At 36.1% G+C, this 144,179-nt stretch overlaps 1 protein-coding gene and 1 pseudogene across 21 annotated transcripts; one reads left to right on the top strand and one right to left on the bottom strand.

Annotated features, from left to right (window-relative positions):
- Positions 1-40,298: 40,298 nt before the first annotated feature.
- On the bottom strand, positions 40,299-136,916 carry ZNF644 (zinc finger protein 644). 21 transcript variants are annotated; one of them, XM_027536543.1, is made up of 9 exons: positions 136,612-136,682; positions 136,321-136,424; positions 135,235-135,833; positions 99,225-99,285; positions 60,065-63,102; positions 59,278-59,883; positions 57,268-57,390; positions 42,793-42,895; positions 40,299-42,000 (listed from the first exon to the last, which is right to left on the bottom strand). In XM_027536543.1, the coding sequence occupies exons 4-9, from the start codon at positions 99,266-99,268 to the stop codon at positions 41,808-41,810; spliced, it is 4,107 nt and encodes a 1,368-aa protein (XP_027392344.1). In that variant the 5' UTR covers positions 99,269-99,285; positions 135,235-135,833; positions 136,321-136,424; positions 136,612-136,682; the 3' UTR covers positions 40,299-41,807. The 21 variants fall into 21 exon arrangements, with proteins under 21 accessions (XP_027392344.1, XP_027392345.1, XP_027392349.1 ...); XM_027536544.1 differs by lacking the exon at positions 136,321-136,424 and having other exon boundaries at positions 136,612-136,659; XM_027536548.1 differs by lacking the exon at positions 136,612-136,682 and having other exon boundaries at positions 135,777-135,833; positions 136,321-136,582.
- Positions 89,204-93,147, top strand: LOC113889624 (annotated as a pseudogene).
- Positions 136,917-144,179: the final 7,263 nt, after the last annotated feature.

Here is a 144,179-nt window from a genome sequence, read left to right as displayed (position 1 = left end):
CCTTGCAGTCCAAGGGACTCTCAAGGGTCTTCTCCAACACCACAGTTCAAAAGCATCAATTCTTCGGTGCTCAGCTTTCTTCACAGTCCAACTCTCACATCCATACATGATCACTGGAAAAGCCATAGCCTTGACTAGATGGACCTTTGTTGGCAAAGTAATGTCTCTGCTTTTCAATATGCTATCTAGGTTGGTCATAACTTTTCTTCCAAGGAGTAAGCGTCTTTTAATTTCATGGCTGCAGTCACTATCTGCAGTGATTTTGGAGCCCAAATAAATAAAGTCTGACACTGTTTCCACTGTTTCCCCATCTATTTGCCATGAAGTGATGGGACCAGATGCCATGATCTTCGTTTTCTGAATGTTGAGCTTTAAGCTAACTTTTGTGATGTTACTTGGGTTTTAATAGAATCATCTGAATTCTGTGCAGAGAATAGATTGAAAAAGGGCAAGAATAGGGAAAAGTTAGAAGTCTATTGCAATAAGCCAGGTGCAAAATGATGGTGACTTTAATCAGGATTGAAACAGTATAGATGATAAAAAGTATCTGGAGTCTAGATTTATCATTTTTCCTTAGCTTTACTGAGATGTAATCTACATATAATAAAACATACTCACAAGTGTGCATTTCTATGTATTTTGACAAATTTGTGTAACCACTGCAATGGATCAAGATATAAATATTTCACCAGCCCCCAAACTCTTTTGTGTCCCTTTGCAGTCAAAACATCTAACCTCTACTCCAGGCAACCACTGATGTGTCACTATACATTAATTTTTCTGTAGTTTTGTATAAATAGGAACTATTCCTTATGTTCTTTGTGTCTGGCTTCTTTTAATCAGCTTGTTTTTGAACTTTACTTCTGCTTTTCATGTATCAGTTTGTTGTTGGTGTTTTGTTTTTTTTTAAATTGCTGAGTCGTATTCTACCATTTGGAGAAACCACAGTTTATTTATTCAATACTGTGAACAGACAGCTGGGTCATTTTCCACTTTGAATTGCAATGCATGAAGCTGTTATCCATACTTGTATAAATTCAAGTCTAGTATAATTCTTTGTGTGGATATATGTTTTTATTTTTCTTGAGGAAATGCCTAGGAATGTGATTGTCGTGGTAAATATATCATGGGTCACAGTATGTGTGTACTAAGTCACTTCAGTTGTGTCTGACTCGGCGACCTATGGACTGTGGCCCACCAGGCTCCTCTGTCCATGGGATTCTTCAGGCAAGAATACTGAAGTGGGTTCCCATGCCCTGAGGGTAAGCACATGTTTAATTTTATAAGAAACTGATTGTGTCATGTCATTTTACAAATCTCATCAACAATGTGTGAGAGTTTTGGTTGCTCTGTATCTTCACCAAAATTTATTGTCAGTCTTTTAAAAAAAATACTTACTTTTGGTTGTGCTGAGCATGGGCTTTCTCTAGTTGAGGGCTACTAGGGAGAGCTGGGGCTACTCTCTAATTGAGGTAGTGGGGTTCTCACTGCAGTGGCTTCTCTCGTTGCAGAGCACAGGCTCTAGGGTGCCCGGGTTTCAGTGGCTGCAGCAGGTGGGCTCAGTAGTCGTGGCTCCCAGGCTCCAGAGCACAGGCTTGGTAATTGTGGCGCACAGGCTCAGTTGCCCTGCAGCATGCGGGATCTTCCCAGAGCAGTGACTAAACCAGTGTCCCTTGCATTGCAAGGCTGATTCTTAACCACTAGACCACCAGAAAAGCCTGCTGTCAATTTTTTTTAATTGTAGCCATTCTGATGCATGTGTAGTATGTGTGAGTTGGAAACATTCGCCCAGCAAATTATTTGACACTCCTTCCAACAAGAGGTGGAATCTTACTCTCCTTCCCTGATTTCATTTTCATAATTTGAAAAATTGAGACATAATTCACATACATAGAATTCAACATCTAAAAGTGTACAATTCAGGGGTTTTTAGTATATTCACAATTATGTACAATCATCAATCATAACTCTTGATTTCAGAACATTTTTTTTCACACCAAAAAGAAACCCCATTACCTGTTAGTAGTCACTCCCCCTCTCCCCTATTCCATGCCCCTCTCCCAGCTCCCCGGCAACCATCAATCTACTTTCTATTTCTGCAGATTTGCCTACTCTGGAAATTTCATACATGGACTCATACAGTAATTTGGCTGTTTGTGTCTGGCTCCTTTCACTTTGTATGTTTTCAAGATGCACCCATGTTTTAGCATATATCAGTACTTTGTTCATTCCGGTGATGTTGTTTCATTGTACAAACATACCCATTTAGTTTATCCATTCATCAACTGATGGATATTTGGGTTGTTTCCACTTTTTGGCTATTAGAAATAACATTATTAAGAAAATTTATGTGCAAATTTTTTTGTAAATGTGTTTTCTTCTTTTTTGAGGAACTGCCAAACTGTTTTACAAAGTGGCTGCACCATTTTACAATCCTACCAGCAATATACAAAGGTTCCAATTTCTCCACATCCTTGCCAACACATTTTATTGCCTTTTTTTTTTTTTTTATTAGAGTATCCTCAACCAGTTCATTCTAAAGGAGATCAGTCCTGGGTGTTCACTGGAAGGACTGATGCTGAAGCTGAAACTCCAATACTTTGGCCACCTCATGCGAACAGTTGACTCATTGGCAAAGACCCTGATGCTGGGAGGGATTGGGGGCAGGAGGAGAAGGGGACAACAGAGGATGAGATGGCTAGATGGCATCACCGACTCGATGGACATGAGTTTAGATGAACTCCAGGAGTTGGTGATGGACAGGGAGGCCTGGCGTGCTGCAATTCATGGGGTCACAAAGAGTTGGACATGACTGAGCGACTGAACTGACTGAGTGGGTATAAAGTGGTATCTCACGGGTTTGGTTTGCATTTCCCTAACTTAATGCAAAAAAAAAAAAAAAGGTGTTGAGCACCTTTCCGTGTGCTTATTAGCCATTTGTCACTCTTCTTTGGTGAAATGTCTATTTGATTTCCTTGCTTATTTTCAAATTGGGTTATTTGTTTGTTATTGAAGTGCAAGCATTCTTCATATATTCTGTATATTAGATCCTTATTAGGTATATGATTTGCAAACACTTTTCTACTGTTCTGTGGGTTGTCTTTTCACTTTCTTGATAATGTCCTTTTGATAACAAAAGCTTTTAATTTCAGTGAAGCCCAATTTATGTTTTTTGTTGTTGTTTTTATGTTTTGCCATCATATCAAAGAAACTGTTTCCTAATCCAAAGTCACAAAGATTTACACATTTCCTCTCAAGAGTTTTTAAAGTTTTTTACATTTAGATTGTTGATCCATTTGAGTTAAATGGTATGTGGCAGTGGCCCAGTATGAAGATAGCTGTTTGTATCATCACCATTTGTTGAGAAGACTATTTTTTCCCCATTGAATGGCCTTGGCATCCTGTCAAGTTTTAAGATTTTCTATATATGTAAATTCATGTCACATGAGATTATTTTACTTCATTTTTCCCAATCTGAGTGCCTTTTTCTTTACTAACTGACCTGTCTAGAATCTCCAGTACAAGGTTAAACAGAAGTGGAGAGAGCAGACATACCTGTCTTGTTCCTGATATTAGGGGTAAAGCTTTCACTCTTTTTCCAATAAGTATGATGTTATCTGTGTATTTTTCATGGGTGCCCTTTATCAGATTGAGGAAGTTCCCTTATATTTCTTGTTTGTTGAGTGTTCAATCATGAAAGAATGTTATGTATTTTTTCAGCTTTATTGAGGTACAGTCAGCACAAAGGAAATGTATGTATTTGTAAAATGATACCACAATCAAGCTAATTAATGTATCTATTACCTCATATGGTTGCCATTTGTGTGTGGATATGGAGAACTAAAACACAAGATTTACCCTCTTGGCAAATTTCAAGTATACAAAAAACACACTATTGCTAACTGCAATAACTGTAGTCACCATGCTGTACATTAGAACTCTAGAATTCATTCATCTGACATAAGTGAAATTTTTCACCCTTTGACCAATATTTCCCATTTCCCCCACTTCCACTAGCATTCTACCCTCTGGTAACCATGATTCTAATCTCTGCTATGAGTTTGACAGTTTTAGATTTCACACGAGTGAGATCATGCTGTATTTCTTTCCCTGTCTGGTTTATTTTGCATAGCATAATGCCCTCCACCTTCATCCATGCTGCTGCAAATGAAGGATTTCCTCCTTTTTAAAGGCTGAATAATATTACTGTGGTGTTTCCATATCTTAGATACAGTGAATAATGCTGCAATGAACATGGAAGTGCAGGTATGTCTTTTGTGATAGTGATTTAATTCTCATTGGCCATATACCAGAAGAGGGATTGCTGGGTCATATGGTAGTTCCATTTTTAAAAATTAAAATTTAATTTTTAAAAATTAAAACTATTTTCCATAATGGTTGTACCAAGTTACATTTGTACCAACAGTACACAAGGGTTCCTTTCCTTCTCCTCACAGCCTTCTTAACATTTGTTATCTCTTGTCTTTTGGTAACAGCCATTCTAACAGGTATGCTTTTCCTGATGACTAGTGATGATGAATACATTTTCATGTACTTTCGACCATTTGTATATTTGTATGTCTTCTTTTGAGAAATGTTTATTTGGGTCCTTTGCCTACTTAAAAAAAATTGCTGTTCATTTGCCATTGAGATGTATAATTTCCTTATATATTTTGGATATTAACTCCTTGTCAGATACATGGGTTGCAAATATTTTCTATTCCATAGGTTGCTTTTTCACTCTCTTATCTCCTTTGCTCCACAGAAGCTTTTTAGTTTGATGCAATCTCACTTGTCTATTTTAGTTTCTGTTGCCAGTACTTTTGGTATTTTATAGCCAAGATCAATGTTAAGAAGCATTTTTGCCAATGTTTTCTTCTAATAGCTTCATAATTTCAGGTCTTAAAAGTATTTAACCCATTTGAATTGATTTTTGTATTTGATGTGAGATGTCCAATTTCATTCTTCTGCATGTGGATATTTATTCTCCACACCACTTACTAAAGAGATTATCATTTCTGCATTGTGTATACTCGGCACATTTGTTGAAGATTAACTGACCATAAATGTGCGCACTTATTTCTGGGCTCTTTATCCTTTTCTGTTGGTTTACATGTCTGTTTTTATGCCAACACTGTTTTGATTACTGTAGATTCATAATATATTTTTAAAGCAAAGCAGTGTGATACCTCTGGCTTTTTTCTTCTTGCTTCTTCTGCATCTATTGAGATGATAGTGTGGTTTTCACCTTTTATTCTATTAATGTGTTTTATCACATTTATTGATTTTCATTAAGTGGAAACATCCTTATATTCCAGGGATAAATCCTATTTGATCATGGCGTATAATCCTTCTAATGTGATATTGAATTCTGTTTGCTAGTATTTTGTCAAGGATTTTGCATCTATATTCATCAGGGATATTGGTTTATAATTTTCTTTTCTTGTGACATTTTTGTCTGACTTTGCTATCATGATGCTGGCTTCATAAAATGAGTTTGGTAGTGTTTCCTCTTTAATTTTTGGAAGAGTTTAGGAAGGATTGGTTATTAATTCTTTGAATGTTGGCAAAATTCACCTATGAAACCATCTGTCCTGTGGTTTTGTTTGATGACTGATTCAATCTTCATATTTGTTATTGGTTCAGTCTTGATAGATTTATGTTTCTAGGAATTTATCCATTTTCCCTAGGTTACCCAATTTATTGACATATGATGGCTCATAACAATCTCTTGATTTTTGAGACATGCACTATGATGTCTCTCTTTCACTTCTGATTTTGAGTAGTCTTTTCTCTTGGTCTACCTAAGGGTTTGTCAGTTTTACCTTTTCAAAAAGTAATTCTTAGTTTTGTTGATTTTTTTCCTATTCTTAAATTTCTGCTGTAATACTTATTTTCTTTCTTCTGCTAACACTGGGCTTAATTTGTTCTTTTTCAAGCTCTTGGAGGCATAAACCTGGGTTGAGATGTTTTTCCTTATTTAATGTGAGTGTTCATTGCTATAAACATCTTAGTGCTGCTTTTCTGCACTTTCTAAGTTTTGGTATGTTTTCATTTTTGTTTATCTTGGATATTTTAAAGAATTCCCTTTTGACTGCATCTCACCATAGGTTCTTCAAGAATGTATTGTTTAGTTTTCTTGTACTTTTGAATTTTCTTGTAGTTTTATTCCATTGTGCTTAGAAATACTTGGTATGATTTTAATCTTTTTAAGTTTGTTAAAACTTTTTTGTGATCTTTTTGGGCCATCTATCTAGGAGAATGTTCCATGTGTACTTGAGAAAAACATACATTCTTCTACCATTGTCAGAAAAGTTATGTATATACATCCTGTTAAGTTCATTTTTTCTACAGTATTGTTCAGTTTCTGTTTTTTAACTGATTTTCTGTCTGGATGTTCTATCCGTTATAGAAAGTGGGGTACTGAAGTCTCTTACAGCTATGGCATTGCTCTCGATTTCTCCATTTAGATGTCAATATTATATTTATTTGAGTGTCCCGATATGCTTAAAATTGTTGTATCTTCCTTTGAATTGACCCTTTTATCATTATATAATGACATTCTTTGTCTCTAGAGACAGATTTGGACTTAAAAGTCTTATTCTGTCTGATATAAGTACAGTCAACTTATGCTTTCTTTTGGTTACCACTTGTATGGAATATCTTTTTCCATCTCTTCACTTTCACTTATTTGTGCCCTTGAATTCAAAGTAAATTTCTTGTAAACAACATATGGTTGGATCTAATTTTTTAAGAAATCCATTCAGCCACTCTATTTCTTCTGATTGGGGAGTTTAATCCATTTGCATTTATAGATAGGAAAGGACTTACTTTTTGACATTTGTTGTCTTATAATTATTTTATCATTTTTTTCTCTTGCTGTCTTCTTTTGTATTTCATTTTGTGTGTTTTACATTTCATAGGCTTTGATTCCTTTTTCTTTTGAGTAGCTTCTACAGGTATTTTCTTTGTGGTTACCATGGGGTTTACATAAAATATAGTCTATTTTAAGCTGATAACTTCAATTGCATGCCACAACCCTACATTTTTGCCTTTCTTTTCTCTGCACTGTATGCTCTCGATATCACATGTTACACCTATTTACCTTATGTAGAAGGATTTTGCCAAATGCTCTTTCTGCATCCATTAAGATGAACATGTGTTTTTCCTCCTTTATTCTATTAATATTGTGCAATACATAATTTTCATATTTTGAATCAACTTTCCATTCCTAGCAGAAATGCCACTTAGTCATGATGTATAATCCTTTTATATGCTGCTGGATGAGGTTAGGAAGTATTTTGTTGAGGATTTTCACATCTATAAGAAAACTGTTCTTTAATTTTTTCTTATCATGTCTTTGGCCTTGCTATTAGGATACTTCTGGCCTCAAAGAATGTGTTATGAAGTATTTCCTCTTTTCCTTTTTTTGGAAGAGTTTGAAAATAGATGCAAATTCTTCTGTAGACATGTGGAAGAATCCAACAGAGAGGCCATCTAGTCTTGGGCTTTTCTTTGTTGCAATTTTTTGATTACAGACTCTCTTTACTTTTTACAGGTCTATTCAGGATTTCTATTTCTTCCAGAATCAGTTTTGGTTGCTGGGAACTTAACCATTTCATCTAGTTGCCTAATTTGTTGGCATGCCTATAGTATTCCCCTATATCCTCTTTATTTCTGTAAGGTATGTAGGAATGCTTTCTTTTTCGTTTTGACTTCAGTAATATGTCTTGTTTTTCTCGACTTATCTGGAGTTTTATCAATTTTGTTGGTTTTCTTCAAAGATACAACTTTTAGTTATGCAGATTTTACCTACTGTATTTCTATTATTTATTTCATTAATTCTCCATTTCCATTATTTCCTTCTGTATGCCTACTTTGGGTTTTCTTTTTCTAGTTCCTTAAGACAGAGGTTAGGTTATTGATTTGAGATCTTTCTTCGTTTTTTAACGTAGACATGTATAGTTACACTTTACTTTTTACTACTTATGCTTTTGTTGCATTCCATGACATTTGTATTTTGTGGTTTCATTTCTGCGTATCTCAAAGTATTTTATAATTTCCCTGTGATTTTTGTCTTTGACCCGTTGGTTCTTTGTGTGTGCTCAGTTACTCAGTTGTGTCTGAGTCTTTGCAAACCCATGGACTGTAGCACACCAGGCTCTTCTGTCCATGGAATTTTTCAGACAAGAATACTAGAGTGGGTTGCCATTTCCTACTCCAGGGAATCTTCCCCCATAGGGACTGAACCCACGTCTCTTGTGTCTCCTGTATTGGCATGTGAATTATTTGCCACTGTGCCACCAGAGCAGCTTAGAAATATGTTAATTTTCATATATTTGTAAACTTCACAGGTTTTTTCCTATTACTGATTTCTACTGAATATGATTCATTCTTCTAGCTGAATGTTGTTGAGCCATTCCACTACAATTTTATTATTGCACCTTTCAACTGCAGAATTACTTTTTTATAATTTCTATTAATACCCTTCATTTGTGAGACATCATTTTCACACTTTTCTTTAGTTCTTTAAATGTAGTTTCCTTTGAACACATTTTTAAAAGCTGATTTGATGTTTCTGTTGAGAAAGTTCAATATGTGGGCTTCTTCTGGACACTTTCTATTGATTACTGTTCTTCTGAGCAGTTAGTTATACTTTTTTATTTCCTGACATGCCTCATCATTTGTTTTTTTGAAAACTGGCAGTGTTGAATATTATAATGTGGCAAATCTGGTAATCAGATTCTCTCTCTTTCCTTAGGGTCTGTTATTATTTGCTTAGTGACTTGTCTGAACTAATCTAGTAAAGCTATACTCTCTGTTGTGTGATGCCACTGATATTCTGCTTGGTTAGTTTAGTGGTCAGATGGTAACTGCACTCAGATTTCCTTAAATGCCTGCAACCACAAAGTATTGGTCTTTGCTGAGAGGCTGTGTGTGTTGAGGATAACTTCAGGACTCAATCAAGCAGTTTACAACTCTGCATTAGCCTTCACGTTCTGCTTGTGCAGTCTCCAGATCAGCCAGAAGTGATAGCCTAGGGTCTTCTTGGGTGTTCCTGAGCATGCACACAGCCCTATGCATGTGTGGCCTTCTAGATTTCCAGAAACATGTCAACAGCTTTCAAAAACCCTTCTGGACATGGCATTCCCCAGCCTTTTCTTCCAAGCTTTTTCATTAATACACTGTTTGTCTGAACTGTTATCACCACTGTCTGAATCAACTAAAAGCTTTGCCTATACATATTTCAACAAACATCACCAGTGTAGCAAATCTAGCACTGCTCAAGCTCTGAGTCAAGTTAGAAGCTTGTATCTAACTAAGTCACCAGACAGTTCAAATAATGACAGTTCTCTGGGAATGGAGTCTGTTTTTCTTCCTGAGTTACCTGGAATGTGGGCTATTGCTTTCAAGGCTGCTGCTGAGCTGAAGAATGGGTAGATACGGTGATACAGTTTCCACCAGGCTCCTTCTTGAGACACAAATTCTTGGACTGAGTGATAAATGGTGATAGCCAACACTTTGGAAGAACGTCCAGAATATATGGAAAGGCTACATGATGGTGTTCAAGGCAACCCCAGCCAAAGTTCAAGCTGCCAGCCAGTATTAACCACCAGACATGTGAGTGAATTGAGACTTCAGTAGCTTTGCCACTGAGGAGCCCCAGCTAACACTAACTGGAGAAGGGGTGAGTGTTCCCTGACTGAGCCCTGCTCAAAGTGACATTTCAAGGCTAAAAACAATGCTTTATTATGTATTTATTTAATAAAAATGATATATGTTTAAGGTGTACAACTTGGTGTTTTGAAATACATATACATAATAAAGTGATTACTACAGTCAAGCTAATTAACATGTCCATTTCTTCATATAGTTACTTTTCCCTGTGGTCAGAGCACCTGAAATCAACTTTTGTGGCAAATTTACAGTATTCAATACAGTAATAACTATAGTCATCATATGGTACATTAGCTCTCCAGACTCATTCACCCTACATCACTGCAACTTTTTAGTCTTTGGCCAACATCTCCCCATTTCCCCCACCTCTACCATTGTTCTCCACTCTGCTTCCATGAATTAAACTTTTTTAGGTTCTACACATAAGTGAGATCATGTGGCATTTTTCTTTCTGTGTCTGACTTATTTCAGTTAGTATAATGTTCTCCTTTCATCCATGCTGTTGCAAATGGCAACATTTTTGTATCACAATAACATTTATATATCACAACTTCGTTATCCATTCACCCATCAAGAACGCTCATGTTTTGTTTCCATATCTTGGCTGTTGTGAATAATGCTGTGGTCAAGATGGAAGTGCAGATATCTCTTTATGACACTGATTTTATTTCCTTCTGATATACTGCCCAGAAGATGCATAGCTAAATCATATGGTCGTTCTACTGTTAATTTTTAAAGGAACCTTTATATTGTTTTCCAATGGCATCAACAACTTGATGGACATGAGTTTGAGCAAGCTCAGGAGTTGGTGATAGACAGTGAAGCCTGGCGTGCTGCAGTCCATGGGGTCACATAGAGTCGGACACAACTGAGCAACTGAACTGAAATTAACTGATACTGCTTTCTTTAATGGCTGTACCTATTTACATTCTAACCAACAGTGTACAAGCATCCTTTTCTTTACATCCTTACCAACACTCATGTTGATAATAGCCATCCTATCAGGTGTGAGGTGACAGATACCTCATTGTGATTTTTACTTGCATTTTCCTGACAATAAGGATGGTAAACACCTTTTCATGTACCTTTTGGCCATTTGTATGTCTTTTTTAGGGAAATATCTATTCATACTCTTTGCCCATTTTAATCAGGTTGTTTGTTGCCATTGAGATATATAATCAGTGTTCTTGTTTTAAACCATTAAATCTTTTAGTGGCTAATACAACTATAGATATTTGGGATTCACCCAGGGACCTAAAAGAGATGTGCTGCTATAACCAAAAACCTAAATTTTGGTAGTGGCTTTGGGTGGGAGTGTTAATAAAAGACAAAATAACTTCAAAGACAGTCCTAGTGGAAAGCTGATGACCCTCAAGGATGCTGCAGTGAGGAACTAAAACAAAGCGAGAAATGTTATTGGAAACTAAAGAAAAGGGGATATTTGCTGTATAGTGCTAAAAGTTTACTCTCAGTAACACAGACCAGGAAACACACATAGTAAACTGGATGTCCTAGCTAAGAAGATTTCAAGGTAAAGTGTTCAAGTTGCTGCTTGGGTTCTTCTGGCTGCTTCCAGTAAAATGCAAGAGGAGAGCAAAAAGCTAAAGAATGATCTTAACTATACAATAACAAAGATGGGCTCAATAAAGGACAGAAATGGTATGGACCTGACAGAAGCAGAAGATATTAAGAAAAGGTGGCAAGAATACACAGAACTGTACAAAAAAGAGCTTCATAACTCAGTTAATCACGATGGTGTGATCACTCACCTAGAGCCAGACATCCTGGAATGTGAAGTCAAGTGGGGCTTAGAAAGCATCACTATGAACAAAGCTAGTGGAGGTGATGGAATCTCAGTTGAGCTATTTCAAATCCTAAAAGATGATGCTGTGAAAGTGCTGCACTCAATATGTCAGCAAATTTGGAAAACTCAGCAGTGGCCACAGGACTGGAAAAGGTCAGTTTCATTCCAATCCCAAAGAAAGGAAATGCCAAAGAATGCTCAAACTACTGCACAATTGCACTCATCTCACACACTAGTAAAGTAATGCTCAAAATTCTCCAAGCCAGGCTTCAGCAATACATGAACTTCCAGAATACGTGCAATACGAGCAATACGTGAACTTTCAGAAGTTCAAGCTTGTTTTAGAAAAGGCAGAGGAACCAGAGATCAAATTGCCAACATCCAGTGGATCATCAAAAAAGCAAGAGAGTTCAGGAAAAACATCTATTTCTGCTTTATTGACTGTGCCAAAGCCTTTGACTGTGTGGATCACAATAAACTGCGGAAAATTCTGAAAGAGATGGGAATACCAGACTACCTGCCCTGCCTCTTGAGAAACCTGTATGAAGGTCAGGAAGCAACAGTTAGAACTGCACATGGAACAACAAACTGGTTCCAAATTGGGAAAGGCCATATATTGTCACCCTGCTTATTTAACTTATATGCAGAGTACATCATGAGAAATGCTGGGCTAGATGAAGTACAAGCTGGAATCAAGATTGCCAGGAGAAGTATCAATAACCTCAGATATGCAGATAACACCACCCTTATGGAAGAAAGAGAAGAACTAAAGAGCCTCTTGATGAAAGTGAAAGACAAGAGTGAAAAAGTTGGCTTAAAGCTAAACATTCAGAAAACAACAATCACGGCAGCTGGTCCCATCACTTCATGGCAAATAGATGGGGAAACAGTGGAAACAGTGTCAGACTTTATTTTGGGGGGCTCCAAAATCACTGCAGATGGTGACTGCAGCCATGAAATAAGAAGATGCTTACTCCTTGGAAGGAAAGTTATGACCAACCTAGACAGCATATTAAAAAGCAGAGACATTATTTTGCCAACAAAGGTCCATCTAGTCAAGGCTATGGTTTTTCCAGTGGTCATGTATGGATGTGATAGTTGGACTATAAAGCAAGCTGAGTGCTGAAGAACTGATGCTTTTGAACTGTGGTGTTGGAGAAGACTCTTGAGAGTCCCTTGGACTACAAGGAGATTCAACCATTCCATCCTAAAGGAAATCAGTCCTGGGTGTTCATTGGAAGGACTGATGTTGAAGCTGAAACTCCAATACTTTGGCCACCTGATGCGAAGAGTTGACTCATTTGAAAAGACCCTACCTAATGCTGGGAAAGATTGAGGGCAGGAGGAGAAGGGGATGACAGAGGATGAGATGGTTGGATGGTATCACCAACTCAATGGACATGGGTTTGGGTAGGCTCCGGGATTTGGTGATGGACAGGGAGGCCTGGAGTGCTGCAGTTCATGGGGTTGCAAAGAGTTGGACATGACTGAGAGACTGAACTGAACTGAATACAGTAACAAGGGCATGTTGTAAAAAATAAATCTACTAATCATTTTCAGATTTTCCAGATGTAAATACTGCTAAAATTAAGAAGTGACTTCTGGGCAGAATTTAAACCTGGGGTGCTATCAGGAAAATATGATATAAATTGCAGCTCAGCATATAAGACTTTTGATAAAACCACAGAAAGGCTTAAATGATGTTTCAAACAGACAACAAAAATCCTTCAAATAAGAGTGTACCACAAGCACAGACCCTCTCTGTTAAAAAATAGGTCTTTAAAGCATCTCATAGTCATTGTTCCATGGGAGACTTTTAAGAAGTCCAAGGCAGAAAATAGCTTCTTGTGACATGATTTGTGAGTGCTGCTTTTGTATAATGGATTGACTCATTACAATTTGAAAGAAAATGTGTGGACCCCTGAACTAGTAAGAGCAGGAAGCAGGGTAGGAAATCTACCCAGCTGCATTATGAATCATTTCTTATGTGTAAGAAAGGATTACTCTTAAGTTCAAGAAGATACCCCCCCAAAAAAGTCCAGTGGGAAAAGTCCAAGAACTGTGTAGAATCATTCCCATGTAGTATGACTAAGCTCTAATCAAGAAAGAACACGTGCCCTGCTGGATTTCAGAATGGCTACCAAGCAATGGTTAGAGGCTGCAATCACAGAAAGCTAACCAAAATGATCACATGGATCAAAGCCTTGTGTAACTCAATGAAGCTATGAGCCATGCCGTGCAGGGCCATCCAAGATGGACAGGTAATGGTGGATTCTGACAAAATGTGATACACTGGAGAAGAGAATGGCAAACCACTTCAGTATTCTTGCCTCGAGAACTGTGAACAGTATGAAAAGGCAAAAAATATGACACCAGATGATGAGTCCCCTAGGTCAGTACATGTCCAATATACTACTGAGGAAGAGTGGAGAAATAGCTCCAGAAAGAATGAAGAGTCTGGGCCAGAGCAGAAACAATGCTCAGCTGTGGATGTGTCTAGTGGCAAAAGTAAAGTCTGATGCTGTAAGACTAATGTTGCATAGGAACCTGGGATGTTAGGTCCATGAATCAAGGTAAATTGGACTGGTCAAGCAGGAGATGGCAAGAGTGAACATCGACATTTTAGGAATCAGTGAACTAAAGTGGACAGGAATGGGCAAATTAAATTCAGATGTCTCTTATATCTATTACTGTGGGCAAGAATCCCTTAAAGAACTGGAGAAGCCCTCACAGTCAACAAAAAAATCCGAAACGCAGTACATGGGGGAAATCTCAATAATGGCAGAATGATCTCGGTTTGTTTCCAAGGCAAACCATTCAACATTACAGTAACCCAAGCCTATGCCCCAACCACTTATGCCAAAGAAGCGGAATGGTTCTATGAAGACCTGCAAGTTTCTAGAACTAACACCAAAAAAGGATGTCTTTTTCATCATAGAGGATTGGAATTCAAAAGTAGAAGTCAAGAGATACCTGGAGTCACAGGCAAGTTAGGCCTTGGAGTACAGAATGAAGCAGGGCAAAAGCTAAGAGTGTTTTGTCAAGAGAACAAACTTTGTCATAGCAAACATCCTTTTCCAACAACACTGGATGACTCTACACATGGATATCACCAGATGGTCAATACTGAAATCAGACTGATTATATTCTTAGCAGCCAAAAACAGAAAAGTTCTATACAGTCAGCAAAAGCAAGGCCTGATGTGGACTGTGGCTCAGATCATAAACTCCTTATTGCAAAATTCAGGCTTAAATTGAAGAAGTAGGAAAAATCACCAGACCATTCAGGTGTGACCCAAATCTAATCCCTTATGATTATATACTGGGGGTGATGAACAGATTCAAGGGACTAGATCTGGTAAATGCAGTACCTGAAGAACTACGGAAGGAGGTTTCTAACACTGTACGGGATGCAATGACCAAATTCCAAAGAAAAAGAAATGCAAGAAAATAAAATGGTTGTCTGAGGAGGCCTGACAAATAGCTGAGAAAAAGAGGTAAAAGGTAAAGGAGGAAGGGAAACATACACCCAACTGAATGCATAGTTCTAGAGAATAGCAAGGAGAGATAAGAAAGCCTTAAGTGAACAAAGTAAAGAAATAGAAGAAAACAATAGAATGGGAAGGATCTCTTCAAGAAAATTGGAGATATCAAGAGAACATTTCATGCAAAGATGAGCACAATAAAGGATAAAGACGGTAAGGACCTAACAGAAGCAGAAGAGATTAAGAAGAGGTGGCAAGAATATACAGAAGAACTATACAAAAAAAGATCTTATTGACTCAGATAACCACGATGGTTTTATCACTCACCTAGAGCCAGATATCCTGGAGTATGAAGTTAAGTGGACCTTGGGAAGTATTACTATGAACAAAGCTAGTGAAGGTGAAGGAATTCCAGCTGAGTGATTTCAAATCCCAGAAGACAATGCTGTTAAAGTGCTGCACGCAATATGCCAGCAAATTTGGAAAACTCAGCAGTGGCCATAGGACTGGAAAAGGTCAGTTTTCATTCTTATCCCAAAGAAAGGTAATGCCAAAGAATGTTCAAACTACATTACAATTGCGCTCATTTCATATGCTAGACAGTAATTCTCAAAATCCTTCAAGCTAGGCTTCCACAGTACATAAACAAAAAAATTCCAGATGTACAAGCTGGATTTAGAACCAAAGATTAAATTGCCAACATCTGTTGGATTATAGAAAAAGCAAGGGAATTCCAGAAAAACATCTACTTCATTAACTATGCTAATGCCTTTGACTATGTGGATCACAACTGTGGAAAATTCTTAAAGAGATGGGAATACCAGACCATCTTAGTTGTCTCCTCAGAAACCTGTATGCAGGTCAAGAAACAACAGTTAGAACCAGACATGGAATAATGGACCAGTTCCAAATTGGGAAAGGAGTTCATCAACACTGTACATTGTCACCCTGCTTATTTTACTTATATGCAGAGTATACCATGTGAAATGCTGGGTTGGATGTATCACAGGCTGGAATCAAGACTGCTGGAGAAATATCAACCTCGCTAATGGCAGAAAGTGAAGGGGAACTAAAGAGCCTCTTGATGAAGGTAAAAGAGGAGAGGTTAAAAAGCTGGCCTAAAGCTCAACATTCAAAAACTAAGATCATGGCATCTGGTCCCATCACTTCATGGCAAGTAGATGGGGAAAAAGATGGCAGATGGGATCTCTGATCTTCTTGGATGGCAGATTTTATCTTCTTGGGCTCAAAAATCACTAAGGACCATGACTGTAGCCATGAAATAAAAATGTTTGCTCCTTGGAAGAAAAGCTATGACAAACCCAGACAACATATCAAAAAGCAGAGACATCACTTTGCTGACAAAAGTGCATATAGTCAAAGCTATGATTTTTCCAGCAGTCATGTATGGATCTGAGAGTTGGACCATAAAGAAGAGTGAGTGCTTTAGAATTAATGCTTTCAAACTGTGGTGCTGGAGAAGACTACTGAGAGTCCATTGGACAAGCAGGGAGATCAAACCAGTCAATCCTAAAGGAAATCAACCTTGAATATTCATTGGAAGGACTGATGCTGAAGCTACAACACTTTGTCAACCTGATGTGAAGAGCCAACTCGCTAGAAAAGACCCTCATGCTGGGAAAGATTGAGAGCAAGAGAAGGGGGCGACAGAGGATAAGATGATTGGATGGCATTACTGACTCAATGGATGTGAGTTTGAGCGAACTCTGGAAGACAGTGAAGGACAGGGAAGCCTGGAGTGCTGCAGTCGATGGGGTCGCAAAGAGTCGGACACAACTTAGCAGCTGAACAACAACAGAACAATAATGTCTGTGTTCCTCCTGTTTTCTCTTTTTGAATGGGAGGGTCTATAGTTATCCTGCCCCATCACTGTAACGTTGATGGGAATGGGAAAGATCACTTTTCAGCTCACAAGTTTTCAGAGCTGTACTTAGGGAACCACATTCGAAGAGCCTTGTCTGCCTCTGGTTCTGACTTAGGTGACAAAATCCTGAACCTGAACCTCATCCTGACATTGTAATAAGATGAAAGGCTTTGGGGGAGTTCTAAGGAATGATGAAGATATTTTACAAGCAGTAGGAATGAAGTAACTTGTGACACACTGTGTAAATCCTCTCCCCTTGAATATGGACCATCTTTAGTGACTAACTTCTAATGAACAGAGTAAGACAGAATGCTGATGTGTAGCTTCGACTTCTGAGGCTAGGTTAGAGAAAATGATACAGTATCTACCCGTTTCTCTTTTGGAATTCTTGCTCTTGTAATGTAGCCGTATTTTAAAAAATCACAGGTTATAGGGTGAGGCCTTATGCAGTATTTGGTCAACAGGGTTGGCAATGGTTCCAGCTGATACCTACTATCAACTGCCAGACAAGTGATTGATAACTCACAGGTATTTAATGGTTTCTACCGTTAATGAAGACACTGTAGCAAAGGTATTAATAGAAAGTAAACTGGTGGTGACTGAGAGTAAGAGAAGACAAGAATATTGAACTGAACATATTAAGTAGAAATTTTCCATTTCTTTACCTGGAAATGAAAGGTTAACATTATATTTTCTTTTGTTAGTGTAACTGAAGAACTGACTTAAATTTAATTTTAACTAATTTAAGCTTCAACCGTCATATGTGGCTGGTAGCCATTATATTGGACACTGAAGCATTATACAATTGTTTTTTTCTGGGCCCCAAAATACTATGGTTTTAAAATAGTTTGATACTGTTGTTATTAACAGGTTTGTGATGTTAGATTTCCTTCATTCACTTTATTAGTTTGGAAGCTCTACAAAGGAATAGTTGGCAGAATTTTGTACTCCTATGAGTGAAATGCCAAGAAAAGTAGTTACCGTTTTTTGAGTACCTATAATGATCTAGGCACTCTCTTACATATTCTTTTTAATCTTCACAATGACTTTCTAAAGGAGGAGTTATCATTAATTACTTTTCAGATGATGAAACTGAAGTAGTTAATCTGAAGATAAGAAATGAAGTTAACAAAAAGAAAACAATACTGAGGTGGGTTTGATTACCAAAGCACAGATTTTTTGCCTTCCATCACATATTAAACTTCAGCAAAACCTGGATTTGAAACTTGTTTGTTTGGCATACTGTTTATGACACTGGAGAAGTTATTAAAGCTCTAGGAATATACCTCTATTTGTTACTCTATAAAATTAGAATGACTCCATGTCATAGGAGCACTATAAGGAGGGTTATGTAAACTGTCAAGTACTTTATAAATACATATCTTTAACAGAACTATTCTAAGGAATTAGTGTGTTTTCATAGTATTTTCTCATATTTTTGAAAAATATAGTTTTTCCCTTTTTACCCAATAAAAATGCCATTAAGATACCATTTTGCCTCTCCCTTTATCATCAGATTATCCTTAAATTTTATAGAAAAAATTATGTACTTCTACTCAATATTCCTTTCAAATGGTAAGCCTACTTTCCTATGTTTACAACCAAAAAGTACCCTTCATTATTTTCTGTGGTCTTTTATGATCTGTTAGCAAACACAAAAGTTAGTCTAAATGATCCAGAAATCATGGATGAAAAATGACAGGAGTCCACATGCCACTTGTGCCCAGGGATGGACCAGGGCAGGCTGGCACAGCCAAGCCCAGCCCTTGGTTGCCTGCAGACACCCATGAAACTGTCAGGTGGCAGAGGACCTGTGGATGGCATCACAGGTCAAGGCTACATTGTGGGTGGGAAAGTCCACAGCCCAGAAGGTTTTGCACCATCAGTGCAAAAAGACTAATACTCACCAGCACGTGACCGTTCTTATCTATTCTATAGCTAGAATTTTAAAAATGAAAAACACTGCTTGGTGTTATATTTCTTTGGGGTTAATAGAAAATACTTGCTTAACTAGACTTGCTTTCTCTCTCTCTCCAAAAAAAAAAAAAAAAAACCTTGCAAACTTGCAGTTTTCTTATATCATCCCTGGGTATAGCATTTTGAATTAGAATTTTTTCAAATTGAAGAACTGACTATAGTGTTTTTAAAAAATTTATTTTGGATTATTGTCTTTCTAGCACCCTACTACTAGTAAGTCATGAAATATTTTAGAGTGTTTTTTACATATTTTACAAATTTACCCTGTGTCCAATAGTTTTTCGTTTTAAGTTGAACCACACGCAATGATAATTTTTGCAGGTCACAGATCCTGAGTAGCATAATTTTTGTATGGCTCCACCTGATTACACCATGAATAAGAAGTGATCTTCTCTTCTTAGATAAATGGGTTACATTAGTATTTGGTAGAAACAATTTTCTTCCATATTTCTACCTTCTGATGCGTCCCCCTGGTTCACCCCAATTTAGTATTTAATTTTTCTTAGGATCTCTCTGTCTCTTCCCGTTCCTTACCCTATGTAATTTAATTATAAATGGGTTTCTGGTAGTTTCAAAGCTTACAAAGGTAATTTCCACCACTGAAAGTAAGCAATTATTTTTCCTTTTCCTTCTTGATCACTGGGCTGAGATGTTTAAGAAAGTCCTTAAGAAACCAGGACAACTTAAACTAGCATCCATCCTGCAGAGGATATAAATGCTCTTTCATTCTCCACACACTGCCATCTGGTGGTTCTATACACAAACCATACCGTTTGCTCTGGCTTCTGTTTGTAACACAGAAGAGAGAAAGTCACAACAGGGGCTCCAGATTTGGTTCTCCCTGGAGACTGGGGCTACCCTGGTGGCTAGTGCCTGCATTTAGCCAGAGCAAGCCTGGTGCGCTACAGTCCATGGAGTCGTGATGGAGACAGATACGACTTAGCAACTAAACACATGTTTGAAAATCATGTATCTACACCTACACATCCCAGCAGAGGCCCAAGCCTGACCATGCATCCCAGAAATCAGGGGAAAAGATTTTTCTTGGAAAAACTCTAGTGAGGATATTTTGGACTGTGAGACCATGACACTGAGCAGATTTCTGGGAATATCTGATTCCTTTAAAGAGCTTTTCACTTCCTAACAACATCCTCTGAAGATTTGGAGAGTACAGATATCCCAGAGGAACACCTAGGTTGTCAGTACATCCCTTGTCCTCAAGGAGAGTCACTGCTTCATCATGTTCCAAAGTTCACTGGTAACAGTGTCACTTGAATCAGGGAGCCCATCACCAGTCCCAGTAAGATGATTAAGGAGCATTATGGTTTCCCCAATAACTTTTCATTCATATGTGGAGCTTACAACTCTAGATGTCAAAGGTACCTTAGCTATTTTCTAGTACCACAGAGTGGACTGAGCAGGAGGTCTGACTGTAAGATTTATAGAAAGCTTTACTGTGAAGCTTCAAAATAATGTAATTCATAACTCACTTCTACCGTTGATTTTTTTTAATATCAGAGGAGAAAAAGTACCTAATGTTACAGCAAATGATTAGGAGGTGCTCTGTAATTTTTTCATTTGGCTCATTTTCCTTGGGCACAGACTGAAATATTGAATTAGAATGTCTTAATGTGTTGACTGAAGTTTGCTTTTCTTTTGCATCTTCCCTCTCCTTTTCCTAATCCTTTTCTACAATGTCACACTGTCAGTGACATGTGATGTCAGCTATATGAGAATCAGCCAATGAATCCAATTCATTATTAACCCACAGCAATGGAGGAGAACTGTGCTAACTCATAGCAATTAAGATGACTGCGTCACACTGTCATTAACTGTTACTGTTGGAGAAAAATTAGTGAAGAAATAAACCCTGAGTATGACCTTAGACATGTGGTATATCAAGTTTGTTGACTTAGGGATGTGTTCATCAACTGGGATTGAGTTATTATATACACTAAAAAACAACCAGCCAAAAACAAAAGCCAACCAACCAGCCAAACCTAAGAAGAAAAGTCTTATTAGGACCATGGTAATGACTTATTTAAACTTAAAAGTCTCTCCCAGTGATAAATGAAAGGAACTAAGAACTTCATAGTCTAAATATGTATGAGCATTTCCAAATCTTGGCCACCGTGAGTCAAATAATAATAATCTTAATTCATTTTGACAGACTCCATAATGCCTCACCACAGAAAGTACCTATCACCTACTTACTGAATACATACATGCTAATCACTGGTAGAGGCCCTGAGACTGGACAATGACATTTTATGTTACTAATGTTGTTCAGCATTATGTAGCGGGAGGTACATACATGCAAAAAGTTCATTCACTGTAAGTGGCAATGTGTTATTATCAACATTACCACTAATTTATTAACCGTATCATGATTGGAACTACTGTGTCCTAAGAATCCATCTGCTTTCTCCCCTAATAGTCAGGGGAAGTTTTTGGCAATTTGCCAAATGGTTTCCGCTTTTTAAATACACAGTGCAGAATTTATAAGTAAGTGTGAATATATTTTATGGGTAGGAACCCAAGCCATTTGGGCATTTTGGCACTGGGGAAGCTAATGCCCTTTTGTTTTACAAGAAATCTTTTACAGAGAGATTCAAGATAAGAGATACATGTATCCTGGGGTTACAAAGATATGCACAGGTCTGGGAATAAAGATAGGAGGTGGGCCATGAACTGATATTTTAATGTAATATATAGTTCTACTGTTTCAAAAATAAGCAAATGGAGACTGCTGCCAAATGTTTGTTTCCAGTCAGTTTTTCTATCAAATGGTAAGCAGTGTTTCTCAGTGTGTTATCAGCCTTTTTAACACCCAAAATATTAAAATCCAAAATAAAACATGCCTCAAAATTATTTTTCTGATCTGAAGGAACACTTACTGCCCCTAAGCATTTGTTCTGTTGACTTGTAAATATTTCATTTTCTGATTATAAAAGCCAGAACATATAAGGAACTGGGTAATATTAGTACAAAGGGCATTATGGGGAAATCTGTTAAATATTAAAGTGTTTAGGACTCAAGTCACAGCTCTCAGATGGAGGAGAAGCCATATGCTAGGTCTGCTTTTAGAGCATTTGTCACAAGGTGGAACAGAGAAGTTCTACTTGATAATGACAATGATGGCTGTCATTAAATGACACAAACTGATGCTTCTGAACTTCTGTGCTCTACATGCATTTGACAAGGATCACAGGTCTGATGGAGCAATGATCAATGATTCTGCACATCTCTTCCCAACTTTGCTGACACTGATGTCAATCTGGTAGCTGGCAATTGGCTATGGTGGAACATACATTATAGAAATTGACAAATGCTACAAATCAGACACCTGTGTACTCCTGCCTTCCCTAGCAACACACACACTCCTTGTGAGGAAAACCAGATATTTTAACTAGCACACCACTGCACAGGGCTAAAACTTTTTGAACATGTTATTCTTATGTTGAATCTGTGATTCTATAGGCACAGGAGGTATATGATTTTTAATGAGTTGTGTGAAGTTCCAAAATTCTAATCTAAAATACCACAGATATCTTCCTGTATCTATTCCAGCAGAAACAGTTCAATCTCAGTCAGGGCAACCTAGTTCTCAGGATTCTAGTTGCCCAGGACCCAAGCCCTCAGTGTAATTCACGTGGCATTGGTCTACTGCCCTAGGATTCTCAGAGTCTTTAAGATAGACAATATTCTGGAAGTCGAAGGCTGTACTATGAATAACACTGACAGTTTGATTAGAAACATTCTGTTGATGCCAAATGTTTGTTTGAAAACTTTCTCTAGAAGGCTGTTCTACAAACTGTATACAGATCATAGTTGCTAATGAGACTCTGACTCAGTTCAAAATTATGTTAAATGACAAAGCTAAAAATGCAAACTCCTATGCTATCCAAAAGCAGAATGTTTTCAGAGAGCTTAATTAGCTAAATGCTGTTATTATGTAGATCTATGAAAGAGTTAGTCGCTCAGTCGTGTCCGACTCTGCGACTTCAGGGACTGTAGCCCACCAGGTTTATTTCCATGAAATTCTCCAGGCAAGAAATACTGGAGTGGGTTGCCATTCTCTTTTCCAGGGGATCTTCCCGATCTGGAGATCAAAAACACATCTCTTGTTTCCCCTGCATTCCCAAGTGGGTTCTTTCCCACTAGGGCTACCTGGGAAGTCTATGTCTCATTTGTGTGGCTTTGTATTTTTATGCTTTTATCTTATGTTATTTGGTATTTGCGTTGAGAAAGTCTCCAGTTCAGAGACTTCCTACTTCTTGCATTAATTCATCACATCTCTTTCCACCAGGCTACTTACATCACAAACAATAACTATTTGGGGACAGACAGTAGATAGTAATAACTTTTTTTTTTTTAAGCCAAGTAGTAACTTTTGAAGAGAATAAGATTCCTTCAGTACCCCACCTTCAATGATCAATATTCTTTCTTATTCTCTGCCCAGATCCTTCACGCTGAAGCTTATGCTCATTTCTTATTATTTGAAACTCGGGAGAAAAAGAGCAGCTAGTTCGTCACCATCTTCCCTAGAGTGACCTTTAATATTCAGATGTGGTTTACATTCAAGACAGAAGCTTACAGTCCAGTATCAGACTGTCCGAATAGGTTTCATTCTTTAAAAATGTTAACACTGCTATTACCCAGCCTGGTGCTCTTTTAAATGAGTTTATGAATTAAGGATTTTTTTACCTAGCCTAAGTTCAGTGTTTACCAGACTATGAAGTCTAAGAGACTATAGACATTTGAAATGTAACATTATGAGGCTTTTCTGCCACCTTCAACACCTCACTGCCCTTCAGGTCAATTCTTGAAACATGAAATATTATCAGTGCTGTAGCCCTGAAGAGGTCTAGCTTAAGTAGGCTTTCCCAGGATTTTACATTATTTCTTACCTTATTAGTCATGTGCTCTATTTCCACTGTAAGTTTCTAATTAACAGTTTACATGAACTTTGCATTAATATTAATATTTCTTCTTTCTCACATCATTTAAAATTTCTGCTCCTCATTTATAAAGATATGCTTTTCCTTCTTTGAATTTCCTGTGTCTAAATAATGCTATTTTATTTCCTGTTATATCTATTAATTGCACCTCAGTTCCTAAGTAAAGTTTTCTCATATTATTCCAACAAAAGGTTGTACTGGGGTAGCCAAAAAGTTCATTTGGGTTTTTCTGTAAGATGTTACAGAAAAATCTGAGTGAACTTTTTGGCCAACTCTATAGTTTTATATAACTTTGTGAGGAAAAAATGGTTACTTTTAGTTATTTTTAGTTCCAATTTGCCCATAATGCTCTTGCTTTAGCATTTATCTTTGTCAGAGAGGATGCCACAGACCATCAAAAAGTCTTGAGTATTAACTAGGGATCTGTAGAGTTGGGGTGCTTTTTAAATAATAGGAGAGGCTACAATATAGTCTCCTTCCCTCCCAAGAATCAGTAAAAAAAAAAAAAAAAAAATTAGCAGTCTGAGGAATGCCAAAGATGCACTTAAAAGAAAAATACTTTCTGTAGGCAAATCATACTGTTTCTCCTGAAATGTGAACTATTTCCAAAGTAATACAGAATAAAAGAAGCCTAGTAAACTCTCTCAGAGACTGAAAAAACTGGATCTGATTACCTTTATTCTGGAACATGCCTGAAACTGAAGTTGAAAATATAAACTAAAAAGTCAAAATTTTTGAGCAATTTTTCTTCAGTGGTGCTCATTTGGCACACTTCCCAGAAGCTTGTGACAGGGAACAGAAACTCTTAATTTTTGGAACGTTCTGCTCAAACTCTTGTATTAGAGGATCAGATTACCTAGTCACAAACTGATTCTTTTTCATTTGACATTTTACCATATAGAGATGAATTTTAAAGACACATTTAATTGGCTTCTCTATTTAAACTGAAATCTGTATTGCGTGAAATTGTGGCTTTGACAAAGTAATCAAAATCAGTATATGTTTATAGGCCTACCCAGAAGACTTATTTTAATAATTTCTACAACATTGTTTACAGAATACAAAATTAGGGTCATGTCCAGCCTTTGTTATGAGAAGAGGATGTGCTCATGTTTAAGTAAATTTGGTGCATCCCACCGGGTTACGTGTCATTCAGTGAAATGTGCTCACTGAGTCAGGGGCCAGATGGTGGATGCAGAAGTCTTTTGCTAGACTACATCTCTATAGAAGATGATGTCACACTGGACTTGGTGACCAGGCTGACACTGAATGCAACTCAGTCACGGTATTTAAATCACATTAAGATTCTCTTTTATTTATGGCTCTCGTTGTGATTTTTGTCTGGCTTTATGTCTAATTGCTAGCCTCCATGTGGTGATAGGATACGTTATCAGTTCTGCCTTTATCTTTGCCAAAATGAACTCTGCAAACCTTTCTGAGGTAAAAATCATTTACCTCGGGGGAAAAATCATTACATAAAACTACAGTTCAGCATAAAGTTAAATAAAAGGACACTATACTCTATAAGCTATATTTCATATTCTTGATACTGTTGAGGCTATTTTATTAGTGTTAGCATGGATACTTTCTGTTATAACTACAAAATTTTAGAGGTAGAAGGACAAGAGATCATATAGTCCAATCTAGTGACTAAAAACAATATGAATTCAGGGTTTTGTGTTTGCTAAAGTAGGGAACAACTCAGGTCTAAAGATCAAGTTACAATACTTGATTTGTACTTTTTTCGCTACTCCCAACTTCCTTCCTCCAACCACTAACTTCAAATATGCCTTCGACATTGTCATTGTCATTTCACCATCATCAACTGACCACAGTGGGAAATACCATCCATTTTTTTATTTAGGCTATGGAGAAAGGTATTCTGTCTTCACAGTACTGTTATTTCTTCTGGTCAAGGGAAAACTGTTATTTATTCAGTAAAAGTAAACATTAACTGAAGTTGTATTTGTCATCTGAATGTTTCTAATAGTGTTACAGAATCAGAGAATTACGTGAAAATTAGTGGAAATGTGGAGAAACAGAGCTACTCTTGAAACTTAAGTTCTCTTTCTTCTTGCATCAGTTTTAACAATCTCCCTCCCACCCCCAGAATACCTCCCTTGCCCTCAGTCTGTAAGGAAGCAAAGTTTGTGTTTTTTTTTTCTTGTTGGCTCTTCAAGCATATCCACTGGATTGAGTTTGAAACTGCTCTAAACAAAGTTTCCTTCCTTACACTCCCTAATGCTAGTTTTACTCTCTGATCTTCACTTTCAGAAATTAGACTCTGACCTGTTCAGCCTCGTCAAACCTCTTATTATTTTTTCTATGGATTCTACTCAATCCATAATTCATCTGGAGTATTTCTTAGTATAAATATGATTTTGTCCTCATCCACAGTACTGGCATCAACATGAAGGACCTGTTATAAGGATTAATATTTACATTTAACACACGTAAAAAGACCTTTCTTATATTAAGAAGTGGCAGCAGCCAACATAGATACAACTGGAGTCATCACAGTTGTATCTATGATCAAGCTGTATCAAGTCAAAGCTTTGGCCAAAATACTTTATTTACTAAAAGTAATTAGGACAAAGCTCTAAGACAGATATCTAGTTTAAAGATCAACTCACCCCAAAGAATACAGTATTTAACACTTCTAAGTCAAATCTCTATCAAGTTATACATTTTCTTTAGAACCAAAGAGGTAAATGTTTCAGATATTATCCCTAAAGGATCAATGGGGTTTGTTCATCAAGTTTAGGCCAGTGTGGCAAAATTATTCAGCTTTGTGTTTTCTAAGAAATAAAACTTCCACAGTGAATAGACATCACTTGGGAAATGATTGCATTTTCTCCCTAGGGACTGTGGCTGACTCTGCAACCTGTATCACCCAGGAAAAAAAGGGAAAAGTCAATCATAAGGATGGTTTCCCCTTGCCAGTTACAGTTTAGCAAAGGGCATGTGACCTTGGCCATTTCTGTCAAGGAGAATGAGGTTAGTCAGCCAGAGTGTTTCTGATGTTCCTTTGTTCTTAACTTAAAAACTTAACTGCTCTTGAGGCTTTAGTATTTAAAAATTTCTAAATCAGTAGTTATTTACAAAATATCCATACTAGATGTTTATCTAAATTCTTCCCTCTCAAAGATGACATAAGACGTAACAAATAAATAATGGATTACAAGCGATTATCTGAGCATGAAGTTCTGCAGAGAGGACAACTCAAACAAAGAAATCAGGATCAGAAAGTCTTTTCTACAACTCCCTTTCCATGAACCCAACTCTGGTTCCTGTTTGGCATACAATGAACTTCTACCAGAGAGAGGCAGCCTTGAGCCCTGTATCAACAAACTTGGGTGCAGTGTAAAAGAGAAATGCAAAGCAAAAAGAAATTTTTAAAAAGGGTTAAAGCCTCAAGATCACAAGAGAGTGAGAGCCCTCAGCCTAAAAACAATTAATTTTAAACTTAAGGTTACATGAAAAACTCTACCTTAAAACACCACAGCCCAGCAGCCTCAACTATTACCACGACCACTCAAGACGAATGAGGACTGAGGTGGGTTGTGGTCATTCTTGGAAACTCGAGTATGATGCTAACGTGTCTGACAACTGGGATTTAGAATATACTTTGGTTTGGTCTTAATAGTTAAAGAGCACAGGCTCTGATGCCAGACTGCCTGGAACTCAATTCTAGCTTCACTACTTGCCAGCTGTTGGGAAAGGAAGCTCTTCATGCTTTCTTTTCATTGTAAAAGATGATATTCTCTACTTCATTTTCTACTTTGCTATGACAATAAAATAAGATTAATATATGTGAAATATTTGGAACACTGCCTGGCACATAGCAAGTGCATGATAAATGTTATCATGATTATTATATCTGGCTCTGACAAGGAGTTTTGCTTTAAAAGGAAAAGTAGAAATGGCTAGTAGACAAAAGAGGGTTTTTTTTAAAGATAGGGAGAAAAAAAACATGAAGTGTGGAAAGCTGGTTTAATTAGGGCTGGGATTTTGCCAAGAGAATATACAAAGTGAGAGAGGGACAAGGGATGAGTGATTACAAGAGTGATCTTGATAAATGACTGAGGAATAAAATTTGGGTAAGCACTAAGGGGTAACAAGAGGGGTAGTAGATGGAGAGACTGAGAATCAAATAAAAAGGTGGTAAAATCAGATTTTAGGCCCTGGTGGGGCTGAGGTATTACAGAGTCAGAGTTCATGAGAGAATAAAATTGGAAGGCAAGAAATGGTAATTCACAGAGTAGGAATACTGATACCAACTGCAGGCAGTTGGTAAAGAATCTACCTGCAATGCAAGAGACCCCAGTTTGATTCCTGGGTTGGGAAGATACACTGGAGAAGGGATAGGCTATCCATTCTAGTATTCTTGGGCTTCCCCTGTGGCTCAGGTGGTAAAGAATCAGCCTGCAATGTGGGAGACCTGGGTTTGATCCCTGGGTTTGGAAGATCCCCTGGAGAAGGAAAAGGCTACCCACTCTAGTATTCTGGCCTAGAGAAATCCATGGACTGTATAGTCCATGGGGTTGCAAAGAGTCAGACACAACTGAAAGACTTTCACTTCACTTTCAGGAATACTGAAACAGAAAAAAAAAAAAAACAGAGCTGCGGTATGGACATAGAAAAGTTTAGGGTATGATCATGCAAGTGTGAGACTGAAATAGCAAAGGATAACTCGTTACAGAGATCTTATGATCTTACATGCCTAATCGTGGCACAGAAGGGTCATACATGAACCCAAATCTCCATTATTTCTCTAATGTTATCTCCTACTTCCCACTTGCTTTTGTCCAAACATAACTGGCCTTCCTGTGTTCCTGCAGCACACTGAACATGCTCTCATTCAGTCTTTGCACCTGTTTCTCCCTCAGCCCATACACTTTCCCTACCTCCCTCATTTTCTTCAGCAATTTGCTCTAACGTCACTTTCTCACGGACTGTAAGAGTGTTGCAGAGACTGACCTGCAGCTAAAAACCTTCAAGACTATGGCATACTGGGGGACTGGTAACTGCGACAGGGAGGAGTGAGTAGTACAGTCTGATAGCGTGAGCTTCACAGCTAGGGAGTTTTGAGAGAGAGAGTGAGAGAGAAAGCAAAGTCTAGAAGTAGCAATGAAGAACAAAGAAGATCAGACCTTTCTTTCCTCTGAAGAGTTAGATAAAATATGAAATTTATTGGAAGATCTTTTATAAGGTAAGCCCTGACTAAATCTATTCACTTCTTTAGTATATACTGCATTTTGTTTATATTTTTTAATTCAGTAGACCATCCAGAAAATGGGTCATGAGGACAAAATAAAACTTACTGTTGTGCCAATATTACCATTTAGAACCCTTTGATTTTACCAGTAATGACGTGAGGCACTGATTTGTGTATTCTATGTCACATAGCAGACTGTGCACTCTACTAGAGCTCCTAATTACCAATTCACAGAGCCATACTGGCTTTAGTCCCATGGAAAAAGCATCGCCTGTTGTGTTGTGAGAAGAGGAAATACAATAGTACCTGATGTCTAATAGAGAAAATGTATGTTCAGAATTACATATGCAAGAACATAAGTTTTTCCCATCTTCTCAGTGAATAGCCTTAATTCCTTTTTGTATTGGCCTTCTGGGTGAGAAGTGGTCTCATGATCTATGGATCTTCCAAAGGTCTTGCAAATATAAAATAATAGCACAGGTCTTGAAAAACCATGTTCACATAATATTTTTCACCTTTGGTAAATAATGCTCCAGTTCTGAAATGGCCCCAACAGGTATTTCAAATTAGCAGCCTGGTCACTTTGAGCAAACAGAAATGAATAACAATAAATGTCACTCCCTTATAACAATCAAATAAAAAATTAAAAAGCAGAATATAAAATGTTAATCACACATAAAAAATTTACTCATTTTAATCATCTATGTCTTAAATTAACTCCTAAAAAATGTTTTCATTCCTTATCTATTTCCATTTATCTTCATGAAGTGTTTATATATATATATAGTGACTGCAGTGAATATAAAGCACTGTTCCCCTTTTCTGGAAGAACTGACTTATTCATTATACACAGAAGAGAAAAATTTGAGGGAGCTAAAAAGAACAGTTTTCTGAAGCAGAAGTACCATGTCTTGTAATATGATTTCATAACGGTTTAGGGAAGTAACATTCCAGTTCAATTTGCATGAACTGTTCTATCAATCAAAAAAGGACTTTCATGTAGAACTCTCTCTTCCAAACTGTATTATACTGAAAAGTTTACCAGTGACAAAAATTACTGGGGAAGAGATCTAGGGGAATCAAGAAAGTTATATATGCAATAATTTATGGATTAACTTTTGAAGTTTGGATCAAATATGTATTACAGGATCCTCTATTTCCTAAAAACTGACATAATGAAAAAATTTTAAGTACTGGAAAAGAAGAAAGTATATTTTGATTAATCATAAATTATGTGTAATTCCTGGAAAAAATACCAGAAGGTAAATGGAATCTGACTGAAGGAGGAAATCTTAAGCCAGACTATGCATGGGAAGACAGTTACAAAAGGTGGCAAGGACTCCAGATGTTGGGATCCTTTTAAGGGAGAGGCATGATATTGCTCTACAATACCAAAAAAGAAACAAAGTTTACACTTCTAGAAGACTTGATACTGGTCATAGTATTTCTCTATAATCACTAGAAACAGGCTGAATTTATAGAACATTTGCTGAAAGACTAACAAGAAACGTGAAACGTAAATGAGCAAACAAGCAAAGAATTACCAAATATTCGAGGGAAACCAACACCACAAAAGGGCATCAAACTCAACAGACAGAACTAAATCCCTAAGAAAACAATCAATAGGGTGAAAAGAGTCTTAAAAACGTGTACAATTAATATCCTTAGAAGGCAAAGAGGAAATCACAACCATGAGACAAAGAGGCCTTAGAACAAATAAAGATCTTAGAAAAAATAAGTATAAAAACAAACACACCAAGACACCAAACCTTAAAACAACTCAACAGATAGGCCAAGTAACAGAATGAACATAGCTTTATAGTCAGTGTGTTGCAAGAAGGAGCTAAGGAATTCTCCCAGGGCACAGTGTAAAAAAAAACAAGGGGATAAAAAATGTAAAAGAAAAAGTAAGAGACACACAAGATAGATTTTGACGTTGTAATATCTGCCCTAAAGAAGTTAAATCATGATAAAAATATATAATATATGTAAAAAATTCTGTACCCCAAAGGCCAGGTATTATACATTATTTTCAGACACAAGAGAAATTGGTTAAAAAGAAAATCAAAGTTTAAATGTACAATAATAAACAACAGGGATAACTTTATATACTGAGAAATACAGAGATAGGTAGATAGATAAAAAGCCTTCAGCAAGTTTAATTAAAGAAAAACAATCAAGTAGAAGTAAACACTGGAAATTCCCTGGAGGTCCAGAATTAGGACTTGGTGCTTTCACTGCTGTGGCCTTGTTTCATTTACTAGTCAGGGAACTAAGATCTCACAAGCTGTACTACACAGCAAAAAAGAAGAGTAAATGTTAGGAATATGAGTAAACAACGACAGATATGGGGACTAAATAACTTGTAAGAAATATTGTTGTTGTTTAGTTGCTAAGTTGTGTCTGACTCTTCACGACCCCATGAACTATAGCCCACCAGGCTCCTCTGTCTATGAGATTTTCTAGGCAACAATACTGGAGTGGATTGCTATTTCCTTCTGTACTGTATTTTCCTGATGCAAGGATCGAACTTGCTTTTCCTGAATTAGCAGACAGATTCTTTACTGCTGAGCCACCAGGGAAGCTCTGCAAGAAATATACTATGTACAAACTATTCCAAATTTTTAGAAAATCTATAAGAAATGTATACTCCTCTAAGAAAAACAAAACTAAAATTGGCTCAAAGGGAGAGAAAAAAACCTAACAACCTTTGATTATAAACAAAACAGTAAAAGGAGTCAAAATATCTCTCTCTCAAAAGTTAACAGCTCATATGAGTTTATGAATAAGTACTATCAAATTCTTAAGAAATCAATATTGTCTGTCATGAAAACTCTTTCAGAGTATAGGCAAATTTAAACTTCCCAACTCATTTTATGAGGTTAACATAACTTGGATACCAAATCCAGAAAAATACAGCAGAAGAAAAGTAAAGGCTAATATCACTAATACACATGAAAAAATTCTTCAATGACACAAAAGCAAATCAAATTCCTAGTATTAAGCAACATGTCATGACTAAGGAGAAATTTAAGGATGGTCCAATGTTTAAAAGCCTATTAATAAATTTTATTGACATCAATAAATTAAAGAAAAAAAATCACATGATTTTCTACATATCAACAAAGGCAGAAGAAACAATTTGTTAAGAACAAAAGTCCATTTTTTATAAAATAAAATAAAATAAAAAAAATACACATAGGAATTCCCTGGTGGTCCAGTGAATATGACTCAGTTGCTTTCATTGCTTTGGCCTGGGTTGAATCCCTGATCAGGGAACTAAGATCCCACAAGTCATGTGGCACAGCCAAAAACACAAACAAACAAAACCACATAAAAACTCTTATCCAATAAGAAACAAATTGTTTTTAACTCAATAAACTGTGTCTAAAAGAAACTTCCAGGAAAATTATATTTAACGATAAAAGAAAAGTACTCCAGTTACAATCAGGAATATGAGAAATGCCAGCTATCACCATTAATGTTCACTGTTGTACTGGAAATCCTTGACAAAGGATAAATATTTGAAAGCAAGAGATAAATGTCACAATTTACAGATATTACAACTGGCAACTTAGAAATTTCAAGAGAACTAATTAAAAAAATATGAGAGATATGTAACAGAGTTGAGCAATGTGGAAAGATATGAATAAGACTGCCGTACACAGAATCAATAATTTCCCTTTACACCAGCAATTTCAATAAGAAAAATGTGAGAAAAATCCATTCACAGTAGCAACAAAAACAAATATATAGAAATAAAATCTTTAACATACAATTCTTTACAAAGAAATGGTAAGACTACTGTAAGACATAAAAAAATGAAGATAACTGGAAAAATATACCATATTCTTAAAAAGGAAGTCTCATGTTTTCCCATTTCCACAAATTCTTTCTACAAGGGGGAAAAGAGGGGAGAAAGGATAAATTGAGAGATTGAGATTAACATATATACCCTGCTGCTAAGTCGCTTCAGTCGTGTCCAACTCTGTGCAACCCCATAGACAGTAGCCCACCAGGCTCCCCCATCCGTGGGATTCTCCAGGCAAGAACACTGGAGTGGGTTGCCATTTCCTTCTCCAATATATACCCTACTATATATAAAATAGATAACTAATAAACATCTATTGTACAGCACAGGGAACTCTACTCAGTACTCTGTAATGACCTATATGTGAATAGAATCTAAAAATGAGTAGATATATGTATATGTATAACTGATTCATTTTGTTGTACAGCAGAAACTAACACAACATTGTAAATCAACTATACTCTAATAAAAATTAACTAAAAATAAACTCAGTGCAGTTCTAGGTAAAATCTCAGGGTTCAAACAGAATTTGATGAACTAATTCTAAAATACATCTGGAAAAGAAAATCTCTTTAGAATAGCCAAATTTTATTTTTAAGAGGAAAAAAAGGGAAATGTACCCCTTAAGAAATTTAAATTTTCTTTAAAATAATAGCTTACTCACTTAATCATTCAATGAATAGTGACTGGATGCATAATATTTATCAGGACTCTTCTAGGAAAGCAGAAGTGAGCAAAACCTATAAAATACCTGCACTTAAAACTTATTTTATATTCTGATTCTGATAACGGTAGCCTAAATAATCTGGATAAATTCTCTCTCACTGGGGTCAACTAAGAAAGTTGAATAGAAAAAAAAAAGTCATATAAGCATTAAAGAAGTGTCGAGATAAAAAAGAATTACCATGCCAAACTCGAAGAGGAGACAAGAAAGTCAAGAGTATTACCCAATAATGAAAATTTTTATTCCTGCCCTGAAGACACGTCCTATATGGACGAGAGAGTTATGAAACTAAGTCACACATTCAATGGCCTTGGGCTAGGAAAATAAAACTACATTCACAGGGTAAAAGGTGAAACCAGCAGTATGCAAACCTTTCTATAACCTTCCCATGTCACAGCTCTTACAACCTGACTTTGGGTCATCTGGATAGGCCAGAGAAATGCAAACCTTGAACCTGGACTAAGGTGTTCTAAACTGGCAGTATCTCGAGGCACCTGACAGGAGTAAATGAAAACCCTATGAGGGACAATACCAGACTTCAACATAGCTCTATAATAGTTTCCAAATATAATGTTCACTGTGTTGTTAAACATGAAGGCACACAAGAAAACAAGACACCATGAACAAGAAATAGAAAAGGCAACTATCAATAATCTTGGATCCATAATTATTTTATATTCTGGAATTATCAGAGGCAGAAGATAAAAGCAATCATGTAGACCATATTCAAAGACAAAATATCCAAGTAGGATACTAGAAACAATAGAAAAGCATATCTGAAAAAAAACAACAGAAATTCTACATCTGAAAAAAAATCATAACCAAAATTAAGATCTCAGTGGATGAGATTTAACAGTAACTGAGAAAATCAGTAAGCTGGAAGATAAATTAAAAGAAGTGATCTAGAATATAACACCAAAATATGAAGATAGAAGTAGGGAAGAGAAGATAAAAAATCCAGAGGATGCAGTGAGAAGGATTTAACACACATTAATTGGAGTTCCAGAAGAATAAGGGAGCTAGAAAGTGAGGCAGAAAAAATAACTTTATAGACAAGGTCTAGGAAATTTCCAGAAGCCCAGCAGAGTTCCCAAACTTGGCAATAACAAAAGGCATTCCCAACAGGACATCTCATAGTAAAAACTTTAGAAAACTAAAGATAAAGATCTTGAAAGCAGCTAAAAAAATATAGGACAGGTTATTTTAAAATGAGTAACAGATGAACTTGCAAGAATGAGGCAGAAAATAGTGGATGATAACTTCAATATGCAGGGGGAAAATAACTGCCACTTTAGATAGAATTCTATAGCCAATAAAAATATCCCTCAAGAATTAAGAGAACATATGCATCTTTAAACAGGAACATTCAAAAGGATGTATCTAATTATAAGAACTGTTTATCAACAGTCACTATAATTGCAACTGGAAAAATAGACTGACGAAGTAGAAGATACCTACAACACATAATAACCTAAGAATTAATGGAATTCCTAACTATCAATATGAAATAATACAGATACTCCAACAGAAAAAAACGGGCAATTTGTCAACTTATTTCTCAAAAGAGGAAAAATAAACAAACATAAAAAAGGTTATTATTCCATCTGATAGAAATTTGGGGAACGTAAATTAAATTCACAATGAAATATCATTAACACTCACCAACTGGCAAAAATTTAAGTTTGACAATTGTATCACTTAAGACAGGGAGGAACAAGAACTCTTATGAACTCCTCATGAGAGTATAAATGTGTACAATCATCTTGGAAAACAGGCTGGCTTTGTCTAAGAGGCATATACTCTATGATCAAAAAACTCTACTCTTTGGCATATACCACCCTAGAGAAACTTGCAGATGTTAAAAAGACAGACAAGAATGTTCGTTCACAGCTTCACAGCTTTTAAAAGTCAAGAAACACGCAAAGACAACCTTAATGTTTACCAATAATAAAATGAATAATTAAATGGTGTCATATAAAGATATGTAATAATATACAACAAAATGAATAAACTACAGCTATGGGAAAAATAAAGATGAATTCCAAAGATAACATTAACCAAAGGGAACAAGTCACAAAAGAATACATATGGTATTAATTCCACTTCTGTAAAAGAAAAAAAAAACATGCAAAACTAAACTATATGCATTCCTAGATATCAACTTGTATATTAGAAAAGTCAGAATAACAGGAATGGGAGGGGGTGAATTTAATTGGGATGGAGAACTGGGAGTGCTGTCAATGTTCTACATTCTGTTCTTGTGGTGATTAAAATGGCTTTCCAGGTGGCTCTGTGGCAAAGAATCTGTATCTTTAAATGTTCATATGCTTAGAACTTTACATCAAAAAGTAATCTGGCAAGACATGTCAATGTATGGCAATACCACTACAATATTGTAAAGTAATTAGCCTCCAATTAAAATAAATAAATTTATATTAAAAAAAAGAAAACCTGGCCTATTAGATTTATAGTTCAACTTTCCAAATTTTACTTAAAATGTGTAGTTGAGTAGTCAACTTTGACTTGCAAGTTATATGAGGCATTGAAATATTCAAGAGAATTTAAGGTTCTGCATATTTATTAAGTTTATTTTATTTATAAAATATATTTATGTACTTAAGAAGGTTTTAAATCAGGGTACCAAGATTATCAAAACATAACCAATATATTGACTTTATAAATGAAATTTAAAAATTTTTTTAAGTTTTAAGTTATAAATAGGACTAAACATTATCTAAAAGCTCCTTACTTAAAGTATTTGTTGAAATCTGCCAATCAATAGAAAAATAAAAATCAGAGGATGACTTTAATAGTTTAAGAAAGAACTAATTCTCTAGGTTTATATCTTTAAGAAATCAAATACTAGTTTTAAAAAACAAATAATTATCTGTTTTACCAATTTGTTCAGAAGAGGCAAAACTTCACACTATCTCTTCTTTCTACCATATTAAAAAAATCTATGTCAGAAAATTTTGGGGAATTTGCCTAAATTGTAATAAAAATATAAACCACTTGACAGTTGATATGGCAACACATAATACTTTCAAAATAGCTATTCTTTACTTCTGGAGGCGGGGTGAAGGGGTGGTGGTGGTGGTTGTGGTGGTCATGGCCCAATTTGAGTATCTGAGAAGTGCTGTGGAACTCACAGAAGAACTATACTGATACACAAACAAGCTTTTGGAATAAATAATAATCAAAGATCTCTTGAAAGACTATGGAGTATAAGGGCACTTACACTCCCTATTATACCGCTGGTCTACTATAAAATCAGAGTTGAAGTAATTTTAAACACATCATCTAGTAGATCATATTCGCATGTATTCTTATTATTTTAAATCAGAAAGTTAATGCCTTTGTGATAAAAAATTCACTTCCTTTGTTTTCATTTGTCACTTAAAGATGAACAAGATACTACTTTTTACCAAAATAAGCAAAGTTTTAAAGACTACAATGGCAAGGACAAGAGGAATTGTAAGCCATACTCATAAGCTGCAGGTAGGAGCATAAAGTTATATGGCCCTTCTGTACAACAATTTGGAACATTCATATATAAAACCTCAAATATGTGAGCCATATCCAACTCTTTAATCTACCAATTCTACTACTAGAAATTCATCGTAAAAATAATTTTGGATGTGTATAGTGTACAATGCACTATAGGAATGTTGATCAGAAGCACTCTTCATAATACCAAAGTCCTAGAGACAACATAAAATGATCAACAATGGAGGTGCAATAATATGTGGTACAATGGTACATTACGCAAAAATTTAAAGCATACTTAGGAATAATACTTAGTGGTATGAAAATGCTTATGGATCTACAGCTTGGAGAATAAATAAATGGTTAATTTCTACACAGCATGATCATGATTTCATGTTTTTTTAAAAAGGAATAGTCTATAAAACAGAAAAACAAGACTAGAATAGAAATATGACAAATTTTTAATGTGGAGAATGTAAAAAACTTTGTCTAAAACTTTAATAACAAGGAAAAACTCTGTAACATTAGAGTATAACCACTCTGTTCATCTTGACTTCTGACTTAATTTAAGAATGAGGTATCAATTAAATTTTACTTATTACTGTTGTCTACCTAAGCAATTAAAAATATTCAATTATTTGTCATCAAAGTAATCAAGAAAGAACAACGTTGTACCTATGTCTATAATATAGGCTAAAGAATCAAGAAATCAGTTATGAGCTATTGACTAAACATCAGTAACTGGCCCTCAAAAAACACCCACCAAATTCCCATTGTTGAAACAAATTGGATAGCTACCTTCCATACCAGGGGTGAATGCTAATTATAGTTCATGGTTTGAAATATTATTGATGTTGACTAGTTTTTGTCTCATAGAAGTGTTGCATCTGGTGTGATATAAATAAATATTTGGTCTTTGTCCCTGGTTCCTGGCACATATCTCCTAAAACTCTCAAGATCTCCAGGGTGATCAAAGTGTCTTTTAAATGCTAATGACATGAGAGGTGGCTGGGGGCCCCCAGATAGCTTCAGAATGGGAGTGGGTCACCAGAAAGACCAAGGCATGAGGATTAGAGGGTTGGAGTTTTCTGTCCCACCACCTCCCAAAACCACCAGGGAGAGGAAAGGAGCTAGAGACTAAGTTAATCACCAATGGCCAATTATTTAATCAATAAAGCCTAACAATGAAACCTCCATGATAACCCCACTAAGGGATGAGCTACTGGGTTGGTGAACACATCAAGGTGCTGGTAGGGTGGTACACCCAGAAAGTGCATAGAAGCTCCATGCCACCTTCCTTCCTAGCATACCTTGCCCTATGCATCTCTTCCATTTCACTGTTCCTGAGTTATGTTCTTTATAATAAACTGGTAATGTCAAGTCTTTTTCTGAGTTCTGTGAGCCATTCTAGCAAATTATCAAACCTGAAGAGTCAGTCATGGCAACCTTTGATTTATAGCCAGTCGTCTCAAGTATGGGTGACCCGATATTTGTGACTGGCATCTGAAGTGTGGGCAGTCTTTTGGGACTGACCCCTTTAACCTGCGGAGTCTGACATTAACTCCAGGTAATTAATGTCAGAATTGACTTAAACTGTTGGACACCCAACTATTGTTTGGAGAATCAAAGAACTGGTTGTTGGTGGTGGAAAATGCTCAAGATCAAGTATCAGAGATTAGTCTATACAATGCAGCACTTATATTTCAAATAAACTTGGAAAATGGGATACTGGGGTGGATACATTATAATAATTACATTTATAACTACACTGAAACAATAAGACAAGAGAAAGAAACATTAACAAGCTGTTAAAAGTATCAGACTGACCAAAAAGTTTTCTGGCTTTCTGTAAGATCTTATGGAAAAATCCAAATGAACTTTTTGGTCAATCCAATAAATGTGTTTGAGTAGTAGTACCACAATTTTTTTTACCCATTTTTCATTTTTTCATTTTCTAAATATTTCTAAAATGAGCAGATATTACACTTTCTTAGTAAGAAAAAAAAAATCAAAGCTATATTTTGGATCAGTATGTTTCAACTGTACAGTCCCTGAGAGGTTATATGTATGTCCTTTAAAAAAATCTATCTAATTAAATTGAAATCTAAAATAGAGATATTAGCTATGCCATGGTTCTAATCTATTCTAAAGAAGCATAGTGGAAAATACTAATTTGAAAGGTTAACTTTTTTCATTTTAATGCTATTAAATAAATCAATACTATTTAAAAAAAGAAAAAGAAGCTCAAATATCTTAGGCAATGATAAAATAACTGTAAAAGACAATTTGGCAATACTGAATACTGAAGTAGCACATGCTTTAACATGAAAGTCTATCATATAACTTAAAACAACATTTCATAATTTTTTAGTGGAAGCCAAACGAAAATATATCATTAACTTTCTAGTTGCCAAATGAAAGGTGAACTGTGCTCCCCAAGAAATTAAAAAATTTCTGTAACCCAAGTATCTTTATTATGAGAAATGTTCTTTGTTTAATTTACTTTTCAGGAATCTCTCTGGCTTACTGTTTCCAATTTGAATTACTATATTTGATAATTTAATTCTTTCTTACATCCTGAAGAAACATTGTTTTAAAAATAGTTTAATGTAAAAAATTTAATCTGTTTGCTTATGAAAGCTGTGGTCAAACTACCTATTCTACTTGTATTTCTATAGCTTGACAGCTGGTTTAATAAAATCAAACAAAGAACTATAAAAATTAGAGTTGAAAGGGGCTCTGGTGATTGCTAGTCTTCCTGCCAGGATTCTTTTTTTCTTAATTTCTGAATTAATTACTTAATTAATTAAGTGTTCAGATACTTAACTTCTGAACACTACTTACTATGCAGTAGTATGACTTCCAATTTAAAAAATATATTCTATTTGAATATAGAATATATTTATATCAATGAAACCTAATACAAGAATACTGGTAAAAACAGACTTGGTATATTTTCAGTCAAAAGTTAAGAAATTTGATGTTTTAGTTAGACTCATCATTATAGAGACACACACAGTTTCTATTACATCTTTGGCAAAATGAAAATAATTTTATACAAATACTTTTTCCTATCTACTATATACTCCAGGGATCAGGAGACCATTGGTTGGGAATGATTCATTTAGTTCAATTTCCTAATTTTACATATCAAGTGTGTGAATAAAGTAACCAGCTATGTATAAACAACATAAATCAAATGAAACACAACCTCAAGTGGACAATTTCTACCAATGATAAAAGTAAGAATGTTTCACACTATAGACATTATAATTTTCTTAAGTCTTTTTTTATTTAGAGATTTTTCTGGTAAGGAGATATATCATAGGAAAGCAATTTCACTGGCAGTGAGGTATGTATATATACTCTACCAAAATACTCCTTATTTTAACTGCTTTTAACTTTATTTACATACGAAGAAAAGTATCAATGCATATCCTTGTTTCAACTATAGTATTAGCCATACTACATGAAATAAAATGAAATGGTGCTTGCATACAAAAACTGTTATTTGTAAAGGAATCTGATTTCAGATTAAAAGAACTAATCTGTTTTTGGAAGGAATTTAAAAGGAGAATCACAATTTATCATGACCAAGACATCTGCACCATATTTTCCATTCCTCACAGCACATTTATTTCAGTAATTCCATTAAGTCGGTTCTTAGCATGAGCAATAGTGTTACACGATTTTCGTACATATAATCACATCCAAAACAAGTTCTAAAATTTAAATTGTAAACATTCTCATCATATGTAGAAATATTTCGATTGGTGTATTAAGTTTTGTTAACTGATCAAATTTGGAAGAGACTATAAATGAGAAAGCCTATTCTAAACCGTGTAGTGAGCATTGTTTATTAATTACATTTCTACAACGTTAAATAAAGAGGCAAACCTGTCCTGTAAGCATGTCAAATTTTAGGTAAAACATTAAAAAGAAACAAATCTGTTAACAAAAGGATGTCTTGCAATAAAGAATATTAGACTTTTTTAAAATCTATTATGATACAAAAATGTAAAGGGTAAATAGCATCTTTGTTGACAAAGTAGGAGGTAGCATGGATGCACCACTTTATTGTCTGAGAAATGCAACTGGAGTAAAGAATATTTCCTTACCACAAATAATTTCCAGGACTATGTACATATTTCTTTTAGAAATACTTGTTTAAACAAATCTCCCTCCACTTTTTAGTATAAAAAAAAAAAACCGTTCCATGTGATTTAAAAAAAACACTTACACGTCTAGATAGAATAGTACTCTGCCCTATTTGAGTGAACAGTCTCAAACTATGAAGTACATGATATTTAATGCCCTAAGTTGAGTAAATTTAGTTAGCAGTTCCTGGTATTATACAAAACACTAAATATATACAAACAAAATATAATATCTTATTTTTCAATACAAGTCTTGTGGGGAATAAACAGAACCTTGATTCTGGTAACACTGCAGAAAACATAATTTTCCAATTAGTCTGTCTTTATCCATGTGCAACAGTTTATTAATAACTGCTTACATGTATTGATCTTTCATTGAGTGAACACAGTTAACTGACTAAATGTAGTAAACCTTAGAAACCTCTTCCATCCTATATAAAATATAGAGACTACTTACTGTTTGAAGTACTCAATTTGCTCTGATGTCACTGTCATTCACTTTTCCCCATTTTCCTGCTTTAGTATTTATAAATGGATAATTTAATGTGGCTTTGAAAAAAAAAGACAAAGAATTTCAAATTTACATCCAATTCAAATTTTCTATTTAAAAGGTTTTCTTGTTCTATGAAGCTGCTTCTGCCATTAGTAGAGAAAATGAAGTTTCTGTAATGGAGGCAGGCTTTTTGAGTAGTGATGTGACTTCCACCATGCCAGCTCCAGTCCGTGGAAGATTAGCGTTTACAATGTGTCGTTGTAAGTGCTTAATCCAGTCTTCCTGAACAGACAATGGTCCACGAAAGACTAGGCCACAAAACCTATAGAAGAAGTTGATAACAGTTCTCTTAACATGACCAATTCCATTTAACAGTTCTCTTAACATAACCAATTCCCTTTATTTAAAACCAATTCCCCCCTCCCAAAAAACCCAATTCCCATAAAATTCATAAACACAAAGGGCAAACTTTATACTGAAGATAGTACTAGACAACAGTTTCTAAATACTTGTGAGGTCAAAATGATTAAATGTAATATTAAAACTGCCAATTCATACTAACTCTAGTAATACCTGCAGAGATGGGAACATTACTATGAAAATTAATTAAAAGGTCTTAACACCTACACATCTTAATTCCAAAATGCACTACTTTTTTTTTTTTTTCAAAAGAAAAAAATGCACTCTTTAATTTAGAATTCCTTAAACTGCATGAGGATGAGTATGGAAGGAGGTGTGAATGAGTCTGTATATCTACACTCAGAAGTACAAGTGGAGAGAAAATATACTTCCAATAAGCAGGAACTCAAGACAATTTGAAAAACATCAAATTAAAGGAAACAAAGAACACGAATAAAACACAACAAAAAAAGCCACTTTTACAAATCACAATATCATAGAGGCCCTTAGCTAATATAAAAAACTTGATTAGTTGTTGAAGTACAGCATATTATGAGCCATATAAGATTTTAAGTCTGTCTCTGAAAGTTCATTTGTAACTTGATTTTTGAGAATGCACCTTCAGTCAAAAATTAAAAATTTCAAACAAAATAACTAGTACGTCTCAAAGCAAAATCTGAAGAAACTGAGCAGATTAGGTAATATAGGCATATACCTGCATCGGAGAATGTAAACCTCGTCAGCACCATGAGGTAATGTTAAAAGTTTCTTCTTGCTTCCGGATCTTGACCTTGATTTCTTTTGCTTACAATCTAAGGCTAAAAAGGGGAAGAAAAAGACTTAACATTTCTTACATATTCTAAGTACACATACATACAGATACTTCTTGGGAGGTCAGACCATCTAAATCAAGTTAGAAAATGTCTGCATTCATTTGTAGTCCCTGAATCATGCACTACCTTGCAGCTGGTTCTCTAATAGCAGTAATATTATCAGCATATACACTTCTTGTACTCATTTTTCAAATAATGCGTAACCATACCAAATCAGAACTGAAAGGATAAAACTAAAATAACTTGAAATTACTAAAGTGATCAATTACCACAGCAATGGCAATCTTTTCTCTTACAATCATATATACATTATTTTAACATCTGGTTAAATCTTACTTCCAGGAAAACTATAACATCTTATATAAGATCATCAAGTTTGCATTTGATTAGTTCTCCATTAATCAGATTTCACATACTTTGAAAACTTAGTAAAAAGTTCAATGCAATTCATTTTGAATTTTACAATAGCTCTTAAAATTATAAGCTAGCCCTACATTTGAAAGGACAAAGAATGCTCAACTTTCATTTTTAAACTCAATCTGTATTGTATATACAAGCATATGTTCTATTTTACTAGAAAAATAGATCCAGATTATCTCACATAAGTTAACAAATGGACCACAAATTAAATGATGAGTATTTGTTACATTATTTTCTATTTTAAAAATGTGATTAAAAAGGGGAAAAAGAGATTTTTATGTTAAAGTGCATCAAAATTCTAGTGCTAACTGTTCTTGAAATTTCTGTTACTTGACTTCTCCTTTAATCATTTATTTTAAAAAATCTAATTTAATAAAGAAAAAAGATTTTTTTTTAATAGGTAGGAACAGATGGGACATAACATTTTATTCTTTAAATACAACTACACCATTCCTTTGAACAAAGTGATGATAGTATTCCAGGGTGCTGCTGGTCAATTAGCAGGAAGAGATGGTAAGAATTTATCTCTAGGGGCCCAAGGGGGAAGGGAAACAAATGTAACAGAAGAGTTGTCCAAATGAATTTTCTTCTGTTAACCTGTCATGTGAAATGCCCCGGAAAAATTCTAGGGAAGAGAGAATAGGAACTGGATATTCAATGATTGTGTGAAATGAGTTTTCCAAGTCCAGGTTCCAAAAGAACAGATGCTACTATTACAAAACCAGTAAATAGACTACTGTTTCTTACAGTAGTCAAGTGGCAATGCTAAAAGAAATGTCACATAGAAAATTAAAAACCATGAGAAGCCTAAATCTCATTCAAGCCATTGTCTTTTGCTTCCTGTCACTTGCCTCTTTAAAAGAAAAATCTAGGTGTCACAGTCTTTCTCTGTTTATCCTCAGAAGAAGAATCTAGTAAGTAAAGAACTACAGGAATTCAAGTTAAGTATTTAAGAATGGCTGCTTCAAAGCTAAACAACCAACATCTGGAACAGAAAAACCTTACAAGGTTCTCATTAGTTAGCTCATTCAAGAGCCTGGCACATGGTAGGAACTGAATGAATACTTCTGCAACGAAAAATAAAGAAAAACCCAGTAATTTAACCTTTGACATTTAAACAGCATATGAACATAAATTTGTTCTACCACTGTGTAATATATACTATAGTTCCTGTAGAACACTTCTGCATCATTTGTTTAAATGAGCATGTTGCTAGCAGTCACACTTTTCTTCACTTGCCAGTCTAGCTTGCATGTAGAAACTAGGTTCTTCACAACCAGTAGAAAGAATGAGGTAACACATAGTCTCTAATCAGCACATTTTTCTTCGTAGTTGCTTTGGTGAGCAACTTGAATTTAGGTGAATTTCAAAGAAATTCATACACCACAAGAGTTTAAGGAACTCAAAAAGGGCTAAGTGCTACTAGATGTCAGCTCCTCTTTTCCTATGTATAAGGTAAACCACACACAATCCCTGTCTCTGTTACATGGAACAGGGGAATCATTTGGTGTATCATGAGATTACAGACAGAAATCTTTGATGAGCTTCCTGTGTTGTCAAAATTGCCACATTGTATTCAAATTTTTTCTAAAATGTAAATAAATTACTGTCAGATACAAATAAAATATATTGTAACCATCCTTTATTTGTTTACAGAGTGCCATAATGTTGGGTGTGTAAAGCAAATTGAGGGAGAGGGAGAGAGGGTGATGGGGAAGTATGTAAAAGAATGATTTACCAGTCAGTTATAAAACATTTAAATTACATTTAGATGCTGTGATACGTTAAAAAAATGGAACTGGAAATATTTACTCAGAGGTGTAGAAATGTTTTTGACTTTAACAGAGGGAAACAAGAATTTTTCTGATTTTTTATATTATATGAATTCTAGAAACTCTGAAGTTTAAGCTGTCTTATGAATGATCAGATCTAAATTTTAAATGAGAATACCATAGTTTTTGTTGTAATTAATATTTGAAGGTATTATGACTTCAGAAAGTAGGACAACTCTGTCAGCATATGATTGAGAATCTCTAGTACTTAAGAGTTCTAAATAAGTTTAGGGAATAACAAGTATTGAGAATCCTTGGAAACTTGTCCATAAAGTTAAAATGTTAAAAACCAGAGGCCTCTGGTAATTACACTTAAATATCTCTATTATCTTAACATCTCCATCATCACTTTAAAATTTCTTATCCCCTGAAATGTCATTTATGTTAGAACATAAAATATGAATACATTTAACAGGAACATTTTTTTTTTCTAATAACAACATCCAACTGTCACCCTTACAATACTGCCCAAAATTTTAGAAAAATATGTAAGAATATTTAACATATTATAAATATGCACACAAAAGGGACATCTATATGGTAATCTCTACATTAAAAAGATGATTAACACAAAATGTTCCACTAAATGAAAAAGATGATGTACAAACAAGACAATTACACAAATGTTCTCAAAACAGATTTTATTACCTCAAGGGAAAAGCCATTTCATTCTGGACTGTACCAGAAATCATTAGAACATTAAAACAACATCACTAACAGAAGTCAGTTTTAGTATTAAGGGCTCATCAATATTTCTGACAAACAAACTAAAAGTTTATTGAAGTTATTTATATGAATAATCTGCCAAATAGATAGTGTTATACTAATACAAAGGCTTTCTTTACAATTTTATTTGCCCTTATTTGTTACTGTCAAAAACCAAACCAGACATATACCGTTTTTCTCTTTCAAAGTATTTTAAATCTAGCATTGTTTGTATACTTGAAATTTACAAAAAATACTAAATTAGTTTTGGAAATTCTTAATTTTTTTCTCCTTGAGTATAACTGCTTCTTCAGAAATGAATAAACCCAATCACTCAAATCTTCCTATTTAGGGTGGCAGATAATGTTTGAAGTGATCAATTTTAACCATTAGACTGTAAAAAAAAAACAAAAACACTTTGCAGTTATCTGATTTATAAAGGATCCACATTGCTATTGGTAGTAATATTTTACTTTTAAGAAGAATAAATTGAGTTGAGCTGTAAGGCCATATAAATATTTTTTAGAACACACCTTTCAGTAAAACAGCTAGCTGTTACAAATAGGAATGAGACAGAAATACAACAGACTATGAGCCCTCAAAAAGAACATCCAACTGCTATACTGCAAACTACAACAGTTGTGTCTAAAGAACTAAACCGGATCAGTGAAAAGCAAATCAATAAACAATATGATAAATTCAAGCCTGCTTTCTGAGACAGCTTTATACACAGCTTTGTACACAGATTAGCTTTATATACAGAAGAAAAGTAATTTACTTTGGGTTCTAACATAAGTCCTTTTGCCACTTCTACCTTTCTGCCCATTATATACATAATTGCTTCAGTAAATTTCATTTTCTTTTTAATTCACTACACAAATGACCTCAAAGAATGAAGTTTTTTTCTTAAAAACATCTGAAGCCTCTATGGTAAAGAACTAACACTGTAACTAAATTAACATTCATCACCAAAATATTGTTATCTGCTATCATCCTTCCCTACCCATTTAGTCAAAAGCCCTATTTCATCTGTTTTGTTCCTACCTGATTGTTGCCATATTTAGGGTAAAGTCAAACCTAATACAAGGGCCACATTACACACATCCAGAATAAGAGGCATTCTAGAGTGTGTGTACACACACACACACACACACACACACACACACACACACACTCACATATATCCCTTCTAGAGAAAATTTCTTCTCCATCTAGTTGATCTGTATAAGGTGGGCAGGCCAATGGTAGCTATGAGCTCATTCAGGAAAACAGCAGGGATTAAAATGACATGAACAGATAAGTCAACATTCCTGGCACCATTAACAAGCTGATGATGGAGGTAATGCCAGTGGTGATGTGGGAAGAAAATACATATGCTCCAAGAGGCGCAAAGGTGTGAGATGAATAAACAAACTCAATTCTAGTTGCTGCCATTATCCTTCAAGGCCCATAAGCCCCAAGCACACAAAAGACTGTGCAATCAGCATTTTCTTCCCCTCAGCCCCAACTAAGGGGGTGAAGAGAAACATTTTAGCTTGTATAAAATAAGGATGTGGGTTTGGGGAAATCATTTGTTGAGAACCTAAATTGTTTTTTTTCAGTGTATACTTTTCTCTTTGCAAAAAGTACTTATAAGACAGACTTCGTGGGTGTACAACTTGTGCAGTCACATAGCATCCCAAACATGGTTTAATGCTCTGTTGTTACAGTCTTGATATTCCTAATAATTTCTGAACATGAAGTACTATAATTTCATTTTGTACTGTATCTTGCAAATTATGTAGCCAGTTCTAGATCCTGAGTAGCAACTACCCCAAATGAGAAAGGCTAACCTCAGTTCCACCTCTTGATCTCTTGGCCCATAAAAAAAAAAAAAAATACCTATTAAGAGAAAAAACTGTTAAATCCCACTCTCTGTAGCCCATTAAAAATGGAAAGGACGTCCCTACTCCCAACACCAACTCTTTGGTCCTACCTACCAAAAACAAACCATAAATAAACCAGTGCCATAAACAAACCAGTCATTATTCCCAAAATGTACATATAAAGCAGCTTAAGTAGTTCATTGTTATGAAAGCAATGTTCCCCTTCCAACTGGAATTAAACATATATAATTCACAACTAGCAACCTCAGAAGTATATTTTCACCATCATTCTCCCTTGATATTTTCACTCTAAAACTGGATTTATTTTTAGTGCCCTAAGTTACTTCCATTAATTTTTAAAGTTTCCATTCTCAATAATGAAAAACAGTAACTAACCTAGGATCACAGAGCAATTATGGCAAAGTTAATTAGGTACTACACAATTTAACATTTTACTTGGAAGAGGATGAAGTGAAAAATATTTGAAAAACTGATTTCCTTTCCTTCAAGTTTATGGCTTAGTATCAGTCTAGAGGATTCAGGTGGCTTGAGTTTGCCCTACAAAGTACGAGGCTGTATTAATATTAATGGTAGCAACAGCCTTATGTGCTTGGTTCAGAGAAGTTATCTACTTGGGACGAGAAAAAGTACATATATTCAGTATCTAGAAACCTCTGCTATTTCAAAGTAGAGGGAATGACTAGTAAAATAATATTTGAGTATTATCAGTGCAAAGGGGAAAGTAAACATAAATATGAAACTTTATCACACATTTTTATAGACAGAAATTGCAGGCAGACTAGTCTTGCTGCTAAGTCACCTCAGTTGTGTCCGACTCTGTGCGACCCCATAGACGGCAGCCCACCAGGCTCCCCTGTCCCTGGGATTCTCCAGGCCAGAACACTGGAGGGGGTTGTCATTTCCTTCTCCAATGCATGAAAGTGAACAGTGAAAGTGAAGTCGCTCAGTCGTGTCCGACTGTTTGCGACCCCATGGACTGCAGCCTACCAGGCTCCCCTGTCCATGTGATTTTCCAGGCAAGAGTCCTGGAGTGGGTTCTTTCTAGGTTGCAAAAAGCTAAAAGCTAATAATACCCCAGGTACAAATTGTTTATTGTTTAGTTAAGAGTAAACAGGAAAGCAAATATATTTTACCTCTCTGTGGTAAAAGATAAGAAAAAAACCTTAAAATTTCTCCTTAAGGTAGGTTGGATTTGCATGCTGTTTTACTAAACACAATAGGCACTTAATATCAATCTCTTATCTAAGACTAAGACATACCTAAAATTGGAATAAACATTAAAATAGATAATGACAAATCTGTTCTAAATCACGTTTAGAATCACCTGAATACAATCCCATTCCCTGGTCTCTAAAAGTATCAGTATTTCCAAATTATCATTTCATATTTATTGGAATTAATTAAGTGATTGTTCCTGTAAAAATGAGTTAAGTAAGGAAATGACCTTATTTAAAACTTTGTTAAATTATCTTTACTATAATCATGTTCAAATAGAGCTCAGAATAATTATAATAGTAAATCTAAATGTCACAAATCCATAATCTCAATAGATCTTTTAGCTTTTTATCATTTTGAAGTATTTTTTACACTCCAGCCAAAATCTAAACTATTATCAAACACAGTGTTGACTAAGTAATTTCTAGGTTAACTAACTTCTAGCTAAGGCCACAATTAAACACACTGCTGGACACAAGAATTAACCTTATTCCTCAAACTCCAGACACAACAAAGAAACAGTAAACCTCACTTTTCCACTTCTTACTTTAGTGAGGGACCACCAGTCTCAACAAGCCATCCTCTTGCTCTAACCTCCAAAAGAGAAAATCTGTGTATTATTTTACTATTTCCATAAAACCACTTAAACTAGATTTATCTACAGTTTACGTCTGGCCAGGAACATACAGTGTTATTATAAAATCTACTACATTTTAATTCATATTCATATTATAAACAGCATTCAAGAGATTTATGTTAGAATAGAAATCATAGCAAACATAACATGAGAACTGAGGTTATAAAGATATCAGACAAGTTTAAAAATTCAAACATAAAAACTGTCAGATCCAGATTAAATCAACTGTTAAGAAAAATCAAAACTCAGAAAATGAGTAAGCCACAGAACTGACAGGAATGCTAGGAGACTAGTTAGGACTTTTATGAAAAACAAGATATTGGTCAAAAAAGATTATCAGTCAAACAGAGTTCCTAAACTGTATAACCTATGACCAGTAAAAAAGCAGGCATCATAAAACAGAAATATTTTATGCTGCTGCTGCTAAGTCGCTTCAGTCGTGTCCGACTCTGTGCAACCCCACAGACAGCAGCCCTCCAGGCTCCCATTTTATGCTATAATAATACAAAACTCTTAGGCTCCATTCTCCTAAAAACAAATGTACTGGTTCAGTTAAGTGTGATTGTTTGCTTTGTTAACAGTAGACAGCTAGATAATGATGTGTTACTAGATAAATGATGGCCAGAGAATGAAGGTTATCCTTCTCTTACCGAACTCCCCAGTAGCAGATTCATTAACTGTACTGGTATAACCATCTTCTCAATAACAAAGCTTACAACTCTGAGCCATCTCCATCTTTCCTCTTACTCTTCTAACTCTAAATAATCTGCCAAGTTCTACTTAATTAAATTCCACAATCTTATCCATGCATTTTTATTTCTCCTTTACTTTCCAACTGCCATTATCCTGAATCAGGACTCTTAAAATGAACTCATCTACAATTTCTCCACTTCCCCACCAAATCCTTTAATTTTTATTTAAAAAGGAGTTTTAAAAGTTTCACACAAATTCGTTTAAAAAAGTCTTTACTGGCTGCTCAACAAAACTAATTCCAACACTATGGGTTAGCATTCTATATTATCCTTTACCTGTCCAACTCTATTCCCTTTTTCTGTTTATTTCTGTTTATTTTCTGTATGTTTATTTAAAATACCTGTTTCTGGGTATTTTAAATAAACATCTCACACAGTTCCAAGTTGTTTCTTTGCAGGTATGCTCCTTCCCTTCCCCAACTCCCATTTCCGTTTCAGTTAACAATCTTTCAAGGTCCAAATCAGATGCAATTTCCAAAAGCCCTGCTTGGCCCTAGTCTAGTTGAAAGGAACTTCTTCATCTGAACTTCCTCAAGTATTTCATGTACACTTATAACTTGGCACTTAACATGTGTTTTACTTATACCATACTGTAACATCCAATTTATCTCTTTAGTACTTAGCATAATACACAAACCACCTTTAAGAAAATGTTAATTGAGTTAGTGAATAAATCAGCCAATCACCTTTTCGCATTGTGGGCAAATAGCCCAATTTTTGCTGGCCTATGGAACAATTAGCATCCATTAAGGTGATTCTAAATACTCAAATAATTAAATTATACTCAGGCCGAAATAAGAATAACCGTTTAGAAACACCACCATCGCAAAGTGGTTAGGATGAAATCAACTTTGACACTAGTCTTCCATTACCTAGAAAATTTTCTCAACTTGAACAATTCACTATGTGGCTAATCCTAAATAAATCATACATTACTGTGCAGACAAATATACAGATATATACCCTTAATGAAGAGTAGTACCGCAGAGATAAATTATAGCCAGGAAATTACAGAAATCCATCTTTCAGTGTCATGAGGAACACTTTTTTTAAAACAGAAATTGGAACATGTCATTTCCTTATTTAAAATATTCTTCAGTGACTTCTTAACATTTTTAGCAAGCACTCAAAGTATCAAACCCCACCTTTCTGGCATTATCATCTTCCCAAACACCTATAACTAATTCTCCCAAAAGAAAAACTCCTGAATTCCAAATTCCATCCCTTTATCCCATACTATGTTGTTCTCTTTACCTGGAATGTCCTACACTTCATCTCTTCTTCCTCAATCTACTCAGCCTTCACACTCAGGGTCTAGCTGAAACCTCACAAAGCCTTCTGTAACAGTGTAATTTGTCCTTGTCCTACCAGATCACCATCATTATGTTTCTGCAGTTGGAGTCCAAGTTCTTTATAGCTTCAGAGCTAGCACAGTCCTGGTACAAAAGTTAATGACTAAAATTTTTATTGAATGAATATGACTGCTGATTCTTCTTACCCATATTAAACATTATATACCAGCATGAACTATCTTTTCTTTTTTTCTTTTTCTTTCTTTTTGAGGCTCTATCTAACAATGAAACAAACAGTAAAGGCATCAAGGAAAAACAAACCCAATTTAATTCTCAGCTCCCCTTGAAAGGAGGCCTGGACTAAAGAACTTGAACTCCTACAGAACATGAAGTAACATACGACCCACTGGTTTGCTTAAAAGTGGATGGCATGAATAATAAAAATGACTTTACTAAAAAAGAATGTAGATACATTACACTAGTCGTATTGACTGAAAGGACTGAGTATAAATTCAAGTTATTTTTTTCCTCATTGGAAAAGTGATTCTTTAATTATAATGATGAGTCTGTTGTTGTAGAACAGCAACGATCATGCTTTATTTTAACAATGTTATCATGGGAAGTATTCTGAAGATAATGAAATGAAGCTTTCCTCCCAAATATCTGCATATGTAAAACTATTTTTCTTGCATTAATTTTAAGTATCTAGAAATTCCCAATTTATTAATACTTTAAATGCTAAAGGTGAGAAGTTGATTAAAAAACATGATCTACAGATAAACATTTGAATATGAGTAAAGAAAATTCACTTGCTGCCACAGAGGAGTGTTATGATTTCCAAACTACTATTATTGTTGATTCTAATCAGTATTAGTTTCTAAACGAGACACTTAAGAGAAGTGTTTTCAGTCTGTGGGTAGTGGCTTCTCACTGGGTAGAAATCAATTCACTGGGTCATGACCAGTATTAATTTTTAATGAGAAAGAATACAACAGAAAATATCAGAGTACATCAAACTCAATTCAGGTGAGTGAATGAGTGAACAAGTATATATATGTATGAATGTATATATGTATGAATATATAGGGTCAAGATGTAAAATGGAATTCCAATAAAAATACTGAGTATCACTGTTGTGTTTTCTTCTTTTTAGGAGATGACAGATTGCTGTTACCACAGAAAAGCATCATACAAACATGCATTCATCTTAGATATATTTCCTTTCACAACATTCTCTCTACCTGAACTCCAATTATTTTCCTTTCTTTATCTGTCAAAAATTCACTTTTACTTTGACCTCAAAAATTTTTTACTTCCAAATACAGATTAAGTTGACACAATTCACTTTATCTTGAATAATTTCAAATATTAAAAATTTTAATAACCAGAGTGACCCTATAATTTATTGTGCAATCCAGTACACTTATGAGTGAAAGAGGCACTATTACTCAGTCACTGTTAGTAGCTTAGTAAATATACCATTTCAAATACTGCCAATATAAAAAAGATACCATTTAACTAATTAAAAGATTATTAAACACAAAAGCCAATAAAGTAAAAAAGTCCAAAACCATTTAAAATAAATTGCATGCAATTTCTAATTTTTAATGAAAATTAATAATGTTCTTATCAGACTATACAAAAAATCAACCAGGAAAAAAATCTGTATGGACATGTAGAACAATCTATAGAGAACAAAACCTGAAAAAGAAGTCTACCAATAATAGTATAGTCTATATTAACTGGAAAAAATTACTGAATAAGAAGTATATCTTGAATTTACCCACTCCAGTACTCTTGCCTGGAAAATCCCATGGGCGGAGGAGCCTGGTTGGCTGCAGTTCATGGGGTCGCTAGAGTCGGACACGACTGAGCGACTTCACTTTCACTTTTCACTTTCATGTATTGGAGAAGGAAATGGCAACCCACTCCAGTGTTCTTGCCTGGAGAATCCCAGGGATGGGGGAGCCTGGTGGGCTGCCATCTATGGGGTTGCACAGAGTCAGACACGACTGAAGCGACTTAGCAGCAGCAGCAGGATATAAAGTAACCCTTTAGAAATAGCCTCTTTAGACAAAAATCCACTAAAAAACAGTAAAACAGCTTCATGAATGATTATTCACAACTGAAGGCACATGGAAATCATTAACAATTTATTTGAACCTGCCCAATGGATGATAAACTAGGTCAGTTCTGGGCAAAATTTAAATCTGTGAAGTTTACTCCTTTTTGACAACTGAACTCTGTTCCTAGTATGCCTACTTCTTTCATGTCCTTAATTTCCAAACTTTCCTACCTTCTTCATTATTTCCTTTTACTTAAATTAGGATTTATATCTGTGATCATTGAAATGAGTTTTGTGTTACATAATTCTGGCATCTTGTAACTGTTTTACACACACACACACACACACACACACACACACACACACAAAGACTTCTTAGGGCTCCAGATTCCCCCAGTTCTGTATTCTTTGCACTTCATTTTTAGTTGGCATCTCCTCTTTCTTAGTTTTTACCAGAGGAAGGGCCCATGGATGAAAACCTTCAATGGTTATCATCTATATATAAAGCCTACATATAGAAAATATTTTATCTATGGATGATAAAATACATGTTTCTGGGATGGGGGTCAGAGTGAAGTCTCAAAAATGTCAATAACCACCTCCCCAAAAGAATAAAGAACTATCACATTAGAAGTATTTGAGTCATCAGTAAATAAATTTTTGAGAAACAGAGGAGCATCCTTTTCATTCTCTTCAGGATAGTTGGAATATTTCTCTTTCTCAAAAAGCCACCAGTTCCCAGAGACAAGGCCAGGAGCTGGTGGCTTCTAAGAAGGCTTGGGAGTTTATTCTACTAAAGGAATCAAAGCATGCCTTGATCATTTCATCAAGGATCTATGGTTTTTCTTCCAAAGTAGGCCACATAATTAAAAATACACATCAATCAAATCTGCTTGGACTAGGAGAACAGAGGTTTCAGTTCTACTTATTTTCCCTTTATGTTGTTTCAATTTTGTGATATACCTGGATTAAGGTAAATTAAAAAAAATTGATTCTGTAGTTTATTCCTCAAAACAGCATCTATGTATTCTTAAAAAATAATGCCTTTTACTTATATAAATTGATGAATGCCTTACTTACTCAGCGGAACCCTCAGGATAATAGGCTGGGACCATTATTTTATACCAGTGAAACTGATATAGAAGAAGAGAATAAGTATGTGGAGTTTATAAATGTAATACAGAATTCTCCACTTAGAACACAAAAAACAGTAATAAAGCTGATAAAAACTTCTTATTGGCATGAATAAGCAGCAAAAATATCTTCTATGTAGCTCTACTGGTCAAGATTTTTAAAAGCAGGGGAAATGTTTCAGAATTTCCAAGGGACCATGGGATTTTTATATTTTTTAAGAGTTGATGGGGGCTGTGGAAAATACCACCTTCCTTCATCTTTTCATTTCCCTTCTCTTTGCCCTTGGACTGCCTAATACACACTTTTATATTTTTAACACTTCTGATGGATATTTTGGTTAGTATTTAATAACATTTAAACATAGCATCCCCTTTCCTGATGCCCACAAAAATGTATCCCCATTCATCTTGTATTTTTTCCCAACTAATGAAATTTTTTAGATGATAAAGTGTTCATGAGAATGCACCCTTGGTCAATGGAAGGTTATGATCAGTTATTTATTAGCAATTAATACTATGTTCTGAAGGATTTTCAGATGAGATAAAGGCATTTTTTAATGGACTACAAAATCTAGACTGGAGAGACTCCCCCCGACCTCCACGCCCCGTGAATATTTATGTAATGTGCCCAAACAGTCAGAATGGAACATTTTCTAAAGTCATCTGAAATCTAATGCAGGCCTAACTCATTTCTTGGGATAGGCCTGTATTAGATTGCATGTTCTCTCTTTCTTTTTTTCCTTTCTTTCTTGATCACACCATGCAGCTTGCAGGATCTCAGTTCTTCAACCAAGAACTGAACCTGAGACATGGCAGTAAAGCCCAGATTCCTAACCACTAGGCCATCAGGGAACTACTCTCCCTGCTCCTTCTAATTAGACTCTTCACCAGAATACTCCTCACCTTGAACCCAACTTCACTTTTAGGATTTTCCATTGCTGTCACTCTGTATATGGTAAGTAACAGTGATTAAAAACAAAGACCTCGGGATAACACAGCCTTGATTGAAATTTCAAGTCTGCTATCAGCCGCATAAGTTTTGGACAACTTGCTTAAGTTCTCTAAATCTCTAGTTTCCTATAAAATACAGATCATTATAACACGTACAACTAAAATGGTGGTTGTGAAGATTAAATGTTATGCGTGTAAGTTGCATGCAGCATACTGTCTAATGCATAGAAGTGTTCAATATAAATTAGTGGCTATGATAACAATAATGATTTCCTGCTTCTACAGCCTCTTATTTTTACTGTCCCCTGCCTCTAATGTCTGCAATCACCTTTCAAGACTGATGAAGCTAGAAGTAACTAAAATGTCACAGTATGAGGACTAATCCAGTAAAGTAAAGCTCACTCTACTTCCCTCCTTTTAATATAAATGGTCAGTAGTCACCCCAAGTCAGTGATATATTAAGTCAGGATAAAGCAAAGAAGCAGAAGAAAGACACTAGTGTGACTACAAGTGCTTCTTTGGTGGCAAGAACATACTGAATGTAAGCCATAGGAAGACATGAGGAAGAATAAAAAAAGCTGGATAAACAACTAGAAGAAAGCAGAAGGCAGTGATCTAAAAGAGCAAGAGAAAAAGCCTGGAAAGAGATTTTTAGGCAAAAGGATTTATGTAGATCTATTTAGAAAAGAGAGTATTTTAAGATGTCAGAGAGATGGAGTTTGCTAAAGCAAGGTTGCTTGAAAGGCTACAAACAAAATGAGCAAGGCATTCCATAGGATTTAAGAAGCAGTATTACATGTGAGTAAGCTAATAAAATTTTCACAAGCTAGCCATATGAAAAGGTATCTGCAAGGTTGGGCTAACCAACCAAAAATAACACAGAAATGTGCATGGTAACATTTATGTGCATAGCTATATTTATTAATGCTAAATATAGCTTAGGGGCATTAAATGAAAAATTTATTCAGTCATAAACACAGGCCATTATTAAGGCTAGCCCCTTCAAAAAGTTGATCTATAGATTAATGAAGACTTGTTCGTTTGCTTATTTTTCTAATCTAGCTACGTATCTGAAATTTCACTATAATATCCTTGCCAAATAAAGCATTTCCCTAAGCTAGAATTCTTTTTTACCAAAGAGAGGTGTCTTACTAGAATCTACTAACAAAAATAAATGTAAAAATATTATAATTTAAAAATCAATAAAAAGAATGTAGACTCAAAAGTTTCCACACCTCTATTGGGTTACTTTTTCCTCAAATCAAGCCAATAAGAGCTAAATGGAAAAAAATAATTAATTAAAATTATATCCAATAGTTTACAAGTTGCTGAAATTTAATGTGTGTTCAGACTCAACTGCTGCTTACAAAAGAAAGCTATAAATATCATCTGAACTAGCACCAGTCTGGTGAGGGAAAAAAAAGTGTATTGTATCAAACAGACTTGCTGTGTTATCTGTTCAAACATACCTGTACCAGTCAAAAGTCCAGCACTCTTCTTTCGTGCATAAGCGCGTAAGTGGTTGGACAGGCTAACAGCACTTGTAAACGTCGTATTGCAATGCACACATGTTCTAAGCTTCACAGGCATACCTATCATTCAAAAGAAAACTATAATCCAGTTCTCACTTCAAAAAGTGAAATTTTCTTAGGTAAAAGCGTGAAGAAAAGTACCACAATAAAGATGGTTTTAAAAAACGTTCAATGAATTAGCTTAAGATATGGAGGGGAAATTAAGTTAACTATTATTAGTTTGTAGTTAGTATTTAGAGGCAACCCATGCTCTTTTGGAAAGGGAGAAGAGGAGTTGTCTTGAACCCCTGAGTATCTTTGGATTTAATACCTATTATCACTTTCTTGCAGATTTCTGTGTTACGCAGATCATTTCCTAAACCTAAAATACAATCCTGTGATTTGAATTGCACAGTTCTGTTGAGAAGTTTCAAAGTTTACAACATTATCAATAAAAAAAAAAATTAAAAAGTCTAGTTGACAAAGTGGTAATTAAAGTGTTTTACCCACAAAACCGTAAAAGGCTCAATACTAAATTAGGCTTTCTGATGAAGGCTGGGAGAAAAGGTGGTAAAACACACCACTGAACAGCTGTTAGACACAACATTTTATTCAGGGCATTTTATGTTCATTACTCTGAATGCGCAATCAATAATGAAAGTTAATGATCTGAAGTTTTTTCCTAAAATCTTTGTGCTAAATAAATGATCAACAAGCTAACATCTCAGTCATCACAGTAAAGAAAACATGTTGAAGCAATAAGAAACTCCTATCTTCTCAGACAGCCCTCACGCTCCCAACACATTTCAACTGGTTTTTTTCAACAAATATTGTGATAGCCACAGATACACTTTCCCCTCTCTGAAGTGTACTACACCTTGGCCAACATAACTGCCGCATCTTGCTTACATTTTATCCCTCTGAAAAATGTTGAAATATTAGCTTTGAAAGACTCTCTTTGTACAAAAGAAAGACCCCTATTAACCAGAAGCCCATACAAGATAAATCGTTTTTCAGACCACTTACGATTCAAGACAATCTTTCCTCAAATCAAATCTGCATTACAAATATTTAGAATATCCCAATGTCTGCCCAAAGTAAACAAATCAACATTATAGTAATTTTATTCATTATTAATTCACTGACAAGTTACTTTTACCTTCAACCTAGGGCTAAAATTATGGTATCATCTAAACTCATCTTCAGCATCCTTAACATCCAAAAGAAACCTATACAGACACAACATTTCTCTAGTCTAAAACCAGACTTAGCAATACCAAATAAAGCTTGGCAACTTTATCTGCCACATCATTTGCCAACTCATACAAAATATTCCTTTGAAAAGGAAAAACTATGGGTGCACAACCATTAGGTTAAACCATCTGTTCTGTTCAAATAGAACGTGTTGTTAAAATCTAAAATCCCAAATAAATGTTTTATACTCACAACAGTCCTCCAAAACCAAACTATCTCACAATACAAGGAGGAATTAGAGAGGGAGGAAGTTTCTTTGGGTTAATGGCAACACACGACAAACACCAATCCATTCTGTTTGTTTGACCTACGCAGGAGGAAAACCTGGACAACTACAATCTTGAAAACAAAAATCACTCTGGAGCACTGGCAAAAATATGACAGCCTTTTCAGTAACACTATGCTTCTGAACAATGTCAACCTCCCATCCAAAGAACCATCACCCGTCCATGACAAATTTTATTTTTATTGATCAGTTTTTTGTTTTTGCTTTTGTTCTCACCTTGCACTGTGACCAAGAAATGAGGCACAGAGACTCCAATGCTGATGAACATCAACTGATGATTTATCTAGAAATAACAGTGTAACCAATCTCTGTTCTGCAAAAAAGCAGCTTAAATAAAGGATTCTGAGAAAGTATTTTATATACATGTTCCACTAAGGTAAACATAATTGTGTTTAAGTTATGTAAGATAGTCATAAATGTCCTCTTACCTGAGTGCATAGTGAAGTCCATTTTTTGTGGCTGATACATCAATGGACTATCTTCATTTAGTGGAAGAACACATTTCTGAACAAACCTCTTTCTTGCAGTTTGATTATGGATCTTTTGAGGAGAAACAGAAGAATTCTTTTCTTCTCCCATCCTTTTATTTTTAAGCAGTTCTATGAGTGTAAGAGACTGATTCTTTTTTCCACTGGGCAGTTCTGGTTTAGTTTCATCATATTCATTTAAGAAACTCAGCCCTTCTTCCTCTGATGCAGACACTGATAAAGCTTCAGTCTTTAGGCCATTACGGTATGCTTCAAGAGGTATAACATTTTGAGATAGAAAGTCATCACTCGATGCAAGTTTTTGAGCTACAAATGGTCGAGGAATAATACGACGACTGTTCAATGCCTTTAAGATTTTTTCATATTTTTCTTCATTTTGCATCATCTCATTCAGAACACAGATTGGAGATTTGTGAGCATCCCACTTGGTCTTTCCAAGTCTTTTCAGGTGGCCTCTAACATGATTTGATAATCCAATTTTAGTATCAAACCAACCACCACAGAGCTGACAAGTGTGTTCAGAAGTGGTTTCAGACTTCTCTATAGCTAAAAAAAAATTTTTAAGAGTAATATCAGAATTTTTTTATAAATTGAACTCCTCAAAACAAATTAACTCTGAAATACGAAATTATGTGATTCTAATGAAGGTCAAATTTGAGCAAAACCTTCAAATCCTTTGAATTCGAATATGGACATACTAGCCCAAATTATCCACGTGAAAACTTACCTTTTCTAACTCGCTTAATAGGTGTTCCTGTGCCAGTTCTTTTGAAATGCTGCATTTTGTCACTTGTGGCTATTTGTTCTGGTGATACAACATGGCGGGCTTCATAGCTTAATCCTGCTCTGTGAAGATGTCCCCTGACATGATTTGACAACCCAACACCTGTTTCAAATGTTGCTGGGCAGTAAGGACACGATTTCTTCTCAAGAGACAAATCAGTCCAGTGAAAAACAGAACTATGCTTTGACAATGCAGTTTCTGCATTTTCTAAATGCTGAGGATCATGAATCTCATGCAAAAAGTTATTGGTTCCACCATCTTCATAATATTCAAAATAAAAGCCATCATTCTGATCATAACTAAGTGTAGCATTTTCCCCAGACTGTTGACCTTCCACCTTGCTTTTAAATAGAGGGAATATGTTTACATGTTCTTGATTAATATCATGATAGGTTTCATCTTCTATAGTCTGTGTAGTGTAGTCACCTAGCTCAACATTGTCCCAGGAACTTTCATCTTCTGTTTCATAGCTATCTTTCTTTTCGGTAGAATTAAGTTTTTGCAAAACAACAACGGTCATCTTATGCAAGAAATCTGGATAGCTATCCAAGTCTTCTCCTCCAACAGAACTTTCCTTCTTAGATTCCTTAACTACTCTCTTTACAGCTACACGCCTGTGGTCTTTGAAGCCTTCTGGCCTTTTGGTGTCAGAGTTATGAGGGTCTGAAATAAAACTATTGTTGTGAGAATTACTTGATGAAAACAGATGTAAAGAATTTAATGAACTAGCTTCCTCTTTTTTGAAATGCAGAGGATATGATTCACCTGATTTTTTGATCATTCTGTAGTTTTCATATTTATGTCTATATAAATAGTTGCTATTTGCCTTGGCATTAGATTTTTCTTTCGCTGTCTGATGGAAATACTTAGGTTTTTGGTCAATGCTGCTTTTAATCATAACAGTCTTGTGAGGAGAACTGTTTTGACTGCACACATTTACACCTGACTGGGCAATGCTTTTCCGAGCCTTTTGTATTCTGTGTGGCCGTTTATGGAATTTTGAAAAATTACTTGATTGTGAGGATGATCCAAATGTTCGCTTTACATCTTGTTTTAAAGCAGAGTTCTTTGGAAATGTTGTTGACTGTTGTTTAGTTAATGGTTTAGGACTATCAGTATCTATAGGTTCTTCAATTATGTCACTTTTTCTTTTATCAAGCCCAAGAGGACTGCCGAATGAATCAATGCATGATGATGAATGCAAGTACTCCATGTGTTTTTTAAAAATACTCTTGACTGAAGTAGTAAAAGGACACATCTTACATATATAGGTAGCCGATTTTTTGGATGATCCTATAACGGGGTCTTTCATGAATGCTTTTTTGTGTGTTTTTCTCTGGACTACATCAGAACTGACAATAGGGCATTTTACCACTGCTCCATGGGCAATTCCTCGATGGCATTCCAGCTCATTTTCTGTCACTGCCATAAAGTTACACTCTTCACAGCAGTAGTACCTTTTATCTTTTTCATGGGTTTTAGCATGTTGCACAAATGTTTTAGGGCAATTGGTACCAAACACACACTGAGGGCATTGTAATCGTGCACTTCTTCCTTCATCCTGAAGTTCTTTCAATTCACGTATTTCCTCCATCAATTTCTGTCTTCTTTCTTGGTGAATAATCATATGCTTTAGCAGTGAGTTACGATCTCGAAATGTCCGTCCACATTCTCTACAAGCATATGGCCTTGGGACATTAAGATGACGAAAGTGACTATTCCCATCTAAATGATACATCATATGCCTGTGGAGATGCTTTTTCTCCCTAAAATTCACATTGCACTTTGTACAGGGGTAGAATGATGGCTCTTCGGTGCTGAAAGTAACGGGTGACTCGGAATCACTTTCTTCACATTTCTTTTTTAAGGTATTTGAAAGAAAAGTGCTAGTATGAACAGGTGAACTGTCTTCTCCACACTTATCTGAGTTAAAAATTAGATGTTGAAAAGTATCCACGGATTCCAAGTCTTCATCAGCTGATTCAGGTTTCACTTGTGATAATGCATATGTCCGTGAGTCTATTGCTTGCACATCTTCATTCTGTTCCATAAAGTCTACTTCTAGCATTTTTGATTTATTGGGTACACAGTTAGAATCACTAAAGCAATCTTCGGTATAACGAGTTATCTTGCTTACATCCATTTTTCGCTTTCTCTTTTTTTCCAGACCTACTTTAGAGTGAACTGGAGCTTTATCTACTGTGTCGTCATTAGTTATAAGAAATTGAATGAACTCTTTTTGGGGATCCCAGTTTGTATCATTGTCTGACCTAAATTCATCTGTACCTGAGGAAATTCCTGTTAATGTACTGACACAATCATTTTTTACCAATAAATCTTCACTATCCTCACCCACCTCTACTTGATTTATTAAAGTGCTATCTGACTTTATACCACTCCCTACTGAATTCTGAATGTCACAACCAATTGAAGCAGAGGTAGGTAGTTTTTTAATGGAATGGGTTGGATTCTTAGCATGTGCTACATCTGATAATAAAAATAAAACTTGATGTTGACTTGCTTTCTGTGGTGTAGACAGCTGAAGATCGGCTGCCACCTTCAAACCTGAACAAGATTCTGTTGTTGGCTGATCCACAGGCTGTCCAGTGGTTAACGAAACACTGCCTTTATTCATATTGGAAGTCTTAGTTAAGGAGGAGTGTGAAACTGGTCCATTAACAGCAGCTCCCTTAGGCAAAATAAAGTTTTCACTAGAAACAGTAGGAGCACCAGCATGTATAAACAGAGTAGACTGGCCTCCACTTAAGGCTTTTTCAGATTTGTCCTTTGACAGTTCTTCAGGCAAAGTGAATGTATTGTTTTTCTGAAATGATGCTTGACAATCTTTTGGTTTATGAACTCCACTCTCTTTGTCTGATATAAAACTGTTGTCATCTAGGAGTTCTTCTTTAGCACCAGTAACATCGGTGTTTATCTTCAAATCATCCATATTGTTGGTAAGCCCATTTAACACATTTAGTCTAGAAAATGGAAAAAAAAAATTTAGATTTGCATGAAAGAAAGATTATCCTTAGAACGCATGGAGAGTTGAAAGTACACATTTTCAGTCGCTTAATTCTACTCATTATATTAAGACCCTAATAATTTTTCAAGAATGAAGAAACACTTGAAGAAACTGAAAGATTTTTAGTGTTGCAGAGGTTAATTTTTCCTTTGAATTAGGCAACAACACCCCCCAAACTGTATATATACAAAATGTGTAGAGCAAAGCAACATAAACACACACACACAGACACACACACACAGACACACACAATATAAATGAATATGCTACAGACTGAAAAAAAATCTAAAATCTTATATATGAGATTGTTAATAAAAAGAAAATTATCTTACCTAAGTAAATTTACTGTGGACATTCTACACTAGAGAATACTGTAAAGTGTTACATATTACACAAAAGTAAAACTTTTGTCACTTAAAACTCCATAAAGGTAACAAAACAACAATCAGTAAAGAAGCTTACTTGAATGTACTTATGTGCTATCAACAACAATGACTAATGTATGAAACTGTATTTTTTAATTTAAAATAAGACTGTTCTGCTCTCAGTATTTCACATTCTCCTAAAATTCTACTAATTTAAAAAACATTTCATTCACTGGGTTTCATTCTATCCTTATGTAAATTATCCTTCATTCTAAATTTGTAAAGTTAAAATCAAGAAGCTTTATGCTTCTTTAAACTTTCATAACTTGAGTCCCCAAATTAAAAGCATTCCCTAATAGGAAGCTATCCCATTTTATGATCTGACAGTCTACTGCAATGATCTAAAAGTTGTTACTCTAATCTGAAAACATCATAAATGTATGGTAAATTCTTCCATTTATTTCATATAAAATGTAGATAATATTTTCTAGGCATTTAAAAAAAAATTTCTAATTGAAGGATAATTGCTTTACAGAATTTTGTTGTTTTCTGTCATACATCAACAAGAATCAGCCATAGGTACTAAATGCTTTTGATAATATATTTAACTGTTATGAGAGGACAGCAGAATATTTTAAAAGAAGACTTCTGAAAGTCTGGAAGACAAACATTCAATGGCTATAAATACTGCCCCCACTATTAAGAATTTCCTTGTAGTATGTTCTTATTTTGCTTTTAGAAATGGTCACACTATATAGCCATTACCTTGGAAGAATGTAAGCTCTTTGAGGGTAGGGATAGTGAACTCTTAGAACCTAACAAGATACTTGGCATAGGTGCTCAGGAATATTTGTTGAATAAAGCACTAATGTGGTAAATGAATAAAAGCACAACTGCAAAATCAATTCAAAAGTTTCTGAAAACTAGTTTTCTTCTTATGAAATTTGGGTATCTCATTTAAATATTGGAAATTCCATCAAGTTTCTGATTTCTTAACTCAGCAGTTATAGCAAGGCTTTCAAAATATCTAATAATCATCAAGTGCAATTTACAAACCTGCTATTTGGCAACCCCACATATTTAATTATTTGAAGTACTGGCATGATATTCCATATTTCTTTTCCTTTTGCACCTAGTATTAAGTATAATTTATTAATGTTACAAATATTTATTGAGCCCCTACTATGTGCCACACACTGCTCTAGTAATAGGGGTTCAGTAGCAAACGTGCCAACAAAGTTCCTGCTCTCATATAAAGAATAAAGTCTATCTTTTCTTTTATAGTATTCTTATTTGTATAATGAGTAATTTTATTTAGAACAGCAGGAGCTTTAATTGCTATTTAGAAATGAAAACATTTTCAATGAAGTTTATTATTTCTAATTTATTTTATATACCAAATATATATTCTGTAAAACATTAAATCTAGTTAAAGAATCAAAGAACTGCTTCTAAGTATTTTCTTCTTATTTCACAACTTAAAGCAGCTCTTATAAATATGACCTTATACCTTCCACAAGATATGTTCTTTAATACAACAAATACTACAAATATCTTTCTTTGGCATTATCACTTATACCAACAATTATTTTTCTGACCTTCATAGGTCTTAGAATTCTGTTTTGAGATTGGCAAATTTCCACAGTAATAAAAACAGACTTCAAATAAGATCATATTCAATGATATCACTCCAAAATGGTGCTAATGCAGCACCCAGCAGGAGTTTTTACATCACATACACAGAAGTTAAAAATGGGCAGCACATAAACATGTGTTAGGAAGGAGTGTGTAAATGTCAATGAAAAGGAAAGCAAATCATAATGCTATACTACTACTCATTAATGATGTTTCTTATTAAGTAGAAAAAGTAAAACGCCCAAATAGGAACAACCACATAAATCAGAAATGGACAACAAATCTTTCTTTTTAAAAAATTAGCCTGTAAGACACTTACTTTCTATTCCAACTTATTATAATCATAGAGGTAGACAAATATATGCTCAGTCAATCTGAAAGCCTATATTAGCTTTTCTCAACAGGAAGCAACGTTGCTAACAAAGTGGTAAATTCAGTGTTAATGAGTGGCTTCACTGTTACCACCTCAGAGGTAAAACCTTCCATGTTCCACGTTCCACCCATCTGTTCTGGTGTTAGAGGTTCAGAGATGGAACAGACGTTTCCCATTTAAAGCAACTTCATTGGTACCCCCTGAACAGCAGGGTGACAAACTATGAGAATATCCATGTCGGCTTGGAGATTGCATTCTCATTACTAGAATGGCTTTATAAGAGCTTCCATAAATTGGAAGATATCAAAGTGTTTTGCTCAAAAACAGAGTATATATGTATAACAAATTTTTTAACATACAAAATACATGTGGTAAAAGAAAAGATAAAATTGAATATTGTGAAAATATAAAATGAGGTCTTTAACAATCAAAGTTTTCTTTTACATCTACTTAGTGAAATGTACCTTACTTGTCTCCAATAGACTATCTCTGCTCAGAAATAGAGGAGTCATTCTTTTTAAGAAAAAAATTTTATTAGTACATTAATATTAAAAATCACATCAGTCTAAAAATATGCTATAAGAAACTGAATAAGTAAGCTAGTATTTTAGCAACCATAAAAAATCTTCTTGGCTTAATTTTCAGAATATATTTCTAAAAATGAAAAGATACATTCAAGATACATTTTTTCTTAACAGCATTCAAGACTCAAAGCTATTGCACTGAGATACAATAAAGAATAATGGATCATCAATATGTGTTGCACTGATCCAGAATTTTGACATCATAAATTATTTCCCTACATTCAGGACATTTATGGAGGAGAATCCAGGCAAGAAAACATATTTTGACCTATAAACTAATTTCACACACTCTCAAACAGATTTTTCAACAATCTGTATACAGTTAAATACATACAACAGAGTTATAAATACCAGCTTATGTCAACATAACAAAGGGACATATCTGAAGGTAGGCATTATTCATTAAGTTTAAAAAAAGAGAAACTACTAAATTAAAATAAACAAATTAATGTTATATTGTTTGGCCTCTCTAAATTTCAATGAAATTGCTGTATCAATTAGAATCTTTTTATTAAATGTTTAAATACTATCACTGTGTCCTCCTCCATGTAATCACATAACTATAGAATTTTTCTTTTAACTGAATTGTAAACTGTTATTTAAAAAATTCACACACTTAATGAAAAGCTGCAAATGGAATTTTAAATCTACATAAAACACATTTCAGGTTCTAGAAAATCATGAGTTCTACAGCTATAACTGCCTGTAGTTATATACTACTAAGCATTAAAAAAAAAAGTACAAAGGTCAGATCTGTCTTCAAGATGACAGATCATCACTTATATGCCTCAAGCTAGACTTATTGTCTCAGAAATCTCAAACATCAGTATTTTTGCAAACTATCAGCACTTGCTATAACACCCTCACTACACTACATCTTGAGGTTACTACAGAAGAAATGAGGTGATAATTGCATATTAACATAATTATTCTGTAATCCCTCTGAGCAAGCTTCCTAGGTCACTCAGTAATTCAGATTAGATACAACCTTCCTGTCATCAAATCTATGCTGTCCACTTTCTGTTCATGAATAATTCTTTTTTTGATAGAAAATTAGCTTAATTTCATTCTTTTATGTACATTATTAATTGTATTTATTGTAAGTAGGTTAATATTTTGTGGGTACTTATTACATAATGCCAACCTTTGTCATGAAGTATGATTTCTCACAAAATACAGTACAATTTGCCTTCATTTCTACATTAGCTCATTAATAACTATATTGCATAGCTATAAATAAATTATAATGTTGCCCATTAGCTGAGTTACAGTTAGGATCTGTCAGATTTTTACAAATCCCATGTTCATTGAAATTATCCTTGAGAACACATGACAACTTCAGTTAGACATACATGAGGTTGGGTCAACTGTCATTCTAACTCCATAACAAATCTCAGTTAACTGAAACATTAGACCTAAAATTACTTCAGTATTTAAGCCAGATATACTATACACAATATACAAATATTATATATATATATATATACACACACACACACACACACACATATATATATACCTGTCTCACCTAGTGTACAATCAAGTGAAGACAGAGTGTACTGTATATAACCATATCATCCAGGTAGTATCCTAAGTGGGATGTCACATTGAGAGGAAACTCTTAAAAAAAATAGTGAACATTCATAAGGGTATCCAGCATATAACATAATGAATGCAGAGAAAACTTGGTATGTTTAACCAATTTGCCAATATAATTAACAATCTTCAAATGTTTTAAGGTTTGGCATATAGAAGGAATAATATATAATCAATATGCTTGAATCATAAAGATGTGGTTTTATCTCAAGATTAAGAAGTAGAAACAGGATTTCAAACATTCAGCATTTTAAATGGCTGTTAAGAGTGAATTGAATGACTCAGCAGGCTAGATTATTTGTCAGAACACTGTGGAAGGAAATATGGCATTGGAGATGGGACAAGATGTTTTCTAAGGCCCTTTCTTATATATACTATGCATGTTTAATGTTTGGTTATTACACTATTAACACTTTACATTATTTGAAATAATGAGCTAAAAACAAAAGTTAAATATATACTGCTGTTGCTAATTCACTTCAGTCGTTTCCAACTCTATGCGACCCCATAGTCGGCAGCCCACCAGGCTCCCCCGTCCCTGGGATTCTCCAGGCAAGAACCCTGGAGTGGGTTGCCATTCCCTCCTCCAATGCATGAAAGTGAAAAGTGAAGGTGAAGTCACTCAGTCGTGTCTGACTCCTAGCGACTCCATGGACTGCAGCCTACTAGGCTCTCTGTCCATGGGATTTTCCAGGCAAGAATACTGGAGTGGGGTGCCATTACCTTCTCCTACTGAACTTTAAAAATATTCTCTAAATTCAAAATTACCTGAAATAATCAAGTTACCTTGCAATATGTTGATAAGCTGATTCTTCAACAATGAATTATGGCATTAAATGACTAGTACATTGAGGTCACAGAGCTATATGCATCATGAAAACTCCACTTACAGAGGTATTTTCTATTGACATCACCAAAAATAAAAAACACTGGTTACATAATGCTTTCTTGACAGCAGCATGTGGCACTGCCATGACAAACTAATGATCTAATTCTACCACCTAACACAAAATTACACTGAACTTGTTGAAGAGTTATGTTCCTGATACCATGTATTATCCTCATTATTTAATAGGAAGATGTTACAAATAGTAAGGTACTAAGCCATAAACACGTAATAATACAAAACAATTCTTATAGCAAAGTACACTAAATATTACACATAGCTTGACACATCTCAAGAAGCTGCTATATGGCAAACTGAAGCAGGTTTATGCAAGGAGGATAAAAGAAGAGGGCCCACAAAGGTGTAACTTTAACAACCTGGTAAAATCATATAATAATGAGAAGCAACAGTAGTAGAAAAAAATGCACATTCACTAATAAAAGATTAATTCTGTAATGAGGAATTCTGCAACCGGAAGAGGCAAGGTAATAAACTGCAGCTGCAACCAAAGGAGAGCATTAAGTCATATTCAGCACAGAATGACTGTCATGTTTTTGAGCTTTCATATATAGTTAGAACAAGGTTAAGTCATCATCTCAGTTTTGACAGGGTAAAGGACACACATATTCACATAGCTCCAACAAGAACAAGTCATGTCTTTTTAAAAATTAACATGAGCAAGTTCCTTCATATGACTTTCAAACCAATCAAACTTTTGACCACAGTTTTATATTAATAGTTAACAGCAGTCAAAAATGCATCAATGCCACACTACTAGATAATGTGTCAACTCTGTCCTCCACCAAAAGAGTGTTAAACTGCCATAAATCATTTTATTTCAGGTCTTTCAGTATTCTTCAGTCTATGATGAGCTTCCTATTTCTGCTTAATTTTGAGATATTTTATAAACCCACCATATCCAATAAGTGCAAAAGAAGTACAAGTGTTAGAAATCCTAGGAAGACAGACATACAATTATAAGAAGTGAAAATATAGATAATAAAAAAATACCCAAAGTGGTAAGATTAGTATTATAGATGCATATGGAATGCTTCAGAAAAGAATTCTTCAAGGGCAAAGAGAAATTTACCATTAAAAAGTTACTGTGCCTACACATTTGACAACAATCAGCAAGAGACAAGGAACATGAGAAAGGAAATTTTTGAGGACAGAATCATAATCAATGTCAGATGTCTTTTTGTTTAGTGGTTATTAGAAAAGGCTAGGAATTTGTTCAAAAACTCAAAAATTAAGAATATTCTGGACTTCCGTGGTGATACAGTGGATAAGAATCCACCTACTAGTGCAGAGGACATGGTCCAAGAAGATCCCACATGACGCATAACAAGTAGGCCCATGCGCCACAACTACTTAGGCTGTGCTCTAGAGCCCAAAACCCACAACCTACTGAGCCTGAATGCCAAAACTACTGAAGTCTGTGCACTCTAGTGCTCCAGAACTACTGAGCCTGCACGCTGCAACTACTAAACTCCTGAGCCTAGAGCCTGTGCTCTGCATCAAGAAGCCACTGCAATGAGAACCCTGCACACTGCAACCAAGAGTAGCCCCACTCACTACTGCTAGAGGAAAGTCTGCATGCAGCAAGGAAGACCCAGGGCAACCAAAACAAAAAAATAATAATAATAAAGACAAATAAAATAGAATGTTCTAAGGGCTGCTGTTGAAACTTCTACTCTAGTCACATACGACTCTACAGGATTAATGTCCACTGAAGTAAGCACATCAAAGTTAGTGACATGACTGCAAATGCAAACAACTGTGGTTTTGAAAGAATTCCTTACAACAGTTGAAGAAATAATTGTATCTTAATATACTGCCTGGAACACAAGAAATGTTACGTTAGTTTATTTCTAATGCTCAAACTAGAGAAGGGCATGGCAACCCACTCCAGTATTCCTGCCTGGAGAATCCTCTGGACAGAGGAGCCTGGTGGGCTACAGTCCATAGGATCGCAAAGAGTTGGACATGACTGAAGCAACTTAGTAATGGTCAAACAATTTTGGTAACTCTTTCAAATTCAAAGCTTCACATACTCAACTGATTGTACGTTAAAAAAATTTGTGGATTTTAATGGTTAAAGTAAAACTCTCATTATAAAAGTTCCATTAATTCATTTGGCAATAATATATTAATTAATCATATTTAAGAAGCACAAAATTATTTAAGGCCTAGTGGGAAGTAAACAGGAACATTTGTACCTCTGGAGAATAAATTATTTCCCTGAGTTACAATTTAATTTTATTGAAAGGGGAGTTCAGATCATAAAATAATTCTGTAATAAGCACTTAACCTTTCACCTATAATACATTTAAATGCTATTAAATAAATTCAAATTTACATATATTTAGATGGGAAACTGTCACACTTTCATTGAGAACTAGAAAAATGAAACAAAACTAGAAGTTTTATTTTCTATAAAATAATATTTTTATTAGACATAAATTACTGAATTTACCATTTACTCAACTTATCGTTTTTCTTTTCTCTGAAATCAGCCTCAAGGGACTTCTCTGGTGGTCCAGTAGTTAAGAATGTGTCTTTCAATGCAGGGGACACAGGTTTGATCCCTGATCCAGGACAATTCCACATGCCATAGAGCAACTAGGTCAGTGCGCCACAACTACTGAAGCCCATGCGCCCTAGAGCCTACGCTCCGCAGGAAGAGAAGCCACTGCAATGAGAAGCTCATACAAAGCATCTAGAGAGCAGCCCTCACTCACCACAACTAGAGAAAGCCTACACACAGCAATGAAGACCCAGTGCAGCCAAAGGCAAATAAATAAAATAAAATCAGCCTTCAAGATTCCAATTATCTTCTGAGAAAAAGATTCCAAGGTAACCACTACTCTATAATTATCTTCATTCAGGATGGTAAAAAATCCAAATATAAGAAATTTGCTTTCCTTTAAACAAGGTATGCACCTCTATTTTTTTCAAATATTTTTAAAATTATTTTAATTGGAGGATAATTACTTCACAATATTGTGATGGTTTTTCCCATACATCAACATGAATCGGCTATAGGTAAACATGTGTCTTTCCAATCCTGAACCCCCTCCCACCCACCCCCATCCTATCCCTCTGGGCTGTCTTGTCCCAAAGCACCAGCTTTGAGTGCCCAGTTTCATGCCTTAAACTTACCCTGGTCTCTCTTATATCACTATCTTTAAAAAGAAAAGAATGTATTTTTGTGAAGGCTGCTGCTGCTGCTGCTGCTAAGTTGCTGCAGTCGTGTCCAACTCTGTGCAACTCCATAGACGGCAGCCCACCAGGCTCCCCCGTCCCTGGGATTCTCCAGGCAAGAACACTGGAGTGGGTTGCCATTTCCTTCTCCAACGCATGAAAGTGAAAAGTGAAAGTGAAGTCGCTCAGTCATGTTCGACTCAGCGACCCCATGGACTGCAGCCTACCAGGCTCCTCCGTCCATGGGATTTCCCAGGCAAGAGTACTGGAGCATTTATTTACTGTGAATTTAAGTAACTATAAAATTTCACCAAAATGTTACAGAAAACACTACATTATATTTAGAAAACATAAAACTTATTAATGATCAAACACAGAACTATTTTCAAACAATTATGATTTAAAAGAAATTCCTGGGAATTTCCTGGTGGTCTAGTGGTTAGGATTTGGCACCTTCACTGCCGTGGCCAGATTTAGTTCCTGGTGAAGACTGAATCAGGTTCACTCATAAGGAAAAAGACTTAAGTCTTGGTCAAGGTAGTAATTTTGAACCATCAGAGACAGACTGCATACTTTCCAATTTATCCAAACCATTAAGCCAAAATGTTATCAATAGTACACTACTGTTTTATGAAAGGTGACTGAAACAGATTTTGAGGTATTTCAGGGAAAATTCTAATTATTCCTTACACTAACTAATCAAAACTATCAGTACTGCTGATAGTTTTTTTTTTTAACTGCACTGTTATCTGAGGAAGATTATATGGAACACATACATATAAAAAACTGTTTGTATCAATAAACAGCAACACATTATTTCCCCAGTGCATAATTTGAATTACACAGTCTACAGTTCAAGGGATGTAGAAGGTTCTATAAAATAACATGGCTAAGAAAAGTCTCACAGAAAAGAGAGGGTTTTAGCTAAATTTTATACTGCGGTGCTGAGACAATCACTCTTTTGAGGCAGATCTGCCTCAGTTTGAAAAACAGCTCCACAGTGTTTAGCCTTCAGACAAAATTACTCCACTTACCTTCAACTTCATGTTGCTTTATCAATAAAATAAGTGTGAAACCTTCTGTAGGATTGTGAGGATTAAGTAAGACCATGTACATAAATCATGGCAGAAAATGAGGAACTAAAGAGCCTCTTGATGAAAGTGAAAAAGGAGAGTGAAAAAGTTGGCTTAAAGCTCAACATTCAGAAAACTGAGATCATGGCATCAGGTCCTATCACTTCATGGCAAACAGATGGGGAAACAGTGGAAACAGAGGCAGACTTTATTTTGGGGGGCTCCAAAATCAGTGCAGATGGTGACTGCAGCCATGAAATTAAAAGACGCTTACTCCTTGGAAGGAAAGTTATGACCAACCTAGATAGCATATTAAAAAGCAGAGACATTACTTTGCCAACAAAGGTCCGTCTAGTCAAGGCTATGGTTTTTCCAGTGGTCATGTATGGATGTGAGAGTTGGACTGTGAAGAAAGCTGAGTGCTGAAGAACTGATGCTTTTGAACTGCGGTGTTGGAGAAGACTCTTGAGAGTCCCTTGGACTGCAAGGAGGTCCAACCAGTCCATCCTAAAGGAGATCAGTCCTGGGTGTTCATTGGAAGGACTGATGCTGAAGCTGAAACTCCAATACTTTGGCCACCGCATGCGAAGAGGTGACTCATTGGAAAAGACCGTGATGCTGGGAGGGATTGGGGGCAGGAGGAGAAGGGGATGACAGAGGATGAGATGGCTGGATGGCATCACCGACTCGATGGACATGAGTTTGAGTAGACTCCGGGAGTTGGTGATGGACAGGGAGGCCTGGCGTGCTGTGATTCATGGATTCACAAAGAGTCAGACACGACTGAGCGACTGAACTGAATTGAACTAATGAGATTTAATCAGTAATCAACTTCCCCAAAAGAAAAAGTCTAAGATTAAATGCTTTCACTGGTAACTTCTATCATTTAGAGAATTAACATCGATATTTCACAAACTTTTACAAAAATAGAAGAGAGAATACATCTACTTACTCACATATTCTATGAGACCGGCTCTATCCAAAAACCAAAACCAGACAAAAATATCAAGTGAAAATGACAGACCCTTATGAAGACAGATGTAAGAAATCTACAACAAAATACTACCAAGCTGAATCCAACAGCACATTAAAAGGATTATAAAGGACATTTGCTCATTTCCTCTGCAAGAGTACAAAATAGCAACTAGCTGTTGAACAATTATCAAAAGGAGGATGATTGAGATCCACCAAAAAAAGACACCCTACATCCAAAGACAAGGAGAAGCTGCAACGAGATGGTAGAAGGGGCACAATCATGATAAAATGAAATCTATACCTGCAGGGTAGGCGACCCACAAACAGGAGAGCAATAGTACCAAAGAAGTTCTCCCACTGTTGTGAAGGTTCTGAGCCCACGTCTGGCTTCCCTGTCTGGGGATCCAGCAAAGTGACTAGGAATCCCCAGGGAATCTGACTTTGACGAGCAGCAGGATTTGATTGCAGGACTTACACAGGATGGGGGGAAACAGACACTTCACTCTAGGAGGGCACAAACAAAATCTTCTGTTCACCAGGATCCAAGGTTAAAGAGCAGTGTCTCCACAGAAGACTGAACCAGATCCAGCTGCTAGTGTTGGAGGATCTAATACAGAGGCATGAGTTGGCAGTGGTTTGCCACGGGGATGGGAGCACTGACAGTAACAATCCTGGGAGGTGCCCCTTGGCGTGAGCCCACCTGGAAGCCACCATTAGCCCTACCATGGATCCTGTAGACTCCAGGGCTAGGTCACATTAGGCCAAACAATTAATAAGGAGGTGGTGCAGTCTGGTTTTTCCAGTAGTTATGTATGGATGTGAGAGCTGGACTATAAAGAAAGCTGAGCGCCAAAGAATTGATGCTTTGGAACTGTGGTGTTGGAGAGACTCTTTAGAGTCACTTGGACAGCAAGGAGATCAAACCAGTCCATCCCAAAGGAAATCAGTCCTGAATATTCACCAGAAGGACTGATGCTGAAGCTGAAACTCCAATACTTTGGCCAACTGATGTGAAGAACCGACTCACTGGAAAAAAACTCTGATGCTGGCAAAGACTGAAGGCAGGAGAAGGGGACAATGGAGGATGAGATGGTTGGATGGCATCAACAACACGATGGACATGAGTTTGTGTAGGCTCCAGGAACTGGTGATGGACAAGGAAGCCTGGCGTGCTGCAGTCCATGGGGTCACAAAGAGTTGGACATGACTGAGAGACTGAACTGAACTGCAGTCCCTCTCCTCAGCAGACAACTGGATTAAAGTCTTACTAAGCATGGCCCTACCCACCAGAGCAAGCAAGACCCAGTTTTTCCCATGCCAGTCCCTCCCATCAGGAAGCTTGCACAAGCCTTATCCACCAGAGTGCAGACAGAAGAAACAAGAATTACAATCCTGCAGTTTCCAGAACAAATACCACAATCATAGAAAATTAATCAGAATGCAAAGGCAGAGGATTATATCTCAGAAGGAAGAAGATAGAATCCCAGAAAAACCACGAAGATGACTGTATATCATAATTGAGTGGAATTACTCCACAAATGCAAAGGTGGTTCAGTATAAGTGAAGTGATCAATGTTATATATTAATAGAAGGAATAAAACTAAACGATCAGCTCAACAGATGCAGAAAGATCACTTGACAAAATCCAACACTGTTTCATGATTAAAAACACTCAGCAAACTAGACTAGAAGTGAATTTCCTTAAAATGGTAAAAGGTATCCATGAAAAACTCACAGCTAACATACTCATCAATGGTGAAAGACAAAGTTTTCCTCCTAAGACAAGGCTGCCTGCTTTTACCATAGCTATTCAACATTGTACTAGAAGTTCTAGGCATACCAATTATGCAAGTAAAACAAGTAAAAGGCATCCTAATTGGAAAGAAGTAAAACCACCTATCTGCAGATGACATGATTCTATACACAGGAATGCCCTGGAGATGTTTGGTGTTCAGTTCCAGACCACTGCTTAAAAGGGAATATTGTAACAGAGAGAGACAAATTTTTGGTTTCCCAGTAAATATAAAAGTTATCATTACACTATATAGCTGGCCCTTGAACAACATGGGTTTGAACTGCACAGATTCACCTGCATGCAAATTTTTTTCAATAGTAAATACTACTATTTACTAGTAAATACTACAGTACTACATAATTCAAGGTTGGTTGAATCTGTAGAAGAGGAACCTTGGCTATGGAGGTCCAACTCTAAGTTATACTTGGATTTTCAACTGTGCAGATAATCAGCACACCAATCCCCTGGCTTTTCAAGAGTCAATTACAGTCGATTAAATGTAACACAGCATTATGTCTCAAAGAAAGCAATGAATATACCTTAATTAAAAAACACTATTGCTAAAAAAAAAAAAAAAGGTAATCATCATCTCAGCCTTTATCAAACTGTAACCTTTTTGCTGGTAGACGGTCTTGTCTCAGTGTTGATGGGGGCTGACTGATCAGAGAGGTGGCTGCTAAAGGCTGACGAAGCTTCAGCCTTTCATGAACCATTTCTTCCTTTCATGAACAATTTCTCTGTAGCATGCAATGTTATTGGATAGTTTGAAAATTCCAAAAATTACCAAAATGTAACAGAAACCTCAAATGAGCAAATGCTCTTGGTAAACTGGTGCCAAGAGACTTGCTCAACACAATGTTGCCACAAACCTTCAATTCATAAAAAAAAAACACAGTATCTGTAAACACAATAAAGCAAAATGTAATAAAACAAATTATGCCTGTATAGAAAGTCTAGATTACACACACAAATTTACTAGAGTTAACATGTTACAGAAATTCAGCAAACCTGCACATATAAGATAAACAAATATAAATCAATTGTGTTTCCCTATGCCAGCAATGTATGATCCAAAAAGGAAATTAAGAAAACAATACTATTTATAAAAGCATTCAAAGTAAAATATCTAGGAATAAATGTAACCAAGAAGGCGAAAGTCTTAATACATTGAAAAATTACAAAGTATTGCTGAAAGAAATTAAAGAAGCCCTAACCAAATGGAAAGCCATCCTATGTTCATGGACTAGGAAACAAAACATTGTTAATATGGCAATACTTTCCAAAGTCATCTACAGATTTAATGCAATCTCTATAAAAATTCTAATGGCTTTTCAAAATAGAAATAGATAAGCTGATCTTATAATTCATATTAAACTGTGAAGGGCCCTAAAGAGCAAAAACAATATTGAAAAAGAAATAAAGTAAGGGGACTCACAATAATTTTAAAATTTATTAACATAGCTAAAGTAATCAGCGTGGTACCGGAATAAGGGTAGACATAACAGACCAATGGAATACATTTGAGAATCCAGAAATAAGCCCAAACATCTGTGGCCAATCAATTCTTAACAAAGGTGGCAAGACCATTCAGGGAGAAAGAACAGTCTTTCAACATTTGGTCCTGAGAAAACTGGATGATCACATGTTAAAAAAAAAAAAAAAAATGAAGCTGAACCACTGCCTCATTTTGTGAACAAAAACTAAATCAAAACAGAACAACTATATAAACATAAGAACTAAAACTATTATGTTCTTAGAATAAGGCATAAGGTATGGATCTTTATGATGTTGTATTTGGCAATGGATTCTTAGATGTGACACCAAAAGCACAATGAACATATGAAAAAAAACAATAGGTAGTTTGGACTTCACCAAAACTTTTGTTGTGCAATGGATATTATCAAGATATATTTGATAAGGGTTTAATGTCCAGAGTATATAAACAGCTCAACAAGAGAAAGAAAAAAAACAATTTTTAAAATGGGCACAGGACTTTATACAGACATTCATCAAATGAAGATAAACAAATGGCCAATAAGACTAAGATGTTCACCATCTTGGTCATGAAGAAAACACAAATGAAAACCACAGTAAGATACCACTTCACACCCATAGGGCTTTCCTTGTAGCTAAGATGGCAAAGAATCTGCCTGCAATGCAAGAGACCCGGGTCCAATCACTGGGTTGGGAAGATCCCCTGGAAAAGGGAATGGCAACTCACACCAGTATTCTTGCCTGGAGAATCCCCTGGACAGACCATGGGGTTGCAAAGAGTCGGACATGACTGAGAGACACACACATTAGAATAGACAGCTTAATTAAAAAAAAAAAACAAACTAGAAAACAACAAGTGTTGATGTGAATGTGAAGAAAGAGAGACCTCATACACTGCTGGTGAGAAATGACACAGTGCACCTGTGGTGGAAAACCATCTGGGTTCTTAAAAAAAGGTAACACAGAATTACCACATAACCCAGCTATTCAACTCCAAGATATATCCAGGAGAAGTGAAATTTACATACACAGAAAATTGTACATGCACGTTTATAGCATCACTATTCATAACAGTCAAAAAAAGAAACAAAGTGCATGCTACAACTTGGATGAACCCTGAAAATATGTTAAGTGAAATAAGCCAGACATCAAGAATCATTCTATGATTCCTTTCACTTGAAATAGTGAGAATAGGCAAATCCATAGAGACAGAAAGTAAAGAGTACATGGTGATACTGGAAGGAGAGAATTGGAAATGATTACTTAATGACTACAGGGTGTTGAAACACCTTTAAAATGAGAGAGCTGGTGATTGCATAACACTGTGAATATACTAAATACCACTGAATTGTGCACTTAAAATGATTAATTGTATGTTATGTAAATTTCACCTGAATTTAAAAAAAGATAGCAGTCATAATCAGAGAAGGCAATGGCGACCCACTCCAGTACTCTTGCCTGGAAAATCCCATGGATGGAGGAGCCTGGTAGGCTGCAGACATTGGGGTCGCGAAGAGTTGGACATGACTGAAGCGACTTAGCAGCAGCAGCAGTCATAATATGTGCCCATGTTCTGACAAGATCTAATTTAGAGCAAACTTCTATTTCCTTGAGTGAGTGAGTGAGTGAAGTTGCTCAGTCGTGTCCGACTCTTTGCAACCCCATGGACTGTAGCCCGCCAGGCTCCTCTGTCCATGGGATTCTCCAGGCAAGAACACTGGGGTGGGTTGCCATTTCCTTCTCCAGGGGATCTTCCCAACCCAGGGATCGAACCCAGGTCTCCTGCATTGCAGGCAGACGCTTTATCCTCTGAGCCACCAAATTACCCACCCAAAGTCCAAACCTATAATAGTTTCTAATACCCTCTTAAAAAGACAGCCCAAAATTCCCTTTAGTATGAGGAATCTCTCACTTCAACAAACAAAAACCATGTTCAACTACAGGTTTTCTTTGCTAGTCCTTTTGGTTGGAAGGTATTGATGAGATGAGCAACTAATTTCTCAATAGAAATAACAGAAGCCAGAACATAAAGGAATAATAGCCTAGTTAAAAGAAAATAATGACCAACCTAGCATTCTGCTGCTGCTGCTAAGTTGCTTCAGTCGTGTCCGACTCTGTGTGACCCCATAGACGGCAGCCCACCAGGCTGCCCCATCCCTGGGATTCCCCAGGCAAGAACACTGGAGTGGGTTACCATTTCCTTCTCCAATGCATGAAAGTGAAAAGTACAAGTGAAGTTGCTCAGTCCTGTCCGACTCTTCGCCACCCCATGGACTGCAGCCTACCAGGCTCCTCCATCCATGGGATTTCCCAGGCAAGAGTACTGGAGTGGGTGCCACTGCCTTCTCCGAACCTAGCATTCTAACCAGCAAGAAAAATGTATCATTCAAAAGTGAAAGTGAAATACAGAACATGACCAGAAAGCAAAAACAAGAATTTCCCAGCACAAATCTACATCAAAGTATATACTAAAGAGAGTTGTTCAAAAAGGGGAAATGACTGCAGACAGGTAAATCTAAACTAGATTTAAAAGCTAAAATCTAAAATGATTCGGTCTCATGTGCTTAAAATATATATGGAGTTGAACACAGATGAATATCATAGCAAACAAATAGGTCAAGGATGCATGTTGCAATCTCTAAGGCAGCAGCTCCCAAAAGCATGCTCTGTGGACCCCTGGGTATCCCTTTCAGGAGATTCTCAAAATCATAACTATTTTCATAATATTAAAGACCTTATTTTACTTTTTCACTCTCATTCTCCCACGGGTGTACAACAGTTTCCCAGAGTCTATATATGATAGACTTCTGATAACCCAACAGATTAAAGCAGAAGCAGGTATGAAAATCCAGCTGTCATTCATTAAGCTAGACAGGAAAGCAATTTGAAATAAAAAAATGTACCTTTCTCACTAAATTTTATTTTAGAATGTGTATTTTTCACAAAATTGTATTATTTATGTTAGCATTTAAAGGGACATTCTTACTCTCCAAAACAAACCATTACCTGGCCCTAAATGTTAACTGTACTGAAGTTGAGAAACACTGATACAACCACATTAAAAAAATTTTTTTTAGAGTTTAAATGGATCTTAAGAACACAGTGTTTGAGATTCAATGACCTAAATAAATGAAAGAATAATATGACATTCATGGACTGGAAGATTTAGTAACATAAAGATGCCAACTCTTTCTCAATTCAATTTCTATAAAACTGATTATGTGACAGCAAAAATTATATGGAACTGCAATGAGCCAAGAAGAACAAGGTAGGAAAACTTGCCTTACTGAACATAAAGACTTGTTATAATACTATGTAAATTAAAACAGCATAGCTTTGGTGCAAGGGTAGATAAAGTAGACCAATGGAAAATGAAAAAAGAGCCCAGAAACAGACTTATACACATATGGTCATTTGATACACGAGAAAGGTAGTATTGCAGAGCAGCTGGGAAACAATCTTTTCAACAAATGGTGCTGCATAAAATACATATCCCATAAGAAAAAAAGAAAAAGTGACCTCTATACCTCATATAATACCCAGAATAAATTCCAAGTATCAGATAAATCTAAGTGCATCATAAACAATATACAAAATAATATACAATAATCAGTTCTAGGTAGAAAGTAGAAAGCAAAATAATCAAGCCTCTAGGACAATGTCCCTCAACCTCAGGACTAGTGACACTGGGGTTAAGTTAACTGTGGTGTGCATTGTAGAATATATAGCATTCTGAGGATTGCAGAATGTTTAGTAGCCGACCCACTAGACGCCTGGAGTACTCCACCCACCCAGCTGTGAAAACTAAGGTCTCTGAACACAGCCAAATGTCCTACCCAGGGCATGGAAGGTGTGGGATGAGGGTGAGGGGAATTGTCTCTATTGAGAACCAGTTCTAGAAGATAACATAAGATAATATCTTCATATTCTTGGAGCAGAGAAAGGCATCTTAATTAGACACAAGGAGCAGTGACTATACATGAAGACAATGATAAAGTGGACTATATTAAAATTAAGACCTTCCTTTCATTAAAAGGTAACATTAAGAGGGTGAAAATCAGGAAAATAGATATATCTTTCTAACAAAGGATTTATACCTAGCATATTAAAAAAAAAAAAAAAAAACCTCCTAAAAACAGAAGGAAAAGAACAGAAAGTCCAACAGGAAAAAAAGGCACTCATAGAATATGTAACTCATATAAATCAGTAATGTAGAGAACTCAATAGTAACAATAATAAAAAGGAAGATATTCAAGCAGCCAATAAATTTAAGAAAAAGTACTCAATCTCATTTAGAATCACAGAAATCTATCCTACAAAAGAACTAAAATTAAAGAGGCTATTAATGCTAAGTGTTGGTGAGACTACAGAGAAATAGGAACCTTCATATTCTGTTGATGGGATAGGTAGGAACAATGACTCTGAAAACAACTCTTTTTTTATCTCCTAAATTTGAACATATATACACAAATGACCCAGCTATTCTACTGGGTATATACTACTGGTACATACCCCACATAAATGTTGCATATGTACCCCAAGAAACATTTGTAAGAATGTTCATGACGGCATTATCTAACCCAAATGTCCAACAGTAAAAAAGATGGTGATTGAATAGTATGAGGGAGCTATAGCCATATATATCTGATAACATACATGAATCTCCCAAACATAACAGAATCAAAATAATACTATATAATTCTGTTTTTATAAAACTCCAAAAACAGATTTTAAAAAAGTTATATTTTTTGAAGCCAGGTAGTGGTTACTCCAAGAAATAGGAAAGGGAGAGTGCTTGGGAAAGGAAGCATAGGAGGCTGCTGGCAGTATTCAATTTCTTGAATCTATGGTGGTCATAGTGTTTACTTTGTGATGATTCATTCAGCTGTAAACTTTGTACAGTTTCCTTTATGTATTACATTTCAATTTTAAAAAAGACATGGAGTGTGGGGAGGAATTCCCTGGCAGTCCAGTGGTTGAGACCTGGCACATTCACTGAGAGGGGCAGGGGTTGATCCCTAGTCAGGGAACTAAGATCTAGCAAGCCGCACAGTGTGGCCAAAAAATAAAAGATGTGGGGCATTATCTTTTATATGCTGTACATGCAACCCACAAAACAAATTACACAAATATTTCAGCTATTACAGTACTACATATCAATTATTTAAGAGTAAAAATCATTTCTGGAGACATCATAAACTTCTACATCTTACACTTCAAGATCCTTTGCCTAATTTAATAAAACAAATAAAATATATTAAAAAGGACTGCATGAGTTTTTAGTATGTTGCAGGAAGACAAAGTATATTTAAGTTTGTTTTCCTGTATGTGTCATTTATTTTGATCACCTAAAAAAATCTAATTTCTTAGCTTACATATGACAAAATAAAATACATGTCTTGGAAAATATTAATATTAAAGGAAAGTTGAAGATGTTTGTTTTTCTAATATTAAAAATATATTTTTATAACATTTAAACACATGGAGGTTTAAGGCAGAATATAAATAATGCTTGAGCAAAAGGAGGTTTCTATCAAAAATTTGCATGCTTCCCTCACCATCAAACTAAGACTTGGGTTGTTTTTATATTCCATGCAACATTTTAATAAAATGAAGTTTTACAACATCAATTATTATTTTATTTACAAAATAAGAATTAAACATTTATAATATTAAGTTGCTTAGTATCAAATAGAGCCCCTCTGAATTTAATCATTTAAGTGGAACTGCATACAGCACACAATCTGATTCAATTTTAAGCCAAGTAGTGCCACCAAGTGGTAGCAAATTCTTTTTTCAAAACACCACTCCGAAGCAATAGAAAATGTTATACTGGAATATAATACTGGTATGGAAAAATCAATCTTAATAAAGTAAATAAGACTGTGAAATACCTTAGTATAAAAGTTTAAAAACACAACAGGTCAATCTTTTAAGAAAAAAGTTATATGTATTACTGCAATGGTCTTACACTTTCAAACTTGTATTCTTCACAGAAAGCAAGGAACTGTGAATATAGGGCTGCAGACTTCCCTTGTTGTTGCTTCTTAAAAATTCTTATTGAAGTAGAGTTGATTTATAATGTTGTGTTAGTTTCAGGTGTATGTTGCTTGTTTTTTAATTCCATAATTTTTGAGAGACTTATATTGCCCTAGAAACTAATGAAAACACACACAGTAAAAGACCTGAAGGTTTCATCATCTGCTACCCTGTGATTCTGGACTTTCAGTCCAAACTCCCTCGCCTCCAGGTAAGGGAGTCGGGGCTGAAAGATGGATCCAAAATAATGGTGAATGATTTAATCAATCATGCCTATGTGATGCAGATTCCGTAAATACCCAAAAGGATGAGGCAGAGAGAGCTCCTGGGCTGTTGAACACATAGAGGTGCTGAGAGCAGAGCACCTGAAGCATGGAAGCTCTGTGCCCCTTTCCCACATACCTTACTCTATGCATCTTTTCCATCTGTTTGTTTCTGAGTTGTATCCTTTTATAATAATCTGGTAATCTAGAGAGTAAACAGATTTCCTAAATTCTGTGAGCCACTTTAACAAATTAATTGAAACCCAAGGAGGGGGTCATGAGAAGCTCTGATTTAGAGCCAGTTGGCTAGAAGAACAGGTAAAAACCTGGACTTGCAACTAGCATCTGAAGTCCAAGGACAGAATCGTGATAACCTCCAATCTGTAACTAAACAGGCTGCAGCACAGATGCCAACCTGGGCTTGCACCTGGCCTCTGAAGCATATGTGTGTGTGTGTGATCTCTGGGTAAATAGTGTCAGGACTGAACTGAATCGTAGAACAATAACTGGTGTCTGGAGAAATGCTCGGTGGTGTGGGGAAACCCCCTCCTCACACACTGGAATTAAGTTCAGAACTTTAATAATACTATTTTAATTTCATGAACTATTACTAGCAAAAGAAATAACTAAATTTTAGTATAAAGTTAATGTTTAAAATATCAAAGTGATAAGTGTTATGTAGTTCTTGTCCAACCCAATAATAATGCACTTAGTCCTAGACCACATCTCCTAAATGCTCTCCCTTTTCTCACTGTACCTCACCTACACTGGCCTTCTTGTTATTCCTTGACCAGGCCCAACATACTTTGCACTTAGCACTTAATGTTCTCTGCCTGAAGTTCTTCCTCCAAATGTATGTGTAAATCCATTTCTTCAGTTCCGGTCATCTCCTTCTCAGTTCTTAGATCCATCCTTAATAACACAGCACTCTTAGTCACTCTTTATCCCCTTATCTAATTTTACTTTTCTTCACAATACTTGGGGCTTTCCTGATAGATCAGTTGGTAAAGAATCCTCCTGCAATGCAGGAGACCCCGGTTTGATTCCTGGGCTGCCCATTCCAGTATTCTTGGGCTTCCCTTGTGGCTCGTAAAGAATCCGGCTGCAATGTGGGAGACCTGGGTTTGATCCCTGGGTTGGAAAGAGCCCCTGGAGAAGGGAAAGGCTACCCACTCTAGTATTCTGGCCTGGAGAATTCCAGAGACTGTATAGTCCATGGGGTCACACAGTCGGCCACGACTGAGCGACTTTCACTTCATACTTCTTCATACATACGTCACAATACTTACAAATACCTGAAAGATTATATAGTTATTTGACCATCTGTTTCCTCTTCCCCACTGAGGGTACAGGCTAATGTTTTGTTCACTTAATACACCCCTGGCATCTAAAACAGTCCTTGAAGTGACTACTTTGTGGTCTACCATAAGCAGAATTTTACAAAATTAATGCATCTGTGCCTTCTAATTGGACTTGTTGGTTCATTTCTAACCAATTCTTCACACATATAGGCAAAATGATCTTTTCAAGCTTCTTACTCTTCTGTGGAACATGTCATTTTCCTCTCTACCAGGACATAGTCCCAAATCTTTAACAGCTAAAATGGCTACACTGGGTCCTGCCTACGTTTCCAGTTTTGTCACACATTTTCCTCGTAACAGTTCTTAGGGATTCAACCACACTGGCCCTCTCAAATTTCCCAATATCTTCCTTCTCATCACAGGACCTCTGCAGATGCAGTTTCTTTGGTCTTGAATTCTCTGCTCTCCCCCACCAAGCATGCTTTCACATAAATTTAATTAACTTTAGCTCATAATCTTCTTTCAGATCAAAGCTCTAAATATCACTTACTCTAGGAAGTTTTCCTCAAACACTCTATATGTCAAGTTCCTTTATCATATGCTTTTGAAGAACTGATCCTTTCAGAGCACTAATGTCTTTCAAATATTCTATTGATTATGGTATAGCACCCACTGAACTGAGGCAAGAGAATGTGCATCATGCCTTCTGCTATATATGCTGTGTTTTTAAACATTGAGAAGGTGCGTGAATACTGATAAAGGGGTACAGACAAAGCAAGCTAACTATAAGTGAACAATAAAGTCAGCAATCAACCAATTTTGGAAATTAAAGCAAATTTTCTTTTTATTAACTTCAATTGTCTTCTCTAGTCATATTGCATGTGTCTAGGTAGACTCTCCCTGGTCATCACTGTGTACACAAAAGATAAAAAGCTTACTGAATATTTCTACTAACAATTCTACCGTTTCAATTAAACATGAATAATATAAATCTCCACAACATATACTGCCCTATCATTAGCTTTCAGGTGCCTAAATAGTAACTATCTCTGGATTGAATTGTATAAATTTGGCATATAGTACAAACATTTACTGTTTCCTTATGACAATATCATAAATGGTAATAGGGCAAAATGCACTTTTAAAACAAATTTATATCATAAATGATATAAAAGACTACAACTCTCTCCCAGATTAAAGTACTTTGTTCTAAGTCCTTTAATATACCTCTCAGATGACACAGGTGCATACCTATCTACCTCAGATAACTGCAAGGTACCTATCTGACTTGATGCCTTACATCTTTTTATTACACTCTAAGAGAATGGTTAAAAATTCATTTAAAAAATCCAAGTAATTTCACTTAACTCTTTAATTCAGTTATAAAAGAGAACATTTGGAACTTACTGTTATAGACTAAATTACATCTCCACTCCACCTTCCTCTGTCATATACTGGAAGCCTTAAGCCCCAATATCTCAGAATTTAGCCATATTTGGAGACAAGACCTTTAAAGAGGTAAGTAAGTTTAAAAGAGGTAACAAGGGTAGCCCTTAATTTAATCTGGTGGTGTCTTTATGAAGAAAGATTAGGACGCACAGAAAGACATCAAAAATGTACTGGACACAGGAAAACAAAAAGGAATCCCTAAAAAACTGTTCTTATGTAAACCATAAGGCAAGGGAAGAAAGAATAACAACAACCTGAGAAAACATATCAAAAATTACTTCACATGTAAATAATCTATCAGTCAAAAGAAAAGAAAATGACAGATTAAAAGAACCACAACACTACTATATGCAGCTTATAAGAAACTCATTTCAAATTCAATGACATAAGTAGGCTGAAAATATGCCATGCGAACATTAATAGCTGGTAAAATAGTATCAGAACAAAGAAAATTACCAGTGATCAAGAAAACACTAAATAATAATAAAAGGATCCACCAGGAAGACAATGATCCTAAATGTGTATATACCAAACAACAGAACCTTGAAATACACTAAACAAAAACTGATAGGCAGGAAAAGGACAATCCGTAATTGTTGTAGAGACTTTTAACACTCTTCTCCCACAACTGATACAACCGCTAAAAAGAAAATCAGCAAGAATAAAAAAACTCTGAACACAATCAACAAGTAGGATCTAACTGACACACTTAAAACACTACCAAGCAACAGAGAAATACATATTTTATCCAAGTGGCTATAAACCATTTATGAAAATAGACAATATCTTCAGCAATAAAATAAACCTGAACAAATTTAAGACTGGTAATCAAACTAGAAATTGGTTCTAGAAAAATAAAAGGAAAATCCCAAATAACTGAAAACTAAACAAAATACTTCTAAATAATCCATGGCTCAAAAATTCTCAAAAAAAATTTTTAAAAGGAGAACTTAATGAGAATAGAACTTGCCAAAATATGAGATGCAGCTAAAGCAATGCTGAAAGAGATATTTAAATTTATACCATGAACTGACAAATTTTAAAAGAAAAAGGACAGAAATATAAATCCAAAGCAAGCAAAAAGAAGGAAACAATAAATATAACAGCAGAAATAAATGAAACTGAAAACAGAAAAATCACTGAAACAAAAAGCTAGTTATACGAAAAAAATCAATAAAATTAACAAATTTCCAGCAAGAATGATGAAGATTTTTAAAAAACAAAAATGATCAATTTAATAATGAAACAGGAGATAACACCATATACCCTACAGACACTATAACAATTAATAAGGGCATACCAGCATATTAAAAAGCAGAGACATTACTTTGTCAACAAAGGTCCATCTAGTCAAGGCTATGGTTTTTCCAGTTGTCATGTACGGATGTGAGAGTTGGACTATGAAGAGGGCTGAGCACAGAAGAATTGGTGCTTTTGAACTGTGGTGTTGGAGAAGACTCTTGAGAGTCCCTTGGACTGCAAGGAGATCCAACCAGTCCATCCTAAAGGAGACCAGTCCTGGGTGTTCATTGAAAGGACTGATGTTGAAGCTGAAACTCCAATACTTTGGCCACCTGATGCGAAGAGCTGACTCATTTGAAAAGACCCTGATGCTGGGAAAGATTGAAGGCAGGAGGAGAAGGGGACGACAGAGGATGAGATGGTTGGATGGCATCACCGACTCAATGGACATGTGTTTGGGTGGACTCCGGGGGTTGGTGACGGACAGGGAGGCCTGGAGTGCTGCGGTTCATGGGGTGGCAAAGAGTCAAACATGACTGAATGACTGAACTGAAATGATGAAGAACTTTACAAAATTAACTTTAACAATTTGATGAAATAAGTCTATTATCTTGAAAAAACAACATACCATAACTCATTCAATATGAAATTAATTTTAAATAGCCCAATAGCTATTAAGGGCATTGCATTTAAACTGTAAAACTCCCCAAAAAGAAACCTCTAGGCCAAGAAGATTTCACTGGAGACTTCCAAACTGGAAAATTAGTTTAAATAACACTAGAGACTTCCAAATTGGAAATTTATTTTAAATAACATGAGCATATCAACTGAAAACCTGACACTCATTCATGGTAAGAATTTTCAGCAGGTGGAATAAAGGGAAACTACTTCAATTTGAAAAAGAGCATCTAAGAACACCTACAGCTAACATATATTTAATGGTACAAAGCCTGAAGGCTTTCCTTCTAAAATCTTCTAAACCAAGAATGTCCAATCTTACCACTCTAATTCTACATATCTACTGGAGTTCTAACCACTGCAAAAAGGCAAGAAAAGGAAACAAAAGCATATACATTGGAAAGGAAAAAATAAAACTGTCCCTATTTGCACGTAACACCTCAATGCCTACACAAAAAATTTCAAGAAGTAGACAAAAAAAACTTGTGGAACTAAGAAGTGAGAATAGTGAGGTCACAGAATACAAGATTAAACACACACAAATCAATTGCAGGGTGTTAGTTAAAATGGAGTGATGGCTAATTTTACGTCAACTTGGCTGGGCCATAGTGTCCAAATATGTGGTCAAACATCATTCAGGAAACTTCAGTGAAGGTTTTATATATGAAATTCACATTTAAATTGCTATACTCTGAACAGATTATCTTCCATAATATGAGTGTTTCTCATCTAATCAGGTGAAGGCCTGGATAGAATGAAAAACTGACTTCCCTTGGGCACTAGGGAATTCTACAGCACACGGCCTTTAGACTTGAGCTCCAACATCTGCTCTTTCCCAAGTCTTTAGCCTGAAAGTCTTCAGATGTGAATCGTAACATTAGCGCTTCCCTGGGTGTCCAGCCTGCTAGCCTACCTTATAGACTTTGGACTTCCAGCCTCATTTTCAAATGAGCTAATTTCTTGAAATAAATCTCTTTCCATACACACACACACACACGCAGACTCTCTCTCTCTCTCTCCTGGTTCTGTTTCTCTGGAGAACTCTGATGAATACAGTAAGGAAATTCAACTCTGACAAATACAGTAAAGCAATTCAAGGGCCTGTCCTTTCAAAGAAAGATCAGAAGGAAAAATAAAATAAAATAAAAAACCCAAACTGTCAGAAACAACTTTTTCCAAGCTCTGGAAAACAGTAAATGGACTGAAGCAACAAAGTGAATGCTGAATCAAGAAAAACCAATTTTAAAATGGTAGGAGATGGAGAAGGAAATGGCAAACCACTCCAGTATTCTTGCCTGGAAAATTCCATAGACAGAGGAGCCTGGTGGGTTACAGTCCATGGGGTCGCAGAGTCGGACACAACTGAGCTCACAAGCACAGATGGAGCATATCTGATACTGTAAGTTAGCTCTATGAACTTGCAGTACATCCTCTTCTAGCTCAGAGACATATCCAGAATTCTATTCTGTTAAAAAAAAAACAATGCTCCCAAATATCTATCTTTAGGATGACAAAGATAAAATAATGGCTCCTCAAACTCAACTGATCAATTGATTTTTAAATTAGGATTTTAATTTAAAATTAAAATCAATTATAAATTTAAAATTGAGAATAAAAATGACTTTAAAAAATGGTAGGAGAGCTTTGTGACATTTAAACTTAGCTTAGCTCAAACCTCTTGCACAGCTAAAGTCAAAAAGACATTACTCAGCATTACTGTTCTGAGGACCTGGTTCTCCAAAGAACAGAGCAGACCTTGTTCCAAAAGAGTATGTATATTTGCTTTGGCCAGTCCAAGGGTTGGATAAAAGACTGAGGAAATGTCCATCTTTGTTTCATCTAACTCAAAAATGCCTCAAAACAGAAAAGCAGCAAATCACAGGATGTTAGAAAGATTGGGAGGAAAAGCTGAAAAGAAATACATTGGTGAAGAGGGCTGTGAAAAGTCTGTGTATAAAGCTGGGAATCCAGAAACTCATGCCAATGCCTAGAGCAGAATGCCAGTTCAGAAAAGACCTGAAAAAACCCTAAGCTTCCACCTCTAGCTAGTCTTCAAGTTCAATGGGAACAAGAAGTGAAGGCTAATGCAGAGTTATAAGTAACCTGGCTAAGAACTGTAGAAGTATCTAAAAATAAAGTCAATCTGCAATGACTAGAAAAAGTTTTATCTTCTTACATTTTTTTCTCTATTTTATTTTTTTCTCTTTTCTTGGTTCCAGGCATTTTAAGGAAATTTTTGCTGGACCAGCAGGTGACCACAAACTAAAGGAACAGTGACTTCAGAGACACATGACAAAAATACAGTTAAAAATTTTAGAGAAACGATATAAATCAAATTAAACAACAACAAGAAGCCATGAGAGTAAGGAACCTGATTTCTAGAGCTACAACATTATGTTATTTCAAAAGTCCAACTTTCAAGAAAAAAATTACAAGGCATGTTAAAGAAACGAGAAAGTATGTCCCATTCAGAGGGAAAAAAAATCAATAGCAATTGTTTATGAAGGAACTTATTGGACAAAGTTTTTAAATTGGCAGTTGTAAACATGCTCAAAAAGATCAAAGAAATCATGGTGAAAGAACTAAAGGAAACCAGAACAGTGTGTCAATACAGAAAATATCAATAAAGAGAAATAAATAAAATACTTATAAAAAGGAACTAAACAGGAAGTGCACTCGGCAGTCCTGTGGATCTGTCTCATTTTAACAGTGCTTGGACAGAGCAGACCCAGGGATGCTCCTGTGCTCCAGCCTCTGACCACCCTCTAACCACTTTTCCATGTGTAACCTTCAGAAGCTGTCCACAATCACCATGACCAGCCACCATTTTTTGAGCTTAACGCCTTATCACCAATCAACCATGAGTTCCCAGATTCATCAGAATTATTTCACTGCGGTGGAGTCTGCCTTCAACTGCCTGGTCAACATGCATCTGTGAGCCTCCTACAATTACCTCTCTGGGCTTCTATTTCGACTAAGAGGATATGGCTCTGAAGGGTGTGGGCCACATTTTTCACAAATTGGCCAAGGAGAAGTGGGAGTTCATGGAGCATCTCTTGAAAAGGTAAAACCAGCATGGCAGTTTCACCCTCTTTCTGGACTTGCAGAAGCCATTTCCAGATAAGTAGGGTAAAACCCAGGGCACTATGGAAGCCACACTTCTCATAGAAAAGAACCTGAACTAGGCCCTTTTGTATCTACGTGGCCTGGGTTCTGCCCGCACAAACCCCCACATCTGTGACCTCCTGGAGAACCACTCCCTAGATGAGGAGGTGAAACTCATCAAGAAGATAGGTGACCCCTTGACCAACCTCTGCAGGCTGGCTGGTCCCCAGGCTGGGTTGGGTGAATATCTCTTTGAAAGGCTCACTCTCAAGCATGACTAGAAGCCTCTACAGCCCAGTGGCCTCTGAGGAGTTTCCCTCATATCAGGGCTGCCTGAAGGCCGTCTCTGCAGCCATTAGGCAACATTTTAACACCCTGGAGCCCTCTCAAGCCTTGGACCAAATGGAAACAATAAAGCTTTTTGCAGGGGGGGGGGGGACTAAACCAAAATTCTAGGGCTAAACAATGATTAAATTGAAAAATTCACTAGTGGGCTTTCAAAAGTAGATTTGAGCAAGCAGAATAAACATTCAGTGAATGTGAAAGTAGGTCAACTGAAATTATGCAGTCTGAGAAGTAGAAAAAAGAATAAAGAGAAATGAACTGCAGTTAAGAGACCCATGGACACTGCCAAGTATATCAACACATTTATAATGAGAGACAAAGAAGTAGATGAGACAAGAGGCAGAAAGAATATTTCAAAAATTAATGGCCATAAACATACAAAACCTGAGAAGCAATGAATTTAATCAAACAATAAACTCAACAAAATCCAAACAGGATAAATACAGAGATCTAGACAAAGTCATATTAACATAATACTGTCAAAATCCAAAGACAAGGAATGAATAATAAAAGCAGCATGGAGAGGCAGGGGTCATATACAAGAGGCCTATATTAAGATTAGAAGGTAATTCCTCATCAGAAACTATGGAAGCCAGAAAGCAATGACATGATATTTACAAAGTGCTGAAAGAAAATACTTGTCAATCAAGAATTCTATCCCTAGCAAAATTATACTTCAAAATTGAAAGAGGAAGTAAGACAGTTCAAGATTAAAAGCTGAGAAAGTTCATCACTGTTAGATCTACCCTATGAGATATGTTAAAGGGAGTCTTACTTAACTTCTGGATTAAGAATGTCACACACAAACACTAATTGATTATTCAACAAACATTTATTGAGTTCCTCTGTGCTAAGAGCTGCTACAGATGGTGAGTATACAATGGTGAACGAAGTAGGCAAAGTCCTACTGTGACATATACTTTTTTCCTTAACAATTTGTTGAATCACAATTAACCTAAAGACTTCATGACCATTTTAACCTGAACTGTTACACAGGCAGGAAAATACTTACATTATCAAATATCAGAATTCACATTTATATATTAGACACTATTAATGGAAACCCAAGATTCAACATGTTTAATATATCCTTAGGCTGTTCAAGTATCTTTGGTAAGACTATTGCAATCAACAGTATGATTAATTGTTCATTAATGATATTAAATCTTGTTTAATTAAGAATAAGCACAGATCAGAATCTCTAATAAAAAATCTCTAATAAAAATACAGAGCAAGTCATTTTCAAAAAATTTTAGGTCAACTGAAATATTTCATATACAAAGATGCTTTGCAGAGCTATCTTACAAAGAGATATCAAAATAAAAAATTAATTTGTGAAATATTATGAAAATTTAATGCTGATGACTCTCAGATCTCTTTAAGTTACAGGCCACTTGTAACTAACTGCCACATGACATTTCCACTCAAATGTCTTGAGCTACTTAATGCTCTTCAGGCTCAATATAGCTAAAATTTCACTCTTGTTCTTTATAAACCTGCTTCGTCTCCACAGTTCCTATCTGTGAATATTGTACTACTGCCAGGCCAGAAACATAGATACTATCCTCAACTCTTTCCTTACTCTCCTACCACCAAAATTTCATTACAACTAAACACCAAAGTTGACTTATTTTCTCCTCTAAATCTCTCTCAAATCGAATTACATCTTTTCCATTACCACCACTCTAAAGACAGGCCAGCAGTCTCCCCCTGCAAACTGGTCATTCTGATTCCAATCTAGTTTCTTCACTAATTTGTTCTCCATTTTAATTCTCCATATTTCAAAAACCCAGATCTGACCACAGCACTTCCTCATACTTAAACTCCTTGAATAGGAGTCTGCTAATCCAAATTCCTTAAAGTGATTTGTAATACCCTCAATAAAATAGCTCATGTGACGCATATATGAAAAAATGTCCACGATGTATCGGTAAACAGTCAGAAAACAATGCAGAATACATACCAGCCATTTTTAGTATGGGGAGTATGGTGCTGAATGACAGGAGAGTTTAACTTCTTATTTTAAGCATTGCTCTACTATCTGTTCACACATATAAGCAAATGTGGCTTTTATATACAAAATAAAGCTCTGAAAATACTAAATGTTACTTGCAATTTATCTGGAAAAGGTCTGATGTATATTATGCAATCTTATTTAGAATGAGAAACAATTTTATTAATTAAAAAGTTTTCTTTTCCACAGTACAACAATGGGAAGCACATCTACAGTGCTACTAAAGAAAGGAAGCACAGAAAGGTTAGTAACAGAAATAAAGCTAATATAAGACATTCATAAAGAACTTTAAATCTATGGATTCAAGAATTATGCAAAATGAAAAAGCTTAGCACTATCTGACTGTGTTAAATATTGAAGTACAAAATGAAAAGGAAGAGTCTGAACCTGAGGTATACCTATCAGCCTCTGAGAAGAAAAGCTGGTCTAATACCTCTAGAGACACATAAATCAAGCAATCTCAAGAGTAAACTTTTATCAATAACAAAACTAAACATACTTCACATCCAGGGTGAAATAAAAGAAACAGCCAAGGTTCTACATTCAATAAGAATCTGTGTCTAAGAAAAATTCTTACAGGTAAGAAGACAGAAGGAACAGCATGAGATGGGGTCAATGCCCAACCCTGTGTTCAAGCTTAATGGCAGAAGCTGCAGAAAGAGAAAGCAACAAATTGATCCCAGTGGGGGAGAACCTCTCCTTCCTTTGGACTTGCTAGAAGGCAATGAAGCTTCAGGCATAATAACCCCCCAGGTGACTATGATAGCCAACCCAACTAGCCCAATTTCAAACCTCAATTAAGAAAACTAATGCAAAATGCTTTAAATTTTTTTACAGTTTTATTTAAGAAAATAAAATGTTTATATAAATTACCAAATATAATGATAAGACAAAATCTTTAAAAATACTTCTCAGCAAATAACAAGCTTCCTAAGCCACAGGAATCAATAATGTTATTACAATTCCAGACTATGATTCAATTTTTTTCCTCCTCTCCAGTAGTTTTTTACCCTCAGGAACATGAGGAAAACTTTTCTTCACTTCTTAAAGATGTGATCAGGATTTCTAATCTTCTATTTGTATTAGTCTATCTAGCAGAAACTCACAAAGAAAACATTAGTAGCAAACACTCCAATTTCCATAACATGTATTAATGCCTTTATTTGGAAAGAGTAATCAAAATCAACAATGACACTCAATATTCCTTAACATCTCGACTAAGAACATTATTAGCCATTTTATTCCAACTGGACTGAATGGAGACTAGGAGAATATTTTATTTCTCTTTCCAAAATGTCTTTCTTCAGATTGCCTTCATTGACTCCTTCTTACAGTCTAACAGCAACTGAAGTGCAATGCCCCCATCCCATTCCAGCCAGTACTCTGAACCCTTATTTGTTAGAGAGAGAACTCTACTGGCTGTTCTGTGAGTAACAAATCACTAAGTTCACATAGCATTCTGACACTGCACTACTAAGATAAATAAGATATAGATGGTTCAGTTCACTTCAGTTCAGTCGCTCAGTCGTGTCCAACTCTCTGCGACCCCATGAATCGCAGCACGCCAGGCCTCCTTGTCCATCACCAACTCCCGGAGACTACTCAACCTCATGTCCATAGAGTCGGTAATGCCATCCAGCCATCTCATCCTCTGTCATCCCCTTCTCCTCCTGACCCCAATCCCTCCCAGCATCAGGGCCTTTTCCAATGAGTCAACTCTTCGCATGAGGTGGCCAAAGTATTGGAGTTTCAGCTTTAGCATCAGTCCTTCCAATGAACACCTAGGAGTGATCTCCTTTAGAATGGACTGGTTGGATCTCCTTGCAGTCCAAGGGGCTCTCAAGAGTCTTCTCCAACACCACAGTTCAAAAGCATCAGTTCTTCAGCACTCAGCTTTCTTCACAGTCCAACTCTCACATCCATACATGACCACTGGAAAAACCATAGCCTTGACTAGACGGACCTTTGTTGGCAAAATAATGTCTCTGCTTTTCAATATGCTATCTAGGTTGGTCATAACTTTCCTTCCAAGGAGCAAGCGTCTTTTAATTTCATGGCTGCAATCACCATCTGCAGTGATTTTGGAGCCCAGAAAAATAAAGTCTGACACTGTTTCCACTGTTTCCCCGTCTATTTCTCATGAAGTGATGGGACCAGATGCCATGATCTTCGTTTTCTGAATGTTGAGCTTTAAGCCAACTTTTTCACTCTCCTCTTTCACTTTCATCAAGAGGCTTTTTAGTTCCTCTTCACTTTCTGCCATAAGAGTGGTGTCATCTGCATATCTGAGGTTATTGAGATTTCTCCCGGCAATCTTGATTCCAGCTTGTACTTCATTCAGCCCAGCATTTCTCATGATGTACTCTGCATATAAGTTAAACAAGCAGGGTGACAATATACAGCCTTGACGTACTCCTTTTCCTATTTGGAACCAGTCTGTTCCATGTCCAGTTCTAACTGTTGCTTCCTGACCCGCATATAGGTTTCTCAAGAGGCAGGTCAGGTGGTCTGCTATGCCCATCTCTTTCAGAATTTTCCACAGTTTCTTGTGATCCACACAGTCAAAAGGTTTGACATATTCAATAAAGCAGAAATAGATGTTTCTCTGGAACTCTCTTGCTTTTTCGATGATCCAACGGATGTTGGCAATTTGATCTCTGGTTCCTCCTAAAACCAGCTTGAACCTCTGGAACTTCACGGTTCACGTATTGCTGAAGCCTGGCTTGGAGAATTTTGAGCATTAATTTATTATCATGTAAGATGAGTGCAACTGTGTGGTAGTTTGAGCATTCTTTGGCATTGCCTTTGGGATTGGAATGAAGACTGACCTTTTCCAGTCCTGTTGCCACTGCTGAGTTTTACAAATGTGCTAGCATATTGAGCGTAGCATTTTCATAGCATCATCTTTCAGGATTTGAAATAGCTCAACTGGAATTCCATCACCTCCACTAGCTTTGTTCGCAGTGATGCTTTCTAAGGCCTATTTGACTTCACATTCTGGGATGTCTGGCTCTAGGTTAGTGATTACACCATCATGATTATCTGGGTCATGAAGATCTTTTTTGTACAGTTCTTCTGTGTGTTCTTGCCACTTCTTTTTAGTATCTTCTGCTTCTGTTAGGTCCATACCATTTCTGTCCTTTATCGAGCCCATCTTTGCATGAAATGTTCCCTTGGTATCTCTAATTTTCTTGAAGAGATCTCTAGTCTTTTCCATTCTGTTGTTTTCCTCTATTTCTTTGCATTGATCGCTGAGGAAGGCTTTCTTATCTCTCCTTGCTATTTGAAACTCTGCATTCAGACGCTTATATCTTTTCTTTTCTCCTTTGCTTTTCGCTTCTCTTTTCACAGCTATTTGTAAGACCTCCTCAGACAGCCATTTTCCTTTTTTGCATTCCTTTTCCATGGAGATGGTCTTGACCCTCAAAGAACTCACAGTCTAGTAAAGAAAACAGACTACTGTGGAATGGACAGGTCTGGCTCAAACGACAAGATGATGCTTGAGATGAACTATTTCAAAAGATAAGCTGACAACCAGGAGAAAATATATTGACAGTTGGGGAGACAAGAGGGTGGGGGAACAATGACAACATATACATGGAACTAAAACTAAGAATATAAACATCATGCTTAGTTTATTCAGATAATTCTAGAATAGCTGCAATGAGATAATTATATAACATGTTATGAGTTTACATTTTACTGTGCAGGTGATGGGGGACAAAGAAGGAGACAACTAGCGGAAAGAAAGCAATGCAGAAAGTTGGCAAGTGAGGTCAGAGACATGGAGAATACAAGAAACAAAATTATAGAGAAAACCTAAATTTATGTTAACACAATAGAATATTACTTAGCAATAAAAAATAATAAACTGCTAATGCAACAATATGGATGAAACATTTGTGTTAAATGAAAACAGCCAGGTATAGGAGTATATATTATATAATTCTATGTACATAAAATTCAAAAACAGGCAAAACTAGGCTATGCTGACAGAATTTAGAAAGATGCTCACCTTGGGGGAAAGGCTACTGGATTGGAAAGGAAAGAGCACGAGGAACTTTCTGAGACAATGAGTGTTCAACATCTTAAACTACACAGTGGTTATACATGTAAAAAACTTATTTAGCTCTATACTTTAAATTTTCCACATTTTACCATACATGATCTAATAAAAATGTAAATTATACCTTAACAAAAAAGAAAATGCATATGTAATTGTGCTGGAATAAAATGGTGGTGCAGTGGTAAAGAATCCGCCTGCCAATACAGGAGACACAGGAGACTTGGATTCAGTGCCTGGGTGAGGAAGATCCTCTGCAGGAGGAAATGTCAACCTACTCCAATATTCTTGCTGGAAAATTCCATGGACAGAGGAGCCTGACAGGCTACAGTCCATGGAACCACAAACAGTCAACATGACTGAGCAACTGAGCACACACAAAACCAGAGTTAGTTAAAACCAGTGTCATCCCATGAGCAATATCTAACTTGTAAGAAATCAGAATAAACACCCTAATAAACACTGTATTCAACTAACTTCAGAAAGATATACAGGCAAATGTTCCTTATAATAAATGCTGTGAAAATAGTTTCTTAAAAAAAAAAAGGAAATAGTTCACTATTAACCAAAAAATTAAAGTTTTATAGACATCAGTATCTACCTTATAAGATGTACTGTAAAGACTAATAAGGCATGAGAAGCACTTAATATAGTAAGTATTCTCCAAATTACCACTATTATTATAGCATAATACCAATAAAATGGAAACGTCCCTTCAAATTATGACTAAACCACTAATTGAGAATACACTATTTAACTGCACATTACTCAACTACAGCACTTCTCATCCTAGGCTTTTTTTTTAAACCACTGAGATCAGCAAGGTTTTGACAGCTGAAACATCTAGTTAGATTCAGAAAGACCTGAGTTAATTTTAATGTAATCAAAGTATTCTTTTTCATCTGTTTATATCCTGAAGCCATGTTTACTTACCAACAGATTAGTAAATGCATCCTTTTAACATCTTAATTTATATTATTAAAAAAGCAATCTTTCACATATCAGACCAAAAGTACATGATCACAATTCAATTCTAAAGTTGACAGTCTTAAAAAATTAAAATATGAATGCTAAATCAGAAGTTATTCAGTAGAAATACAAAAAATACTAAAACAATCATTTATAACTCTGAACATTACATTAATGTAAGTCATAATTTGACAAATTTAAATAACTGTGGAAGTGTTCTGTTAATGGAAATAAGAAAGTAAATTTTACAAAAGCAAAGATGACTCAAGAAGTTTAAGAAGGGAACACGGAAGAAATCTAAGCAAATGTCTTATTGAGCTGGATTCCAAGTAGCTAAACCAAATATCAACTGATTTTCAAACATGTTTAAGGGTCACTGGAAACCGCATACTTAAGTTAATCACAATATAAAAGGAGGAAAATTAAGAATGTAGTTCTACTATTTGACAGCTGTGTTTTTACTTCCATCAAATCAAACGGACCAAGTGAATCAAAAAGCTGTTTCTTTGTATTTCAAAATTTTATTTAAAGACTCATTGCCTTGGATTTGGAGGTATGCTTTTTAAACATAAATTTTTGTATTATTCCTATTTTGATTTGTAATATTTAACAAAGTCATCTTCTACTTACCTAGATTTTGTCTTATTAACATCTCGCTGCAAGAACAATCTCATTCGAAATTAAATCAAACCTGAAAGAATACATGTAAAGGCAATCATTTAGTTTTTCTGCTTCAGGTATGAATAATTATATCTATGATATACTATTTTTTAAATTAGCAACCATAAATTAAATTATTACAGTAACTTTCAAGAAACTATTGCCAGCTACCTTTGAGGAATAATTATCTATTCAACTGAGAAACAAACTTCTTAGTGCTGTTTCCATTAATATTAATAGTATGGCAAATAATTAAAATATTTCTGAATAAAACACACACTTCTATGTCAATGCTTATCTAATATTACATACATGCCAAAAATACACCAAAAAGTTTTAGAGATGTCATTAAAGTATATATTAATAGTGGCCATAATAATGGCTAACATTGATTAAACATTTACTAAATGCCAGGGAAGATAATTGTAGAGAACAGTGAATACTGATACACTCTTGCTTCCTCAATTTAACCTTCAATCCAGTATAATGTGACCTTCAGTCTAACACTCCACTGAAAATTTACTTGTCAAAAATCTACCTACCCCTAAGTTTATCACACTCCACAAATTCTGAAACTTAATATATACTACTCTGAATTCTACACTTCAGCTCTCACCCTTCCTGAAAATCAGCTTGTTACTCTTCTGAATTTTTATTCTGTCACTACCACAACTACTACTATTCTCACCTAGATTACTGTAACTGTTGTATTTCTAGACTCACTATGCACTCAATTTATCCTTCCCAAATGCTATAAGTAATCATTTCCCAATGGCTACCCTGAAGAATCACATCTATGCCTCAAGTCTTTCATAGTACTCATCAGTGACCTCAGTCTCATCTATCTCTCTAGTCTTTACTCTCTTCCTCACTTCATATTTCTACGAAACCCCTTCAACTCCCAGAAGAGCCCCTAAGCTCTCTCAGCCTTTTCGCATGGTGAACTATACTTACTTTTTATTTCTCCTTAACCTTGCTAACACCCTTATACTAGTTTTTCAATATTTAGTTTAGTCACCCTGGCAGATCCTTCTTTAATTTCTTCAACTATGTGAAGCTGTGTTTCTCAATTACAACTAGTGATTTCTCAAATAGCAACTAGTGATAGCTCTATATAAACTATTTACTTGTGGGTTTTCTGAGCTACACTGTGGACACATTGAGCAAAATAATTAATCTCACTTCAGCACTTTCACTGGATAGCACATAATAAAAGCCTAACAATGTAGTGTAGGCAAGCTGAAAGATTAGAAATTTTACATTGTATCCCCACATGTACATAGGATACAGAAGGTAGGAAAGTAAAATTCAGTCTAATAAATTCAATTCACATGTTTAAAGACTAGAGAAAAAATTCCTATCATTTCTGGATGTCAGTAACGTTACTTTATAAAATGACTACATCTAAGTAAATATACAACTGACAATGAGTCCGGTGCAACCTTTTATTGAGTAAATGAATTAATTTCACTGAGGAACAGTACTAAGATTTGGTACTATATGTTTCTATCTCTACAGAAAACAGTTTGTGGACGATGATGCTAGACTAATTTAAGTGTTACCATTAAGCAGAAAAAACATTGTAGAGGAAGGTGAATATGGTTTTAACATTAATAATGTCTACAGTCTAGAAAAGTGGTTCTCAAACTTCAATGTACATGGGAATCACCCAGAAGGCTTATTATGCAAACATGGCTAGGCTCTACTCTCAGAGTTCCTGATTTAGCAAGTGTAAGACTGTGAAAGTGAAAATCACTCAGTCCTTTCCGACCAACTCTTTGTGACCCCATGGACTCTATACAGTCCAAGGAACTCTCCAGGCCAGAATATTGGAGTGGGTAGTCTTTCCCTTCTCCAGGGAAATCTTCCCAACACAGGAATTGAACCCTTCATTGCAGGCAGATTCTTTACCAGCTAAGCCACAAGGGAAGTCCAGCTGACCATTTTGGATTTCTGAACTTCCTAAGGTCATGCTGATGCTGATACTTCTTGGACCACCCACTGAGAACACAGACATCCAGTTTCACACATAATGTTTAGAAGAGATGAAAATATTTTACCACCCACTGCCACCAGCCTTCACCCACCCAAAACTGTAGAGACCTATTACAAACTAAACTATAAATCAAACTGAGAACATCACAAGTCTACTATGAGATGCTCAGTATGACAGGCTAAAAAACGGTCCTACAAAAGATATCCACATCCTACTCCCTCAAATCTGTGAAGTTTATTTTATATGGCAAGAGGGAAAAAAAGTCTTTGCAGGTGTGATTTACATTAAAGATTTTGAGATGGAGAGACTATCCTGGATTATCTACGTGGGCCCTAAATGCAATCACTTATAAAGTGGGAGACATGGAAAAATTTGACGACACACTGAGAAGGTGAAGTCAGAGCACAGAGATCAGAAAACACTGGCCTTGAAGACTGCAGCCATAGCCAGGAATTGGGACAAAGAAGAGATTCTTCTGTACAGAGAACATCACTGATGACACCTTGACTTCTGCCCAGTGATACTGATTTCAGACTTCTGGCTTTCAGAACTGTGACAGAATTAAATTTCTGTTATTTCAAGCAATCTAGTTTGTGGTAATTTGTGAGAGCAGCCTAGAAAATAAACATACTGAAGATGCCAAGTTCTCTGGGAGATAAATCAGAAACACTATATAAAACTTGTTACAGACTGAACTGTATCCCTATAAAATTTGTGTGTTGAAGCTCTAACTCCCAATATAATTTATATTTGGAGACAGGGCCTGTAAGGAGGTAATAAAGGTTAAATAGGGTCATAAGGATAGGGCCCTAATCCAATATGACTGGTGTTCTTATATTAATTAACAAGAGAGAGATACCAGGGATATAGGCACAGAGGAAAGGCCCTGTGAAGACGTAGTGAGAAGACTGACATCTGCAAGGAGAGAGGCCTCAGGGGAAGCCAAACCTAACGATCAAATCTTGGACTTTTAGCCTCTCGAGTTGTGAGACAATGTATTTCTGTAGTTTAAGCCACCTAGTCTGTGGTCTTTTATTACAGTAGCCCTAGCCAACTAATACAAATAGATATGCTGCTGCTGCTAAGTCATTTCAGTCGTGTCCAACTCTGTGTGACCCCATAGACGGCAGCCCACCAGGCTCCTCCGTCCCTGGGATTCTCCAGGCAAGAACACTGGAGTGGGTTGCCATTTCCTTCTCCAATGCAAGAAAGTGAAAAGTAAAAGTGAAGTCGCTTAGTCATGTCCGACTCTTAGCGAACCCATGGACTGCAGCCCACCAGGCTCCTCTGTCCATGGGATTTTCCAGGCAAGAGTACTGGAGTAGGGTGCCATTGCCTTCTCCCAAAAAGATACACATGTTTGCACAAAAGCATATACAAATATTACACACAATAACTAATTTTTTGAATTTGTGTGCTAGTCACTCAGTAGTGTCTGACACTTTCCAACCCCATGGACTGTATGTAGTCCACCAGGGTCCTCTGTCCTTGGGATTATCCAGACAAGAATACTGGAGTGGATAGTCATTCCCTTCTCCAAGGGGATCTTCCCAACCCAGGGACTGAACCCAGGTCTCTTACATTGGCAGGCTGATTCTTTAAGAGTTTAACAGTTTAATTTATCTTGCTCTGTTCACAGTTATATTTCAAAGTCTGGGAAAAAACCACTTTTAATTGTATTTGTTCCTCAAAGAGACAAACCAGGCCATTATAAACACTATCTTGTTTAAAGGGAGTATCTTATAAGAAAGTTTGATAGGAAGTAGGCTTCCCTGGTGGCTCAAATGGTAAAGAATCTGCCTGCAATGAAGGAAACCTGCATATGATCCCTGAGTTGGGAAGATCCCCTAGACAAGGTCATGGCAACTCACCCCAGTATTCTTGCCTGGAGAATTCCATGGACGGGGGAGCCCGGTGGGCTATATAGTCCATGAGGTCGCAAACAGTCAGACAGGGATGAGTGTCTAATACTAGACAGGAAGTTCCCTTTAAATCCATACCTAAAGTATAATATAATTAGGATATTCTTTAGGTGAATACTGGAAGGAGATACAGAAAGAACACTTAAGTAACTAATAGAACTGGTTTTATTTCACTAAAATGTCAAATATATCCTCCCTAAAACCCACAATCCCACTCTAATCTTAAGAAAAACATCAGACAAATTCTGATACAGGAAAATCCTATAATATACCTAACCAATATTCCTCAAAACTGTCAAAGTCATTAAAAATACAGTCTTAAAAAGTCTAATGAGAAATGACAACTAAACGTAATGCAGTATCCTGAATGGGATCCTGGAAGAGAAAAATAACATTAGGTAAAAACTAAGAAAATCTGAATAAACTATGATCTTTAGTTAATAATGATGTAACAATATTGGTTCACTAATTGTAACAATTGTACCATATTAAGGTAAGTTGTTAATACAGAAAACAAAGTGTCCACGGGGGAGGAAGGGTAGAGTGGGAACTCTATACTTTCTATTCAAATTTTCTATAAATCTAAAATTTCTGATAAGTAATGTCTTCATTTTTCAAGTATTTTCAGTGTACAGAAAAGGCATGAACATATTTCAGAAAATTAAACACTGACAAATTAGAAACAGCTTCAGAATGAAACCCCAAATGCAGATAACAGCAAAAATATATGTAAAGTAGGCCACAAAACAAATCTTACCAAATTTAAGACTGAACTCATGCCAACTATCTTCTCTCACAACAATGGAATGAAACTAAAAATCAACAGCAAAAGGAAAATAAGATCCATAAATACAGCAAATGAAACAACTAACTCTTAAACAACCAATGGGTCGAAGAATAAATCACAAGTGAATTTAGAAAATATTTTGAAAACACAACATACCAAAACTAATGGGATACAGTGACAGCAGTACTAAGAGGAAAGTTTATATGCTCACATTTAAAAAAGAAGATCTTAAATCATCAGCTTAATTTTATACTTATATAAGAAAACCAAAAGTTAGTAAAAAATGAGTTGTTTTTTATAATCAACAAAACTGACAAATTCTTAGACTAAGAAAATAAGAGAGATTATTCAAACAAAATCATAAATAAAAGAGGGGACATTACAACAAATGCCAAAGAATTATGAGATTACTATGAACAATTATATACCAATAAACACACAATCTATGATGACCAAATCATGAAGCACTAAAAAATCTGAACAGATCTATAACTAGGTAAGGAGACTGAAGCGATAATCAAAACCCTCTCAGTGAAGAACCAGATGATTTCACTGAGTAATTCTACCAACTATTTAAGCAAGAATTCTCCTCAAACTCTTCTAAAAAACTGAACACAAAAGAACATATGCAAACTCATTCTCATTAAGAGTAATGAGATCAGCAGTATGTGATACCAAAGACAAAGACACAAGAAAACTACAGACATATATGAGTATTTGCAAAACTCCTCAACAAAATACCAGCAAACTGAATGATATTCACCATGACCAAATTGGATTTACTCCTGGAAGGCAAGGATGGTTCAACAGACAAAAAATCAATTGATGAAATACATCACATTAATAGACGGAAGGACAGAAACCAAGTGACCATCTTGATGGGGAAAAAAACATTTGACAAAACTCAAAATCATTTCAGGTAGGAACATGCAATAAACTATTAACAGAAGGAAACCACTTCAACACAGTAAAAGTCACATGAGAAAAATCAACCGTTAACATCCTACTCTAGCGAAAGATTGAAAGCTTTTTGAGAGCAAAAAGGTGGTAAGGATGCCCACATTTACTACTTCTATTCAACACAGTACTAGAAGTACAAACCAGAGCAATTAGACAGGAAAAAATTAAAATAAAAGGCACACAAATTAGAAATAAGGAAATAAAGTTACCCATTTGCTGATGACATGATCTTATACATAGAAAATCCTGAAGATTCTTCAAAAATGTTAAAGCTAGTAAATGGTCTCAGCAATTTTGCAGGATATAAAAACAACACACAAATATCAGTTGTGTTTCTACATATTAAGTCTCACACTTCCTCATTTCAAAACATATTACAAAGCAACAGTAAGCAAGACAGTGTGGGACTGACATAAAGTCAGACATATAAACCAAAGAAAGAGAAGAGTGAGTCCAGAAATAAACTCATGCATGTGTGGTCAAATGATTTTTGATAATGATGTCAACAGTACACAACAGGGAAAGGACGTCTCTTCAACAAATAATGCTGGGCAACTGGATCAAAACATGCAAAAGAATAGGGTTGGATCTTTACCTAACATGACATTAAAAAATAAACTTAAAACAAATCAAAGACCTAAACATGACAGCTAAAATCCTGAGAAGAAAAAGGCCAAAAGTTTCATGACACTGAGTTTTGGGCATTGATTTCTTGAATATGACACCAAAAGCAGAGACAACTAAAGCAAAAATAGACAAGGCAGACTACCTCAAAATTAAAAATTCCTCTTCATCAAAGGAATCAACCAATACAGTGAACAGGCAATCTACAGAATGAGAAAAAATTTTTACAAATCGTATTTTTGGTAAGGGGTTAAATACCCAAAATATGTAAGTAACATTTACAACTCAACAACAAATATACAAAAACAATCCTATTTAAAAACAGGTAAAAGATCTGAATAGACAAATATACAAATGTCCAGAGAATATATGAAAAGATGTTCAATGCTGCTAATCATAAGAAAAATGCAAATCAAAACCACAATGAGATATTTCATATCTCAATAAAATGGCCACTACCAAAAGAATAGAAAATAATAAGTGCTGGAAAGGATACAGAGAATTGGAACTCTTGTGTAATGTAGGGGGAATGTAAAGTGGTACAATTACAGAAAATAGTAAAGCAGTATCTCAAAAAATTAAAAACAGAATTAGCATATGACCCAGTAATCTTAGCTTTGGGTATATACCAAAATAATTCAAAGTACAACAGGATCTCAAAGAGATATTTATATACTCATGTGTCCTGTAGCATTATTCAAGAGACAGAAGCAAACTCAATGCTCAGCAGCAGATGAATGAATAAAGGAAATATGGTATATACATACAATGGAATATTAAGTAGTCTTTAAAAATGAAGAAAATCTTGTTACATGCTACATCATGGATGAACTTGAGAACATTATGCTAAGTGAAATAAGCCAATTACAAAATAAATATTGTATGATTTCACTCATATGAGGTATTTAACATAGTCAAGATAACAGAACAAAAGAGCAGAAAGGTGGCGGCCAAGGGTTAAGGATGAGGGGGATAAAAAATTGTGCTTTAATGGTAGAGTTTCAGTTTCATAATGCAAAATTCTACAGATCTGGATCATACCCAAAAAGGGGGATGCAGCTGAAAAGAAAGAATTACAAAATGGCAAGAGGAAACTTTTGGGGGTGATAAATATATTCATTATCTTGGTTGTAGTGATGACTTCCTGAGTGTATGTTATGTGTGTATGTGTGTGTGTATACATATAAACTTATCATACTATACACTTTAAATGTGTCAATTATATCCACCAATAAACAAATCTGTTTTTAAAACCTCAATTATAACAAAAAAACAACTAAATTATAAAACAGGCAGAAGATTTGAAGCAGCATTTCATCAAAGATACATGAATGAAAATAAGTACATGAAAACATGCTTAGTATCATTTGTCAACATGGAAATGCAAGTTAAAACCATGAGTTATCACTACACAACTGAAATGCTAATACATACATGCAGGAAGATAAAATGGTACAATCACTTTGTAAAAACAGTACCACCATATCTTAAAATATCAAACACTTAGTAGGTGTTTACCCAAAGAAACAAAGCATATGTTCACACAAAGGCTTACATACAAATGATCATCTTTATTTGTAACAGCCAAAAGCTGAGGGGAAAATATCCAACAACATATAAAGCCTTAAGTTATATACAATGAACAGAGTAGAATTTAACTAATGACACATGCAACACAGATGTATGTGAAAATAATCATGCTGAGTGGAAAAAAGCAGACAAAAAGATCTCACAATGCACAGCTTCATCCACATAAAATTCTAGAAAATTCAAACTAACGTATCAAGTGACAGAAAGCAGATCAGTCATTGTGCATTACGGAAGAAGCAATAAATAGGAAAAGATTACAAAGGGGCACAAGGAAACTTCGGAAGATAAAGGATATGTTTGTTATCTTGTGATGACTTCATGGGTATATACAGATATCAAATCTATTCAAATTGCACACTTTAAACCTGTGTGATTTAGTATATATCAATTGTACTTCAATAAATCTGTTTAAAATATCACAATATGCAAAGAATAATATGCAGGGGAAAATAAAGTCAATTAAGAAGGTTAGTATAATAATAAAAATGATAAACACAAGAAATTGTCATTTATAATCAAAAGAGTAACAGTATAATCATCTATTAATACTTACAACTGGTACTACAACAGGCATTTCAATTACCTACAACTGATAACTCAGTCCATGAACAATGCTTACAAAACCCCATCAGACACATTCCATGAAACAAGTATAAGTCATCTTGACTACTGGACAGATCAATGTATTTAATTTACACTTGTAACAACGTCTACTCTTAAACACAATTCCTACTGAAATATAATGGGGAGCAATTTAGAACAAAATAACATCAAAAATTCTACAGCATGAATCAAAAGCCTGTCTGCAAAAATAACCCCAATTCTGTACCATCCTATTCATTATTCATGAGGTACATGAATAATGCACTTGGCAATGAGACTTTGCAGTTTCCCCTACCAAGAGGTGGGTTTCCTTGGTCACTCAGACTGCCTGTAAAGAATCTGTCTGCAGTGCAGAAGACTTGGGTTCAATCCCTGGGTGAGGAAAATCCCCTGGAGAAGGGAATAGCTACCCACTCCAATATTCTTGCCTGGAGAATTCTATGGAGGGAGGAGCCTAGTAGACTACGGTCCATGGGGTCACAAAGAGAGTCAGACATGACTGAGCAACTAACACTGCCAACAGATCTTTCCATAGCCCTGTTTACTCCAGGCTTGACCTTTTAAGGAAGATCAAACAGAATGTAGCAAATGTCACAGTTTGCCAGTTCTCAGCTAGGCTTCAAGAGGCCATGTATGTCGCTGCTCTCTTGCAATCCTGCCACTACCATGAGAACAAACCCACTCTAACCTGCTAGAGGACAAGAGGAAAGCCCAGATGTCCCACAACAGTCCATCCTAGAGAACCCCATCCAACAGTGGCAGAATCATTCTCCTGACCTGGTTCTGAATGCGGACTTAAACGAGCCCTACCAAGACGAGAAATACTGCCTGATTCATAGAGTTACTCTAATAATAAATGTTTGTTTTATGTCAAGTTCTAGAGTAATTTATTACACAGCAATAGCCAACTGATACAGCAACCCTATTTTAAAGATAACATATTATTCTTATCCCTAGAAGGAGTTACTGCAGATTAACAACAAATGTAGGTTTCTCAACTTTTGAAAACAATGGGAAGAGGAGGAATAAAAGTCTCTTTTATTCTTTTACTAACAGTGACTCTAGAAAATATCTGTCACAGTTTGTCAGTCTCAGAGATACACAACTGAGCAAAATAATTTTAACAAGTTATCAGTCAACTACAATCTCTCACGAAATTGTGTTGCAAGGTAGTTTTACTGGATCCAACAATACAATCAAATCTTTCAGGATATGCTATAAATCTACAAAAACTGTTACAGAACAATCTGCTTCTTTGCCCAACATTCTTTTTCCTATTTATGCTAATGGTATCTTCCTTTGGGAAACAGTATTAATATGTAACTGTTACAACTGCACCAATCTTAAGCTCCTGGATCAAGGGATGAACAAATGATACCTAGACTGATCAGAGTGCCTTTTGCTCCTAGCTACCATTATTATATTATGGATGGCAATGTAGCCAGAATGGGAAATTTGGAAATACCTGCAAGGACTACTGGGAAAGGTATACTCTTCAGTGGAAATAATGGCTATGACAATGATGTAGATCACAGCAGGTAGTGCCCATCTTTGCCACCTCGTGGAGGTAACACACTTAGGAATGAATTCACCACAGGAAAAAAATCAAAGTCAAGGGATGGAGACATTATCCTATCATTTACATCCATTGATTCAAACATGTCAATTCAAATAGCTGCAATAACAGCAGAATAGGTAATATTTATCAATTGACTCACTGAGACCTACTAGAAAAAAACAGCAAAATATTAAAAACTGTCAATTTGGTGGCATCAAAAAGCTAATACAACAGTAAAGAATGATCAGGCCAAGATCCAAGACAAGATGGTGACCTAGAGATATAAACCTAGCACCTAAGGATGCTTTTACCTTGGGCTTATTTGCTAATCCAGATGATGCAGTTGAGAAACTGATCACTATTTCTGACATTGCTCTAGAGCTAGTGGGATCAAACTGAGATCGCAAGGTTCAGAACTGGTTAAAACCAAAGTAAATGTTGCCCACTCTTTGAGTCGAGTTCCTAAAAGATTATACTCTAGTGAACCAGAAGTAAAAAAAAGTTCTTGCATACACTGCAACCCCACCTGAAGACATTTAAGTAGCCAGATTAAAAAAAAAAAACAAAAAACACAAAACTCAATCCTTAACACATAATTAAGGTAACCCCAGAATGTTAGAGACTCCAGGAGTAGCATGAGCAAACAAAAATTATCTCTGGAGAAAGATAACATCATCTCAGGGCTCAGAATTGAGGCATGGAAAAACAACTGGAAATTTAAATGGAGAAAGCATGGCAGGGAGAGAACCAAAAGAGAAATGTAACAAAAATTCTCAGGATAAACTCTGCCTAAATCACTGGATGACTGATAAAACTATGTATGCACAGAGGAAAACTGAAGAAGTTGAGGGGAAAAAGTTGACAGAGGCTGGAGAGAAAGCTTACACTTGAACAGAGCTTTACTGTGAGTGTGATGTTTTTTCAACAGGATACATTCCACTGTGCACAGTTTTGGCAGCAAAAGCTGAAGCCCTACAAGGTTGAAATGTCAGAGGACAGAATCCAAGTCCAGCAGAACAGTTGGGAATCAGCAGAATCTCTAGAAATAGGTAAACCATAAGCAAGCTTCAAAATCTGTCTATAAACTTCACCCAAGAATTCTCAAAACATTAAGAGTCCAGACACTAAAACATAATCATAAAGTTCAGTTTTCAGGCAAAAACTGCATGATTTACAAAGAAACAGGAAACAGTGATCCATATTAAGGAAAAAAGGGGTGTTAAGAGATACAATTCTGAGTACTCAGAATATAGAATCTAAGTGTTAGCATATAAAGAACTCCAAGCAGCTATTTTAAGTATGAGAATTAAAAGAACACACATTCAAAAAGAGACTATAAGAAAGAAAAAGCTGACAAAAATAAAAATAAAAATTTACCATAAGGAGGTGATTAGAGATGGAAGAAGAAAGAATTGGTGAGCTTGAAGATAGACCAATAAAACTATTCAATCCAAAAAACACAGTTAAAACTACTGAAGAAAAATTAAGAGTCTCAGAGACCAGTATAGAACACTATGAGGCAGTTCAAAATAGATGAAACTCAATTCAACATGTATGTACAATAAGATGTAACAGAAAGAGAGCAAGAAGAGTAAAAAAGGTACACAATAGTTTTTCCTAAAGAAACAATGAACAAAAACATCTCAAATTTGGTATAAAATATTACCTTGTAGATCCAAGAATCTCAACAAACCCAAGCATGATGAATATGAAGAATCACTTCTACAGTATATATCATACATAGTCCATCTACTAAAGGCCAAAAAATACCTTAAGTGCAGCCAGAAAAAAGTGACTGGTTATACATGAGAAATGACAATGCAACTAATGGCTGACTTATCACCAGAAAAAAAGTGGATACTGGAACATCTTCATGTTCAGTGATGCTACTCTTCAAAAAAGAAAAACAAGTATTTTCCAATAAACAAAAATTAGATTTGTGGCTAGCAGACAAAATAGTTTAAAAAAAAATGGGGAAAGGAACAAGTAATAAAATTAGTGAACAAAAAAAAGAAAGCATTCTTGAGAAAAATAATACAACAGTCACAATAAATAGAAAGCACATAATAAGATAATTTAAATCCTGATAACCATTAATTTATGAAATATGAATGAATTCTTATGTTATAATTAAAAGACTAAGTGTTAGATGGGACTGAAAGTAAAACAACAATGATATGGTGTATACATAAAACAGTTGTAAAACATAGGGGGCAGAAAAATTTTAAATAAATGGTTGCAGGGAGAAAACAAACCACACAAACATTAACTATAAGAAGGTTTGTGTAGCTATGTTATTAGCAATAAAAGCAGACTTCAAAGCAAAAAGTATCACCAAAGGTAGTAAGAATCAACAATGGTAAAAGTTTTAACTCATCAGAAACATGAAACAATTCTAAATTTATGTTCCCCAACCATACAGATTCCAATATATAAACCAAAAATGGACAGCAAAGCAAATCCATAACCACAGTAGAAGATTTTAACATCTCTCTCTAATAGACCCAGTATGCAGAAATTAACCAGGTAGGGAGGTAGAAGTTTTGAACAACATGATTAACAAAATGACTTAACAAACACAAAAATACTGCACCCAAAAAACTGAAGATTACACATTCTTTTGAAATACACACAAAGTAATTATGAAATCTTGTCAGAAACATATTAACAAGGTATTCAATCACATTTGTAATCAGGGAAATAGAAAGTAAAACCACTAAGAGACAGTGCACCATACCCTCTAGTATGACTAAAATTAAATATTAACAATATAAAGTGCTGCAGAAGATACAGTACAAAAGGAACTCTGCTGATGATTATAAACTGTTACAAACACTTCAGGAAAAAAAATGTTGAATAGCTTCTGAAATAGAACTTATACTCTGTGTCCTTACTCACTTCAGTCATGTCTGACTCTTCGTGACTCTATGGACTACAGCCCACCAGGCTCCTTTGTCCATAGGGTTCTCCACTCTAAAACCAAGCTATTAAATTCCTAGGTATTTACTAAACATACAGGTGTGCATGTGTGTACTAGGAGACATGTATAAGTAAATGCACAGCATTATTTACAACTGTCTAAAAATGGAAACAAGTCAAATTTCCACCAAAAACAGAATGAACTACAGAGTATTAATATACTGTACAGCAATGAAAATTAATCAGCTACAGTCATATGCAACAATAGGACTAAATCTCATAAAGCTGGAAAAGCCAGAATCTGTATAAATTTCATTAACAGAAAAAATGTCAAAAATGTGTTTTTTGATGGCAAAAATGTAAGGCAAAAAAATTAGTATCAGAAAACATAGGAGGTAATTCCCCAGCAGAGAAGGAAAGCAGAGGATCTGGCAATGTTTTAATTTTTGACAGGGGTGATTAAGCACACATGTACTTTTGAATACTTAAGTTGGACCTTTTTCCATGTACTATTCTGAGCATTCTTTCCACAGTAAAAAATGTTTCAAAACTGAAAATTTAGACATTTAAGGCTTTGGACGTTCCCCTAAGTAAGGTGTTGGCATTATCCTACAGTATTTTGTTTTTATTTTAATCAAAAATATACAAATACATATTTTAAAAATCAAATAAAGCATGTTATGAAAAACAGAACCAGTGAAATCCCACCCCAATTTCTGCTGCTGCTAAGTCACTTCAGTCGTGTCTGACTCTGTGTGACCCCATAGATGGCAGCACACCAGGCTCCCCTGTCCCTGGGATTCTCCAGGCAAGAACACTGGAGTGGGTTGCCATTTCCTTCTCCAATGCATGAAAGTGAAAAGTGAAAGTGAAGTAGATCAGTCATGTCCAACTCTTAGCGACCCCATGGACTGCAGCCTACCAGGCTGCTCCATCCATGGGATTTTCCAGGCAGGAGTACTGGAGTGGGGTACCATTGCCTTCTCTACCCCAATTTCTAAATACATTCATATCTTGATTTTTCATTTTTGGATCTTATTATTTTCCTATATAAGAAAATGATTTTTATCTTCTTATATCCATCCCTCTGTAACCTCCCCCAAATTATACTACAGTCCTACCTGAAGAGTGCTAACTGATTTCTTGACAAAATTGCAAAGGCGATTCAATAAGAAAAAAAGTCTTTACAACAAATGGTGCTGGAACAACCGGATATATGTGAAGAGAAAAAAAAACACTGACTCAAATCTGACATTCTATATCAGTGTTTATTTCAAAGCAAATTATAGGTTTACGTGTAAAATATAATAGTGTTAATCTTGTAGAAGACAGAAAAAAATCATTGGGCTCTAAAGATAGAAAAGTGTTCTTAGAAATAACAAATGCATGACCCTTAGAATTAAAATCTGATAAACTAGACTTCATCAAAACAAAATATTTTAGTTGGTGAGAGAGTCTATGAAGAGGATTAAAAAGCTAGTGACAGATTTGGAGAAAATGTGTACAAGTCACATACCTGACAAAACACTCATATCTAAAATATAAAAGTACCCTGAAAATTCAGCTGTAAGACATCAGTAAAAATACGAAAATAAGGACATTCGAAAATCATCTCCATAACACGAAAAAGAAAACTGACAAAAACAGTCAACATTTTCCTAACACTAGAAATTAACCAAAGGCTTGCAGCAATCTGGGGAGAGCTTATTCAAGAAAGATGGCTAATCTTGATGAGACCAGCAAACTCTGTGGCATCGATTCTGCCCTTTTCCCATCCTCCCAACACAGTAGACTTGAAAACCAACAGTCTACAAGTCTGGTGAAAACTAGCAGCCTGGTAGTTACCCAAGAGGGCCAGATAAGGGCGACAGTTCCTTTACTACTGCATCCTCAGAGGACTGTTCATTATTTGACATGTCTGGTGGTTTCCTGGAAGACCCCACTCCCAAAGCTATCCTAAGAGTGTACTCAGTGCAAAAAAAGCCTTTTCCCCAAAGGCATTTGTCAAAAACAACTGTAAGCAATTGTACCATGTTATAGGTGACTGAGGCAGAGGATAACAGATGAGACCAACAACAGACTAACCAAGAAGTTTAAAAAGAAAAAATGGGGCTTATAAAAGCTCTAAAATATTCCTGACAATCTACGCGGTCAAATGTATGCCCAGAGCCACACACAAGCTGCAGGCTGTGCACATGATCAGGAAGGGCCTGAGAAAGCCCTAAGTGCACACCTCTGGCTAACCTGGAAGCTCTGCACATCAGGAAACAAAGGGTAAAGCTAAGTAACAAATTTCCTGGTTGAGTGTTAAAGCTGTGCCCCAACAAACATACACACAGAGCCTCTAAACAAAACTGGGAACGTACTCATCTCAGGCACTGTCCAATTATCGGCTGACCACTAAGCTAACTGAGTAGAGACATTTCAGTGGCCACACAAGGCAAAGAATATATATTTTACAGAATTAGTTCTGAAAAATCACTCAACTAGCTAACAGCAACAAACAGTAACAAAAACAAATGCTGGGAAAGAAAGAGTATCTAATCATCAGAGCTGCCATATTATTTAAAATGTAGCTTTCAACAGCAACAAAAAAATGACATTTTAAAAATGTATGGCTCATACACATGAAAAAAAGGCAAGTGAAACTGTCTCTGAGGAAATGCAGACATTGGACTTAGTGAACAAAGCTACAAATCAGCCATTTTAAACATGTTCTAAGAACTACTAAAGGAAATCTATGTCAAAAGAACTGAAGAAAAATATAAGATGGATGTCTCACAAACAGAAAATATGAATAAGGAGATAGAAATCATGAAAAAGAACAAAATAAAAGCCGAAAAATACAATCATGAAAATGAAAAATTCACTACAAGGTTTCAGCAGCAGATCTGTTGTACAAGAAATACTAAAGAGTATACTTCAGGCTGGAATCAAAGGACAATGGTGAGTAACTTGAATACACATGAAGAATTAATGAGCATGGTACCCAATGTTCACTGCAACATTATTCACAATAGCCAGGGCATGGAAGCAACCTAGATGCCCATCAACAGATGAATGGACAAAAAAGCTGGTTTATATACATATATATACATATATGTATATGTATACACACACACACATAAAATGGACTATGCTGCTGCTGCTGCTAAGTCACTTCAGTCATGTCCGACTCTGTGCGACCCCAGAGACGGTAGCCCACCACGCTCCCCGGTCCCTGGGATTCTCCAGGCAAGAACACTGGAGTGGGTTGCCATTTCCTTCTCCAATGTGTGAAAGTGAAAAGTGAAAGTGAAGTCGCTCAGTTGTGTCTGTGAAAGTGAAGTTGCTCAGTTGTGTCCGACTCTTAGCAACTCCATGGACTGCAGCCTACCAGGCTCCTCTGTCCATGGGATTTTCCAGGCAAGAGTACTGGAGTGGGGTGCCATTGGGCTATAACTCACCCATAAAAAGGAATGCATTTGAGTCAGCACTAATGAGGTAGTTAAACTTAGAGCCTATTATACAGAGTGAAGTAAGTCAGAAAGAGAAAAACAAATATCACATACTAATGCATATATATGGAAACTAGAAAGATGGTACTGATGAACCTATTTACAGGGCAGCAATGGAGATCCAGACATAGAGAACAGACTTATGGACATGGGGGCAGGGAAGGAGAGGGTGGGACAAATGGAGAGAGTAGCATGGAAACATATATACTACCATATGTAAAATAGATAACCAGTGGGGATTTGCTGTATGACTCAGGGAACTCAAACCAACGCTCTGTGGCAACTTAGGGGTGGGATGGGGTGGCAGGTGGGAGAGAAGTTCATAAGGGAGAGGATGTATGTATACGCCTGATTCATGTTGATGTATGACAGAAACCAACACAACATTGTAAAGCAATTATGCTTCAAAAACAAATTAAAAAAAAAAAAGCATGGGAAAGGTAACTTGATAATATAGAAGTCTAATTTAAAAAAGTGTTGACTGTTTCTTCTCCTGTTGGAGTTAAAAGCCATGGAAAAACAATTTGCATGGCACAATGAAAAGCAACAATAGAAGAAGAAAGCCAGGAAAAAATTTAAGACATATAGAGAACAAATAGCAAAATGAAAGACATAAATTCTACATTACTGGAATTAAATGCAAATTAATTGAGTATTCCAATCAAAAAGCAGACATTTGGTAGAATGGGTAAAAGAACACAATCCAACTATATGCTGCTTACAAGGGACATATTTTAGGAACTTCCCTGGTGGTACAGTGGATAAGAATCCACCTGCCAATGCAGACCGCACCGGTTCAATCCCTGGGCCAGGAAGATTCCATGTTGTGGAGCAACTAAGCCCACTGTGCCACAACTAATAGAGCCCGCCAGCAGCAACTACCAAGCCTGTACACCACAACTACTGAAGCCCCTGTGCCCTGAGCCTGCAGACCACAACTACTGAGCCCATATGCAGCAACTACTGAAGCCCATGAGCCTACAACCTGTGTTCCACAAGAGAAGCCACCACAATAAGCCCTTGCAACACAAAAAAGAGCAGTCCCCACTCACCACAAATAGAGAAAGCCCACACAAGGCAAGGAAGACCCAGTAAAGCCAAAAATAAATTAATTTTTAAAAGGAGACAAATAAAAAAAAATAAAGAAAGAAAAATAAATAAATAAAATAAAAGGAGACAAGATTCAAAGAATTTAAAAGTGAAAGGACAGAAAAAGATATCCAGTGCAAACAGTAACCAAAAGACAGCCACTCTAGCGGTTATATTATTTTCAGACACAAGACACGAAGGGAAAAAAATCATTACTAAAGACAAAGAACGTTTTATAAGAAAAAAGGTTCAATTCATCAAAAATTATGGATAAACTGTAAATATATATACTCCTAACAAAGCCACAAAATACATGAAGAAGAAACTTACAGAATTGAAAGGAGAAATAGACAACAGACAAAAGCAAAAACAGATGGAGACTTCTGTGCCTCACTTTCAGTAACAGAAAGAACCAGATAGGAGACCAATCAGAAAACAGGACTTAAACACAATAAACCAACCAGATCTAACAGGTAACTACAGAATGCTCAAAAAAAGCAGAAAACGCTTTTTTCTCAAGCATATATAGAACATTCTCCAGTATACAGACCGTATGTTAAGCCATAAAACAACACATTTAAAAGGAATCAGATCATACAAAGTATGTTCTCCAACCACAATAGAATGAAACTAGACATCAGTAACAGAAGAAAATTTGGAAAATTAACAAACACATGGAAATTAAGCAAAAGATTCCTAAATATTCCTTAGATCAAAGAAATCACATGAGAAACCATAAAATATGTTGAGATGAAAACAAAAACACAACACACTAAAACTGATGAGATGAAGTAGCAGCAGTGATTAAAGGGAAATTTATAGCTATATATATCTACTTTAAAAGGAGGTATCAATAATCTAACCATCCATCTTAAGAAACCAGAAAAAGAGCAAATTAAACCCAAAGCAAACAGAAGAAAGGAAACAAAAAAGACTATAGCAGAAATGAAAGAGAATTTTTATAAATAAAAACAATGAAATCAAAAGTTGGATTTTTAAAAATACCAACAAAATTGACAAACCTTCAGGGAGGGCTTGATCAAAAAAAAAAAAAAAAAAGACAAATTAAACAAGCTAAACCACCACCACCACACCCTATTTTATTGAGCTTCACAGCTACTATCTTTTTTTTTTTTTAAACAAGCTGAAGGTTTATAGTGACCCTGCATGAAACAAGTCTATCAGCACCATTTTTCCAACAGCATTTGCTTACTTTGTGTCTCTGTCACACTTTGGTAATTCTTGCAGTATTTCAAACTTTTTCCACTATTATTTTTTGCTACCTTTGATCAATCACCTTTAATGTTACTATCATAATTGTCTGGGGGCACCAGAAACCATGCTCATGTAAGACAGTAAACTTAATACTGTGTATTCTGGTGGCTCCACTGACTGTTCTCGTATCTCTCTCCCCTCAGGTCTCCCCATTCCCTGAGACACAACAATATTGAAATTAGGCCAGTTAATAATGCTACAATGGCCTCTAAGTGTTCAAGTGAAAGGAAGAGTCAATCAATGCAGCAAGCTTCACTGTTATTTTAAGAACTGCCACAACCACTCCAGCCTTCAGCAACCAACCTCCCTGATCAAATTGAGGCCAAGACCATCAACACTGAGGCAAGACAGTCAACCAGCAGAAAGGCTGCAACTTGATGAATGATAATGCTTAATAATAAAGTTTTTTTAAAGTATGTATACTGTTTCTATGGAGAAGGCAATGGCACCCCACTCCAGTACTCTTGCCTGGAAAATCCCATGGACGGAGGAGCCCGGTAGGCTGCAGTCCATGGGGTTTCGAAGAGTTGGACACGACTGAGCAACTTCACTTTCACTTTTCACTTTCATGCATTGAAGAAGGAAATGGCAACCCACTCCAGTGTTCTTGCCTGGAGAATCCCAGGGATGGGGAGCCTGGTGGGCTGCCGTCTCGGGTCGCACAGAGTCGGACATGACTGAAGCAACTTAGCAGCCAGCAGCAGCATACTGTTTCTAAGACATAATGCTGTCACACACTTAATTCACTTCAGTATCGTATAAACATAACTTGTATATGCACTGCGAAACCAAAAAATTCACATTACTTGCTTTACTGTGGTGATCTGGAACCAAACCTAACTATCTCAAGGTATGCCTGTATTACAATCAAGAATGAAAGGCCAGTTTTAATACTGGCTTTATAACAAGAAATACAAAGGATTATAAGGGAAGGGTACAAAAAACTGAATGGCAAGGCATAAAGTAACCCACATGAAATGGACGAATTTCTGGGGGTAAAAAAAGCAAACTGCCAGAACTGATTCAAGAAGACACTGGAAATCCCAAATGTCAAGAGATTAAGTGATGAAAAAACTTCCCACTAAAAAAGCAAGGACCAGATGGCTTCTCTGGTGACAGCTACCTTTAAACCAAACACGCAAAGAATTGACACCGATCCTTGTCAAACACAGGAAAACAAAATTACAGATAATATCCCTTACAAATAAACTCACAAAAATCTTTTTTCTTGTGTGTATGTTTCTTGAAGATATATCATCTAGACCCTTTTGTCCTCCTGATGAACTGATTATTCTTCAGACCTGCTGCACAGCCACCTTCCTTGCATCTCCCTGCACCATCATCATTTTCCTGTGCTAAATCTTATTTCCTGGATCCCTCCTCTTTTTGATTCACCCAATCATTCTGATAGAGCCCGGGTCCTCTAGTAAATTACTGAGAGAGATGGTGCATTTGAAGTAAATATTCGAACAACCTCATATGTTCTATGTATTTACTCCCACATTTGACAGCTTTGGGAAGGTACAGAATTAGTAGTTTGGAAATAAATTTTCCTTTAGGATTCTGAGGCATTATTTCATTATTGATTATTTTTCCAAAGATACTGATTCCTAATCTCTATTATATTGTCCATAAACAAAAGTTTTTAGGAATTTCCCTGTTTCTGATGCCTGAAATTCTATCATGTTGCTTGGTTTTTTTTCGAGTCACTATGCTGTGCATGCTATGAATCCTTTTAATGTGGAAACTCAAGATTTTTGTGGAATTATTCTTAAATAACTTCCTCCATCCATTTCCTCCCATTCTGTAATTCTGATTTTTCATATGTTGAACTTGCCAAGAGTGATCCTCTAGCTTTATTTTCTCTTACAACTCACAACTCTTTTGTCCTGTTTTGTGAAAGCTTTTCTCAATTTTACCTTTCAACATTCTACTAGAAATTTAACATCCTAAATTTCTAACTCTTCTGTTAAGTATTTCATATTCTAAATGTCTAAGAGCTTATTTTCTAAGGATTGACTCTTCATAATATCCTTTCTCATTTCAAAGTTATAATTATCCCCTTATTTCCAAAATTATCGGTAACTTTTTAAAGTTTTCTTTTAAAACTTAAGTTTTAAAACTATTATAATAAAGTTTCTACCCACTTCCTCTTAGTCATCCTTAATCTCATATTTTAAAATGAAAAAAGGTTTAAAATGAAAAACCTAAAAGTTGTCTAGTCAATGAACCCAGAGACTATCACACAATTATAAATGAACTCTGACACAGAAAGACTGATACTATCATTTATATATGGAATCTAAAATACGATACAAATGAACTCACTCCCAGAAACATTAAAAGAAAAAAAAAAATTTACAGGTTGCAGCAGGGAAGGGAGGACTAGATTGAGTTTGGGGTTGGCAGAGGCAGGTTACTATGTATGGAGTGCATCAACAGAGTCCTATACTATGTAGCACACAGAACTATAGCCAATATCCTATGGTAAACTATAACGAAAAAGATTAAAAAAAAAGTTGCCTTGGAATTCTCTGTTAATAGGTAGTATCAATGTAAGATGATCAGTCTGATGATTTCCCTGGTGGATCCTCGTCTATTATTATCTGTTGGTCCCTCTTCCTCATCAGTTTGCTATAATAGAATGACTCTTCCAATCTTGCCTTTGGGGGCAGAAGCTTGATGTTAGTATTTTCAGAACCAGGAGGAAAGAGACTCGATGATTCCTAGTTTAACATGTAAAATTTTTCTCAATTCTGTTTCTGAGTGTGACACTCTTAACCTGAGCTTGCCTACTGTTCAAGAACAGAGTATCAGAGAGGAAACCTTGATAAAGGTAAGAAATATCTTCTTGGCACTATGAGGGTTGTTAATTTGTTATTAACTCTTAGACAATTCTTTTAAGGTACCTGCAGCCACTAATTCCTGAAGCACCACAGTGTTCAACAGCACAATTCTAGACCATTCTAGGCCTTTCCCACCAAAAGTGGAAAGTTGAGTTTTCTTAGTGGTACAAAGTTGCTGCTTTCCAGCTTCCAGAGTTTTACTTCTGTGATCAACTTTCCAGTTTTTTCCTTGATACCCTATGATTTAAAAAAAAATTATTATAATTCTACAAGGGGGTTGATTTCAAAATAAATGGTTATTTAATCCACTATGTTTAAAAAGATACGCATTTCACCAGTTTTGATGTGGCATGTCTTCTTCACTGTTGCTCCTTTTTAAATCGTATGAAATTTAGGCTCAAGTTTGAGTAGGATACAGTTTTAATCACCCAAATAGTTAAAATCACTTTAGCTTTAACAACTAGCTTTTCTATAATGTAGTCAAAATATATTGACTTACACAATTTCTCTTATTTAAAATTTCAAATTCTCTTTGAAGCCCAAGACATTTAAAAAAATTTTTTAATTGACATAAATTGGAAAAAATGTGTATTTATTGGGAACAAAGTTTGACATATACCTGTTAGATAAAGCATATTGCTATCCAAATCTGCATAGCCTTAATTTTTGTTTACTTAATCTATTAAATTCTGAGAAGTAATTTAAAATCTCCTGAAAAAGACTGATGTTATCAATTTCTCTAAAAACACTACTTCATGTTTCAATGCTATTTGAGTTTATCACACAAACGCTCAAGCCTACTATTGTTTAGTGGTCTAATTTTTTATTAATTAAAAAAAATTCTCTTTTTCTCATTCAAAGGTTTTGGACTAGAAAAGTTTTAGCCTTTGCTTGATATGAATGTCTAGTATTATTTTTGCCATTCATTTCAAACATTTGCTATTTTTACTTAGATAAAACTCTTATCAGTTCTGTTCAGTTGCTCAGTCGTGCCCGACTCTTTGCGACCCCATGAATCGCAGCACGCCAGGCTTCCCTGTCCATCACCAACTCCCGGAGTTCACCCAGACTCACGTCCATCGAGTCAGTGATGCCATCCAGCCATCTCATCCTCTGTCGTCCCCTTTTCCTCCTGCCCCCAATCCTTCCCAGCATCAGAGTCTTTTCCAATGAGTCAGCTCTTCGCATGAGGTGGCCAAAGTACTGGAGTTTCAGCTTTAGCATCATTCCTTCCAAAGAAATACCAGGGCTGATCTCCTTCAGAATGGACTGGTTGGATCTCCTTGCAGTCCAAGGGACTCTCAAGAGTCTTCTCCAACACCACAGTTCAAAAGCATTAAGTCTTCGGCGCTCAACTTTCTTCACAGTCCAACTCTCACATCCATACATGATCACTGGAAAACCATAGCCTTGACTAGATGGACCTTTGTTGGCAAAGTACTGTCTCTGCTTTTGAACATGGTATCTAGGTTGGTCATAACTCTCCTTCAAAGGAGTAAGCGTCTTTTAATTTCATGGCTGCAGTCACCATCTGCAGTGATTCTGGAGCCCAAAAGAATAAAGTCTGACACTGTTTCCACTGTTTCCCCATCTATTTCCCATAAAGTGATGGGACCAGATGCCATGATCTTCATTTTCTGAATGTTGAGCTTTAAGCCAACTTTTTCACTCTCCACTTTCACTTTCATCAAGAGGCTTTTGAGTTCCTCTTCACTTTCTGCCATAAGGGTGGTGTCATCTGCGTATCTGAGGTTATTGATATTTCTTCTTCCAGCCCAGCGTTTCTCATGATGTACTCTGCATATAAGTTAAACAAGCAGGGTGACAATATACAGCCTTGACAGACTCCTTTTTTCCTATTTGGAACCAGCCTGTTGTTCCATGTCCAGTTCTAACTGTTGCTTCCTGACCTGCATACAGGTTTCTCAAGAGGCAGGTCAGGTGGTATGGTATTCCCATCTCTTTCAGAATTTTCCACAGTTTATTGTGATCCACACAGTCAAAGGCTTTGGGATAGTCAATAAAGCACAAATAGATGTTTTTCTGGAACTCTCTTGCTTTCTCGATGATCCAGCAGATGTTGGCAATTTGATCTCTGGTTCCTCTGCCTTTTCTAAAACCAGCTTGAACATCTGGAAGTTCACAGTTCACCTATTGCTGAAGCCTGGCTTGGAGAATTTTGAGCATTACTTTACTAGCGTGTGAAATGAGTGCAATTGTGTGGTAGTCTGAGCATTCTTTGGCACTGCCTTTCTTTGGGATTAGAATGAAAACTGACCTTTTCCAGTCCTATGGCCACTGCTGAGTTTTCCAAATTTGCTGGCAGATTGAGTGCAGCACTTTCACAGCATCATCTTTCAGGATTTGAAATAGCTCAACTGGAATTCCATCACCTCCACTAGCTTTGTTCGTAGTGATGCTTTCTAAGGCCCACTTGATATTACATTCCAGGATGTCTGGCTCTATGTGAGTGATCACCCCATCGTGATTATCTTGGTCGTGAAGATCTTTTTTGTACAGTTTTTCTTTGTATTTCTGCCACCTCTAACTTATAAAACCACATAAAAAATTGTAATGCAATTTATAAAGGGGAGGAGAGTGGGAAAGAAATCTATTCCAATTAAATTAAGAAAAAGCTGTTAGAAGGGTACTGGGTAACCAAACTTGACAGAAAGCTGGAAAATAAGGCACGGAAAAGGAGATAAGCCAGGAGATAACCAGGCAAGCAATATCACACCAAAGGACATCTACTTAGGATACCATTTGTATCACTCTAATGGCAATGCCACCATTAAGACATTCACTGCCATAGCGTAAGACTTTGATTCCACCACAGCCAGAGAGATACCTCTATCTCCTCTTCTACCTCCCTCCTGTATGAGCTGTTTCAGTAGGATCAAAATATATGGAATAGTCAATTTGGTTTCCTAGTTTCCATCCTGTTTAAACTGCTGGCTCTCCTTGTTTATGTTGTAATTTTTCGCTGCTTATGAGCATGCAGAGGCCTATGGCAGAGAACACAGGTAAGGATGGGTCTATTTCCAGTAAGTTTGCAGCCACAAAAAGTATAAATATGGAACTATTCAAGAATGAGGTTCAGGGCAAGGCTTTCAGGCAAGTTTCCTATTCCCAAACCACTAGATCATCCAATATTCATGGAACAGTACATAGTTCTGCTGTCATCCTTTACCACTCTGTCTACATAGAAACTCCAATCTCAGCGATACAGATAAAAAGGCTTTTCCCACTGACTGCTGCTGCTGCTAAGTCGCTTCAGTCGTGCCCGACTCTGTGCGACCCTATAGACAGCAGCCCACTAGGCTCCCCCGTCTCTGGGATTCTCCAGGCAAGAACACAGGAGTGGGTTGCCATTTCCTTCTCCAATATCCTTTCCCATTGGAGTGGGTTGACATTTCCTTCTCCATTTCCTTTCCCACTGACAGCAGGAGACAAACTATTGTCCTTTGCTTTACCTGATTTGTCTCAACAGATAACTTGGATGAAGTCAAATGTACCTCCCTGTATTACCATGGTGCCAGAAACCACAGTAACTTTACTAACTAAAGTTAAGCCTATATTAACTATGAGAATGGTTAAAATATAAACTTGCTATAAGACTAACATACTATCTTAAAACTCCAAGACTCTATTAACTCCTAAACTCTGTTCTACTTATTAACTCTAAAAGAGACAGAAATATACTTTTAAAACTATATTATTTTTATATTTTTTCATATTTTATAATTCTATTTTTCATATTTTCTAATAATCATACTCATTGTAAGACAATGCATGCATGTTTGGTCAATTGTATCCAAGTCTTTGCAACCCCCTGGACAGTAGCCCGCCAGACTTCTCTGACAATGGAATTTTCTAGGCAATAATACTGGAGTGGGTTGCCATGCCCTCCTCCAGAAGATCTTTCCCACCCAGGGATCAAACCCATGTCTCTTGCATCTCCTACACTGGCAGGTGGATTCTTTACCACTGAGCCACTGGGGATGCCCCTTCTAAAACAACAGTATACATTCAACTTAAGAACTCTTAAAAACTCCAGTAAAGACAAACATCTCACATCTTAAATACCAGAAACTACTATTGCCCAGCAGGAACTACATTTTAGGGATTCCCCCAATAAGAGCAGTGCCTTCACAACTGCTTCCGAATTTTAAAACATCTATTTCTAAAAAATTTAAACACTGGTAGTCCAGATTATTCATTTTTATTATCTTCTGTTTTCATACCAACTCCCATTCCAATTAGAATATTTCTTAAGACATGCCTTAAATGTACTATTATAACTGAAAACTCAACAATACAATTACAATCTCTTACTATTCATCTCAAATATTTCTATAGTTGACAGTACTAACAATTTTTAAAACATACCACTATAGCATAACTTTCTTGGTCTTAGTTGTCAAAGTTTTTTTTTTTAAAGCTCATAAGTTAAATTTTAAAAAGCTCCTAAGTTTTTTAATATAAAGCAAATTTTATCTCAATTAGTATTAGTAACTTATATGTAAACTGTGTCTCCACATAAGTTTATTTTCAACACCAAAAGATAGTATTAATAAAATGGCTCCATTCTTATATTAACTTTATACTACAAACTTAGGAGCCACATTTTCACCTGTTTTATTTTAAAACTATCCATTCTTTCTCTTAATATACCCTCTCTACCATTCACCAAGATAATGACCCCTAACTGGCCCTTCTCACTTTAATCTCTTCTCTAATCATATCATATCTGGCTGCTGATCTTTCTCATTTTTCTTCATGTATTTCTGTTCAGTGGCCTTTAGTAGAACTCCTTATTTCTAACACAAACTTTTTTAGATTCCTCCAGCTCAGGTCACAACCTTATAAGCTTTACTTTTTATCACATTCATTTAAAACAGTCTCTACCTCAAACAAGGAAAATACTTGCATTCCACAATTCCCATCTCTGTGCTTTTTAACAAACCTTCACCCTAACTGATACTCCCTTCCTTCTCCACCAATCTATAAATATCACTTACTCAAAATCTAGGTTAAAAAGTACTTTTCCCAGGAAGCTTTCACAGTCTTACTACACACTGGTCATATCATCTTGTGTAAATCCAGTAATTTAAATGTTTCATTATTAAGCACTCTTCAAGTTGTATCTTAGATAATGACCTCTCTGGAGCAGGAACCACATCATTTGCTTTATATATCTGCATTCTCATCCTAGCGTGATACTAAATGAATTTTATACAGTAATTAACCCCGTTAAAACAAGAGAAGGCTGGAAGAAACACAACCACAGTTAAAAGGTTTTTCTGAATACAAAAAAATTACATCTCCCAAAACCAAATTCAAATATAACATTCATTTTTTCAAAACACATAGAACTTTCCCTTAAATATTATTTTTCTACACACAGAAGTCAGGTCTTAAAGCTATAACAGCATGCTAATTATTTTGTTTGTAATATTCTAAATCTAGTCCCCAAAAGCTATTATATAAATTCTTAGTATTTTAAGGATAATATATTTTTCAATGTCTAATCAATTTTGACCTCTATACTTCACAAATACAAAACCTACATAATAATAGTTCACAGATGAGTTTTATTTCTTCAAGATAACAAAATGCTTCGAGCAAGAAATTATTAAGCAAACTTGGTACAAATTCCAAACAACAAAACTTCATATAAATACTTTCATTCATAAGCTCAAAAATATTCATAATCCAAACATTAATGAGAAAGTATTTTCATGTCCACATCTGCACAATTTACAAAACACATCTATTCCTCAAAACTCAGCATACTAGAATGTGAAGATACATACTTTCATTGTTATGTACTTTTTATAACTTTATTATAAGAATACATGTTTCAGAAAAAAATCTTTCTCCCAAAAGCACCAACTGTTACACTACAATAAGGTTTACAGTGCTCAACAGTCATGAAAAATCAATGCTGTAACCGTTAATCCCATTTGCAAAAAAATTATTGAAGCACAAGTGAAAACCATGATCAATAATTCCATTGCAGATCAATTTACAAAGTATCCTTCATAGATTTTAACCATTCAAACTTTTGTGCAACTCTCTGAAGGTAGCATTCTCGTTCTTTATACTTTTTAAACAGCAAAATCTTTCTGGTTGAGATTGGATACTTGCCTGTAAACGAAAGTACAAAAATTTATTTCTACCCCTACAATCACAATCAGAAATACTCAAATACCTTATTAAGCAACCTGAAATGCCTGAAAGCTAACTTACATAATGCCTAGAAGCTACTAATAAAGAGGTTCCAAAAAGCAGCTATATAAGGAGGTAATCCAAGACCTCTTCTACCTATTTCTTGGCTATATGCCTAGAGGATACTGTAATGAAAGCAAGTCAGACAACTATGTTACCTATGGAGGAAATTCAAATCTCTGCATTCTAAACAAATTTTCTTGTTATAAAACCTCTCAAGGGTTACTATTAATGAAAACTGAAAAACATCTCTGATGTTGATATATATCACACTGGGGAAAAAAGGCCTACAGTACAAACTACCTATCATCTAATTTATTTCCAAATTCATCCAACAATGCCAATAATAGTAAAGAGACAGATTCAGGCATCAACTCTCACTACACTGGGAAAGGACGAATATGCCATTAGCAAGTTTGAAAACAAGCCAAACCTATTTCTGATGATGGCGGTCAGAAAGGTTACTTCTTTGAGGGAGAATTAATAGGAAGGCCACAAGGCACCTTTTTCAGTGCAGAAAATGTTCTATACCTTGATCTAGGTTGAAGTTACTGGGTGTATTTATTTGTGGAATTTCATTTACTTGTATTCATAAGATTTGTACAGTTAAATATATGTAAATTATATATAAGTAAAACATTTAAAAACAAGTCACCAATAATGGTAAAATCTAAAAACCTTTTCTCAATTCTCATCCTTTCTCCAGCATATTTCTAATCACAGAACACCAGTAGTCCCTAAATGCAACTCTTTCCCGCTATAAGACCCACAAGGCTTTGTTAGCATTCTGCCAGCACTTTTCTTAAACTCTGCCTCATATTAATTCACTTAATAATTCAATATTCATTAACTGCTCATGTGCAAAACACGGGATTAGGCAACCTCCAACATTTATCTAACACACACACACACACACACACACACACACACACACACACACACACACACACACACACACACAGAAACCAAACTCCCTAAGCTGGATTCAAGCCACCCTATTATTTGGTTCTAATAATGTCTCCTCTTTTAATTCCCATCACTTCTTTACGGGAATGTTCTTTCCCCAGCATACTCTTTTCGCAACTATCCTTAAGACACAGTTCAGTTTCTACTTTATCCTTTCTCGGTACTTGTATAGAACTTACTACCTACATCTGCACTGTCCAAAACACGACTAATGAGCACCTGAGTCCCGTTGGTCTGAACCAGGACGTCCTTTAAGTAGGTAACACACTGGATTTTGAAGACTTGATGTGAAAAAAAGAATGTAAAGTATCTCAATAATGTGTACATGCTGAAATGACAATATTTGGATATATGGGGTTAAATAAAATGAGTCAAAAATGTTAATTTTACTTATTTATCTTTTAATGTGGCTATAAAAAAATTTAAATCACATTGTGGCTCAACATATTTCTACCTGCCAGTACTGATCTATACAACCTATTTATAGATTATAGATTTATTTGGCATCCACCCAATGAGTGCAAGAAATTCAATATTAAGCCCATTCTCTTTATATATACTAAAGATTATATATACACACTAAATATTATATACATATTATATAATAAAATCAACTAGTATTCTGTTGATTTAAGTGCCTATTTAATTTTAATATCAATTTTAAAGATTTTTAACAAGGAAGCTTAAGACACTTCAGAGTATAAAAATATTTTAAAAGTTTTGTTTTCATTTGGCTATAAACTGTTAAAATGTTACCTACATTTTATACATATCCTGCTGCTGCTGCTGCTGCTGCTGCTAAGTCACTTCAGTCGTGTCCAATCCTGTGCGACCCCATAGACGGCAGCCCACCAGGCTCCCCCGTCCCTGGGATTCTCCAGGCAAGAACACTGGAGTGGGTTGCCATTTCCTTCTCCAATGCATGAAAGTGAAAAGTGAAAGTGAAGTCGCTCAGTCGTGTCCGACCCTCAGCAACCCCATGGACTGCAGCCTATCAGGCTTCTCCGTCCATGGGATTTTCCAGGCAAGAGTACTGGAGTGGGGTGCCATTGCCTTCTCCTTATACATATCCATTTTGTGTTAAATGTCTCACCAGACAGACAGTACTATTAAACTCATAGAATTTCTAATCCCAGAGTATTAGTTCTAATTAGGCTAGATTATTTTTCATCTTAGTCACTCACTAAAGAAAAAAGCAGCTTCCGTTTTGACCAATATCACTGTACCACGTCCAGCACCCAAGACAAAGAACCTTTATTTGGGGGTATGAATAAACAATGTGAGCAATAAGACACCAACTGAAATGAGGGTAGGCAGAAAAATGCTTTCATAAGGTTAAGTTTCATAAGTAGGAAACAAAACTTACAAATTATATAATAAGGTAAAATGGCAGATATACGGAATGAAAGGATAGGAAGACAGAACAGAAAGGTCTCATCTGTAGCCAAAATATACCTACATTCAAACTTGGCTGCTCTACTGTTTACTGTCTATATGACCTAAATCTGAGTTTGTTTCCCTGCATATGAAATGGGAATACGTAATATAAATATATATATTATAAAGTAGCATCATTATAAGGAATAATAATAGATGCTTAATTAATGTCAGTCTCATCTTCCTTTCCTTTAATACGAATGATTATATAGTGGTGACAAGATTATGGGTGACTTCCCCTGTCTTCCTTTTCCAAACGATTGAAAGTATTTTTTTAAACAAATACTAAATTTTTAATATTTCATACTCGCACCTCTCCTCATGTGAACTTAAAAAATACTTTTACTAGCTGCCTTTTACAATTTCCTTTAAAGTTTAAAATTTGTATTGGTAGTGGGGGAAGTAGGTGGTATAATAAAAACTTAAAGACTGGGAAATAAGTTTAAGACTAAACCAGATAGACATGTATAAAACAAAAAGTGTGGAGAGGGAAACAGCAAAAGGAAATGCTACTTGAGGGAATTCCCCTGACTAAGTCGGACTAAGCAGTGAGAAGGTTAACATTCTTCTTCTCAATCCTGCTTCTGCTTAAGCCACTCCTCACTCTCATCTGGGGTTTATATGTACTTTACACACAAATATCCATAGGCACTCTCGCCCTTCTCTCTACTAATACTTACCACAATCCTCATGGTCAAAATCTAAAGTGGAGTGAAGAAACTGAGGATGTTGTAACAAAGTAAACCAACACACTGGCTGGGAAGAACTAAAATGCACTCATTCCCAAATGCATTATTATTATTTTCATCACTTGATAGTCATAAAAGAAAACGTGTTCCTGAAATATTAACGCTGGTTACAGCTTTAAATGCTAGCACTGAAGATGCCACACTTTGGTGCCTATATTCCTTTGAAGACATAAGCCTCAAAATGGAACACTAAAAAAGTATACAGCTTCAGATCACGGACAGGTGAAAATTTCAAGATACTATTGTTGTTTAGTCGCCAAGTTGTGTCCAACTCTTTTACCACCCTATGGACTGCAGCCCGCCAGGTTCCTCTGTCCAAGGGATTTGCTAGGCAAGAATACTGGAGTGGGTTGCCATTTCCTTCTCCAGTCAAGTTACTGTAGTGAAAACAATTAAACAATGGTGATAATAACTATTATTATTTCAATAGTTAATATTTATTCAGCATTCATTGCATACCAGAAAACTAAGGGCTTTACTACATGAATTATGTAATATAAACCCAAACCTCTACGAAGATATTATTATTCAATCTACTTGCCTAGTGCTCACAGAGCTAGATCTTAATCCCACCAGTTTTACATCAATACTTCCTCTTTTTAAACCTTATCCTCCCATCCTGCACAAACTATTCAACAATAATTAGGATTCATCCCCTTCCCCAATAATTGTGGTGTTTTGAAAGTACTAGTTATGTTTAACATCTTCCTCAAGAAACTGATGAAAAAAATATTATGCTTTCAAGTAAAAGGGTAAATACTCTGGAAAAAAGGGTAAAATTTTTCATCTTTTATAAATATTAGAAAAATAATTGATATAAAACAGGTAAATACACTTTAAAAACGGTGCTTTAATCACAACACTTTATTAGGCACTTTATTTTAAAATTATCCTTTTGACTCATAACATATTTAGTTTCCTGACTTTGTACAAAGTCTTTTAAAAGCTGTGTTTTCAATGCCATTCACATGTAAAATATCATGTATGAAACGAGATGTCAGTCCAGGTTTGATGCAGGATACTGGATGCTTGGGGCTAGTGCACTGGGACGACCCAGAGGGATGGTATGGGGAGGGAGGAGGGAGGAGGGTTCAGGATGGGGAACACATGTATACCTGTGGTGGATTCATTTTGATATTTGGCAAAACTAATACAATTATGTAAAGTTTAAAATAAAAAAATAAAAAAAAAGCTGTGTTTTCTCATAGATACAGAGAATAGAGTGATTGCCAGAGTGGAGAAGGGCATGGGCAAAATAGGTGAAGGAAATTAAAAGGCACAAACTTCTAGTTATAAAATAAGTAAGTCATGGGGAAGTAGTATACAGCATAAGAAATATGGTCAATAATATTATAATAACTTTGTATGCAGTCTGATAGTTACTAGACTTATTGTAGTGATCATTCCATAAATGTTGACCACTATGTTGTACACCTGAAACTAAAATACTATGGTACATCAACTACGTTTCAATTTAAAAAAATAAATAAAACTGCATTTTCAACCTCAGTGAATGACATACATACTAAAAAGGCTAATATCTAAAACCTTATATTCATTACTCTAACCAACATCACTTATACCACAATAGGAATCAAATTTCAAGAACAAATCACTCATCTATACTTTTCACAAAGTTACTTACAAAATCAGAGTTCCAAGAATTCCAAATGAAATGGGAAGGTTACAGCTTACAGACAGGTAGGGCAAAAGACTGGTAGAGGAAGAGTGCACGGGCAATCGCTTTGAAACAGTAATCTCAATACAGTCTCACTTTCCCTCATCTAAGAGAAGTATGCACTGCTGCTGCTGCCCTAAAATTCTTCTTCTCTTCCTCTTGAAATCCTCTTGGAAATTCCTCCTGACTTTTCTCCTGAAAAGTTATCTCACAGGACTGCTAACATTTCTCAGTAGTCTACCTTTTATTTTTAACCTAACGGAACAAAAACACACTAACTCCTAATCACATAAGAGTTCCTAGTAAATTCAAAGAAAACAGTTAACTTAGCACTTTAGCTTCAGCAGATCTAAGAAAAAATTAAACAGAACAGCAAGTGAGGCCCTAGAGAGAAGAATACACTTTTTTCATGTAGACTTCATCTATCTGAAGACCACGAATTGAATTTAGTGCTCTGGCTTTGAGATTTCAAGGGATCTTTATCTTGGTGTTTCATTTTGTTTTAAGAGGGGGAAGAAGAGAAATACTTTAGTCAACCAGCAGGGTGAGCTAGTGCTAGAATCAGTTTGATTATTCTCAATTTCATTACTCAGTTCTCTCAAAATTCAATGGTGCAAATGGCACTATCAAAAGCAGCTATTCCCACCTAATAAACCCAATTAAAAGACTTTACTTCTAGAACTGCTTCAGTCAGTGCTACATAATTGTGTTTAATATTTACAAAGCAGACTATACCAGAGAGATTAATAACAAATGTTAAAAAGAGTTTATTTGAATATCTAAAGTATTATACTATCCATCCTTTATTAGCATGTTTTATAAACTATAAATTAAAAACTCTAAAAAAAAACTGCTAAAACTAGTGTTCAATCAGAGAAGGCAATGGCACCCCACTCCAGTACTCTTGCCTGGAAAATCCCATGGACAGAGGAGCCTGGAAGGCTGCAGTCCATGGGGTCGCTGAGGGTCAGACACGACTGAGCGACGTCACTTTCACTTTTCACTTTCACAAATTGGAGAAGGAAATGGCAACCCACTCCAGTGTTCTTGCCTGGAGAATCCCAGGGACGGGGGAGCCTGGTGGCCTGCTGTCTATGGGGTCGCACAGAGTCGGACACGACTGAAGCAACTTAGCAGCAGCAGTGTTCTATAAAATTAGGGCTAGGTAATTCAACATTCCAATTTATGGATTCAGCTTGCTACAGCTAGCTGCCTTAATATATGCCTGAAAAGCAGTCATGAGAAAAGCATCTCCACAAGAATGAGATCCCCTGCTTTCCCTTAGAATCACATTGTGAGAAGAGCCTAAATAAGTAACCCTATATACTAGCAATGCATTTGGGGTGAAAGAAAGATGAACCTGATCTCTTCTAACAACCAATTTCTTTAAACTGTTTAAATGACAAGTAACTCCACCACTTCAAGTAACTGTCCTTGAGTCTGTATTTTCCCCTCCTGTTACCCAGTACAGTCTCAACTCAACTACAATAAAATTCTCCCTTTCTTATAACTCAAATGACAAATTAAACCTGCAAAAAGTTTGATGTTTGCGGGCAACAGACTCACTTCATAATTACAAATAATCCAGAAGTATTCTTAATTATCACAAGACCAAAGTATATATAAATCCACTCACATAGTGTTGCAAATTAATATATCAAGTTTCTGAGAAGAATCAATAATTTAAATGAGCCTTAGCTGCTGCTAAGTCGCCTCAGTGTGTCCGACTCTGTGTGACCCCATAGACAGCAGCCCACCAGGCTCCCCCGTCCCTGGGATTCTCCCGGCAAGAACACTGGAGTGGATTGCCATTTCCTTCTCCAATGCATGAAAGTGAAAAGTGAAAGTGAAGTCGCTCAGTCGTGTCCGACTCTTAGCGACCCCATGGACTGCAGCCCACCAGGCTCCTCCGTCCATGGGATTTTCCAGGCAAGAGTACTGGAGTGGGGTGCCATTGCCTTCTCCGAAATGAGCCTTAAATGACCCATAAAAGCTTTAAAACCTAAAGACAATGTACCTATTGTTGTTAAACATGATATCCAAAGATGTTAAAGATAACTGTGGGGCCCCATCATAAATGATTTTACTACTTGTTGAATTTCCTAACAGATCTTACAGATTAACTATTCAACAGTACACTAGTTAGTCTTAAGTTGCTTTTAACGTGGTCAAAGTGGCATGTCCACTTATCCAACTAAAATGCTATTAGAAAATGAAAGGCATTAGCATCTACCTCATTTCTTATGTAATAACTGGTAGTAACTGCTATTATTTCAAACTTTCCAGAAGTTTATCAAGCTACCTGTTTTGTTAAGTTTCTAAGTCAAGATTATTTTGAAAACCTCAAAATTCAAAAGCAACATTGCTTTGAAATTATCTGATATGCCTGTATTTTGTATCTGAATTTGTTTCACTTTGGAAGTCACTTTAAAACGTCACCATATCAAGTTAAATACATGTTTTCAATTACCATCACAGAATTTCTCATCAGTATAACAGTACCTAAATAACAAGTACTCTCAAACATACTCCCTTGTTTTGTTTTATAACCATGATTAGTTGCAGATGGTCACCTCCTTATCCCAGCAATGTGACCAATGAAAAGACCAATGAGATGGAAGTTGAGAGACGATTTTCCATTATGCCCTTAATGCAATCATCTTTGGCCCTCAAAATATTGTAAAAGAGGGTAACACTAGTTGTTCTCTAAGATTCCTTCTAAGCTAAAACTATATGATTCAATAATAATTTTGCTGATAATAATGTATCTCTCATTAATACAAGATTGTTCTCTATTAGGAGAAAAGTTAAAAGAGGGGGCAACATAAAACAAGGAAAATCAAAGTTTTAAGAAATGCTGACAAGTTCAAATTTCAATTCAAACACATCTAAAGTTAGTTATATAAGTATGTTTAACTATCCCTTCAGTAAAGTAATTTAACTTGTTAATGTGACCTGGCCAAAACATTAGTTGTTTCCAAATTTTGTATTTAGAATATTACAAATATACAAAGTATGCTATAGATGTAGGTGCTGTATAATTTTAAATTATGCTAGAAATTAAAACTCACACCACCACCATGATTTTGACAGCAATGTAAATATATACTAGCAATGTACATTAATACTAGTCAAGGCTTCATGCTTTACCTATTAAAATAACTAAATTGTAATTTCTTTATAAACACTAATTTTTCCTAACAAAAATCTATGGATGTAAATATTGCTGCCATCAAGTTTCCTGGATACTTACACATATGAATGAAGGCAAACAGCAGGTTTCCTTTCTTTGAGAAATTTGAGTTGTCTATTTTTTGAAATGCTTTTTCTTGTGGGACCAAAACTATGTAACTGAACTACTGCAGAGAGGCAATATACTATTAAGGCAAATCTAATCTATCATCCGGATGCAACAAGCCTGGCTTTAGTTAGGACTGGCCAGAATAGATGATGGTGTTTTGGTTATTTCTGCTGACGATATTATTAACTTGTATAAGAAACAGGACCATCAACGACCTCAACTGTGTTTCTCTCGTTGAATACTTCTCAAGGACCACACAAAATCTTAACTCTAGACATGAAAGTTTTCTAACAACTAAATTTGTATCAATGTTACTTAAACAGTTCAAGAAAAGTTTTCCACTAATGTTGCTAAACCATGGATGGATCCCAACACGAAAGTCGTCTGTGGAAGTCTCGTAACAAGAAACCGTTAGTTCCACCACCTAAGTTTCCAATCACTGAGAAGGGTCTGGGACAACTCATCTTCAGGTTCACGGGAGAAGTGGAGCACACCTGCTTTCCTCTGGCAGAGATTAAGCTCCCAGGGACACAAAGGCCAGGGAATCAGACCTGGAGAAGCAAAAAGCTTTAGCTGGACACCCACCAAGCCCCTGGCAACCCACTTTGAGCGATTTACCTCTTGCTGTTACTTCCCAGGCACCTAGCGGCATAAGATCTTGCAGAACACGGGGAGGGGAGGGCTATGCGGTCCTGGTCCCACGTTAGGGGAGGGGTGTGTACAGTTAACGCCAGAGCCTACGCTTCTGGCCGCGACGGAGCAGCCCCGAAGAGAGGGGGTTGGTGACTGCTCTCGGACCGCCCCGTTACTCAGTGCATTGCAATGGCGACCGCCAGGCTCCCCAAGCCGCCTGATCTCGGCCCCCTTCCCCCTACTGCTCACTGGCTGCTCGGCTTCATGTGACTAAACAAAACCCCCAAGTCTAGTGCCCAGCTCAACCCCTTTGTGTCCGCTACCGGATCCTCCGACGCCGCCGTGGTAAAGTCCCCCCTCCCCACCTCCGCCGAGTCCCGCCCCGCGGCGGCGACCGCCGCTCACCTCAGGTTCCGCCGCCCCCCGCGGCCGCCGCCTCCCCGAACCCGGGGCCCGGGCTCCTTGTGTAGCACCAACTCCGCCTCCTCGGCCGCCGCCGCCATCTTAGCCTGTGCGGCAAAATGCGTCCTTTTGGATGGTTGGGACCCAGCCTAGGGCGTAGCTCCCCGGGCCCGAGCGCCGAAGGCCGGGTCCCCCAAGTTCTTCCGCCACCCCCAGTCCCGCGCCGCCACAGCCCAGAGGCCCCAAACCCACACGGGTCCCGGCGATTCCGACCAAATAACCCCTGAAACTCACAGTTTGGTGCCGTGTGCGTCAAACCGGGGCGACGTTGGGAGCGCGCGGCGTCCCCGCGTCACACGCCGCTCTGTACGCTTCTCGGCTCCAACGGCCCCCCTCCGCTCCCCGCTTTTCGCCTGCGGCCCCGGTTCCCACGGCGCAGGCGCGCTGCTTTCCCGCCTCTTACCGACCTACGGGCCGCGGGGGCGACCAGCGAGGAGCTCCTGGGCGGCCTCGCGGTGGTGGAGCGTCTGGGCCAATTACACCAACCCGGGCAGCAGAAACAGTGCACTACTGTTCTCGGGTGCCAGAAACCCAACAAGGTCACCTCCCCCAGCGCTGACCTAATCACTCTCAAGGAGGTTCCCGCCCCAAAGTAGGCACGCTCCAAATATGGTGGTGCCCAAACTCTGCAAGACCCAAACAAGCCTAGGCCCTTTAAGGTGGAACAGACCCATATTTGAGTTCCACGATCACGAGAGTGGCACAATTCCTTTTCTCTTCCTACTGTTGAGGAAAACAGCTAAAGAACCCAAGATTGCAGGTCACAACTGTAGAGTCATGGCAGAAGAAGTTTTCTGGATCTTAAGGGGACCAATTGTTGGGAGATGCTTGATGAACAAGCAGAGCATCAAACGTAGTATCTCAGTTAGGGTAGGAAGGCCTGCCCTAAAAGGTGCCCTGGCTTTGGTCCAATTTGATTCTGTGAGGATACTTTTCTCCCTGCATTACTGAACTTGCTGTGAGTCTCCAAATTAAAGTTACATAAGAACACCTGATACACTGGTTACCCTTCAAACAATTAGTAGCCTAGGGAGTTCTAAAAAGCTTTAAACAAGTATCCACCTCAGAGTCTGAGGACAGCCTCATAAACCACACTTTGAGAAACACTGATGAAGAGTTATTCTCTTTGCTTTTAAACTGAGCCAACAAAAAGTTGCTAACATGTTTGACACGAATCAAAAGTCCCTGAGGAATCTACTAGTCCTGCCTTACTACTAAGTTCTTGGGCTGTTCTGAATCTTTAGGTTCTCACTTGAAAAAAAAAAAAAAGAGCTTTCATTAGATGTTATTGGCATTCAGAGGAATACACTGTAATTGCAAATATTTGACGAGAATGAGAAACATTCTCTTTCCTATAGGATGGTGACTTCATCATCATTATCAGCAAACATAGACAGATTCCAAATGACAGGTATTTATACTTGCTGAACTAGTTAATAATAATAGCTAATACTCTGGAGTGCTTACTATTTACCAAGCATTGTTCTAACTCATTTAATTTCATTAAAACCTAATGAAGCAAAGAGATGTTAGGTAATTTTCTCAGCGTCACACAGTCTTAGACTGGACTTTCAAAATACAAATTTTTCTTCTTCATTTACACAAATAGATAAGCAATAAAATATATATTTTTGACCAATTTGGGGGAGTTGCCTTGTGAGTTATTTTATTTGCAGAATCCATTAAAATTGGACATTCTCAGTTTACTATTGGACTTACAATAAATAAAATTATAATGTACTATGGAAATTCTTATAACATTTATCACTACCAAAGCAGTTACCAACAACAACAATAAAACTCTGTTGTGAATGTACACCCCTGACTGACTGATGGACATCAGAGCACACTACCAGCAAATAGAGTCACTTAGAACTCAACCATGATCAGAAACTTGTCTCACTAATGAAACTTTTTGTTTATACTAGAATTAAGCAACTAAACTGTAATACTATAGAAATAATATTAGTAGTATAATAATAATTGTAATAGTAAAAGTAGTAATGGTTGGTGAAATTCTTTATAAACAAAATAGATGTCAAAAAACTTTCTCTTTGTGAGAGAAACCTTCAAAAGGGCAAACATTTTGAATAAGGTATTGCAAAAAAGAAAAGAAAATTGCAAGTCGAAAAATCCAAGGATCAGTTATGTGGCTCTAAGCCAAAATATTTAAAGACATAAAAAAAAAAAAATGCAGTTGAGAATGAAAACCAAGATGTGGAAAACATCTCGAGAGAAAATTCACAAAGCACGGATGAATACACCTGGTGAAGAATCCTTGAAAACAAGAAAGAAAGGAAAAGCAAAATTGGCTATTGGTAATTAGTGTTAAAACCTGACAGTATCAGTACAATATATGAATGTATTATTCCAGTGAATGGAATTACCCAATAAAAGATACAAAGTAAAGATACATATGGTCTCAAATGACCTAAGCAAAAAGAAAATACAATTTCATGGTAGATAAAAACAGTTAATTCTCCACATTCCAATACTTCTGAAATGTAGGCAGAGAAAAAAGAATGAAACATCAATTAATCTACTATTTATAGCAAAAATTAATACAACATTGTAAACCAACTGTAGTTTAATATTAAAAAAAAAGTATCCTAGTAATAAAATCAAGTCAAAGTTTGGATTTATCTTAGGACCTCACTCTAAGAGAACCTACCTCTTAGTACCAAAATTGTGAATCATTTCTGGAACTGCAAATGTTAGGAAACATTTGCTAATTGGGGTGGAAGTAGGAGGATGTTTGACATAGAGAGAGATGAAGAGAGTAAACAGAGATCAAGCCATCTATTTATTTTTGTCTCACACTAGCCCCAGCAAAGAGATTTTACATAGCAAGTATGCAATAAATGTGTGTGCATTCTTAGCTGCTCAGTCGTGTCTGACTCTTTGTGACCTCCATGGACTGTAACTCACCAATAATCCATGTGGATTCTCCAGGGAAGAGTACTGGAGTGGGTTGCCATGTCCTTCTCCAGGGTATCTTTGCAAACCCAGGGACTGAACCCAGGTCTTCCGCATTGCTGGCAGATTCTTTACCATCTCAGCCACCAAGGAAGCCCATGCAATAAATAATTTTATTCAGTTCAATCAACATTCACCAATTGCCTGCACCATGCAAGACACTGTTCTAGGTGTCAGCAAGAAAGGAATAAGACAGTTCCTTGCACATATTCAATAAATAATAGTTGAGTAGATGAAGAGCTTTTATAGTCCAATAAAAGAACTAGAAAAAAGATATGATAAACTCTCAATTTATCACATAATGGGGGAGATGAGGAAATAGATAATAAAGATTTCAAAATCATTAAAACAAAACTTCATAAAATGATACAAAATAGATTTAGTATATACATATTTAGTAAAAATTATATCTAATATTTGGGAACATGTTTACTACTCTAACTCACTAGCATATCAGAAGTAAACCAGGAGAGTATGTGGACTTGTTCGCAGAACATATGTAGAGGAAGAAAACAGTGGGCTAGGGAAATGCAGATTAAAAAAATATTTAAGGAATGAGTAGAGCAGTCCAAGAAGATAAGAAATGAAGGGATAAATGGATATGAGATTTAGGCAAGGGTGTAGTATCACAGAAGCCAAGGAAGTATTGGTAACAGCTTGCAAGTACGATAATCTCAAATCTCAATGGCTTAACACAGTAAAATTTCATTTCTTAGTCTGATCACACTCTGCTGAAGTTATTAGGAAGGGGAGGGCATGCCTCAAAGAAGCTATTTAAATACCTAGATTCATTCTGTCATCTGGCTTTGCCCTCCTCTAAGGTCTTAGCATCCTCTACCAGATCCCCTGGAAAGAGAGAGAACACACATGGAGAATCATGAGTGTAGAAAGTTGAAGGGCCAAGCCCAGAAGTGGCACACATCACTTCTCACTTTCCACTAGTCAGCATCTAGTCACGTGGCCCCACTTAACTGCAGGCAGCGGCTGAGAAGTGTAGTTGAGCTGTATGCCCTGGAGGAAAAGGAAATGGGACTGGTGAGCACAAAGCAGGGTCTGCACGTCCTGAGTAAATGCAGCAGAGACGTTACATAAGTAAGCGGAATTTATTGGGTGTCCAAGATCATTGGTGACCTTGGTAAAAGCAAGGTCAGTGGAGTGGCTCAGTTCACTATAGTGGGTTCAGGAACAAATGAAAAGGAAAAGGGGGAAATAGCAACAGTCTGATCAACTCTGGAAACCTGACAAGATTAAGTGATTAGACTAATCTCAAGCTATAGGTACCACCATTTAAAGATTCTTGACAACTAACTTGCCAGAGTTCTCCTGGTAAGAAGGCTCTCTCTACATTGAACTTTCACACACATTAAACTTGAGAAATGCTTTTATTGTTTATTTTTTCTAGAGTGAGAGATTCCAGATGTTTCAGAATATTTGGTTGAGATCCATCCAAGCAAAAAGGGCATCCATAATTTCAGCCATCTCGTGTGTTTTACTAAAGAAAATGAACATAAAATAGTAAGCCAAAGTATTGTGTTATATGTGTTGATTTCCTTTATAATCAATAACTGGGAGATGTAATTATACAAATGTGTTTCTTTAGCTACATGGTAATAAATAGAAATTGGGCTTTGATATTTCTAGGCAACTGTGAAGTGAAGTCGCTCAGTCGTGTCCGACTCTTTGCGACCCCATGGACTGTAGCCTACCAGGCTCCTCTGTCCATGGGATTTTCCAGGCAATAGTACTGGAGTGGATTGCCATTTCCTTCTCCAGGAGATCTTCCCGACCCAGGGATCGAACCCGGGTCTCTCACATTGTAGACAGATGCTTAACCGTCTGAGCCACCAAAATGAACATTATAATCTCTATCATGTATCATTTACTTAAATTTTATAAACATGTAAGAAGGAAAAGAATGGTCATTACAACCTTTAAAAAATAGATTTACGAAACAGTAAGTTCAAATTAGAAATGCAGGTCTGAAAATAGAACATGATAGTGCTGTGCTCAGTCACTCAGTCGTGTCTGACTTTTTGCGACCCCATGAACTGGAGCCTGCCAGGCTCCTCTGTCCATGGGATTTCCCAGGCAAGAATACTGGAGTGGGTTGCCATTTCCTTCTCCAGGGGATCTTACCAACCCAGAGATCAAACTTATATCTCCTGCACTGCAAGCAGATTCTTTATCACTGAGCCTCCTGCAAAGTCCCCGTAACATGATAATGTCATCTTCATTTTTTTCTTCACTTTTTCATTCCAAGACATTAAAAACTCCTGTAAATTCATTTTCAGGTTCATTTCTGAGTGCCATACATCACCATCAATGTAGAATGACTGTGGCCGGCCTCCAGGCATACCTGAGAGATGCACTGAAATGTAGAGCCATCTCTCTTCTAATATCCATGTGGTACCTTCAGTTTCTGAGCATTATACTGGGCCCTGTGGAAGATGTGAAGGTAAATAGAACACACTCAGCTCTCAAATATCTTCTGGTCAAATAGATCAAAAGTCACATGCTCAAAGTGCTATTTGTGTTTTAAAGTTGACAAAGAAAGAGCTTCAACTACTGCCTCACATGGTGATATGGACTCGTTTCCTCTAGAGTTTAGCTCTTAGCTTTGCAGGTTGAAAATCAGCTAGAATAGAATTAACTGAGCTCAGAGGCATGAAACTTATGAAAACTAATGTATAAATCACATGGTGATATATTAATTTACAGTAAAAGTTGTGACTGCCAAGTGTAATGGAATACTCTGGCAGATTGGTCAACATAGTCTTTCCCCTGTAGAGAAGGGTTCCAGGAATACCAAATTACTTGTTCAATGAGCATGGAATTATATGAAAATGATCTTAACAGATGGTATTATGAAACTTTGATAGCAAACTGTACTCTGCCATGAAGATGTACCTGTCAAGGGAACTTGAACCGTTACTTTGCTCTCACAGGGAAATAATTTATGTTTTCCTTAAAGATATATAGCAGTGTATTAGAAGCACAAAAATGTGATTTCATAATCTATATTTTATAATCTATATTTCACCAGTTCTGTAACATTTTTTAAAAAATTATTATAACATTTCTGAAATCGAGATATGTTTTAAAAATCATAGTTTGTACTGGCATTTTTTCCTTGCTTCAGTTCAATTCAGTTCAGTCGCTCAGTCGTGTCCAACTCTTTGCGACCCCATGAATCGCAGCACGCCAGGCCTCCCTGTCCATCATCAACTCCTGGAGTTCACTCAGACTCAAGTCCATCGAGTCAGTGATGCCATCCAGCCATCTCACCCTCTATCGTCCCCTTCTCCTCCTGCCCCCAATCCCTCCCAGCATCAGAGTCTTTTCCAATGAGTCAACTCTTCGCATGAGGTGGCCATGGCACGCTTTTCAGTGAGTGATATCTTAGAATAATTACCAGACATTTTTTTAGAAATTCCCCTGTCTTTTTTGGTAAATCAACTTTCACAAATTTAGTTGCTGTTGCAGTATATTCTAGCTTACTGTCTAAGTTCAAATCTATATCCAAGTTTAGTCTCCTCAATTCATTCTCTGAACAGGCTGTTATAATTGAGCTAAATTCCCAAGAGATATAGAACATTGGAGGATAGTTTATACACAATTGCATTCTTTCCTTCTAAAGTAACCCAGAAGAAACCTTCACTGGCCTTGTCACACTTTTTACTGCAGGACTCTAAAACCCCTATAAATTTCCTTGAAAATTTTTCATGTAAACTAGGAACAGGTCCTACCAGCCACTTCATTACTTGTTGATATGACAAACTATCTTCAGCGGCTACTGGTGAGCCTTCTTCTGGACATGACTGCCTCCCATGTGACACAGCCATTTTCTGCCATAGTCATTAGCTGATAATACACATCTGGACTATACAATGGTACTAAGGCAGTACTAGGGGCCCTAATCTAAGCTTTTGTTTTTATGGGCTGCTTTTTAATATTTACCTGTTGTATGTCATGCCCTTTACTAGTCATTGCTGAGAATGTAGTGAAAAATCCACGGTCACTGTGTGCAGTTGTGGGGTTTCTGCCCTGCACAAAAATTCTTAGCCAAGGTGCATAGAGGCTGAATTCCAGCCTGTTCTCCACTCACCAGTTCTTGTCCCTTAGAACAAGGCTAAATTGCTCTTCAGGAAAGGATGCCATTTTCTTCCCACAAAGTGCCTTTTCTTGTGAAGCAATTCTTGCACAGGTGGGCCTGCATCAGCCTATGCCTAATTCTTCGGCACAGAGAATTAACTTTTTCAATCTCTTTGCTCAGACAGGATCTTTGTTGAACGGCTCTTTCCTATTTCATACAAAGGGAATTTACAGGCAACTAGGTCCTAGTGCCTTGAGAACCCCATGAACAGTATGAAAAGGCAAAAAGATAGGACACTGAAAGATGAACTCCCCAGGTCAGTAGGTGCCCAATTTGCTACTGGAGATTGGTGAAGAAATAACTCCAGAAAGAACGAAGGGATGGAGCCAAAGCAAAAACAACACCCAGTTATGGATATGACTGGTGACAGAAGCAAGGTCCAATACTTTAAAGAGCAATATTGCATAGGAACCTGGAATGTTAGGTCCATGAATCAAGGCAAATTGGAAGTGGTCAAACAGGAGACAGCAAGAGTGAACGTCGACATTCTAGGAATCAGCGAGTTAAAATGGACTGGAATGCGTGAATTCAACTCAGATGACCATTATATCTACTACTGTGGGCAGGAATCCCTTAGAAGAAATGGAGTAGCCATCATAGTCAACGAAAGAATCCGAAATGCAGTACTTGGATGCAATCTCAAAAATGACAGAATGATCTCTGTTCGTTTCCA

Source organism: Bos indicus x Bos taurus, chromosome 3 (assembly GCF_003369695.1).
Source record: "Bos indicus x Bos taurus breed Angus x Brahman F1 hybrid chromosome 3, Bos_hybrid_MaternalHap_v2.0, whole genome shotgun sequence".
Taxonomy (NCBI): Eukaryota; Metazoa; Chordata; class Mammalia; order Artiodactyla; family Bovidae; genus Bos; species Bos indicus x Bos taurus.
This window is presented reverse-complemented; position numbering and strand designations above follow the sequence as displayed.

What these genes read in the sequence shown, in the direction of transcription:
- ZNF644 (XM_027536542.1), bottom strand. Translation starts at nt 99,268, where the DNA reads ATGAGATTGTTCTTGCAGCGAGATGTTAATAAGACAAAATCTAG. An exon ending in TGGACTTTTGACTGGTACAG is followed by an intron (nt 42,896 to 57,267) that starts GTATGTTTGAAC and finishes TCCCCTTTTTAG; the next exon opens with CCTTAGATTGTAAGCAAAAG. An exon ending in GTTTACATTCTCCGATGCAG is followed by an intron (nt 42,001 to 42,792) that starts GTATATGCCTAT and finishes CTTCTTCTATAG; the next exon opens with GTTTTGTGGCCTAGTCTTTC.